Source organism: Hippocampus zosterae, chromosome 18, assembly GCF_025434085.1.
Source record: "Hippocampus zosterae strain Florida chromosome 18, ASM2543408v3, whole genome shotgun sequence".
Classification (NCBI taxonomy): Eukaryota; Metazoa; Chordata; class Actinopteri; order Syngnathiformes; family Syngnathidae; genus Hippocampus; species Hippocampus zosterae.
In genome coordinates, this window is record NC_067468.1 from 10,808,911 (window position 1) to 10,914,192 (window position 105,282).

The following is a 105,282-nucleotide window of genomic DNA, read 5'->3' on the forward strand; positions in this document are numbered from 1 at the left end:
TTAACAATCTTCTTGTGGGGGGGAATAGAACACAGTTTGAGCAGCTGCACGTCATGAAAGGGCAACCCATCACCTTTGTTACGATTCAACGGCCACTTTGATACAATCAACAGCATTCACCATAAAACTGAAACTTTATGTATTTCTGTTATTTGACCTCCAAATATGTTATTTTACGTGCTTTATTAGAGCGTCATCATTTTATTTTGGTGATATTTTTATTTATTTTATTCTTTGCAATGTATTTACTTGGTTTGTTGTTTTATGTTGTTGATTTCTTAAACATAATTGTATTTGTTTTGGTTTTATCTTCTATTATTATTTTTCATTGTTTTGTTTGTTGAGTAACTGTTTGCTATTTTATATATATATGTAGTGTATATACTGTATGTACAGTATATAGCTTTATTTTAATTTTACATTAGATTTTTTTTACTCAGGTATTTTGTTTAACTATAATTGCTTTGTTTTATTATTTGTGTTTTATTTTTACAAATAAGTCTATTGTAATTTATCAATAATATTTGTATACATCAATGGCCCATTTGCAATTGTTCCAAAAGAGAAAACTCCATAGCCAGAACATAGCCGCAGTGTCTGTAGTACTGTCTCGCTTCCAGACCACACACTGCTCAGTGCTCCTTCTCACTGAGGTTTGGGTACAATTTATGAAGCGGGGCACTATTTTGCATAAAGATTTGGGGAAATTTGCAGCAATTTTGCCTAGCTTTTTTTGGGGGGGGGGGGCTGTCTGGCTGCTGGTGTTTTCCAGATGTGCAATGACAGATGTTTCCACATGTGCAGCAAAGGGGAAAAAGGCAATCATTTAAGTATGATTCTCACACTTTTTCAAGCAGCCCACAAGTATGTCCATGAGTCATTATAGTGATGTGAAAAAAAAGCCGTTGCGAGTTAGCAGAGATTTCACATGAGAATACAGTGCTGTGAAAACGTATTTTTACTCTCCCTGATTTTTATGTTCTTTACACATGTATTATACACAAAGATTTCAGTTCATCAATGCAATTTCACTAGCACACAGAGACAGCCCACGGAAATACAAAATGCAGTTTGTAAATGCCCATTTCATTTATTTACAAATACACACGCACACAAATCCAAACCTCCCTTGTCCCAATGTGAAAAAGTAATTGCCCCCTGAACCTAACGATAGGTTGTTTACTGAAGAAAAAAATTGGGAAAAAATATGTAACTTGATGAATATGCGGGAGACGAGCCGTGAGAATGCGGGAGTCTCTTGTAATTGATTGTTCATGTAATCTTACATGTAAAGTTTGGAAGAAGAAAAAAAGTACTGTGTCGTTCTCGTCTTCTTGTGCGTTTCGATCCTCTCGCGAGATTTTGTTGCTCTCGGAGCTTGGGTTTGGCACATGTGCTCTCCTCCCCCCGCCTCCTCCCCTCCTCAAGTGAGCCTCTCAGCTGCCGAGGCGAGTGATGATGATGGCGGAGCTGGTTCAGGGACAGGCCTCGGTGGCTCAGCCCGGAACGAAAGATGACTTCGCAGACACGATACGCCGAGTGCGACAGGTAAAAAAACGGCACCGGATAGAAGGGCCCGTAAAAGAACCGCACGCGTGGGAGGATGGCAACAGTTTGGTTTGCGTGGGACCCTCACCTCACCCTCCACCCCCCGTCAACCACAAACCATTCCTCATGCACTCGGCTAACTTGTTAGCTCTCGTGCTAACAGACGCTAGCCAAGTTAGCATAGCTGAGCCGACAGATTAAGACTCGTACAGCCGAGACCCGACCACGCTGCTAACTGCGACAGACATAACGAGTCGCCGGCTTCCCTGCGGAGCTGGGCGACACGTTTCCCCACGCGAGACGCTGACGCCCCGTTGAACGCTGGAAGTTGTAAGTTAGCGCAACTTTTGGGCAAGTTACGTCGACAACCTGTTGTCAAGCCCCCACCACACACACACACAGCCTCACCCTCCATACACACGCAGAAGTTGCCTGTTAGCATTACTTAGGAGGTTAGCTGCCCTCCCTCCCCACGACACCTAGAGCCGGGCCGCTCCGGTAGCCGACAGCCTCCAAGCGGGGCTCAACTTTAGCCGGTGTACGTTGACACGCTGTCAGAAAGTTAGCTCGCCCTGGGGTTGTAAAGCCACCGCTGCCCCACCTAGGTCAGAAGCCGAAAAGAACCCACGCTGTGCCAACAATCACTGTTGACTCTTTGAGCTATCTACCCCTCAACGCGTCGACGTTTTAAGCCCAACCTAGCGCTAATTTGTCAAACTCGCGGCGTTCTTTGCTCGCCGGAGTCAACACAAGTGAGCGAGGTAGCACGGGATGCTCGGCTAGCTTAGCGTGCTCGGTCGTCTGTATTGGGAGAGTTAGGCCGTGTCATGTAACGTCACCTGCCCTAAATAAGCCGTACTTCCACGGATTTTTCCACGACCAATGCCAGTGAAACGCGATAACCTCAAGAAACATACATTTGTGTTTTCCATTTGCTTTAGCAAGACGTCAACTAGTGACCACAGTGGATTAGTTTGGTTCACAATCTACACGCGTGTACAATTTTAAAGATAAATTGGTTTATGACCCAAGCATTATCAGACAGGTCGTTTAAAGTGGATTTCAGTGCTTTAAGTATCACTTTCATGTGACAAACGTCAAGGAACCTATGGTGGTCCTAATGTATTATACTAGAATGTTTCATAATTGGTCCACGTCAGTGCATATTACACCAAACTCGGACAGTTCCCTGCTTTATGCCTTAACATTCAGGCAGTGCTTGAAGTGTCTGCTTCTCCCATTGTCTAATCTATTCCGTTGAAGTTGTGACATTGTGTTTAACATGGATACATACATAATTCGGTGATTTGCAAATCATGCTGAACCTATATTTAATCAAAAACACTGAAATACATTTCATGTTCAAACTGATTAATGTTACTGTTTTTACCTCATAACCATTAACTTAGAAACATTCTGAATTCCCAAAAAGCTGACATATGTGGCAAAAATTTGTGAGAAAGTTGAGAAATGTTCACCAAGCACCTGTTTGGAATATCCCATGGCTAAACATGAATTCCCTGAATTGGGAATGGGTTAGTGCCATGATTGGGTCTAAAAGGAGCTTCTCAGAATTGCTCAGTCATTGACAAGTAAAAATCGTCTGAGGTTCACCTCTTTATGAACAAGAAAATGGTCGAAGAGGTTAAGGACAGTGTTCCTCAAAATACAAATACAAATGCAAGGAAATTCAGGATTTTTATAATCTACGGTCCATAACATCAAATGGTTCAGAGAATCTGGAGAAATCGCTGCACGGCAAGACCGCCAAACAACATTGAATGCCCATGACCTTTGATCCCTCAGGCGGCATTAATGTGCAAAAAACATCATCACTCGGGCCCAGGAACACATCAGAAAACCAATCTCGGTAAATACAGTTCATCCCTAAATCCATAAATGCCACTTAAAATTCTACAACGAAAAACAAAAGCAACATCCACAAATGCTGCTGGTTCTTTGCCTGAGTTCTTCTAAGATGCCGAGTGGAAAAGTCTTCTGTGGTCTGACGAGTCCACATTTCAATTTTGTGGGGGGAAATTGTTGGCATTGTGTCCTTTCGGCTAAAGAGGAAAAGAACCATCCGGACTGTTATGGACGCAAAGATCAAGAGCAAGCATCTGTGTTGGTATGTGGCTGCGTTAATGCCAATAGCATGTGTAATTTACACATCTCTGAAACCACGATTCATGCTGAAAAGTACGTACAGGTTTTGCAGAAACATTTGCTGCCATCCAAGCAACGTCTTTTTCATAGATTCTCCTGCTTACTTGAACAAGACAATGCCAAACAACATTCTGCAGGTATAAGAACATTGTGGCTTTATAGTAAAAGTCTGTAGGTCCGAGACTGGCCTGCCTGCAGTCCAGACCTGTCTCCTATTGAAAATATGTGGCGCAAAATACCACAACGGACACCCCGGATTGTTGGTACAGCTGAAGCTGGACATCAAACAAGAATCGAAAACAATTCCACTTACAAAGCTTCAACAATGGGTGTCTTCCGTCTTCTAATTTTTATTGGCCGTTATTTAAAGAAAATAGTTTTGAAAGTGAATGATTATTCGCTAAAAACAATAAACGGAATAATGTTTCCATTATGGCTGCTGTAGTCAAGCTCATTTAATTTGATGACCATTTGTTTTCGTCAGCTATTTGCTCCACTCACCTTCTCGCATCTAATCCAGTGTGTCATGTTCACTTTCCAAGCAGGAATTTGGTTCTTGGGGGGGGGGGGGGGGGGGGGGGTTCTCTTTAATTTCTCGCCCGTCTGTAGGGTCAAAGAGACTCTCACCAATCAACGTGTTTTGCTGTGAATTCTCTCCAGATGGCCGCCAAGATGGGAGGAGAGCAGATGCCAAACCTTCACAGCCCCTCACCAGTCATCGACCCCTCCCTCTATGGCTTCGGAGGCCAGAAACGCACGATGGACAATGGAGGCGAGTCTCGTCTTGTGTTCATACACTGGCTTTTAATCACACTGTCACACAGATAACCATGAATGCCATCGGCGTCATACACCAAGCAATCTTACGTTACCGTTCCCTTTAACGGTTTTTCAACTTTGCACTTTAAACAGTTTGAATGGTCCTCTTCCTCTTCGACCCAAATGGCACAGTGTCTATTATTTAAAAAAAAAAAATAATAATCAAATGTGGACTCGTCAGACCACACCGCACTTTTTCGCTTTTTCTGTCCATCTCACATGAGCCCCAAACCAGAGAAGTCAGCGGCATTTCTGGGCGTTGAATGTATGGCTTTCGCTTTGCATTCCTCAGTTTCAACTTGCATTTGTAGATGTCGTGAAGAATTGTTTACTGACAACGGTTTTCTCAAATGTTCCTGAACCCACAAGGCGATATCCTCAATGCAGTCTCACCTGAAGGGTTGACACCTGCGCCATATATGAAATGCCTTGCGACAACCTCTTGTTGTTGTCGGTGATACAAGTGTCTGCACTAGCGTATAACAATTGCCTGTTTCCGATTTGAAGATGTACGATTTTATGCATTTTCCAGTCGTAGGAAAGTGGACTCTTTGTGGATGTCCTATCCGTTGCGGCGAGTCTGGCTTGCCCTTTTTTGATTTTGAGAGTTGAGGGGTGACGAGCCACAAGCAGCCCTCGGTCAGCCACTTTCCCCCATCCCTGTGCCTAACGCTAACTAACTTGTTTTCAAAGCTTGAAAAGACCGAGCCGTATTTCGGCGACAAGGGCGATGATGTGCAAATAGTCGCAAAAAATTGGATTAGTCACTTGAAGCATGTAGTGTAAATCCAGCCGGAGTAAAATAACGGTGCCGCATGCAACCTTTCCTCGGCATTTCCATTCTGGGTTTTCAGTTGCCTCTTTGTCTGAATTTCGCACACCCACTCCTTGTATTTATATTCATAGCTGTCCCTATGTCAAACATGAAGTGCAATGCATTTCCAGAGGATGTCAAATGAGTGCAAACCGGCATAAAAAAATTGTGCACACTGGCTACTGTGCGGGTGTTCACATGCATGACGGCACATCCTGCGCTGACCCCTGCGCGACCCTTGCTCAGTGCTACCCCGTCAACAATGTGAACGACCTGGCAGCCAAACTTCTCTTTTTGATTGAAATTCTTTTCCGCGCACCTGCTGCGCGTGTGTTGACAACCTAGTTGATTGGGAGCAGCACTCGTTCCCCCGTCAGCAGAAATGGCGCTTCCTCGTTTATTTGGTTTTTTTTTTTATTGTGTCTATCTGCAACTTTTATTTTCCTGAGTCATTTCTTACGCGCTGACCGAAGTTCTGTCTTGTGCTTTCTATCAGTTGGCAACCATCTTGGTGCAATGGTACATCAAAGGTGAGCAGAGCATCCGCCCCTTTTGAAGCTTTTTATATTATTTTTTGTATTTTCCGCATTCGGAGACTATATTGAGCGTGTCATAATCTCACAGGGCTCTCACGACAGAAGACTTCAAAGTGCCTGATAAAATGGTGGGATTCAGTAAGTGGGCTTTGAGTTCATTCCGGTCGCCGCGAATGCGTCGCACGTAATCATCCGTATTGATGTTGTACTTAGCTCTTAGTTCACCGCGTCGACGTTTCAAAAAGAAAATCTCTTTCGTCTCGTTTCCAATCAGTCATTGGAAAAGGAGGAGAGCAGATTTCAAGAATCCAGCTGGAATCCGGCTGTAAAATCCAGATAGCGTCAGGTGAGTAGTTCATGTTTATTACAGCATAAATTGAGATGTCCCATTTTATTTTTAAAAAAACAAGCACATAAATAAATAAATAAATAAAGGGCAAAAACAGACACATTTTCCCAAAATAGACAGCTAACAAAAATGAGTCTTTTTCCTCATTAAATTGCATCTTAATTTAATTTAAAATTAACCTTTTTTCTTAAAATATCCCACTTGTTAATAAATATGGTGTTTCCCTTAAGTAATCACTTTAATTGTGTACAATATATATTTTTTTTTACTGGTAAACAAACTGGGCTTTGAAATTACGTCTTTTTTTTTCTTTCTGAAACAATGGCTTTAATTGTGTAAAATAAGAACGCTTGTAATGTTCCTTTTTTTCCCCCCACCCACAACAATTTTATTCCTGTAAAATGCTTTTATTTAACCTCAGAATTATTATGTCATTAACTGATTTTACAAGTTGTTTTCCCCTAATACAGAAACTGTTCAGACACACATTTTCAGAACTGGTCAATTGAAAGATATGTTTGCGTAATTTCACTCCAGAGACCGACCCGTTTGTATACAAGCAATTACAAAGTCAATTTTCCTTCATCTATTTCGTTTTCAAATCCATTTTGTTCTTTGGTGTTGACATTGATCTGTGTTTTGGTCTTCCTGCAGACAGTGGAGGTATGTTGGACAGGCCCTGCACGCTGACCGGCAGTCCCGAGAACATTGAGTGAGTCCTCCAGCCGCTTTTTTATGTTGCACTTGAACACTGTCAACGTGAGCCACCAAGGGCATCAACCAATGGCTCCTTTCATGTCCTCTTTCACAATCGGTCACTGCACCTTCTTAACACCACTTTTTTTCTTTTGGGACAAGAAAAAAATTTGACTAAGGAAAAAAAATTATACGTAACTAATGCATCACAAACACTCACACAGGCAGGCCAAGAGGCTGCTAAGTGAAATTGTGGAGCAGTGTCGCTACGGTCCGGGCTTCCACTGCGAGATGGACGGCAACGGGGCCATCCAGCAGATGTTAATCCCCGCCAACAAAGTGGGCCTGGTGATCGGCAAGGGGGGAGAGACCATCAAACAGCTGCAGGTGCGAATGCGTCTCCACCCAAGTTTCAAGAAAGTAGCCGTCGTTTTCATGTTTAATGTGATCCTCCGCCCCCGCCCCCGTGTAGGAGAGAACGGGAGTACAAATGATTATGATCCAGGATGACCCCATGCCCACTGGTGCAGACAAGCCCCTGAGAATAACTGGAGACCCCCACAAAGTACAGGTCGGTCCTGCTTCCGCTCCAGTGTTACATCTTGCCTGTTATCCCTCTTTTTTGGGAAAACCACACACACACACACACAAAAATAACATTGTTACACATACAGTACATTTGACAAAGTTCAATCCAATGCAAAACCATCGACGCAGACGTGCACAAAGTCAAACATTTGAAGTATAGAAGGAAAATCTCTGCATCTGCCTCACTAAATTTATTCCTGTACTGTCAAGAAGTATTTGGCTAACACGCGGGTGTAAAGACAGCCCCCTTTATCCTGAATGCGTAAGAGATAAGAATACATAATCATGCGGCACACAAAGGCATCCCGAGTTGCTGCCGTATGTTCTATATTGCCATTTGATTTCTATTCATGGCTTAGAAGTGATTTTTTTTTTTCCCCCTGCAAATATTTTATAGCCGACAACATATTACGACTGTCGCCATATGAATAGAACCCAGTTATACCCACAGTATTTCTTACATTTGCGGGGGTCTGAATTGTTTGATCTTTTTTTTTTTCCCAGCAAGCACGTGAACTTGTGGTCAAGCTAATCAGGGATAAGGACCAAGGAGATTTTCGGGTTGGCAGGGCCGACTTTGGATCCAAAATGGGTGGAAGCAGTCTGGATGTAAGATATTTATGCTTTTTAACACAAGACAAATCCTGTATATTTCATATCTCGAATATGTCATGATTCCATTTTTTTTTAGCATTTTGATGATGATAGCTTCGAGGTAACAAACCCAACGTCCACCCGCTCAAGAAATTAGAATGTGGCATCAACTATCAAAATGATTAATTTAGAAATTAGGTAGTAATTGGCCTTTTGAAGTTTTGTTTTCTTCTTTATAATGCTTTAAATCAATCTGTCAGTTTCACTTTTTGAATGACCTATCGAAATCGATCAGGTGGTGGTGCCCAGATTTGCAGTCGGCATCATCATTGGCAGGAACGGCGAGATGATCAAGAAGATTCAGACCGACGCCGGGGTCAGGATCCAGTTCAAACAAGGCAAGACCATCTCGGACATGTCAAATGTGACACTGCAATTTTACTCTTTGAGCGGGCGTACGGTCCTTTTGTCGCGCCTCGCTGAATAGCCACGCCCTCTGACCTTGCGTGTCCTTTGACCCCCTAGATGATGGAGTCAGCCCAGACCGTGTTGCCCAGGTGATGGGCCAGCCTGACCACTGCCACCACGCCGTGCATCTCATCAATGAGCTGGTTCAAACTGCCCAGGTACGGAATGTGCGCCACCTTGTTTGCAAAATTCATTAACTCCTGGCGGGGGGCTGCATTTAATGTTTTTCATTTGCTCGCTTTGTATTTATGGTCTACAAATGTTTTTCAGACAGATTTGCGACAATTGTGACTTGGCTACTGAGTTAGCGTCGTTTAGTGCCAGACTTTGCGTTGCTGACGTCACCGCCGCTGAATGAAAGGAGCTCGGCTGTAAACTAAGGACCTTCTGTTTAGCTTTTCAACTCCTCACGAGTTCTGGCTTCTTTTTTTTCCCGACAGGAGCGAGATGGCTTTGGGGGGGTGATGGGACGCCGTAGCCGAAGTGACTGTAACATGGGCAGCGGTCTCGGAGGGCTACAGGAAGTGACGTATGCCGTACCCGCCGATAAGTGCGGCCTGGTGATTGGCAAAGGTAAAAAAAAAAAAAAATTATGACGTTTTAAGTCCCTATTTTGACAATCATGTGAGCGTGATAAGTTCTTTCGATGAGCACCGCTCATCTCCGTAAGTCTCTCCAACTCAACAGATTGCCTCACCCACGCTCACCAACCTTTGAATAAATGAGTGCCGCTCTGCCCTTGAGTGAAACCGATGAGGGGCGAGTGACCCCACCCCCACCCCCTTCGCCTCATGTATATAGCACAAGTGGCATTCATTGGCTTCACTAAGGGCTTAATGATGGGGATAATGCGTGTAATGTGACATTAATTGTTAAAGGTGCATAATAACAGCCCTCAATCATGTGGAAGGCCGCCTGGTATCTAATGAGCTGCTTTCAGCCCGATAGAGTGCGGCGAGGGAATGAATAGGAGGAATTAGCTTATTGGCTATTCATGCCCACTCTATTGCCAGCCATTTAAAAGTCATTGACCATTGCATTGGTAGAACGTGTGTGTGTGCGTGCACTTGCACGCGAATTGCTCTTGTTGTGTGTGTATGCCGTGGTTGAAAGGTGGGGTTAGGGTTTGGGGGGGGCTCTTTACCAAAAATAAAAACATGGCAATAGAAATGTCAAGTGGCTTTTGTGCATGTAGCGGGCCAAGGGAAACAAATAAACCTGGGCGTTGCGTCTCTCCCCCCCACACCCCATTTGTAATTAGCATATGAAGTGGGTCAATATGGTCGAAATGGCGGTGGGTCTGGGTGCTGTCAGCCGACGCTTAAAGGGTGCGGTGATTAATATCTTTACGATGCCATATGTAGCCCGTTGGCCCCTGCTTTTGAGCCCCCCCTCGCACGCGCACACATACACACACACACACACACACACACACACACACACAGTCTCTCGACGTTGTTTGATGGATCTAGCCACCCACCAACCTGCTCCCACATTAAAACAGGCTTAAATTCATTGCCGTTTTCCACCCCAAATACCCAAATTGAATGCTCCCCACTGTTTCATTTTCCCCTAAACACACAAGTGTCATCTGTAAAGCTAACAAGTGGCCACGCAAGCTTGGAAAAGTCTGACAGCGGCTGATTTTGACTTATAATCACAGGGAGACATAACATTTATGAGTCAAATGGACACTAGCGTGGCCAAATGGCAAAAGGCTCCATCAGTCACTCATGTAAACATTTTCAATTGGGACACTTAAAAAGAACTCTTAAAATGTGTAGAGGGATGCCAGAGTAGGAATTATGTGCTCCCTCTTATGAGTACCAGTCAAGAGGTAAGCACCAGTATACAATGAAAGCAGTAGATTTTTAATGTATGTAATTTTTTTTAAATCATGAAATGGGGAAACGTGCTTGGAGAAAAAAAAAATCTTGCAAAGAGTGACGTTTCAAACAAAAAAATATACCGCCTTTCCAATTATTCGTTACTCAAATCTTGACATTCAATCCTATTAAGGTGAAATGCTAAAATACGGAATTATTGATCTAAAGCGAAGCCCCGGTCCACACGCCTGCTTTCCAAAAATCCTCCCTCCGCCAGTCCAGGCTCTTGGTTCTTGTGCCGTTCTCTCCGTTACTTGCACGACAACGGGGCTCTCTACGTCAGCCATTATAGCTGATCATTTGGTGGGGAAATTAATTTTCAGGGTGGAGGCATAGATAGCTAATTGCACGTCACAATTGCGCCAGATAACCACTAATGCGAATGAAACATCCCCAAGTGTGGCCCTTGGCCCAGTTTTAGCCACAAACCAAAAATCAGAAAAACAATTGAATGCACTATCGCTACAGTGGGTATTATGTAATTCTCAGTCTTTGGACCTTCTATCATCAAAGTGGTAATTTATTTTTTTTTAAAAAATCTCTGAATTCCCTTTACAGGGTCTTTAAGAACAACTTAGCAGCCTAACAAACCAGACCCTCTCTGAATGCCGTCACCAGTTGCACTTTTGTGCGCCCGCCTTTCTTGCGGCGCACTAAACCAGTCTCATTAATAAGACCCGTATTATCTGCGCTGACTCCAGGCCAGTCCATGAAATGAATAGTCGGCCTCTTCATCGCTCTCGGCCGTCCGACCGCTCGAGCTCATAATGGCTTCATTAAGGCAGAAGTTTCATTTGCTTGACAATGTCTTAATGGCCCATGCGCAGTCTGTTGGCGTTTGCAGAAAAAGGCTCCGGGAGGAGGAGAGCTTTTTTGATGAGCGTTTTCACGCCGGGGTCAGCCCGGGTCATCCGAGTGTCAGCCACAAGTGAACAAATGTATAATTGATGTCGGGACGGCCCCGGTGTCCCCCCTCCCACCACCCGGGAAGCACCCTCAGCCATTTTCCCCCCCTGCATTGGGTTCAGATCTGTAGCGCAAAGAGGGCTGGTGGCAGTTGTTCACCCCCCCAAGCCCCATCACCACCACTTCATTCACTCCCCGCTCTTATCACAGAGGACAACACCAAGTCAAAAAAAAAGAAAAGGCCGAAAAGAGACAAACTATATCCCAGGAGGAGGATACGCTTCAATTTTGGCCCCTTTCTCCTGCTGGCTATGTTGCATTTCTCCCTGCTGGTGTAATTGCTCTCCCCACACGTCGGGAAGCTGGCATCTGATGCCGAGGAGGAGGCGGGGAGGGGTGCGAGAGATGTCCCTCTTTTGTTTCCCGATTTGCACGGATGTTAGCAGAGAATGGTCGGAAAGTGGCGAGGCGCACGCCAGTCGTCGTAAGGTAGCGTCGCCGCGCGCATCCTTCTGTCATGTGACCCGACATGATGCCAGAGACGCCGCGCAAACGTCTCTTCTCGCGTGGCGCTTTACAAAGGATGGATTTGCCATGCCAGTCAGTGGCTAATTCCTATTTTAATACCCATATGTTTCTTTTTTGTTGTTTTTTTTTAAATGCACTCTTTCATTGTACATTTCAAGTGACATTGTATCTCTGAGGGCTGTTTACATTCACAGAACGCGCGAAACAATCCCACACGCGCTCCCTCGATGGTCTTATCAGATACGTATTAAATTTTAATCTTATAATAGGAGGAGTCCCAATTCTGATCTGAATCTGACATATGCACATCAATCGGTTGTGACACTGAAGAGCAAAAAAAAGGGAAACATTGCTTCAATCCTCGCAATATCAATCCAGCCCAAGTTTCTGTGCCACTTTCAAAGTGTTTTCCACCCCAAAAATGATTTTATGATTTATGGTGTCCGCTGTTCTTCTTATGTTATGTTAGCCTTCTTGGCTAACTCCGACGTATGGTATTGCCGTGACGTCTGCGCCAATTAAACGCCACACACTAATCCCGCCATTGCGTAACATTTACCTCGGCCACGTATCTAATGGGTTCTACGAAGACTATCGTCAACGGTCATTGTGAAAGGTGCCACGGAGAGACGTTGAGTTGTCTGTTGCTTTTCGCAGGCGGCGAAACCATCAAGAATATCAAAGAGCAGTCCCGCGCCCACGTTGAGCTGCAAAGAAACCCGCCGCCCAACACTGACCCCAACGTGCGCATCTTTTCCATCCGAGGCACCCCGCAGCAGCTGGAAAAGGCTCGGCAGCTGATCGACGAGAGAATTGGGGTAGGTGGTCTTGTCTATTGTGCCCCCGCTTATATTCATGAGCGCACATGTTGCCACCGTGTGGGCTGGGGAGGGGTGGGCGGGTGGTCACAGGGATGACACCAGAGGTTACACATCAAGAATCCATCAAATGGACTTAATGGAGTGCATCAGTGCTCGGCCGTGCCCTTTGACCTTGTCTGTTGGCTTCCTTTTTCAACACGAGTGTGGTCTCACTCTGTCGGCTGCAGGCTCCCGGGCTGGGAGGAAACGGCAGCTTCGGCTTGAATCCCTACAACCAAGGAGCCGCCACTCCTCCTCAGCAGTAAAGTCCAATTATTTCTTTCTTTCTTCTCTCTTCAACAGCAGTGTCGGCTCATAAACGTGCGCTTAACTCAGCTCATCTTCTCTTAGCGGCCCTCAAACGTTCATGACTGGAGGATGGGGGACAACTTTCCAGATCTGGCAGCCTCCTGGCCAACAGGACCATAGTGAGTCGCAGCAGTGCTTAGTGTCGTGACAAGGTCAAAATTCTCTCTCGAGTCTTTCCGATACTCTCAAAAACCTTAAACAAGCAGTGGCATCACAGATGGCTAAACGGAAAAGCTCCCATTCGTGGACTATTTCAAAACCAGTACTCACAAAGCATCGCATCGTTTTTGACGTCGCATGAGATCATCGGGTGTGCTGTCCAGTTTCACTTAACTGGTCCAAATATTTGTGACAAAAATCGACTTAAAGTCAAGTTTCTTCATCTATCCATGAGCGCCACATCCTCCTCCTCCTCCTCAAAAAAGAGGTTGGGCCGCAGACTTGGACCGCCAGGCTCCAATCATGTGACCACATGCAAGTCACACATTTTGGAACAAAATTGTCGGATCTCAAAATGATGGGAAAGGAAAAGAGTATTTATTGCATCGCAGGTTTTGAGACATGATGATGATGATGGTAACCACCTCTTTCCTGTGCAGACGCGCGTTGAATGAAACCTCCATGGAAATGATCAGGAAAGAAGAGAATTGCACACGAGGAGTTGACAACGTTATCCGTCTGCTTTCAGGTCACAATGGATCCCAGACGGGCCAGATGGACTGGGAGCAGTATTACAAAAAGCTTGGCAAGCGCACTAACGTCATTTTTAAAATTTATTTATTTTTTAATTCTAACACGCACTCTGCCATCCACCCTGTACATCATCAAAGTTCAAATGTGTACCCCTTCCATGATGGCGGTCCAAATTCAATTTGGTTGTTTCGCAAAACAAAAAAATTGTAGCCAACATGCTCAGCCCAGCTTTGTGTCTATTTTCATTTTCATTCAAATCGCAACTACAATTCATGTCAGCTATTACTAGTCAGGACTCACAAAGATAAATAAGTGGGAATTATAATATTAAAGTGATTCATATTTGTATTTTTATTTTGACTTCATGGTCACTGTGAGGGGCCATTCAGTGACTTGGTGGGCCTTATCTGGCCCCCAGTCCGTACTTTGCCAATAGCCCTGTTATGGTGCGGGTCAAATTGTTCCATTTAGAAAATCTAGGGGGAAAAAATCTGAATTAAAGTGAACATAATGGGAAACTCTCTCTCAAACCGCCACACATATTCATCGTGTTTTTTCTGGAGCAGAACGGGTGCGAAAAATCACTCCTTTACATCACACCCAGCAGCACAGCATCTTTGCTCAGGATAATCGCCAAGAGGCGTCCTTCAACTGGGCGGTTTGAAAGATCGTTTTTGTCCTCTGCAGGTCAGCAAAGCCAGCAAGCTCAGAGCGCCCCTCCCGAATACAACAAAGCCTGGGGTCAGTTCACTGAGCAGAGAGAACACACACACACCCTCGTCTCCATTTTGTTTGCGTGTGTATATATATTTATTTATTTTTGTAATTATTTGCCAGGACAAAGTTCGAATCCTGGCTCTCAGCAGGCTTCCAATCCAGACTTCAACGCCTGGGTGGACTTCTACAGGCAGCCCATGGCCTACTTCAACCAGGGCGCCCAGCAGACTCAAGCGCCGGGCCTTCATGTGAGACACACCATGTCTTCTATCTTTGATAAATATTCAGTAGAAAGAGTCGTAAATCTCTCCGAAATTCCCTTGTCGCGATGACACCGCTCGGCATGCGCTTAAAACACCCATCCTAGAATATTTAAGAAATGCTGCTACACGCTAGTCAGCCAATCATGCATTGAATAACTGCACTCAGTTGGTGAGGTCCACTGTAAGAGCTGCCCCCCCCCCCCCAAAAAAAATATGTATATATATATATATTTTAGCATAGCAACATCTTGTTGCTAAGCCCGCCAAAAATATTTTTTGTGAAACGTTATTCCCACTTCCCTTGTGGTCATTGGACGCAACCATATGCAGCACAATCGACCGCCATCTAGACACACATAGCGTAAGGAATTCATTTTGGGGGGGGGATTTGCCAAAACCACTGTGGCTAATTTTTGCACACACTCAACACAAATACTACAATACATTGAGTAATTAACCAGTTTTAATTTGTGCAAGTGCTATTTTTTAATAAAATGGATTGGTTAGATTTCAGTGTTGAAAAATCCATTGTGATATATCTATTTGTACAAAAATATTTACATTTTTTCATTTCATAAATGAGCAGGTCTTGAGTTGTAAACGGTTCTAAAATCTGTATGTGGAAGGATCCTATTTTCTTCTGCTTATCTGTGTGCACACGTGTGTGTGTTTGTGTGTGTGTTCCTCAGGATCACTAGAGAAGGTCTCAGGTCTTGTAGAGAATGAAATGAAGACGGCCCTTTTTTTCCCTTTATCATTTTTTGTTTGTTTTTTGGGGGGGGTGTTGTTTCTTAATTTTGTTTTGGTTTTCGTTTTTTTAGACTCGCAGCGCCTTGAAGACTTTTCTTAGTGGGAAACACTAGCAGTAGAATGGTATTATGATGAAATATATTTGTAATCAGCAGAACCTTTATTTGTTACTAAATGCTTGTGTACACTGTTATTTTGACTAGAGCGTGTTATCTGGGATCCGGTATTTTTGTTTTTGGCCAAAATGAAAAAGCGCGTGTGTAACATTTCAAAGAGGCAATACGTATATACGAATCTGTTCCGTTTCTTGCGGCTCCCATGTTGATTCTGCTTAGCAGTCTTGAATACCTTTTTTTTTTTTAATGTGCGTTTGTTTTGTCAAAGAGCATCTTGCGATGATTATTTTTACATAATTCAGTGAAATGAAACTGTGATGTTTTGTTACAGCAGAATGTGTTTTTTTATTTGTTACATGGTTCAAAGCGAAGACGAAAATAAGCAATAGTTCTAATTTAATTGTGCATTGTCATGCTGTTTATTCATTCATTGTCATTTTATTGTACTCAATCTCACACGCGTACACACACACAAGGGGGGGAGGTGCAATATCTTATTTCATGTTTGATATACAAAGATGGCTTCTCGAATATTTTGACCGACTTTTAACTTGTAGTTTTATGATGTTTTCTTTTTTTTCCTCTCTCTGGAGGATAATTTATTACATGAACCTGATTATATAAGACTTAGAAGGATGTTTGCCTTTGCTACCTTGTAAAAGTGTGTATGTATATATATAGATATTTATCTATATATAGATATGCTCATGTATTTGCTTGTTAATTTAAAAAAATGTTTCATTTAGAATGATCTTTCCTGCCACCAGTATTGTAGGAAAACTGTCCCTTTTTTTTCGGTTCTTATTTTCTTATACTGCTCCAAGATTGTGAATGTGATTGAAATTGGATGTTGCATCTTATGAAGAAGAAAAAAATATTGGGTTGTTTTTTTTTTGTTGGGTTTTTTTGGGGGGGAGGGATGCTTGTTCTGTGCGAGTGTTCAAGACTGCTAAGCCTCTGTTTCCTTCTACCTGTGCGATTGATTGGTTTTTGTTATGTTTTAAGAAGTGTTATGATAAAAAAAAACACACACACGTTCTCCTTCGGTACCTCCTGCTTCTGTCCGATGCTAATAACTTTTTAATTATGATTATTTTTTTAATTTCTTGTGTGATCTAATATAACAATAGCGGACGAGACGTCATCATGGAGAAGCGATTCTTGTATTAACGTCATTTCTTTATGAAAAGGGATATATATATATATAATTTGGAGAGGAAAACATGTCTAATTATGGTGGGTTTACTTTTGGTGTACAGTTAACCATGTATTAAAAAAAATCCAGACTACCTTCATTGTGTATTGTTATACAAGCTGTTTTTTGTTTTGGTTGATTGGGTGTTTTTGTTCTTGATGCCAGAGAGTTCTATTGTGTAAATACAACCATGATAGGCCAACTGTATGTTTTATTAGCAGAAAATCTATTTTCTATATAGCCTGTTGACAGTTCTCAAAAGTCATAATAAATTTTCCGCAAGCCTCTCTTGTGGTTGACGTCCATTTTAATTCTCGCTCGGATCAATTTCATCAACGTGGTGCGTTTCTGACCAAATGCTCTTCCGAGGTCTTTGTTAGATGGCTCACCTAAAAAACAAAAAAACACATTTCGTGTTTAGAGTAGCTGATTCTGATTTGGGCAAATTCCTTGGAATAAATTTGGAATTCACCCGAAATGGCTGCTTCAAGCAAAATGGGCGACTTCCTCCCTAGTCTTACCTGTTTACGATTGTGGCAAATTGAGGATCTGTTAAAGTACACGGTCTTGTGGGTTTTTTTTTTTTTGTTTTTTTTTTTTGTATAAAAATTCAGCTTCAAACCAAAATGGCCAGCTGTCTTTTCAAATTCAGTCATGGATGCTTGAGGCTTTTTTTGGTGACAAGCTCATTTAAAGTGTCTAGCCGAAACGGATCTGTCAAGATTACCTGCTTTCAAGTGCGGCTCATTTTGCCGATTTCCCGAGTGACTTTCAAAGTAAAATGGCAGACAATGTTCAATTTCGGCCAAGGGTCCTTCTTGCGTTACCAAATGTGAAAAATCGCCTATCGACATGCGCACGGGTCCATAGCACCTGATGGAGTTAACATCATTTCCCGCATTCTCCGATTTCTTAATTGATCACAAGCACCGGTACTTGACACGTTCAAATTCGAGTGAGGTTTGTTTGGCGATGGGGCGGAAGACACACAAACATTCTCACCAGGATGCGCGCACATCGACAAAAATTGGCAAGTTATGGGGCCATGTTTCAACCCACGAGCAAGCGGAAGAATCATCTTAAAAAGCATTTTGCAAGAGTGCCTTGACACCGCCTTGTCCTCGGGGCCCTAATAATAAGTGACATGTTCCTCCCGTCCCCCCTCCCGCTCTACCAGTGAGCGTTTGCGCCCTGCAGGAGGGCCGCGCCGGGCTCCGTCGCAGCCCGGGCATTGAAGCGCTGCAGCTGTTTCCAAATCCGAGCCTTGATTTTGATCCTCTTCCTCTTTTCCCCAAGGACACTAATGACCCGGTGGTTCATTGTGGCCGGCTAATAACCTTCTTGTTCCAGGCTCATTCCCAGAGCCTCAATGAGTGCAGCCGTTATTGTCGTCGTCTTAATTAATTCATTGTTTGCTTGTCTGCTACATCGTCTTTGAGCTAATGGGATGATTAGGGCTATGCTAAAAAGAAAGAAATTGCCAATTTAGGAGAAAAGAACCCTCTTTTTTTGTTACACATTATTAAAATGGCCTCTTTGGAGATGTTGTCTCAATAAATGTAGTGTAAAATCTAATGTTTTTGAAGATAAAACTTTTAGATATGCAATGCTGTAATATTTGTTGTTACGGTCATTTTGGCGCATGTAATGGCGACTTCATTCTGGTTTAATTACGCCGCCTTTTCCACATTCAAGGTCATTTTAAAAACGTTTCTTCACGTTTCTACTTTACTCTCATCAGTAATAGTCACCGGCAGTTCGGTGGGAAAAGTCCTTTGCATGAGAAGGGGAGGGAGGAGAGCACTTGAAACGATTGTGACAGATTAAGGATTTGGGAAGCTTTGTTGACACGTTGGCCATTCTGACGATTTCATGTGTGCATCTGTGGAACCCCCCCCCCCCCTTTTACTAGAACCCCCTCCCCCCCCAAACCCCTCGATATGAAGGCAGACAGGTGTGGTGTGACAAGTTGAAGAATGGTCGGTCTGGAGGGGGGCCCCACCTCTGCTCTCACCTTTGCGTCGGATTAGCCGATTTTGACCGCGGTGCGCACACTGAGACGCTTAATCTCATTTTAATGACTCCTCTCTTGTCGAAGTATACGTGTGCGCGTGCCGGCGTGCGTTTTCTCTTTTGCAGGTCTGACTGGTCAAGTGCTTCACTTGAGTTTATTTTTTTCACCACCAGTCCCTTCATTCGGTAGACCTTTACCACTATGGGAGACAGGTCTGGACTGATGGCAGGCAAATCTCGTACCCACACTCTTTTGGTACAAAGCCACACTGTTGTAACACGTGCAGAATGTGGTTTGGCATTGTCTCGCTCAAATAAGCGGTGGTGTCCATGAAAAAAGACGTCGCTTGGATTGGCAGCATATGTTTTGTCCAAAACATTTCGGCATTCATGGCGCCTACGCAGATTAGCAAATTAGCCAATTCATGGGCGCTAAAGCCCTCCCAGGCTTTTGAACTTTGCACTCGTTGTATAATGACCCAATTGTCCTTTTCCTCGACGCAACATTCATGATTTCCGAAAACAATTTGAAATGTGGACTCATCAGACCACAGCACACTTCGCCACTTTTGCGATCTTGGGGTCCAGAGAAGTCACTCATGACAGTATTGATTTGTGATTTTAGCTTTGCATGATAGAGTTTGAACTCGCATTTGTAATGACGAACTGTGCTAACCGACCACGATTTTCTGACGTGTTCCCGAAACCACAAGGCAATTGTCTTTACATAATGGTCATTTTTAATGCAGTGCCGCCTGAGGGATCAAAGGTCTCGGGCATTCGGTGTTGGTTTTTGGCCTTGCTGCATACATGCAGAGATTTTTTGGCGATTCCCTTCATCCTTAATTCGTAGACCATCCATAAATTTCTTTTATGAAGAAAAACATTATCAAGCTGTGATTATTTGCTCACTCACTTCCTCAATGAATTGTCTTTTTGGGGAGCAATGCACACTCCCGACAAATATTAGAATCTTCTATTACATTCTGTCATATTAGGGTCCCGCCCCCCCCCAAACTGTTAATTTCTTTTTTTTCCAGAGAGGGAAAAATGATATTGCTGTGGCTGTTGCTATATTATCTGTCTATATGTGTTGCTCCATCATTTGTGTTCAGGGAGCCATTGCTTGAAGGTTTCTCAAACCACTTTTGATACTAAATGTGAGCTTCAAAAGCTCGATTTGACCTCATTAGATGTGTGCTAGCGTGCCTAGTGTATACAAATGATTATTCATTGAACATTCTAATGTATTCCAACACGTTTTGTTGTCCTCAAAGGCGAGCAAATCTGCATTTATCTTCTTTTCTTTTTTTATCCTCAGGCTTCTTCTCTTTGATGGCTTTCCCAACAGCTCTTTGAAACGCGACAATTAGCGCGCGTCTTTGTGCAATAATTGTCAATCATCCACACGAAATTGATAGGCTTTAAATGAGAGAAAGGAAGACCCGTCCCCCCACCCCACCCCACCCCTGACAGTGGGGGCCGCCTGAGCGGGGGATGACATGACCAGCAGCCGAGGTTAATGCATAAATAAGCAAATCAAATCCATGCCTGAGCCCAATTCAGCGCCTTTAATTCCTCTTTAATAAAGAGCCTGGCCCCGCCCTGATTTTTTTTCCCGCTGATGAATGCCATCAATGTAAATCAATCTAGATGAGAAAGGGAATAGATTAGGGAAAGGGGCTGAAAAGAGAGCCTGGTGGGGCGGGAGGGGGGTAATTTCATCTGGGAAAAAAGGGGAGGCTCATAAAAAAAGCAGCTGTTTGGGCAGTAATCTTTTTACGTGCCCTGTCACTCACCTTACCTCTTTTTGGATCTACTTGCCATCTATACCTCCATATTTAACGCCGGCCCCCCCCTCTTTAAAAAAAATCCCATTTTTCTCTCAATCCTCCTTGTAGCTGCTGCAGTGAAAAGAGGCGTGCATGAATGTCAAATTGCCCTCAAAAGCTCCCATGAAAGATTGATTTGCGACACTTTTCAGAGGCCCTGACATCACTTTGGGAAAAAAAAGGAGAAGGGGGGGGGGTGAGAGACTGAAAGCTCGAAGCAGCGAATGGAATAAAGATGTCCTAAATAAAAAGAAAAAAAACTACCCATTTAGCCGCACTCCGCGAAGCTTGAAAATTAGGGGGCTCGTATATACTCATCGAAACGTTGTCACAATACCGGGACGGAGTGGGGGCGGCTGCGGGAGGTGGGGGGGGGGTGTTCATACACACACGCACACACAACACCACCCATGAATATTAAACTGTTTTACCTCAACAAGTGCAGCCCGTCAAAGCAGCTTTGCATGGGAACAATGCTGTAAAACAACCACCCCACTACCTTTTCATGCCCCCCCCTCTTCCCACCGCAACCTTTTTCTCCTCATCCCCAGTCTAAGACATATTAAAAAAAAAACGAGCGTGTTTCTATTCTTGTTCTTCCCGCGCTTACTTCTCACACTAAATAACATTACAGGCACATGAATAGCAAATGCACTCCGGGGAACAATAGAGGCCACCGATTTGCAAATTAACAATTAAAACATTCACGTGCGTCACTTTTTTTTGTATATTTATTTTCAATTTTGTTGGAAGAGACATTTTTTAAAAAATCATGGCTGTTACTTTTTACAGGTATTTCCTGCGTGTGTACTTTTCTTACTACTTGACCCACATTTTTAATCACGTTTTTTTCCAGTTTATTGAATTAAATTAAAAATGGCCACTCCTTATTTTTTGTAACATCTTTTAACGATTGGTTGCACACTTGACCAGTTATTCTCATCAAATATCTTTTTGAATCCTTTTTTAAAAATCACAAAACGGCACCCTATACTGTACTTATTTTCAACAATGTTTTCTTCCCTTTACTTCTCAAATTGTATGTTTTTTCCTTCATATGCATCGTTTTAGTGTATATTGTTTTTTTAAGTGCATTATTGGCCAAATATTTAATTCACTAGTTTAAAAATAAAAATTACGACCAAAAAAAAATAGACCCACTTTTTCTCTGTTTCTTCACGTGCATCAGTTTTTTAAGTGCACCTACATTCATGAAAACATCGTCGTCTAACGTACCAAAAATACGAGAGCGTCGTTTTTGTAAACATATTAAAACATTTTCAAATAAACATCAACTCATTTTTTCCATGTCACGTCTGTTTTTTTCTTCCTCGTAAAAATAACATGCATTCATCCATGAGAGCTTTTTTTTTGCTTCTTGACATGCACTATAAAAGCTTGTTTGTTTATTTTTAGTTTCTATTTGGAAAAGAATGCGCATGCATTCATCAGATGAAGCTATTATTTTTTTCCATGTGCATAAGTGTTTAAATGATCATACTTCAGCCATCCACCTTTGCCTCTTAAGGCTCCCTCCAATTCTCTTTTTTCCTCTTGACTTTGTATTATTATTATTATTATTATTACAGTACGAGTAGTAGGCGATGCCCTTTCCCTTTGGAAATTAGTAGTGTGCGTTCGCGAGAGTAAAAGTTTTTTTTTCCCTGCGGCGTGGGCAGCGCCACGCTGCAAGGGGTGTGTCATTAATAAGTAATTAGGGTTCTCGGGGCAGCACCCCCCCACCACCACCACCACACCCCCTGCTACTATAAAGGGCCCCTCAAGGGCCGATCAGAGTCAGATCTCATTCACACACTCTCAGCAGCGGAGAGCATCACTTTATCCTCCTCGATCTCGCAATTTCATTAAAGTTAATTTCTCCGGTCCAGAAAGCGAAAAGATGGGCTCAGTGCTGCCCGCCGAAGCTTTGGCCCTCAAGTCTGGATTTAAGTGTCCGGCCCGGGCGGCGCTGTCGGACGTGATCACTTCGGACGTCCTGCACAGTTTCCTGTACGGCCGCTGGAGGAACGTCCTGCAGGGGGGCGAGCACCTGCAGGCGGACGAGCGCCACGCCGGCTGCACCAGGACCGCCTTCACCGCCGAAGTGTTGGCTCAGTCCTTCGTTGGAGGTAGGAACCACTTGTCGGAGCTCATTAAGTTCATCTTGTTCTCATTGTCATTTGTTTGTTTGTGTCTGGTTTCTGACTTTAATTCAGTTCTAAAAACAACCCGTTCATGTTGTTATTAGTTTTATCACGAATAGTGGCGTGTTTATGACAAAATAGTCATTATCGTTTTAATGGACTCCCACCTTCTTAGCTAGTTTAGCTAGCGTTCTTAATTCCGGAAGAACATTAAAAAAATGGACGAAGAAGAATGCCGAACAGGAGAAGAAGACGCTTGATTAACAGTAAGTTATTTGACATTAATTAAATAAGGTTGAGGTCGTGAACGTAATTTATGTATCATTTTTAGGAGTGGTGATTTTTATCCATATTAATTGTAGAGGAATCGGGCGACAAAGGTGCTTGTCACCTGGACTGAATTTAGTTGCCGTTCACGGTGAATCAAATAAATGAAGAAGAACGTCCATTGAATTACCGAAACGAAGAAGAATAAGGAATATTAATGGTACTAATTAATTTTAAGGAGAATTGAAAACGAAGCAAGCAAGTGAGTAGAAGAAGAAATTCATCGCCCGTCCAACCTGTTGCTACACTTTTTCCCACATTTCCTTGTCAGTCTTTTCTCCTCCTTTTCGAGCCATTTAACGCGTTAAGTAGCCTCTGAAAGAAGCGAGTAAGTGCCGGTGATTCAAGGGTCCATGCCGGGGCCTTTAAATTCATTTGGTTAACTTTGTGCGTTGACCTGGGAAAGAGTCCACTTAAAAAAAAGGGCTCCCTTTGCTCGGGAGCTACTTTGTCCCGGCATTCATCAATCTGCGGACAGTCTCTTTTCGTGCGCTTGGCAGCTATGTGGGGCTCCCTCCGTCTCCTCTGGCTCTGTCCACGTCTCGCTTTCTTTTCAAGCAGTAGCTGTTGGTCGCATAATGCAGCGTGAAGGCTAAATCTAATGCTATTCATTGCATGTCAGCCATCTAATCGCCTTTCCATTTTTTTTGTCGCGCGGATTCCAGAGTTCCTTTTAACAAGGCGCCGCTCCATTCAGCGCAAATTTATTGCTACAAACTTCTTAAAAGGATAATGAATTTGGAATTAGCCGTCTCTCCTTTTCTCTCTATTCTTTTCTTTTGCGCAGATCCATTAATGAATATCACATCTGAAGCGTGACCAATTGCTGGAGCCCGCGCAATGGAGGCCCATTTAACCTCTATTGGACAAAGCTTTTATTATCATTTTTTGTGTTGTTGTTGCAGCTTTTAAATACAAAAAAAGAAGAAGAAAAACTTTGATTTTGACATTAAAGAAACGTTTTCCCTTCTCCCCCTTCGCCTATTTAGGTGGGACGAAAACTGCTTACCGTGCGCAACAAAAACGTTCAATTCAAGCAGATAATCGAATTTAACGGGGGATAAAGTGTCGCTTAATATTTGGAGCCGGTACGTGGGGAACCTGCCGCCGGTGGGCTGTATGACTTGAGAGCCAGACAGGCATGTACTTCGAAAAACAAATACTCTGAGGGAGGGGAAAAAAGTGCACAAAAATATTAAAACTCTTTTCGGATTTTATTTATTCATTTTAAGGAATAAGAAATATGGCTCAATGTTTCGTTATGACTGAAAAATAAATGTAGTCAAACAATAAATAAATTGAATTGTATTTGTGAAGAAGTACGAATAATATATTAATTTTTTCATCGTTGTCAATCATATTTCAAAATTTCATTAAAAAATAGTTTTGGAATTGATCATAATTACATGAAGTAAAAATAATTACATTCAATCAAAAAACATGGATTTTTCTTTTAACTGATCACATTAACAAAATGTTGGCCCAATTTGGAGACATAATTTTAAAGATTAAATAAAGTTAAAAAAATAAAAAGCATAATAATAAATTTTTGGGGGCCCCAAACTGTTGAAAATTTTTAATTCTATTTTTAAAATTGATCCTGTGAGTATCATTATGACATTTTTTTTAACTTTTGGTGCCATCATTGAAAAGTATTAATAAGCTAAAAAAATATTTGGTGCTATAATTATGAGTAATCCACAAGAAAATAAACAAAGGTACAAATGCAATGTAAAAAATGTTAACTGATCGCAATGCAATCATGGCGAAAAAAAATCCATAACTTAAAAATATGACATTTGTTTTCCCTGGCCAGACAATTATTGCTACTTTTGATGTATGTGCAGTTTGTTGACATTAATTGAATTTGTATTATTATTTTTTTTTTCTCAGAGGTGCAGAAGTTGTCCAGTTTGGTGCTCCCCAGTGAGGTGATCATAGCACAGAGCTCCATCCCAGGAGAAGGTCTGGGCATCTTCTCCAAAACGTGGATCAAGGCCGGCACGGAGATGGGCCCCTTCACAGGCAAAGTCCTTTCCCCGGAACACGTGGACCTGCTCAAGAACAACAACCTGATGTGGGAGGTGAGTTTCTTGTGATGGTTCCATCCGGTTCCACATAGGTCATTCCTAAAATTCATCCACACCGCTTTTTCTTTTATTTAATACTTTTCTTTTTTTAATGAAGGTGTTTAATGAGGACGGCACTGTGAGGTACTTCATCGATGCCAGCCAGGAGGACCAACGCAGCTGGATGACTTACATCAAGTGCGCCCGCAATGAACAGGAACAGAACCTGGAGGTGGTCCAGATTGGCAGCAGCATCTATTACAAAGCTGTGGAGGTAGAGGAATTACTTTCGGTCCTGTGTGTGTGCAGGGTTTCTTAACCTTTCACGTGATTATCTTTATTGTCAGCACCAGTGCTTTAAAGTTGGCAATTTTTAAGGAAATGGTAGCCGGTCCGCGCGCAGCATGTAATTTGTCTCAATTGGTCCGTGACATAAAGGTTGGCGATGACGACTTTAAAAGATGTCATTTATTCCAAATGAATTTTTCTTTCAGACTATCCCACCGGATCAGGAGCTGCTGGTGTGGTATGGAAACACGCACAACACCTTCCTGGGCATCCCCGGAGTGCCGGGAACAGACGAAGAGCAGCAGCAGAAGAAGAGCAGAAATGGTGAGAAACATTTTGAGCAATGAAGTTGACATTCCAAAAGAGAATGAGTTTATTTTTGGCATTGTTACGCAAAGATGAAAAGCGACCAATGTTATTTTTATACATTAGAATTTGATGTGCAAATTCCTGTCTACGGTTGCGAGTAGTTCTATCTCAAATTATTATTATTCCCCGTTGAAATAAATGAAAATGCCGATGATTTATTGCCACCACCCGAACACGGTCTTATGTACATGTCCTTTTCCAGATGACTTGCAATCTTGCGAGTCCTCGTGCTCGCCGCCTTCCTCGTCGTCCTCGTCCACCGCCGGCCTCAACACTTCAGGGCGCATGCGCTGCGTCATCTGCCACCGCGGCTTCAACTCGCGCAGCAACCTGCGATCGCACATGCGCATCCACACGCTGGACAAGCCGTTCGTGTGTCGCTTCTGCAACCGCCGCTTCAGCCAGTCGTCCACGCTGCGCAATCACGTGCGCCTGCATACTGGCGAGCGGCCCTACAAGTGTCACGTGTGCCAGAGCGCCTACTCGCAGCTGGCGGGGCTGCGTGCGCACCAGAAGAGCGCTCGCCACAAGCCCGCAGCCGCCGCCGCCATAGCCGCCGAGGGTACCCCACAGGCTTCGCCTCCACTTCCACCTCCTCCCACCGCCGCCCAGCAGATGGCGCCCGTCGTTCGCCACCACCACCACCATCACGTGCCTCTGGTGCATCACATTCCTGCCTTGGTGCTCTGACAAGTAAGACAACGACAATAACAGCTAAGATGCACTTTAGCAAGGAGCTCGAGTGGGCTAGAGAGTACACGTTTATTCCAATTGTGTTTCCAAAAAAAACTTTCTGGGAGGACTCGCCTGGCACCTGACCGAAGTGCTTTTGTTGAACAATATATTATACCACAAATGCATGCTTGGACAGGGGGCTCACACAGGATATTCTTGCAGCAAAAATGTTTGTTTATTCCCCCTTGAATTATGTTATTATGAATATTCATCTGTCAGAAGACACTAGTCATGTTAATGATTAATCACAATCATTATCTACAATGGGAAATGTTTATATTTCGAGGGATTGCGTCACAATCTTTTTCGAGGAAATCCCAATGTCTCTTCACGCGTGTTACTTTCAGAATAGGCCCGTGGTCTGATCATGTGATCCTAATGAGCTGGCAGTTGGTCATGTGACTGAAACATGGCGGGACTTTGGGAGTATACGTCACGTGATCAAAATTTTCCTTCCGCACGTTTAAGCAAATGTTATTTAATAGCACTTTTCACCGAGCGGACGTGCAGAATGCCTCGGATAGTTAATATATAAACATGCATTCAAAAACAACGGAGCCAAAAAGTGCATAAACAATTAAACAGAGGTCTCCTGGCACGTGACGAAAGATTTGCCAAAACACTGTCACGTGATCAACACTTCCAACCACGACACGGGAACTCTCGATGTCACATGATCAAGCCAGCGAGCCAATTCGTGAGAGTTCATACGTGACGTTTTGAAAATGGCAAATAAGATCACTTGATCAAAAGTTCAAGCAAATACGCGTAAGTGAATCAATTTTATTTATATAGCACTTTTAATAAAAAAAGTTCTCGAAAGTGCTGAGTTAAATACAGGTTTAAAAATATGCCTGGCACGTGACCAAAGACTTGGAAAAGACGAACACCCACGCGTCCCCTGTTCAAGACGGGACGCCAATCAGCGTGCGCGCACATGTCACGTGGTCAGATCCCACAACGTTCGCGAGGCCACGTCACGTGACGCCAACAGCAGTTTCTATGGATTCCACATGTGAACGGACAGGTGTGCAGCAAGGAAGCTTGAAATACAACTATGTAGTTGTAGGTCTCACACTTTTCAAATGAAATGTCACTTTACTCTTGTACAGAACGAATTATTGTGTAATATTAAAAATAAATAAATGTATGGTATGATTCTCTGGGTGTAAATAGAGTTATGCTTCTTGTATTGCAAATAAATCATACGAGTTTAATTGTTTGGGTGCTTGCTCATGAAATTATTACAGTTACAGCAGGAGAGTATTTCAGTTACTTTAAGTATGCTCAATTTGTTAGAAATACTTAAAAATATTTCCCCCACCCTCATTTTCAATATTTACACCTGAATGTTATTGTTACTTATATTTACCTTTTTTAATCGATAATTTTGAAATGATTCTATTTTAATTATTTTATTTTATTTTTTCTACATTGAACTGATTGAAGTTTCATCATCAAAAGCACTATTATTACTTGTTCATAGTCATTGGTCACATGAGTACCACGACACACCAAAGCATATTTTGCGGCCTTATGTCACACACACACACACAAATAAGTGAAGTGTTTAATTATTTCTTTTTTCCGGAGTCAGTCGAGATGATCATGATCGGGAATAGGAATGGGAAGCTTGTCAGCTGTCAGACAGGATCCGACTTCCCCACTGGGATTTTCTGGAAAAGTCATCATTAGAACAAACGTGGCATCACCCAAGAGGAAAAAAAGGATCAGAAGACGTGCGGACTGGATGTTGTTTTGTCCTGAGACACGGTCCACACTTGTTGTTGTCCTGCATTGTGATAGATAAAAAAAAAAATGCTGTCCTTCTAATGCCTTTTTTCCCCAAAATTCACCTTTTACAACGGTTGTGTCATCCCGCTGCTGTCATCTTCTTCTGCTTTGTACAGCAGCAAGAAGCGATCAAGTCAGCCATGTGGGTCAATGCTGCTACAAATCTGATTATCATGTTTTAAATACGCCACTTGAACTTCAATGTGTAGAAAAATGAATCACTTATCTGAGAAAATGAGTCACAACATTGTGCTTCTATGGGTTTCTTGCCTCTTCCTATATTAGCTGAAGGACAGGCTGGCTGTTGCCATGCAATTGCACTCAACCTAATGACACAGCGGTTGTTTTTTTGGGACTCGCTATCTGTGGTGATGTCAGTAACTTGAGAACAACAACAGTATCACTATCATGCGGGGATTCAACTTTTCCATCGTGTCGAAACATGAGTTTCCCAAGTCAGCAGTTACCACTATGCACCATTCCTCCCTCCATTTTCTTCCACTCATAGACTAAAGATTTCGTCCAGAAAACGTATCTGCTTGATCACTGGGGAACACAAACCCCCTGAACAATGATAAGGCCATGGCTCAGGGAGGCGAACAATGCATTATACATGATAAAACTCATAAATAGATAGATAGGGAGGTTAATGGAACACTGTGAATTGTCCTAGTCTATCTATCTATCTATCTATCTATCTATCTATCTATCTATCTATCTATCTATCTATCTATCTATCTATCTATCTATCTATCTATCTATCTATCTATCTATCTATCTATCTATCTATCTATCTATCTATCTATCTATCTATCTATCTATCTATCTATCTATCTATCTATCTATCTATCTATCTATCTATCTATCTATCTATCTATCTATCTCAGATGCATTGATTGGGCCTTACGATTTTAGCTTGACGATATGTTCTGTTTTCGACTAGTACGGCCTTGTGGCTCCTCTGTGATCTGTTGTCATTTTCCAAGCGGCTACCCGCCTGCCGCCTGCTCGCCACCAGCCTACTTTGATCGAACAGGTGAGTTTGAACGCGATATCGTCACCGTGGGGGTTAGCTCCACGCGTCACCGAGCGTAAGCGGCGTTTCGTGAACGCGGCGAGTGGTTTCGCAAAGGGAAATTCTTGCAACTGGGGAGTTGAGCACGAAACGACGGCTAGCGGCTAACCAGAGAGGCGGCTAGCGGAGTTAGCGACAAGTTCGCGAGTGTAACGTCGGCGTTATCCGAACGGCATCAAATGCGTTCGATTCAGCACGTTTGTGGAGGCAAAGTTGAACTTAAACTTTGGTTCGGGGGTTATTGCACATCCGTTTAAAAGCCGAGGGGTCTCTTTTGAGGGCAACGGTGACTTGTCACGAGTTTTTGAGCCGCTGTCATGAACCTTTACCATGTTAGGACATCCTCAATGGATGGCCTGGTTTAGCGAAGAAGCGCACACTCGTTTTACTTGCTTCTCGGCCGTTTACTGCACCATTTTGTTCCCACAGGGAACCGTTTGTCACGCTCGTACCACATCTAGAAAAATGCCATGGTTACATAAATGTGCGATTTTTAATGGGTGGCTCTAAAGTTGGTATACAGTACACTTTTTTTAATTAAAGGAAGGTACGTAAGGATTTCAATAAAGGAGGGAGTGAACAAATTACTGAAAGATAGAGGAAGGAAGGGAAACAAATGGCATGAAAGGAGGAAGGGATGAATGAAGGATGAAATGTAGGAAGTAAGGAGGAAAATAAGGATGGGAAGAACCAACAGATGGCTTGATGGAAGGAAGGAAGCAAGGATGTATGAAAGGAAGGTAAGTCTTATGTCAGGAATGAAAAAAAGTTGTTCGAGTTGAAAGAAGGGAGACACCGGCACTTTCAGGGTCTGCATCAGGTCGAGGCACATACAAATTCTTTAGAACATCAACCCATTGAAATCTTCCATCTAAAATGTACGAGTGCATTAAGATGTTCAGCCAATTTAATTCACTGCCGGCTGTTTTCAAAGCAGTTCTCCACATTGCCAGGCATTCAAAAGCATTTTGACTGTACTTCAAGAAACACGGAATATAATGAAAAGAGTGACTGTCCTCTTTCACCAGGGGGGAAAAATGTTTTTTTTTCTTGCGTTTTATATATTTTTATTCTTCAACAGTTTCTGAAATAAAATCTAGGATGTTAGGATGGAGTGTGGCCCATTTCTGCCAGACATTCTGGTGTTGGAGATTTTCCTGCGTCTGCCCCACGACGCCGTGCTGAGAGCGGGCCTCACCTGCCGCCAGTGGCTGGCCGTATCCAGAGACGAGTTCTTATGGAGGGAGCTCTTCTACTCCTACTATCGCATCCCACGCACTGTACCCCAACACCCAGGTGGTCCTCTCACAAGTTCCTGTGATTTCTTTTTTTTCCCTTACTTCCTACATGGAGTGACTCAACTGTGTTTGTGTGTGTGTGTGCAGCGGCTGTGTCGTGGTACAGGGAATTCAAGCGCCTCTTTGACTGTATCCCGTGTGTCGAGGTTCAAACGCTGAAGGAGCACAGCGACCAGGTGCTCCATTTGGCCTTCTCCCACCGGGGTCACCGCTTCTCCTCGTGCTCCAAAGACTGCACTGTCAAGGTAAGCCGTTTATTTTATTTTATTTTTTTCCCTTTAAGTGTGTATCACAATCTTATCAGTTGTGGCATAATTCATAAACAAGGCAACTCAACGTGCTTCACACAAGTAAAGAGAAGATGGATTGAACTGACTACACATTTGTCGCACTCCTTTTCTATGCAGCGTAACAGCTCAATGTTTTTTTTTTTAAACTCTCACATCCAAGACTTGACACTGAGTCTGCAGACCTCAGGGCCCTACTGGGTTTCTATCCATTTCCTTCATGCATTCAGGATATTATTTTAAATAAGCAAAAACAAAAAGCATGCACGGTTAATCTTCTCGCATAACAGGAGTGCATTAAAAAAATGTGTCAACAAAAAAAATTCGAATTAAAACCAAAAGCAACTAAATGATAGAGACGCTTTGTTCATTATTGGACGATATTGCGTGTAACCTTCTGTTTTCCCCTCAGCTTTGGGACACGGAGCGGCACGATGGCAACATCGCCTTGGTGCACAGCTCCAGCATGCGGCAGTTCAACTGGGGCTACACGCAGTTCTCGCAGTTCAACGCCGACGACAGCCTGCTGCTCGTGTCCGGCGTCTACCTGGGCCCGCACCACTCCTCCTCGGGGGAGATCGCCGTCCTCAGTCTTGGTACGCATGCGCAATCGCCAATGACGGACGGCCCAGCCGGATGAGTTTGGCAATTTCGATCGGACGCCCGTTCGGCCTGACCCCCCCCCGTCCCCCCGATGCAATTCCACAGAGAACTACACTCTGCTGTCGCGAGTGAGAAACAAGCCGTACGACGTGTTTGGCTGCTGGCTCAATGAGACCCACCTGATCTCAGGCAACCTGCACTGGATCGGAAACATGACCTCCTGCTCTGTGCTCTGGCTCAATAAAGCCTTTCAGGTGTGGCATTAATATCAAAATGCGGAAACATTAATAATAATAATAATAATAATAATAATAATGAATTCATAATTTATTGAGAGACTGCAAAGTCTACTTTTCATTCAGAGAGCATAACACCAAAAAATTAACAATAATTAAAATATGGACTGAAAATAAAGACAAAAGTTAATGAGAACAGCTTCACATACAAAAAAAATAATAATAAAAAGTTCCCCTGTACTTTACGGACAATTGCGTCATCCCTCATCTTGGACAGGATATCGAGTCTGAGAACATCAACGTAGTGAAGCGCCTTTTCAAGATCCAGAACATCAACGCCAGCACCATCCGCACCGTCATGGTGGCCCACTGCCGTCGCCACGACAACCCCGACCTTCTGGTGGACTACGATGCTCAGTGCCAGGCCCGCAGGCTGAAAGGTCAGCAGCGTCAGCCGCATCAGCCGCTGCTCTTCGACTTGGGGACGTCCAGCAGCGAAGAGGACGAGGAGGAGGACGCGGTGAGCCCGAGAGACGGCAGATGCCACGGCACGGCCGCGCAAGCCGCCGTCTCCAGCCTGGAGCACTTGAAGGAGGTGAGCCGCACGCCGAGGTGGGAAGTCGACTTGCCGTCTGTGACACGTGCGAGAGATTCGCAACAAATTGCCCCTCGTGTTTGCGTTCTCCACGCTAGAGTTGTAAGAACCTGGACCCCAGCCAGGTGGCCCTCGAGAGACAGGTGGCTCAGATGATGGGCCGGGTCCACACCAAAGCCCCGGACTCCAGCCTTATGGACACCTCGAAGTCCGGCGACGGCGAAGACAAGACTTACTTATTGTTTACCACCGGCAGCCTTACGTACTCTCCTCACCAGATAGGTGAGCGTGTCGCTTGTGCCGCCGTCAGCCGCCTCGTCGTCAAGACGGCCATCTTAGCGTTTGCGGTGCGTGCAGGCATTAAGAGGATCAAGCCGGACCAGATGACCACCTGCGGACCCGTGCTGGGAGAAGAACGTAGCTCCTACGAGTTCTTTGATTCGCTGGACCACGTCATCGATATCCACGGGCACATCATCGGGATGGGTCTCTCTCCGGACAACCGGTCAGTAAATCGTGTTTGAACTCATCCGTCACCGGGCACATCTGAACGTTGTCGGGATAGGAAGCGAGGACTGCGAAAAAAATCAGAAAATAAAGCTATTCAAAATGTTTTGCAAGGGTGCGAATGCAGAAAGCACATGTCGTTCCAAAATGAAGCTCCTCCCCCTTTCCCAATCATAGCTGCTAGGCATAAATGGGCCACCAGATGGCACCAAATCAATATTTACCGTGATTGACCTGAACATTCCCATCCATCATGTGCCCCTACTTGATCATGCCAGTTGCGTGTTGTTGACCAATCCGTTGGATGTGAACCCGTCTCGTGTTGCCTGTGGCCCAATCAGGTACCTGTACGTGAACAGCCGGGCGTGGCCCGCGGGCTGCATTATCTCGGACCCCATGTGCCCGCCACCCATCGCCGAGGAGATCGACCTTCACGTAATCGACTTAAAGAGTCTGAGGGAGGAGCGGCGTAGCCTTCGCGCCCACCGAGCTTTCACGCCCAATGACGAGTGCTTCTTCATCTTTCTGGACGTCAGCAGAGACTTTGTCGCCAGGTGGGTCTCCCTCGCCACTTAAACACACACACACACACGCAATCACAGCTAAACCGAGTCATAAAAAACCGTGAATAATTCGATTAGAAGGAAAAAGTCAAAGCAAAAAATGTCTGGAAGGCTGTGACTCAAAATGGCCAACTCTACTTCAACACGCTGACACACCACGTGTGTTGAGTGACACACCACGTCACTCAACAGGCTGCATGCCACCGTTTATGTACAATTATTTTTGTGCAGCGACCTTCAGTGCTCTCAGAGGTGCCTATAAATAAAATATTTTAGAATATTTTGAGAACAAAGATAATTTTGTTTATATTTTAAGTTCACTTGCCTACCTTGTTAGACTTCTACTTGAATATAATCATATCAATATTTAGTTTGAAAAATCAGATTTTTACTCATACCCAAGAAAATAAATGTTGCCACTTTTTTTTCTCCCCCCAAAATTTGAATTTTTTTTATTTTGGAAAACTTTTCAAAAATTACTCCCGGACTGAAAAATGTTGAAAGCCCCTTAGTGTAAAAAGTTCAGTTTAATAGACGCCAAGGTATAAAGTGAGCTCCCAACTTTTGGCAGCGGCGCCGAGGACAAGCACGGCTACATCTGGGACCGCCACTACAACATCTGTCTAGCGCGGCTGGCCCACGACGATGTGGTCAACTCGGTGGCCTTCAGCCCCGCCGACCAGGAGCTGCTGTTGTCCGCCAGTGACGACGCCACCATCAAGGTGTGGCGCTCCCCCCGAGCTGTGCGCCTGGCGCAGGACGTCCTGGCGCAGGACGTCGCCCGTCGGTCCGCCCGCCGGTCGCACCGCCGCACCGGCTTACTGGCCTCCTGGCTCAACCGCGGCAGGGGCGTCAATGGCAAGCCTTGAGGGACGCTGCCTGGTCACTAGGGGGCGCCGTTTCCTAAGCGCCACACTTGGACCGTTGACAGCTGTGCTGTGAACAACTGTCACAAAATATTTTTAACAGGAAAAAAAAAGACATTTGTTTTAGCCCGCCCCCCCGCCCCTCTTCCGCACAGAGCTCCAGGCATGACATGGAAAAAAAATCACTCGTGGCCACGGTAAAGATAAAATGTGTCTCCAAAATGGTAATTAGTTGCATGAACTATACCGAGCGGACAAATTATTTATATAAGATGATGAAAAAGGTGCAACCTGATAACAACATATTAATTTGTGATTATAAAATACTAAAATTTGGCCAGGATATAGATATAATCTGTACAAACAAATACTAATTTGAAGCCATGAAATACATAAAACATATGTACAAATACTCATTTGTAGCCATAGTTTGTGATCACAAAATTCTAATTTGTGCCCACAAAATACTAAATTGTTATCCTGAAATATGACATGAAAAAAAGGCCCATGTCATGTTTGGAGCTATGTCATCTGGATACATTTTTAAACAAGAAAAATGAAAAAATTTTCGCCTATTTTTTTTTGTGAACATCACTTCCTACTTTTTTGTGGACTGATTTAAAAAGGAAAAAAAAAAAGAAACAGGCATGACTATGAGAAAACTAATCAATGGGCTTATGGCATGGAGAAAAATGTTGCTGAACCTGCAAATAACATGAAAACCTCAGAGGAATCCTTTTGGAGGCTCTCTAAAAACAACACACCGTATATCATGAACAATTCTTGTAATTGAGCATGTCCCTTCTGAGATTGTTACAAGATGGATCCTGGATGTTATGTTTGATTCAACACATGCGCTTCAATATCGAATACAGCAGGCGAATATGTATTCTCTATTAAATATGTAAGTGCACGGCGACTACAGAAACACTCGCAGGACATACCATTAGGCACACCTGTATCTTTTTTGTACCCCTCTCGTGTAGCCAAAATATTAGCAACGCAGTCAAGACATTGTTCAAGTATGACGGTGCCATAAAACACTGCTGCTGAGATTGTGCAGGTGTACCTAATAATGTGTCCGGTGGATGGATATCAGTGGCGCAACCCCGTAATTTGTCTGTTTGTTTTTTTTAAACTTAAGAGTTTCCATTCTTGATTGAATGTGTGATATTGTTTCCCCTTTAATAATACGTCTAGGACTACAAATATTTTTTTTCCCACACATGACATATCCAAAAATAAATATCGTATGTGTTCCAACTGCAAACCTGATTCCTGTACTTATTTAAAATACTTTGCATTGTTGTGCATCATTGGTGTTTTCATTTCGAAAGTTTCAAATTCTAATTTTGATAACCATTGAAATACATACTAATATTTTACTAATGATAAATAATTATAAAAATAATTAAAATAATAAATACTAATTTTTATTTTTTTTAAATAATTTATTTCGTATTTATATTGCAAATGAACTACAATGGTGCCTTGGGATACAGTTTGAATTGATTCATTCCCCCTCAAAGGTTTTTTTTTTAAATAAGAAAAGTAGTACTATTAAGTCACCGTAAAAACGTACAGTAAAAAATGTAGACGATTAAACAAAATGTCAAGACAAACAGTTCTTTGTTGACCTCAAATCATTGAATTGACATTGGGCTGTCCTTATTTGTAGTATTCTAGACTTTAAGGGTTATACTAAACAGATGGAAAAAATAGGATGCAAAAAAAATCCGAGTACTGTTTAGAGAACATATTTTCCTGTTCCTTTTGTCAGTTCAATTTTTTGGGAGCTTCCAAAAGTCTCTCTGAAGTTTTGTGACACTTAAGGACACGCGTCCGTACTCAATCTTGTGATGCGTGTTGTGTTGCTTTTAATGACCCGTAAACGAATTGTCAACTGCGCACATTTCCTTTTGTAACTGAGACAAGAATACATCATCTTTTCCCACTTGTGTTTTAATTAAAAAAAAAAAAAACAGCAAAGTAGAGTAACGGATAAAATATTAGCTGCACTACAGAATTAACAAAAATATTTTGACTAAATGCACAGCACAACATTGTTTCTTTATAGAAATAAAGAGTACAAATAAGGCACAAGAGCCGCACGCAATAATGAAGATATATGTTTGTACTTTTCATTTCAATACACATATGACTGTAAAATATGCTTGAGTATTTCACATACAAATTCCAATTTAAAATATTTTGTTCACATAATTCAACACATTTCTCTTTATGTACAGTATGTTTAATATTTGTCATGATCTATCAATAATATATACATAATAAAATAATAATATATCATTTTATTAAAAAAAAAAAATATATATATATATCACGTTTTGAATTATGTAATTAAAAAGCTTCAAAATTTACTTTTTTCCCCCAAATTGTAATTATATATACTGTATATACCGTATGTAATTAGTTTTTTAAATCCTTTGTGCTGGATTTTATCAAGTATAAAAAATAAACAATAATACAGTATATATATTTTTTCATTTACGCAAGTGGGGTTGGTATGGTATGTTAAATGTATGTATGTATTATTATTATTGTAGTACGATAACATGATCAGCTCATGATATAACAGCGAGCCAGTGAGCTGTGTATATTCTAGTCAATAATCAGAGACTCTTTTGTGTGAATGGTACTTTTTTTTTGGGTGGCAACTTCCACAGTCTTCACCTCACAAGCCTGTCAGGTCCACGATGGCCTTGATGAAGATGGTGTCGTCGCGCAGGTATGGACTCTTCGCTGCCAGTTTCCCCAGCGGGCAGAAGAGCGGACAGCCGCTGGCAATGTTCATCTCGCCGGCCGGTCGCTGGAAAGACGTGGACGAGATGTCTGGACGGAAGGCGTCGATGATGTGCTCGCGGTTGTTCTGGTCCAGCAGCATCAGCGTCACCTGAATGACACCGGCGTAGAGTTGGCTTTCCCGTCACGGAGCAAGGTTAGTCTCCCATCTTCACCTTTTGAGTTTCAAGCAAGTGACTGTGCCCAAATCCCGCAAATCATTTCTCCTGCAGATGTCACAACTTGACTTGCCTGAAACTTAAAGGTCAAGACTTGAGACATACTTCATCCCTTCCTACCTTCTGGCTAAAGGGCCACTTGAGCAGCGCGTCGCAGCGCCCCCGCATGACCACAAAGAAGAGCGACAGGTGCGTCCCCCGCCCCGTGCCGTCGCCATTCAGGTACAAGCGCAGGCACATTTTGTAGCCGTATTTGCTGGAGTAGAATGCTGACGACAGAAAAGAGAGGACAACATGAAACGTGATAGCCAGCCAGCCTGAAACGAAGCCTCTTGAACTCTCCCCGTAGGACATCAAGGGCGGAGGGGAGCTGCTGGAAATTCCCCGCGTTTGCCGGCCAACGCGCATAAAGGAACATGCCTCGCTCGAGAGTGAGACGTGGCAACCATCGAGGGAAAGCGGGGAAACAACTTCGAGGTTTTGACGGATGACAACAGCGGCAAAACATGTTCAAAACAAGCCCAGTTCAATTAGATGAACAAATGGAAGACACGTGCACCCTGCAGAGTCGTGCTTCACTATAGTCACACATTTTCCTATTTACTCTGGCAGACCTGGGCCAAATATGGGCCCGCGGGCCTGCTGTTACGGACCTGGAAGAGTTGCTTGGAATTAAGAAAATAAAAGCTAGAGCACTTCCAAAATTTTAGATAACGCACGTTGGGCCGCTGCACGTCTCGTATTGGCCTGTGATAAGATATTTCAAATTCAGAAAATAAAACCTAGCTTGAAATTTTTGCTTCGTGCGTGGACTAAAACAGCAGAACTTGTACTTTGAAACCTGTTTTCGGTGTGCGTGCGTTTTTACGTACAGGTACTCGGGCCGAATCCGCGCGATTAGCAGCAAGTCACGGTAATGGTAACCCTTCAAAATGTTCGACCCCCCTCCCCCCACCCCCTTAAAAAAATAATTAAATAAAGGTGGACACTGAATGCTCTGGTTTCAAGAAAATACGGACTGTTAAATATGTATTTACTCAAATTAAGGGTACACCCGTGTATGTTTTGTAGTGAGCCGGTCGCCATCTTGAAGGACGATAACGTGAGTCGGCATGACGAGACGAAGCATACGGAAAAATTCAGACGTTTGACTGAAGCTGGGAGAGCGCAGCCGTTCGAAGATTTGCTAGCCAAGCTAGAACCCCCCCCCCCCCCCCCCCCAACAAGGACATTTCACCAAGCTACACGCAGCCCGGAAAGCAGGAACCAAGACCAGCTATGTGATAGCCCTCAACGTCGCGAAGAACAAGAAGTCGTTTTCGGAAGGGGAATTCGTTCAAGAGCGCTTGGTGGACTCATCCCTCATACTGTATGTCGGGAGCAACAAAACAAGTTGACCAAATCCAGGTACAGACACTCTCATACTGATGAGCATCTGTCAGGCGTGCTTCACATCTCCACCTCAAACATTCCAATCTGCTTGCTAAGTCGAAGCTCAACAGAGGCTACATTTAGCTCAGTGAACAAGAAAAACAAAACAAAACATTGAAACATGCTAGCTTAGGATTTTTTTCTGCATTATTTGGCAATTGGGACCAAAAAAAATGCTGTGAGTTATGTTACATTATTAGTGGCATACAAAGACATTGTGGTATCTTCATGGAAAGTTAAAATGTAATTTACTTATTTCGAGTAGAAATTGAACCGGAGTAGATTTCAAACTTTTGGCCCGGCCCTCCACAATATTTTCTGCTTCTCATTTGGCCAATGGTGGGAAAATAATTGCCGACCTCTGCACGAGGGCTACAAAAAAAACCCCAGATCAGAATCAAATGACTGAGGCTTCCGAATCGGATTTCTAAGTAGTTGCACAACAGCGCGTCAAACTCCAAAGACTCATGTGCGAACGCGTCCGCTCACCCGGCGAGAACATGGCAGGCGTCCGACCGGCCACGGCGTCAACCCTGCGGCGAGCGAAATCCGAGATCTTCCAGACGTAGATGCCGTCATAGGTGCACAACTGCAGCTCTCGCACCAGCTGTTCTGTCTCAGACAACTGGAAGTCACGCATGGCCAGCGCCCGCTCCAGCTGCTGAACCTTGTTGTTCAGGTTCTCCAGCTTCTCCTGGTCCAGGCGGTGCTGATGCGAGAAGGCCTCCAGTGTCACAGAGCTGCGCTCCACCTCGCGGTTCAGAACGCAGACGATGTTCTCCAAGGCGCTCACCTGGGCACAACCGCAACACGACTTTTTTTTTTTTTTTTTTAATGACAACAAGTTACTATACAAAAGTGTTTTTGATTATGAAAAGTAATACTTGAAAGAAATAGTTACATGTACACACCTTCTTGTCCTGGTCCACGGGAGGCACAGGGGACGAGTCTTCCTCCTCAGGAGCCCTGTACAGACCCAGACCCGAATCTTCTTGCCACTCACTGGGGGGCGGGGCCTCTGCGCGGGGCGGCCGTGCCACCGACAGAACCATGGGCAGCAGCAAGCGCAGGTGCTCCATGACGCTACTGTGTTCATGATCGCTCAGCTTACCGTTGTCCAGCTGAAAGTTGATCGGAATGGGCTTTCTTGAATGACTTGAGCGCGTTTCAAAAAGCTGACCATTTTTTTTAAAGCGCCCCTTTCGTCCTTCCATTTTTTTTTTCTCCTGCATGCGGCCCTCAAACGAAAAAATGTGGACATCCCTGTCGTCGGGTGTAGCTGCTTCCGATATTTTGTGCCTCTTCTGTCGCCAAGTTAACCATAAAAGTGCCAATCAAGTATTCTGGTTTGCATTTTTGACTCTTGTACAGGTGTACCTAATGTTGTGGCCTGCGAGGAACTCACCACAAATTTGCAGCCCACTTTGCTAAAAGGACAGGCGCTCTTGGACTTAGGGCAGGTTCGTTGGTGATCGTTGAACTGGAGAGGCGAAACAGAAAGTTTATGGTGAGTTGGCGACCTCGGAGAGATTAAAAAAAAAAAAAAAGATGAGATCATATCCGTCCAATGGCATACTTCAAGTATGATCACTTCTCTTTCATTTTCAACGTGCTGCTCACCTTTTCTCTTGGGATCTTCTTTTTACCGCAGTCTTTGCACTGCAACGGGAACTTGAGGCACACTTCATCGTGAGCCTGCAAAAAAAAAAAAAAAAAAAAGAGCTGTGGCGTTCACTGAGCACAAGCAATGGCGTGCCAAGCGAAGCTCACCTTGATGTCTTTAAAGCTGCATGACACTTTGCAATATTTGCAGTTGAGAATTCGGGCCTCGCACTCCCTCTCGCAGTGTCGCTCTAGCTCCGAGCGCAACAGGAAGGCCTGGCAGGCCTCGCACTGCACGCGCTCCAGCTCGCAGGAGCCTTCATGCTGCGTCTGGAACACCGGGACATACTTTTTGTAAGTCTTTCCTCTCCCGCTCCCCTTTCAAACACTGCCGATAAAAAAAATCTATGGCTTGAGCTATCCAATTTCTTTTGTACAGTTTAATTTAAATTTTTACATATATTCTTTTTAATGTTCAAGTGCAGTTGAAAACTGCATTTGCAAAGAGTGCAAAGTGCAACCGTTTCCTGCTATGACTCATCTTGCCCCCATATTCCCGCCACTAAGTTCAAACGGAAAACTTTGCACAAAACAAAAAATTCAGTCAAGCCCACATTGCCCGAACGATATAATCGTTGCTTTGACCTTCTATCAAGGGGCAATTTAATATGCAGTTGTATTTTTCTTTTTGTGTGGTGTGTGTGTGCGTGCGCGTTCGTGTGCATGTGTGTGAGTGTTCCCCTTTCCTTCCTGTCAGTGCTGGTACTTTCCCAGTGAGTTGTTGTGCCGGTTTAAGGCGGGACTTTCCAGGCAAGTATGTTCAGTTTTACTTCCTCTCCTCAACCATAAAAACTTTTTTAAAAAGTGTGAAAACACAACACACACACACACACACAAAAATAATAATAATTAAAATAAAAAAATCAATCCTCACCTCGTATTCTTTGATGGATCCTTTCCAGCTGCAACCCTCATTCAAACACTGCGCGGGGAGGCTCGCTATTTCTCGACCGGCCGCGTTGTCCGGAAAGGCCTGGCAGAAGGTCAGCAAACAAACTGAAACTATGCCCTCATTTTGACGAGACGCAGGGCGACGCGCGGGGGGGGATTCGTGTCTCACTGGAGAACAATGTCGTCCACATTCTAGAGCGCTTACCTCGCTGATGTTGAGGATGGAGGTGGGCTCCTCGTAGATCTTCTCCTGGCGGCAGGCTTCGCACGGCTTTGGGCCTGAACTGAGGTACAAAAGCACACACACAAATAAAAATAATAAAACGTTTGCCGTTTGAACAGTTGAAAACAACAAAAGTGACAGCCAGTAATCGACCAATGAAACAAGAAGAAGAAACTAAATGTATCAAAACAAGGAACAGCAATTATTTCACAAACGGCACAAAAAATAGGAAAATAAATCAAATGCATCATAATCATCAAAAACGGAATGCGCAAGTCCTAATCCTCAAGTCTTCCAACTTCAAGCAAGTCCCGAATTACAAACATGTTGGTTCAAAACAAGCGAGCCAAATGAAGTCTACGTGAAATTTCAAGCAAGCAAGGCAAGCAGTCAAATTATTCCCGTGGGAACCAGAAGTCATAAATCATTTCATACGATACTGCGTCGGATAAAACAATTACCGGTATAAATGCGATCACAACATACAGTCACATTCTCCATTTTGGGCTGACACTTTTTTTCCCCCCCATGGTTATTTCTGGTGTGAATTACCGAGACAAACGGCTTTTGTTTATTCCAAACAAGCGGTGATTCAAACACTTGAATCACCGGAGCAAAAAGGAAATCGACTCATCTATGCTAACTGAATTTCAGCAAAACTTAGTATACTTGAAACACTTTGCTGATATCTCCAAGCACGAGATTAGTGACCGGAAGTTAGCGCGCCTCTTGTAACCGAAACACGGAAATGGCTGTTTGACCTTCCTGAACTTTGCTTGGAATTCCAAAACTTCCGTGACTAATATCAGGCAGCTCTACAGAATGTGAAACTAAAAGAGCGAGAGCGCCACCTTCAACATGAGTCGGCGCCAAGGCCACATCCTTGTGAGTCACTGACACCACAATAGTCCTGTTATGCGACAAATGAGTCTGCATAAGATGATTAGTCTTGGGTGTAGCGAGACCAAAAAAAAAACGCCCAGAGAGAGCGAGGCCAGAGCATTGAGTTAAGAGGGGAAAGTGGACGGAGGACTCGCAGTCTACCTGGTGAGCTGCTTGAAGCAGTGGACGCAGAAGCGGTGGCCGCACTGAGCCTGCACGGGCTTCCTGAGGACCTGGAGACACTGCTGACATTTGTATTTATTTTCCATGGGCACCGACAGCACGCTGTGGGGAATCCCCGGTAAAGAGTTGCTGCTCTCCAACCACATTCGGGCCATTCTTCTCCATTAAACTGGTACTAGTCAAGGACGGACACTGTTTAAAAAAAAAAGGGGGGGGGTAGCTCAATTGGGGATATACGGCTAAAAAAATAAAATACATGTACAGTCATACCTCGGTTTTCAACCATAATCCGTTCCTGAAGGCTGTTCGAAAACTGATTTGTTCGAAAACCGAAACCAAGCTCTTTTAAAAAAAATTATAGAACCCGTCTGCTCACAATGGAACGCCACCCGAGGAACTTCCTCGTGTAAGGATGGCGAGAGGAGTCAAGTGGCATATTCAAGGGCGCTCTGTTTGGTCGAGAACTGATTTTCGGTCGTAATCCGAGGCATTAAAAAAAAAATCTATTTTTGGTCGAAAACCGATTTGGTTGAGAACAGACACATTCGAAAACCGATGTTTGACTGTACATATATACAATACACACACAGCATGTGGAGTTTTTAATTGCTTTAATATACAAAGTTAGATCATTGGACCCAAATACATTTTTGTGGTAGCTGGTCTTTTTTTTTTGACAAACAAATCTGTAAGAAAACAAATTCCGACAGATTGTGATATCACACCGCACAACCGTACAGTTAGATTTGGTATGCGGCAGGACATACCGACAACGTTGTCTATTTTTGATATCTAATCAAACGTGGGTGCGTCACATGTCAGCGTGATAAGCGGCTACAAGTCATGGCATACCTTTTGCATGCGCTCAAGCGAACAAACACACATCCCGAGGACATTAACAGCATAGGCGACGCTTCTCATCAGCATGTAATCACGACGACTATCAGTGGAGCTTACGGTAGTTTGGGGTCTGAATTTCGCAGCATCTCATCCGGTGGTGCTCGGTGTGGTACTACATTGAAGGTACACAATCTCACTGTTTCTTGTATACTGTGAACACCCCCCCACCACCACCACCAAGTTTAAAAAGTTGCAACATAGCGTGCGCGAGAACCTTTACCCACAATGGGGTCATTCAGAGCAGTACTGAATGTTCATTATGACAGCGAGTATTGGATCATTTGTTTTGAAATGACGTGCAAGTCATGCAACAGACCGCGTGCCACGTTTTGGGGAATTTTTTCACGTAAATGTGGTTCCGTTGCGATTGTGTGTGTGTTATTTCCAATCAACCGGGAGATGTCATCACAAATGATCATTTCTAAATAACAGTGAAAAAAAAGAACAACAGGAAGTGCTTTGTAGGCTTCACGCAGCCTCTTTGAATGCCATTGGGGAATTCGTCAATCATCAATTATGAGGTGTGAGTTATGCTTAAATGCCAAGTTCAACAACAACGAAACTTCTGTGGTTACTATATTATGAACATGCAGTCACTGAAAAATCCATGAGCAGGGGTATGGACCTTAGCCTCCCTCATTATGAGACTATCCAGAGAAGCTCGGTTGGGTTTTGTTGCGCTTTCAAAGGAAGGGGATGGGTTACAAGAGGATGTTAAGGCAATAAAACAATAACGTATTGTTTCACGGGGGATGTAAAACTGGACAAACTATCTACAGTGGATGGTACTTTTCAGCCTCTTACTTCCCTCAATGAAACTTATCTTGTGATCAAGATGCATGGCATGCTGATAAGACATGTCAAAGGTATTTTCATTCATTTTAAGAGTCAAGTGAAGTACCGGTACTATTTAAGCATGGCTTACCGAGCTCCATTTAAAATCTCAGTCTTGTTTCAAAAGGTGCAACTACAACACAATGCCCCCCCCCCGCAAAAAAAATTCTACATTTCTTAATACAATAATGTGTGAATATTTTTATTACTGTGGTTGTAGTTTAAGAATTGAATTGAATACAACTTTATTGTCAAATGTACATACAGCACAGATGAAGTTTCTTCCCTCTCAACATAAAACAAGAGGAGAGACTCTGTTTCTAATGTTTGGTTTAAAAGTTTTTTTTCCGAATCCATCATGCATTGCCACAACATTGACTTACACTCTTCACAGACTTTATGACAACAAACACGCTGTTAGGAATGTGTTATTACAACAACAATAACGATCCGGGTAATGCCCTCACCGTTTGCATACTTTTATGCCCAAGTATACGCTTGCATGCCAAAGGTAGAAAGACAGTTTCACAACAACATGATGAAGGCCAGATAAGAAAAGGAATCCAACTGCCTGCACAATGACTCCAGCCATATTTGGTCACATGAACATAGCCACAAAAGCACAACACCAAGAGTGTTTTAATCGAAGTAAATTCTTCTCCAACGCAACTAAAACTGTCTTGCACATTAGTACAAACACCTTCCATGGGGAAAAAAACACTAAACAATAACTGGATAGGCTTGCCAACCGTGTAATACGAATGTCAGTCTGGCAACCGCTCTGCGTGTATATCATGCTTGCCCGCTCTCTGTCTCTCTCTCTCTCTCTCTTGCCATGCGTCGCTTTGAAAATGAAACCAAAAAAATGATTTTACTCACCGAATTGTCAAAGTGGCTCGACACACTCGGTTTAAGGGAAGTCGCAGTCCTAGTTAACTTAGTTTTTAAGTCCACCCACAAACGTACGTCACCCAGCACACCCTTAAACGGTTTTCATTTCGTCTAGTCCTGTGGTCATCTAGTTCTACTCTTATAAACCGAGGCTGTTTAGCCTCAGTGTATATTTAGAATCGCTGATTATAAATACGATTTTACTAATGTATTGCAAACATAAAGGTCGCCTTGACGAAAGCTAAACTGACTTTCCGTGGGACGTCACATACTGTATTAACTTTCGCCCCCCCCCCCCCCCCAGAAAATCGGTGTGAAAATACTTTACCACCTTTTTTTGATTGATTAACAGCATTTTGACAAGTAAAGGCGATGTTAAAGATGTGGATGCCAACATAGTAACCCGCAAAGAGATAAGACGAAAGTGCGGCTGCAGTGACACTGCAGTACATTAAAAAAAAAAGTCGACCACGCATGCGTATTATCGAACGTCAAAATAATGTTTCCTCGAGTGGCTCGACCGCTACCACGACTGGGTAACAGGCACTCCACGGTGATCGCGAACGGTATGAATTTCTACCGCTGACGTTCTCGAGTATAATGGGAAAGGTTGTGACGTGCAGCGTTTTGAAAAATGATTGAAAACGGGAATAACTCTTCCGGTGTAAATGACACGGTGGAGGTCGAATTCCTGCTAACATTGAGGGAGGGCAGTTACTAGTGGAGATAGTCGAAATTAGCTGGTTTTATGTTGCAGCCGCGTTGAAGTAAACGCTTCTATACTCTTTTATTAATTTATTTGTAATACTGTTCAAACAGCCTCGTCGGTTTTGGATGGAATTGTAGCTGGAGACGCGTTGCGGTTTTTTTGTTGATTGATTTTGTACAACTCGTGTCCGCTTATGTGTCATTTGTATTAAATGTGAACACATCTTGTTTGGTGGATGTGCAATTGGTGAAAATTAGCTTCAAAATGATTGTCATATCGCATATTTTTGCAATAGAGCAGCGTATTTCCGGCTGGACAAATAAATTAATTTCTTTAAAATATCTGCCGTGCAGCTGGGAATTGGTCAGTGAACTGGGATATAAATGAGGGAACACAGATTTTTTTTCTCTTTGCAGTAATGATGTTGGTATGAGATTGCTCATCCTGCCCCCCCCCCTTTTTTTTTGGCTCTGCAGCATGTGTCAAGCGCAGGAGCAAGTTGACAGATAGTCGATACCATGAAGAACTTTATCCTGGACACATCCCCACCTCTCCGATTCAAAAGGCCTTGCTGGCAGTGGGCTCGGGGATCGCCGCACTGCAGGACCCCTACAGGCACGGTGAGAAAAGTCAATCACAACACTACCTGGGCTTTCTATTTTCCCTTTACTTTGCATATCAAGTCGAGAAAGAAGAGTAGGTGCTGCCCACACGCACATAAGTCAACCTGAAAGTTTTGTCAAGGAAAAGCAACGGTTTTAGACACCAGGTGTCTGATCTTGTCCGCTTCTTCAGTGTCATTGTATCTTAAGAGCCTTTTGTATGAAGGAACATCTGTGATTATCCCAGACCTCATCAACTTTCATTTCATCATATTGTGTTTTGTTTGTCAGTTAGAGTTTCATTTCCACAAAACAGGTTCTGCCCTGGACAACATTGTGGTTAGTCCGTCTGTATTTCTCTTCCGAGATACCAGGCTTGAATCTTGGCTTTGGACATTTGATTGAATTTCCTTCACAGCCACATTCCCATGTTTATTTGTGTTTACCTGCCTGGCGACCAATCCAGTGTTGACCAACCCTCACCCCCAAAGTCAGCTGAAAATGATTTCATCTATTGAGGACAAGCGGTATAGAAGGTGGTGGGAATGAATGGCCATCTCCTCTGGTGGTGTCGACCAAACGCATAAGGATTTGCCATTGTACATATTGAACCAATTTAAACAGATTATCAGTGTGGTATACAATTTATGCAGATTTGACATTTGATTCGGTTTCGTTATTTAACTATGAAGAGAAGTAAGAGTTGATCAGTGACTCATTGGCAGTCTTAGCTTGGCCCGTTAAACTGCTTCATATCTAAGGTGAAATACAAGCCAATCAGATAGTTAAGATGCCATTAAGTGATTTAACGTTTTTCACATGACGAGAAGTTTGGGCCACACAGGAAAAAGGAGTTTACGATCTAACCTGAGGTAAACTTTTCTGGGTTAGAGCTTGGTTGATAAAGATACAGGAGTTGATAAATGTCGGGCAGACCTCCAGATACAAGATTAATGGCACAAGCTATCCGAACAACATCCGGAAATGCTAGGATGATTCTACTTGAAGGGAATTCACAACATCAGCACTCGCATCCGTTTTTTTTTTTTGAGCATGTTAAGGAGTAAAAAAAAATAAAATAAAAAATCACTCTGAGCACACCCTTGCCACATGATAATCACTCAGGATTGCATTTTGTCGACATTATTCGCAAGGCGGTCCAGACTCAAAAAATCGGCCCGATTATCAGTATGTGCGTAAATCTGTTTAAAAAAAACTGTCCTCCACAGACATGGTTGCAGTGCTCGGAGAAACGACAGGCCATCTGGCCTTGCTAAACCTCAGGGACCGCATGAGAAACGACCCAGAGGGATACAGAATTCTCACGTGAGTCGGCACAGCAACATGATCCAAAAAGTCTTCATCCGGCGGCCCCAGAATAGAGTTTTTGGTTTTTGTCATTGCGAAACTGTAGGGAGAGACCCAAGATCCGCCTGTCCACACTCGATTTGGAAAAGATGGCCTCCTTACCCGAGGGATCTTTTGGTCGGGAATACATCCGTTTCCTGGAAGACAATGTGAGTTCATTCTCAGTTGAACTGACCGACAGCATCTTGACACGTTTTTTTTTTTCTTGGATTCTAAGCATGTGACGCCCGACTCGCGGGCCCACGTGAAGTTCGTGGACAACGAGGAACTGTCCTACGTCATGCAGAGATACCGAGAGGTCCACGACCTGCTGCACACCTTACTGGGAATGCCCACCAACATGCTTGGTGAGCAGGGACCTCATGTCATTTTTCTCTCTTCATTGCGATGGAATTTAGTTACCATGTTATCGTACACGGACAAACAAATTACCACACCGCACCCAAAAAAATTCAATCAATCAAACTATCCCCAGGTGAAGTTGCTGTGAAATGGTTCGAAGCCGCTCAGACCGGGCTCCCCATGTGTGCCCTTGGAGCTCTGTTGGGCCCGCTTCGGCTCAACGCCAGGTTCAGCTTTGTCATTCATTGCCCATTATTCATTTATTAACACAACGCCCTGGTTGATTTGTTACATGGTTTCCTTTTACAATCTCTCCCCAGAAGTCTCCAGTCGCTGGTCACATCTTTGGGCCCGTGGGCGGTGCGAAATGGCCTGCAGGCTCGTTGCGTTCTGTGCGTCTTCTACGAGAGGCGATGGGAGCAGAGCCTGGACGATCTGAGAAGAGAACTCAACATCCAGCCACCCCCATAAATGCTCACTGAGCATTCCTTAACACGTAGAAACATTTGATGGACTTCAGGTGGGGAGTTGTGTGTGTGTGTGTGTGTGTGGTTGAGATTTTAACAAATATTTTTGTATCAAAGGAAATTAAATCAAAGCCTCACTGTTTTTTTTATGACAAGTGAGTAAATGATACTCCTGTGCCTTTTATTTTGCCTTTATTGATAGGCAATACTGACCCCTTGTGGCTGTTTGCATCAGTCTCTGAGAAAATGCCTTTTATCGGATAATGGTTTAAAAAAAAAAAGACGTTATTCTTCATGTTTCAAAATTGTAATTTCAAACACTTTCCAGTAGAACGTCTGTTCAATTTTTTTGGTGACATAATTCAACTTTTTGTCTTGCTGAAAGTCACTCGTTTGAAACGGTAGCCCGGTCTCATGCAAATGAGCCACTGCTCATTTATTAAATAACGTTCCATAACAATGGGGTGAAAGATTTACTTGGTTGCTTCGTTTCACACTTGGGCAGGTACTCCAGAGGCGCAGCAATTTGGAAACAAGATCTTTAAAATTACATTTCCCATATTACGGATTGAAGAAATATCTTGATTTGCTCTATAGTTTTATATTGTTAATATTAGCATGATTGAAATAGACTACGAAAGGGAGGTATGACTACTGCAGACCAGAAAGACGACAATCATTCATTTACCCAAAACACTAAATAAACAAAACAGTTTTTTGTGTAGACAGCATTGGCATTAGGTAGATGACAATTTTTTTAATTATAAAAGCATTATTAAAAAAGTCAAATATGTGACAATATAGTACCGTAACATCTGTAATTAAAGCCCACTTCAATCTCAAAACTACGATAATAGTAATCCTTCGCATATTCGCGATAAATACCCTGATTTCACATTTTTCGTGTTAAAGGGGAAGTCTACCCCAAAATGTTCTTTACAATAGCATGTTCTATGCACCTCCAGTAGTCTGAACAGGGCATTCTGTTTCATTTTGTGTTTGTGTGATATGAGTTAACCAGCCAAATCCATCTGTTTTCTGGCGCTGAGTCACAATTGGTTGTTTCCTGAGTTACAAGCAACCATGGTGTCATTTTCAGTCGACAGCAAGAAGCAAAATGGAACCGGCGAATAGGACATATTGAAAAGAACATTTTAGGATTGACTTCCACCTTGAAGTAGTTTGTCAGTTTCAGTGTAATATGGTTATACTTTGGTCAGTCACAGCAAACGCAGGCAGCAAAGGGCCGCTGAAGTTAGGCGTAACACAGTGCAAGACAGCAGCGGACTCCGGTTCGTAAAACAGCAGGGTGTGACTGAGCCAGTCCAGCAGGACGCCCACCCTTTGGGGTCTCGTCGCCAACCGGAGCAGCACCTTCTCGCCCGCGTGCCAGAAAGAGTACTCGCCGTCGTAGTGGGACAGCACCCACGATTGGTCATTGTGTCCCAGCCGGGCCACGTCCCCGGAGCCTTTGCGCTGGAGCCCAACGTAGCAGACGCCCACCTTGAAGGCGGCGCTGTGGCCCACATCCACCACCCAGCTGTGAGTGCCGGAGGACAAAGACAGGGAGCCAAGGGCATTGGGCCAGCAGTCGAAGCGCGCCGGGTCGTAAGGCGGCGGCTGGGGGGGCTTCTTGTGGAGGAAGGTCAGAGTGCAGCGGTCGTCGGAGAGCAGCAGGAGGGGATTAGCGGTGCGTTCGTCAAACTTTAAAGAGGGCAAACCGTGAGCTGCAGACACAAGGACGGGATGTTACGAGAGGGCCAGTGTTGTTCTAGAATGGACAAAGGGCCACGCGCTAGGACTCGCATAGAAAATGGGACATGCTACATGACTGCAAAAAAATTAAATGGAACCAAGATTGCATATATCGAATCAAGGCGAAGATTTCATCTTAGTCTGTGAGTTTGTCCGATTCTGTTTTTGTGTGTCTCCAGCAGGTGGCAGAGGAGGACCTTCCCTCCAGCGGGCACACCTGCAGCCAACATTAATCAGCCAACTATTTAAGGACTTCCAAGTTGTCATGGATCTGTCGGATGGTTCATCCGGCTAACGGCTCTGCCAACAAGTAGTGAATTCTTCCGGACGTTTTAATGCTGCCCTATAGTTTTTAATTATTTCTCACGTTTTTTTCCATCACAGACTTTTTGTTTTATTGTTGTCTATTTGACAAGCTGTTTCCGTTTATACTTTTTCCTTGCCTTTTGCAAGTCTTGGGTTGATTTGTTTTCCTGGTGTTTTACCAGCATCCTTTGTTGTACTTTGTCAGTCATGCGGCCTATTTTTTGTTGTCAATAAACCTTTTTGTCAATGACAATTTGGATCTTCAAAAACTTTTCAGGAATGGAATCTCTCTCATTTTTCTATTGCTTATCCTCTTTAGGGATGCAGGTCAGCAGGACCCTATGCAAATGTCATACTTGGGACCATCATAAACCAAGGACCTCCTGTATGGATAATGCACACGACTGACCTTTTGGCCTGTGCAGCATGGCAGTGGCCCACATTCCCCTCAGCAGCTGGCTATCGCTGCAGCCCGGCCTCATGTTGAGTTGCTCCGTATCGCATGGCCGGCCCACTCCCTCAGCCTCCTCCACTCTACAGGAAGAAGGCACATTGACCTTATCTGATGCATTTTACCACCAATCAGGTATGGCAGCACAATCACTTAATTGACATCCAACACGATAACCGTGTCAAAGGAAATACAACTAGAACGCTGACCAAACAATGCTAATCCTATGTGGTGGGTGACACTATTGCACTCCAGTCCCATAGGTGGCAGTAGTACAACAACCATGCAGCAAACATTGTGTGCAAAAAGTCCCATCTGCTGGCATAGCTGGGTCATTGTTCTAATTGGCTCAAATGCAGTGGTCCCCAACTATTGTAGACAGAATGATTTTATATTTGAGAGGAACATCTACCGGCAAGAAAGTCATGTTAGCCTGCCTTACCTTTCGGCAATCTCCCGAATGCCCGTCTATAAGTGGAGACAGAATGCAAATCTTAAATAATTTATGAGTACTACTATCTAAAACAAAACCATGTGGACTACGACTCACCGCCAGTTGTGCATCCGGAGAGTGCGTTAGCGTGTGCACCAAGCGGGCGCGTGTTTGTGACAGGCTGACCATGGCCTGGCCCCAGTGAGCCCTTTGGGTGAGGAGGCACTGCTCGACGCGCTCCTCCTCCCGTTGGACCTCCTCCAGGAGGCGCTGCTCTTCTTCCTCGAGGGCCTCTCGTGCCGCACTGACCCGAGCCACCACTCGCTCCCGAGCCATGCTGGCTGCCACCTATACCAGTCACGCGCATAAACAAGGAGCACTGAAGTAGTCATTGTCCACAATGACATGGTGTGTATGAGTTTGGAGAGAAACAATCAACATGCAACCGATTTCCTAGCTAGCTGATTAGTTAGCTGGCTAGATAACTAATCAACAAACTCAGTCCTAACTAATTTATGCCACCCCCAGCTAACTACCCTGACAATCTTAACTATGTAACTAAACAGCCAGCCCTGAATGACTGACTAATGATGAGCGATAACTAATCATCCACTCACTAGCTAGCTAACTAAATGAAAACAATAACTCCTGCATCTTCATTTTTCAGAATTGTGCATATAGAAAGTAGTTTTATGGAACCGATTATTTTGAGAAACAAAATATTTTTTAGTTTTATTTTTTGTGGAATTGGGTGAATTTGGACACGTCTCCCACCTGAAGCTTTTGCTCCTTGGTTGTGAGTGTGCGCTCGATGAACCTTTCCATTTTGAGCGCCTGCAGCTGCATTTTCTCACACACATCCACTAGGTGATTCTGGTTGGGACGAGGCAGCGGGAGGGAAAAAAAAAAAAGAATGAGCTGTAAGGTGCAAATGCAACGAGAAAATCCTGTCTCTGGAGAGGAATTAGATGGGGATGATAATAAAGAAAAACCTGATAGACATGTCACACACCCTTACAGGGATTTACATGTTGATTTATTGGTGCTGTCAGATGTATAAACAAATTCCACACAATCCACTGCTGGCCCTTTGGCTTGGTATGTGCTCACAGCCAGTGTCCACATCGTTTGACATTAAGTATACAAAAGCATTGCAACAACCAATGCAAAGCCACGCCCCTCACAGATATGTGTGCAAGTATTGTTGGTTAGAAATAAAGGCTTATACATCACTTTGTATGGTTCATATATGATTGTAAATATTTTAGCTTTCACAGCTTCAAAATCACAGCACGGTTTTTGACCGATTAACACGTTGGCCTCAAAGTGCAGAGGCGCAGGGTTCGATTCCGGCTCCGGCCTTCCTGTGTGTAGTTTGCATGTAGTCCAGTTTCTTTCCACATTCCAAAAACCTGCATGGCAGGTTAATGGAACACTCTAAATTGTCCCTAAAATTGTAAATTTCCCCAGTGTGGGACAAATAAAGGATATTTTATCTTAAAAGCTGATAGTCGCTTCTTCCACTAGTTATACAAAAGATTTTAAATCTTGATTCGGATTTCAATCCACTGAACTGAAAATTTATTTTTGCAAAATGATTGTCATTACCTCATATTTGTAAATTTTGCTATTTTGTTACTTAACCGTTTACTCGTATTTTCCATGTAAACTCAAACTAATCCAGGTTTACAATGTGGGAAGGAGATGTGGTGCCCCCCCCCCACGCACCCCGCCCTTCTCTGTTAGTTAGCCGCCCAACTGCTCCCCACCGCCCCTCCCACCACCTCTCTTTGCCCGCCACTGCTCGAAGGGTTTTTCATACAAATTACAGTATTTAATGAAAATATTACAAACAACCGACAAGTCTGCACAACACCGTAAGAACAGCGCAATCTGCAATAGTACGTTTAAAATGTGTTTATTTAAATACGTCTTTATTTATTAGCACGTGCGGCCTTTTTACACATGTTTAAAAATTGTCGAAGATGCAGGAGAAACCGACGACTAAGACTCACCCGGACTTCAGTGACTCTGTCGGCCAAGGGGGTCACGGAGTGTCCATGGCAGGAGCCAACTATGGCGCAGTGGGAGCAAATCAACTTCAACTCGGTCCCACAGAACCAGTCCAGCTCGGACTCGTGCTCCACGCACGTCTCACTCTCCCCGGAGAAGATCCCGGACTCATTGTCGGAGGTGGTGGCCATGACAGCGGTCAGAGCAGGTGCCTTCGCCCCGCCGCCTGGCTTGTTCCCAGCGGCTACGGAGGAGGAGGAGGAGGCGGCGTCCACCCCGAGCGCAGCGAAGATGGGCTGCTCCGCGGGGCTCATCGCCTCGCTTTTTACCGCCGTGGAAGTTTCCTCGCCGTTCTTCGGTGAGGTGAAATCGGGGAGCTCCTCAGTCATCATGGCAGCAGGTGTGCAAGCGGGACGCAGCTGAGTCTGCGCTGTAGCGCAGGTATAACAGGTGAGCGCTACCCGGAAGTAGTGAGATGTGTCAGCGCTGTTGTGTTTGTACATCTGAAAGTCCAAGCTGTAAATAATTAAATAAACGAGTAATATTACAATTTTATCAGCAAAAACTCCCAAGACATGTCCCAAATTGATCAGGAAGTCGAACTTGTGGGTTTGAAGTTTCTCTTCACAGAGGATAATATATGACTGTGAGGATAGATATATTATCATACTTAGTGTTGCATTTTAGGATTAAGATTAAGAACCAAATTAAAGTCAAACAGTTGGAGGTTCTTAAAAAAAGAATACAAAACATGTAGTTATTCTATTTTATGTTTAGTTTGACAGCAAACTTAGTGAGAAATTGGCCTCAACAATTTGAATCTTATTTTTAAAAGAATGTTTCATTATTTGCCAAGTGCTGCTTATTATGAAGTCAGTTGCGTTCACTACTGTCATACAAACGCTTGTGTCTCAAGTTTATGCTAGCAAGTCAAAGCCCAAAACGATGCCTCGTACCTAAAAAACAACACACCACTTGGACTCTCTTTATCTCCGTTAAATAATTGTAAGCAACTTGTCGTAAGTGTGTTCAGGGATAAGTAGTAAAATCACACCTCAGCAACAGCCTATTTTGCAACAGTGCATGTGCATCACTCCAGGGGAGGAAGACAAAATAATGACATCCTTTCCCTCGCTATCATTTTTTCACCCACAAAAGACCTTTTGTGAAAGTTGGGTACTTTTTGGTGAGCCCCCGCCCCCCTTTCTACCGGCCCATCTGTGTGTAACTGGATATGAGTGATTGACAGGGTAGTTCTGGGATATAATTTCCAAATGTTTCACTGTGTGACATTGTATTACCAATAAAAGGAACAGTTTCACAAGTTGGTCTGATCGTCAAGACTTAAGCAGTTTTTGATTTGGTAACTTTTAAAACAGTGTGGTAGATAATTGTATTTTTGTTTTGACATATTTTTGTTGCTTTGGTGGTGTTCCGTGAGATTTTCCCAACAGTCAAATACTGTATGTATTTTGACTCAATAGAGGTTCGAAAACACTGCAGTACAGCTCATGCTGATAGGACATGAAGGCAACTGTGTGCGCGCCACCAAAAACTTGCGTCAATGCTGCTTGTGAAGCCAAACGTCATGCATCGTGACGTCACTCTTGGATTTTTAGCGTTAGCGTTCACGATTAATAAATAAAGTCGCTAATTGATTTTTAAAAATTACTTGAAGTGATTGACAAATCCCACTGAGTTTGTCACCAGTTATTCGTGAAAACGGATGTGACCGGTCACGAGGTGATGACGTAATACAAGAAATAGGCGGTTTTTAGCCATAACTCGATGCCCATTGGGTATAAAGCCGGAAACGAATGTTTTGAGAAAACATAACGGTCGTTTTGATTGGCCAGTCAGACAAGCATTTGCTGTCGCCCCGCCTCACTTTCGGAGCTCGTCCTCCTTCCCTGCGCCAACTGCCAGCGGTGTCACCGAGGCCGGGCTGCCGCCGGAGAGAGTCCGAGCCACTTAACCCGAACGGTATCGTAACGGGGCTTTAGGGGGCCGCCTCCCCCAGCTGACGACGATTATTACCGGCTTGGATCCCACGCCTCGCTCTTTCCCGATGTCGGACTTCAAGCTGGGGATCGTACGGCTCGGCCGTGTGGCCGGGAAGGTGAGCAGCCATCCTGGGGTTGCCATGTGCCGCCGGGGGAGGGCCCACGGGAACTCAGAAGGAGCCAAAATTTACCGTTTGGGGGATCTAATCGAGGTTTGGTAAAAGTCGCCGATTGATGATGTTGAAATTTTAACAATTTAGCCTCGTTTCAACGCATTTAGAGAAAGCGGCGGCGGGTCGCCTTTGCTAGTGCCGCTGCCAGCTCCACCACGCATTCTCGGGGTAAGATGCTAACGCTAACTAGCATTAGCAGAGGCTTTCGGCGTTTTTGCTGTTATTTAATTATTGTGGCTAAAATGGCTTATTTCCCTCGCAGCGATTTTGCCGCGCCGAGGTTGTCGAGGCAAACGCCTTATTGTTCCTCACCGCGAGGTTAATGACACGACGACGAGCAACCGAGCGAGCGTGGCCACGCTAGCACAGACATTTGGATTTTAAGACGAGGAAGCCATTGCCCAGACGCAGTCTTAAATCTTGGCTCCCGCTCATACATAAATCCGTGTAAATGAGGAAAATTCTCCCCCGTGCCCATAAATTCTCCCCAAATTATAAATTGCTTTTCTAGTCAATAGATGCGTGGTAGTCATGAGAAACGTTTGGGGTGGAACATTGTTGTTGTGCCGGCTGGCGGGCATCATAGTGGACACTTGGGCTGTCACATCGCGTGTTTCCACCCGTGTTTCATGCGGATGACGCTGTGGTTCCGACTTTCGGCTTGCCCGGGGAGGACGGGGTGGTCTCGGGTACATATCACATGGAATCCCCCTACGCACGCACACACGCTCACTTAAGACACCCTGTGAGGAGATGGAACGTGACTAGCAGTTTGTGGACGTGGACACGTGGATCTAAAATTTGTTTGAAAAGGCACTCTCCGAAAAATATTTAACAATGTATACAACTGAATATTGTTCGAAATGAATGGGCCAATAGAAAAGCATGGATGTGGATTTTAATGTGACTATGCTTATCTGCTCAACAACTTTATTCATAGATGACTTTAAAAAATCCACCAGTTCTGAAACAAAGCACTGACAGTAAATAAAACTGAGCAGTACACGCAAATAATAAATAGGGACAGACTGATCATCGGCTGGGCCATTTATCCTAAAATGCAGAATATCGGCATCAGCCTTAAAAAAGTAAGACAGCTGATGAGATCAATTTAAATATAATTTCTGGCAACCTTGAACACATCTGTTCACTTTATAAAAGATGCATCCTTTGCTTTTGTGTCAAATTAAAACAAGGATAAGGGAACATTTTACATTTCAGTTATTATGAAATTGGAAGAATTTTGACATCCAATTGCCCATTTTCCCTTTTACTAAAAATTAATATTGACTCCACATGTCATTCATTGGCTTAGCAACTCGCAGTTTCACCGGAAAGCTACTGATCCAAGTTTAGGCACTCTTGTTCTTTTATAGTGGGGGGGGGGGACTCATTCTTCAACTGGTGAAACCACACCAGTTATGCTTCAAACTTTGTCTTTTCGCCCTGTGCCTACTAAATTGTCCAATGTGTCTATTTTGGACTGCAATGCAACCTCATTTGTATATTATTGAACTTTCAGACAAAATACACACTGATTGATGAGCAGGACATCCCTCTTGTTGAAAACTATGCCTTTGAGGTAAGGACACACACCGTAGCCCCCCTCAAGTCTTTGTCCACCCGACGTTAAAGTGTGTATGTCTTGCCAGGCGCGCATGGAGGTTGATGCAGACGGTAATGGTGCGAAGATCTTTGCCTACGCTTTCGATATTGGCAAGGGACGCTGGGCGGGAAGGCCGCTGCATGAGCTGCTCTGGTGAGTCTTTAGTTGTTCTGGCAATTGCCTGTCGGTTAAGATGGAAACTGATCCTTCCTTTGTCTCGACAATTAAGTTATTAACCACCTTTTGGATGACACGTCTTTTTCTTTTTTTCTCTTAACCGTGTCACTCCTTGTCTGGTTTCTTCAGGGAGAAGCACCGAGGAGGCATCGCCCCAAGTTTCCAAGTCATTCACATCAACTCTGTGACGGTTGACAACAGGCTAGACAATCTGCGACTGGTCCCCGTGGGTTGGAGTCCCAAACCGGAAGAGATTTCCAGCAAGCAAAGGCAAGGCTGAGAAGTTGAGATTGGGGGCAGCTGGGATCTGCAAATGACGCTTTGGTGTTTTGTCATCATGCAGTGAGTCATCGGTTAATTTAAGATGATTTTTTTGGGCAGGGTGAGACAACTGGGATACACCCTAGACTGGTCACCAGCCAATTACAGGGCATGATAGACAACCATTCACTCACATTCATCACCCATTGACAATTTAGTTTTCAATGAAACTAAAGTGACCTTTACCCACTGCTCCCCCGATCCATTAATGCTTCGTGGGCCATTTGATATCACGACACACCATCTGCGTGTGGCGTCTTTTTAGACATATTTTTGTCAGACATTTTATTCTCTCCCTTCCACGCCCCCCCCCCCAGGGAGCAGTCACTGTACTGGCTGGCCATCCAGCAGGTTCCGGCAGACCCGGTGGAGGAGCAGTACCTGGAGCTGAGTCGCACACGCTACTACAATGCCAATGGCGAGCTGGTGGAGGAAGAGGAGTGCTCGTGCACGTACTACGAGTGCCATTACCCGCCTTGTTCGCTCATCGAGCGGCGGGTGAGTCGTCGACTGTGAAGAAAATGTGCACCGCGTTCCAAATTGGTAGTCTTTGGTTCACTTTCCAATTCGATGTGATTTCAAATCACAATTTGCTAGGCTGATATAGAGCAAAAAATAAAATTTCTGTAAGGCCGAGTCCCCTCCAAATCCCGTTTCGTTATTACGATAGACGGCCGAAAAATGATTGCTGAATCATTACTTTTTGCTCAATTCCAAAAATATCATTCATATGAAAAATCAATTTTGATTATTTGAAAACTATCTATTGAACCAGAAAAGATACACTGGTGTTTTTTGCCCGGTGCTTCTCTCTCTGTACACATTTTTTTCTTTTTAGTTTAAAATGGCTTATCTTAATCAGGATCCCTCTCTGGAACGTGGCCAAAAGTAGCACTCGTGGGGGGTCGGTTTTGTGCCGGTTGGTGCCGTAAATCTTTGTTGGCTGAAGCCGGCTGCATCCCGGCTTCGGTTTATAGCTTGACGCAAATGGCCAGCCTTTTATTTTTTAGTTTCTGCGCAGAATGTTTTCCAACCCGTTGCCTTTCTTCCACAGCTCCGGGAGTTCAACATCTGCGGCCGCTGTCAGGTGGCTCGCTACTGTGGCTCGCAGTGCCAGCAGAGAGACTGGCCCGCCCACAAGAAGCAGTGTCGGGAGCGCAAGCGGGCACTGGCCCTGGAGTCGGAACCGGAGCGGTGATCGGCAAAAAGGGATGGGGGGGGGTGGGGGGGGATACAGCGTTTTGATATTGGGGTTGAGGGCGTGGGGAAGGCGAGAGACTGAAACCACAGAGACAATGGCGCTCGCCTCACTGGTGGATTGGAAGTAGGTGATTAACAGACATCGGCATACACTTCCACAACCGTATAATTCCCCTTGCTTCTCACATGGACGACAGGGAAAGTTTTTTTGGTTTTGTTTTTTGTTTTTGGGGGGGTTGGTGACACCCTCTGAGCTCGACCTGCTGCTGCTAATCGTTTCGCACGCGAGAGGTAACGACTTGTCACGCCGACGAACTGGATCACGCTCGGATACGGACGCCATCTTCTGTTCGGATTGGATCACACTAACAGTATTTTGTGCGCGTGCGTTGTATGTTCTGCCAAGGACTCGGTGTGTGTGTGTGTCTGTGTGCGCCCGCACACATATCTTCCAAAAGGGGCCATATTCCAATTTAATTTTTTATTCAGTCTAATTAGACATTTTCACTGTTTTGTAATAAAGTAGCTGCCAAATTGTGGCTTTTATTTTCATCATTTTGTTTTTGCAGACAGCGGTACAAATTTCAACCATTGAACTCACCTTTGTGTATCTCTCCACTATTTATGAACATCTCTGTTGAATATTATTGAAGAATATGTTTGTAAAGCTGGGTGTTTCAAAAAAGTTGACATCTGTGCATAGCATAGTCCCCCCGCCCCCCACAAATTCAGCAAACATCAGTCCAGTTCCCTTGACTTAAGAGTCTGCACAAGGCAAAAGTTTTAGGAAGCTCACTGGTACTTTTTTATTGATTTAATGACAGTAAGTTAAACATGACATGGCCAATTATACCGTTCGGCTAGTGATGTGAAGTAAATATTATAATTTCAACGACACGTTCAAACTATCGACTTGAAAACAGATGTTCAGTATGCATCTGAACATCAGACATGCCACGTCTTCCGTTTTGCGTTCCACTTATTTTTTGTCTTTAGTTTTTTGAGGGTCTAAATATGCTGTCAGGTTTTTTAAAAATTGAATTTCCTGTGAATTGCTCACTGCACACTCTGACTCATGAACACATTTTCAATGCTAGTGAATGTCATTGAAGTTGAACGTTTTTGAACATCTTTAAATTCAGATCATTTGAGCAAGAAATGCCTGTTGGTACACCACAAAATGATGTCGGGATTTTTGGAACACCCTCCTATTATTAATATACATTTATATTTTTGGGTTTTCTGATTAAAAACATTTTTTCTGTTTATCTGAAACTAGGTTTGTGGAGATTGATGCTTTTCAATGGAAAATGACCGTTTGGTACTTTTGGCATCGCTAATTAATGACAAGAAAACAATACTCGATTAAAACTATGACGGCACTGTTTTTCATGACGAAGTCCTCCCATTGGTATTGTTGCGTGTGTATGTGTGTCTATTTTTTTCGGGGAAGGGGAGGGGGGAAATTCTATCAATGGAGCTCTATTTATTTAAAGTATTTGTGAAACTTTTTTTTGTGGTGGTGATATTTGAAGGAAAACTGAAGTGGACAGACAGTATAGAACGGTTTTCAGCTTTTTCTTTACTTTGAAATCGTGTTAGAGCTAGGCACTACTTAATTGTTTTGTTTATTTTCGCAGCCCTTCCAGGTTTCCTCCACAAAAAACACTGTTCACAGAAATCTTCCACAACGTTGAAAAACTTGAACGCCCACCCCTCCTGTTTGCTTTTGGATTTTTTTTTTCTTTACAAAGTGAACCACCTCCTCGTTTGTTTTGTGTCGACTTTTTGACTTGCGCCTTCACCCACAATGCACATGCATAGTATGTCTTCTCTGATGAGTCCAGACATTTGCAGCATGTGTCCCACGTTGACATGCGACTCATTGATTGTGTATTTTGTCAGTGTGCGTGAACGGGTTTTCACCACTGCGTTAAAACCCCGGTCCCATCTTAGCGCGTTTATCCGAGACAGGGTGTGATTTCAACCATCACCCTGCGCTCTTTTTTTTTTTTGTAAGAAAATGAACATGAATCACTTAGAAATTAAGAGCTACAATATGTGACTAGAGTCGGGCGATAACAGTTGCTTTTCCTATGTAAAATGATGCTCAAATAAAAAAATGAACAAAATGAGGGTCTTCCAATGATCTGTTTTATTTCTATCCGTTAAGCGTTTCACTCGATCAAGTGTGAAATTGAGCCACCTAATAAATCTTGAGTTATCAGCTTTGTTCTGAAAACCTCTCTGCCCCACTATGACGTAACAGTGGGGCTAATTAACAACCACCCACGGTCTGCCAGGAATGGGCAACTCCACTCACCGGGGGCTGCTGTCCTCTATGTTGTAGATGTCTCCCTCCTCCAACATACCCGATTCAAACAGTAGAGACCCAAATATTCTAAAACGTACGACCGATAAAATGTCACGTTACCATATTACGATCCATCGTATTTAAAAGCGAAAAAATTGTAAATTTGATGCACGAAGAGGTGCAATACCACCGCCGATCTGTCAGCGTCGCCCTAGTTTTTGCACATCCTTGTACTCTTGTTTTGTAAGTCTCGGACGGCATCCGGGCGCTGGTTATGTCAACAAAAGCTGATGTTCCTATCCGTGAAATAGCTTTAAAAGTCAGATTGTAATACACGACATGGTCAATCTTGGTCTCACTCGAGTGGACGACGAGCTGGTGGCGAAACACCCGGTGAGCGTTTATATTTTAGCGTGACGTGTTTTGTCTTTTGCTTCATTATACACTCACGATACCACTTATGTGTAATATAAAATATAGATGAATATATGACATTTTCACCCTTCATTTTAAGTAATTTTGTCTTTCAGGGCTTAGAAAGGTATGCCGCCTGTCAGTCCTACGCCTTCATGAAGGGGACTGGAAGCTTTATTCTTGGTACTTAATGCATGTTTTTTAATTTATGAATTTTATTGCAATTTTTACTTATTTTACCAACTTGGATTTTTTTTCCATTGCAGTTTTGCATTGTCCTGCTGAAAACCTACACTAAATAGGAGCGAAATAATTTCCAAATCTCCAAATCTAGTACTGTAGTTACCACATGAGGGCTAAGAACCCTCAGGCATGTGTGTTAGAAGATGCGGACCAAAGAACTGGGTCATATGTATTTGCTACATCTCTGAGTCAATTATTTTGTGCATTTCATCTTTTTGAGAACACCATTTTGAGCCAAAATGCATATATTCTTTCCCAATTGAAGATGAACAGAAATGCCACTCCAGCCTCACGTTCTGCTTACATTGGCCACCAGTGGGCAGTGTAACAAAGACATAAACACGATTTAATATGAGTGTTTTTTAGCCTAGGATAAAAAATGAATCCCTGTAAGTATTGTTGGATTGTCAAATTGTCAATCTACAGTTTTTACTGCAATCTAAAAAAAAATTGTTCACTACCCGTGAGCCCTTGCCATGTTGTCATAATTGTTGGATATCGTATCATTTCGCCCTTCTCTTACAGGTGCTGTTGGCCTTTTTGCCCTGCAGAAGATTCTACAAAAGAGACTTGCATATCCCTTGCAGTGGAACCTTCTTGTTTCCATCGGTGAGGAATCAATATGTAAACCCCCGCCCCTGCTTTTTAAAAAGTCTCCAGCTCTTCTTTCTCTCAGTGGCGTCATCGGTCGGCAGCTATGCTGTGACACGGTGGGAAACGCAGAAATGCTCCGACCTCTGGTTGCTACTTGAAACTGGCAAAGTCCCGGATAGGTTGCAGCCACAAAGTACCGGTAAGTCCCTGGCTGAAAGTGCTGTGCAGTATGTACGTAGGACCGGATTGATAAACATAGGAGACTTTTACTGTTGTGGTGCCTTTAGGTACCAGTGATCCAAGTGATCGTCATTTCGATGGTTTTGTTGTTGTTGGTTTTTTTTTTGCTTTGACTTGCGAACACAAACCTTATGTTTATCTTTGTCTTGTAGTGTCGAAAGCAGAGGAACCATCGGGGAGTGGGAAGACAAAATATGGCGATGTGATGGATTAAAATCTTTTAACCCTTTCATGCAGCATGATAAGCTGCTCACTGTAGTAACTGCCATCCCTGAAAGGGTTAAAACGAACAATGTTATACAGTGTTGCCTGTGTGTTCTGGGAAGCTGGTCTACCTCCCAGTACTGTTTTTACATAGGAAATATAATTTATAAATGATATAATTTGTCATATTTACGTGCACAAAAAGTGCTTTCTCCCTTTGTGCCATCATTAATACGAGGATAAAAAGAGACATTGCAAGTCAGGCTTTAGTGTTGCTCTTTTTTTCTGTTTTTTGGCATCAGATATTAAGCCTATGATCTGGTGTTATTTTTTTTGAGGGGGGAGTTGTTGGCTCTGTAATACGTTTTAGACAGCAGTATCACTCAGCGGATGCTCAACCATGAGACTCTGCTGGGATTACCTGTCACATCATTGGGAGGTTGGGTGAAAATGCTCGATTGTATTATGGACATCACCCTCCGACTTGAGGCATGTTCCTAAATTTGATCAGGTGTGGTGAACAAAAAAAAAGCCCAAATCCGGCCTACCACTTCAAACTAAACCACCACATGTACTGTTCCTTCCAACAATAGTGACTTGCATGATAAGTGAACGCGGTGATCAAAGGTCAAGCTTTAATGCCCTCAAGAACATGCTCAATCGCTAATTCTCTGCGCTGGCAATGCAAGCTCGCAGCAGTGGCGTGACAAAAACACTGTTTCCAAATCCAAATTACAAAAAAAAAAACAAGGGAAATGTTTTGGCTGTATCTTCAGTGTTATTTATTGCCTTTCGAGTGCAGCTGCGCCTGTGAGCATCCTCCCATTGCAGTTACTCAATGTTATTCCACTGTCACTTTGGCTCGAAAAAAATAAAATGCTCAAATGCTCACGATCCTTTCACCCTATTAGCCCGCGAGTCTGTGTGCATGGGCATGACAGCAGAAGAGGAAAGCGCAGACAAGTGTCGGGAGTCAAGCCATCTCACCGTGACCTCCCTTCTCTTTCTGTCACTCACTTTCTTTGGGTTATATAATGCCGGCTCACGCGCTCAGCCAGGCCAATGCAAACCCTATTTTCAACATTTCTGCAATACCCAGCTACCACAAGTAGCGCGATGCACTGGGGGGGGGGGGGGGGGGGGTTAGCATGTTCGCCCCTGGCTCTATTTGATCACCACTGCATACGCAGCCCACGGGCTACAATTGATGCTCGCCCAATATGGTCTGATTAGGCAGAAGTGGGCCGGGTTTAAATGATAGGGAATTCAGTGTTGTTCCAGTATGAGTCACTCTGGGACGTTTGCAAAACAGATGGAAGGGAGTGTTCAAGCCCCGACAGGTTGGGACTATACACAGTCAGTGATTCGGGAAGGTGGAGAAGAAATATTTTCAGACGTTTGACTCCTTCAAGGTGAATGCAACAGCAAAAAAAATTGTCATTGCAAAGTCTCCAGTGGACACAATATGTACCCTTTCGGGAATGTAGGAGGACATCGTGGAGAAAACTCGGCTTCTTCTCCGTCTTTAACACTAGCTGCATTTTTCAAATCATATAGAGGAGAAAAAAATGCCCCAATATAAATAACGTCCAGCCCATGAGTAATGCACGTTTCACACAAAGCAACTCAAACTGAAGTTTACCTCCGCTTTGCACCAATCAGCGCTCGGCTGTGGCGCGCCTCGACCAATCGGCGGGCAGGAAGCCCTCGCGCAAATTACGTTTGAAGGGCGGTGCTGGACTCAACACAAGGAGGAGTGGAGTGTGGACGATTAAAAAGTAAAGTTACATGAGCTAACGCGGGACTAAACATGACTCCCAAGCCTTATAACCATCTCAGAAAAATAAGCGTGACAGTTTAAAGTAAGTCAAATTGCGTGTTTCGGGTAGTTATTCTTTAAAGCTAGGAAAAAGTTGTCCGGCTCGTGGTGGTTTATGCTAACTGGAAGTACTCGACTCGGACGACTGGAGTCATGGCTTTGATAGCCACGGAGCAAGGCAGCAAAATGAGCGTAGCACCGGCAATTTATGCCCCAGTTGGGCCCAGGAAAGACGCCTATCACGGGAAATCCCAAGCCAAAGATGGAGACTATTCCACGGACGGACTGCCCAAAGCGTTTCTTCACAGTTTGCGGACCCTTTTTGACATCCTGGACGACGCCGGTCGCGGTTACGTCCATATATCCGAGATCGAGAGCCGCTGGCAGGGCGCCGACACTCGGGAGCTACCCGGCGGGGTGTTGAGCTGCCTCCGCCGGGTCACCCCTCCGCACGGCTGCCTCACGTTCGAGCGCTTTGTGGCGGGGCTTCGCTACTCGATGCTTAACCCGGAGAATCGCTGTCAGATGAAGGCGCAGGCGGCTGTCCCTCCGCAGCCCGCCCCGCGGTCCGCGTGCACCCGGGTGGAGAAAAAGGTCCGCCCGTTGGCGCCGAGCAACGTGACCAACATTCAGCCGCACCGGGCGTCCTCCCTGATCAGTCGGCCCAGGCCGGAGGAGGGAGCCGGCCACCCGGTATGCGGACCGGCCAGGTATGGTGCGGGCTATGAGAGACCCGGTCGGAGTCTTGAGCGGATCCCGGCCCCTCAGGAAGCCGGCGGGTCTTACAGGGTGGAGCCGGGTCACGTCTCAAAGCCACCCCAGCATCAGCAGAGCCGGGTGAGATCCATCGAGTCGCTGGCCCTGGAGTCACCCCAGCTCCAAGCAAGTATGTGCAACCCAAAGCTGTTATGAATGACTTGATTTGGTGGGAGTGAAATTATAAAGCGGGTTCCCCCAAAACAAAATTTTAAAATATGTTCTTTAAAAAAAACATCAACAAAGAGGCAAATATGGGGACACTCAAGCATGCAGGGGTCCACTGTATTTGGTAAACAGAGGTTTCGCTGGCTCAAATTTGGGCAGAGGTGCTCGCATTCCTGATCACTGGCATACATATATTAAAAAATAATAATTTGCATCAACAGTAAAACTGTAGAATCCTGCTAAATTGTTTTTTACCCGGCAATACAGTACACCAGACACGTGCCAAATATCCCTCCAAGATAGTATATGAAGCGTCATCTGTCTTGATCACAAGGGCATTAAGATGTAAATATCGTCAGTGATTACTGGTCCCTGTTTCTTGTTTTGACAAAGTGCTTCTTAAGTGTTTTGCATGCTGTTCAAGGGACTCATGTTCAGCTTGTTGTAATTCATTCAGTTATTAGTGTCGTTCGAGTCAGGCTGGGTCATATGTCATCCTTTGGTGCCACTGCCGACGATCAATTCTCCCCCGGTGTGCGAGAAGTAACGCTGTAGGAGTCCTGCTAGCTCATTATCTCACTCGTACGTCTCCTCGAGTCGCTCTCACAACCATTCTGGCTGGCTGTCACACACGCTCAACCCACTGATGAGTCTCTCTGGGTTAAGTCTGATCGCCGCACAGCCAGCCTCGAGGGTGACACTCCCTCACTCCCTGTTAACTTACTTCACTCGTTAGAAAAGTTTGGAGTGATGTTTCCACTCGGCAGCACGCACTGGTTCAGGCTTGTGCTGCATCTGACTCTTCACAAAAACGCAAGTGCGCACAAATGCACCATAGCTTCTTTTGTATTATGCTACGATAAATACATGAGTGATTGTAATTGCATTTTCATACAATTGATTTAGCATTTTTAAAAAAAAGATTAACGCTGATGATTGTTTTATTTAAAAGTATCCTATTGATTATCCCGTGGATCAGCAGAACGTATATAGCTTTAAAGGGTGGGCCCTAACCTGGTGAGTGATGTGGGTGTCAGCAAATGAGAGTGTAGAGTTGGCTGGTTTTACGCAGTGGCGTTTGTGTATTTCTGTCAAACTGAGACCAAAATGTCCAGTCATGCACACAATAAAAACAAATGTCAAGTAACAGCAAGGGGTTAAACCAATGAGTCCATTCGTCGCTATGTCGACTTTCCTGCCCCGAGGCAACGTCATCGATTAATCGCATATCAGGTGTTTTTGGCACGGCACGTCTTCTAATTTACAGAGGATTTTCGACTCATCCCTCTGCTGTCGTCGCCGGTATATAACGAGTTGGTATAGTAAAATTTATCATTCCCTCTAGTCCAGTCCCGGTGTGGACCGACAGAACAGCTCTTGTCCGTGCCGTAATCTCTTACATGCTGCCAAACTCAGTAGGATTAGGCCAGATTACAGGACGCTGGTCAGGCCTCGCCAAAAGCGTGACAGCTGTGAAATCTCCCACCAAAAAATTCTGCCAGAAGTTCACATTCTCCTGGAGGTTGGACATTTAACATGGTAGCAGCCCTAGCAAAACGGCCATACTTAACCATATCTAACTACTGCACGCGTTATTACTCATTGTAGTCTCAAAAAAACCTTCGGTCGAAAACATTGGGTCGAAAAGATTTTCAACGTTGACTACTCCGACTATTTATTAAGCCTTTGTCTTGCTGTGTATTTTACAAAGGATTATTAAGGCCACACTGAAAGGAAGAAAAAAAACAATGGCACTGAGAGATTAAATTCATTATCTTGTGCGTAAAGACATACCCCCCACCCCAGTTTTTTTTCTCCAGAGAATGGGGGTAATATTCAGAAAAAAAGTTGGCTATTTTCACCATTAAGTTCTATGCTTTTGAGATTACTATTGTAATATTATGAGAAGAAAGTAGCATATTTTCAGGAACATTCCACTTTGGCCATGTGACTCCGTTTTGAATGGCGCCCTCGTGTGGTAACAATTGGCAACTGTGTGCTCCTCCTGTTTTTGTTTTTTTTCTTTCAATATCAAATATTGTCCCATCTTGCAACACAAATGACCAACCATCGCTCCCACATGTGCACAGGTGTTCCCAAATCAACTTTGCCCAGATCCCAAAGCGAGTCTGCGACGGGCTTCAGCGGAGGCTCCAGGCGACACAGCCGCGGTCGCGAGGAGCAGAGGCGCCACACGATCACCAACGGAGTGGACTACGAAATGGTTGGTGTGCTGCTCCAAAACGTCCTTCAAAACTGTCACGTGCCTTTTTAACACACGGCGTGACCTTCGCATTGAACTCATCAGATGCGTATGAGGAGTGATTTCTAGTGCCCCCTCCCCCTAAAAAAAAAAAAAATCAGATTGGATAGGCCCTAACTCACCCTGTGATGCTATTCTGCAGAAAGGGAACAGATGGACTGGACAAGTACATGTTGTTGAGTCACAAACTCATGTCACTCGTGGAGAGAATAGAGCAACAAAAAAAAAGTTGCATTTCACCTCCTATTGGCTACCCCGTTCCCCTCCCGGCCCCCTGATCTCCCCCCCAAATCACGGTGCAACTCCCACCCTCCCCTCCGGAGCTCAATGCCTCCCTCCTCTCCGCTTTTCTCCCCCCCTCGCCTTCCACCATTTTCCCACCTTCCGTCGCATGCCTGATCTCCTCCTTTCTCCTCGCTGGCATCTCTCTTTCGCCTCTGCGTCCGAGGAGGCCCGCCGACTCCCCCCCCTCCCCTTCTCCCCTTTCTCTTCCTCCTCTCCCCGCCCCCCTCCTCCTCCCCCTTCCCTGTGTCCCTCCCACCGAGGCTGACTCTGCTGCCCCGATGGTAGCGAGCCGGGTCGGGTTCAGGGGCCCGGTGGACGCGGAGGAAACCGGCCCGGCCTGGACGGCGGTGTGGGCCGCGTACACCACCGTGTTCATCCCCCTCAGCAGCAGCCTGTACAGCGGCAAGGCCCTGCACTTTTTCTTGTGGGTGAGTTGGGGGAGGTGGAAGAGTTGAGTTGCAACTTCTCGGTGAGGAGTTTAGTATCGTGGATTTTGGAGCGATGGGACCGGTTTTATATCATGGAGAAAATAAAACGGACCACAACTTATTTTTCATGAACACTTTGGCCTACTACATGACTGTGGATAATTTGTGTATTTTAAGGCTGGTCATTTTTGTAGTACGGTACTTGGATAGTGAAGTTAGTATTTTTTTTTTCCCCGTGAGTACTTGGCAAAAAGTTCTTGCCTTTTAGAAGCATGTTTAAGATACCCCCCCGCCCCCGCCCACAATAATCCTTCTGCCACCGTTGTTTTCGGCGATTGTTGATTGCCTTGACCCGCAGTTGTGTTGTCGCCCTTTCATCCTTTGTGTCGAGCAGCCTGTGCAACTGTTGTGCTGTTACGGTGTGTGTGTGTGCTTGGAGTATTTGTGCGCCAGCTGGGCTACACACACTACTTTCAACCCCCCGTCGCACTTCCTTGACACCCGCTCCCTCATTTCTCCATCAACGCACTCACTTGTCTGCCTTATTTAGACACGAATGAGTTCAACCTGCTCTAATGTCGTTGTTTATATATGAGATGGAGGGATGGAACCATGTAAGGGACACATGGGGAATTGGGGTCGGCGGGGGGGGGGGGGTCGGCGGGGTGGCTAAATGCCAACGATGAGGCCAGAATTGTGCAGCACGGACAGCCAGGTCAGCACAACTCTCATAGACATAGAGGGGTGGCCGTCATTGAGGCGCTGGCTATTTACTCCATTCTCGGGTTGTTGCGCGGTTGCCATGACGCTGGACCGATAGCTCCTCTCGACATTGTTCAGGATTCAGTTGGACTCTGCGTCTTTGTGTCTGCGCCTTCCGCACAAAAGAGCTCGCTTTCAAGTTGTGTCGACAACATGGCGTTTGCGCTCCTTTCAGCTTCCTAAAAAAAGCTCCTTTCTGTTTTCCAGCTGAAGCAAATGAAGGAGCTGGAACAGGAGAAGGACTCCTTACTGGCGGGCCTGGAAGTGGTGGAGCGTGCCCGAGACTGGTACCAGGGCCAGATCCACAATGTCACCGAGAGGCAGCGGCAGGTCGGGCAGAACTCCCAATGCACGGTCAGTCAAGATCCAGGATAACCCAAAACCTCCATTGCACATCCTATAGGGAGAATAAGTGGGGGCTTTTTTTTGTGTGTGTGTGTGTTTTTTTTAGGACTTTTTCACTGAAGCCAACCAGAGTCGCATCAACATTCTTATTCCCAAACTACAGGAAGTCAACCGGTGCCTCAATGACCTTATTTGCTGCAATGGAATGGTGAGAATCAACCTGTCACACATCACACTTACCACTGCTATACTATATCCAACCTACTTTATAGTTTCCTGCTCTCATTTTTTTAATCACCCCCCCCCCCCCATTTTTCCATCCCATCCTTCCCTTCCGGTGGCGGTCAGCCGGGAGCACTCTCCACGACCTCGCAGCCACCGCTTCCTGCTCCACCACAAGCCATCCTGAGACTGAAGGACCAGAACAGACTCCTCACACAGGTCTCCCCCCGAACCCCCCAAGTCCATTCCTCCCAATACTGCATTGTTGTTTTCATTTCGGGATTTTCTATCCTTCTTTCCTCATCCTTGTCCTTCTCCCACACAAAGGAGGTGACCGAGAAGAGCGAGCGCATCGCCCAGCTGGAGCAGGAGAAGTCGGCGCTGATCAAGCAGCTGTTTGATGCGCGTTCCCGCAGCGTCCAGGACACCAGCACCATGGACTCCACCTTCATCTGACCTTTACGCAGTAGGTCGGATTCATAAGACTGACGCCGTTTGTTTACCCGACTGACCCTTTGTGGCAGCCATGCACCTTTTTCCAAAACCCCTTGACTGCAACTTGTAACGTCGTCACTCCACAAGCTAATTGTGCACTCCGAGAGGCAGAAGCACTCCAAGGCACTGGACACCCAACCGCTTCATTTTCTTGGCAGTCGGGCCATCCCGCCCAGTTTTTAATAGCCCATATTGATAGCCCCGAATGCAAATATACCAGAAACTATGATCCCCAAATACCTAAAATCTCATTTCATACTAGCCTTATGAAATCAAGTGGCTTAAAGGCGGTTTAATTTTGAAAAAAATGTAACAGAAGTGTGCATGTACACGCACAGGCAGCAAAAAAAAAAAATAATTCTGCAACTTCCACCAACAACCCAGGCTAAACTTAGCTCCTCCCCTAACATACAAAGCTTCCATTTCAGTCAGGAGGTATGAATTCCACAGACAGTGGTGCCTTGAGAGACAGGTGACCCGCTGTGAGTTTTTGGCGACACAAGCTGCCATTCTGCCGAAATTCCTTACTGTCAAAGTAAACATAAAACAAAGGCAATTACACATTGTGTATTTAAAACACTTAAACTATATTGCCTGATGACACCCCCCGTGCTTGCTTAATGTTTTTTTTAGATCATATTTAATGATCTTATGACCACATGTGCTACTATCATAAAATGGTATAGACGGGGGGGCTGGAAGGGAAAAACACATTCATTTCATTAGGAAGCGATGATTTGAGTCACAACTGTGTTCACGGAATGGATTAAACTCTTATCTCGAGGCACGACAGTACTTGGTGCTTCAGTCTAATTACTGTTAAAACTACACATTCTTCCATGCAAACCATCACCTATACCTTTTGTTTACATTTTCTTTTACATTTGGTCCCTTCCTCTGAAACAGAAAGTTTACCCTTTGTTTCATTTTCAATATTCCCTCTAAGACACAAAATCTACATTGACTCTGGTTGGAGTGTTTTTTTTTTTTTTAACAGAAAAATGCTTTTATATTGAAGTAGCATGTGCGATGTGTTATTGTAACGTGATGATGGAGGTGGCGGGAAGTCAGCCTTCAAACCGACATGAGGTCGGTCCAGAGGAGGAAACAAAATTGAAAGTTTGCTCGCTGAGGAAAGCGGAAGAAGGATTTACTTGTTTGGAAAATGTTTCAAAACACCCTTTGGCACACCCATTTCCATGATGCAAAATTGACTGTTTTTGTCCTCTATGTGACTGCATGACCCATCATATTGATCCTGTGAAGAAGTGTAGCTAAACATGTAGCCCTCCAATATTTTTACACAGAAACTATTTAGCGACTAAGTTTGTTTCTGGCAGTAAAACGATAATAATAAGCTGTAAATGTATACGAGAAATGTATGGTACTTCTGGGATGTCTGCAGATAACATAGTTACCTAGCGTTGAATGTTTAGTTTTTTTGGGGGGGACAGGGGGGTCTGCTTCAAGTACATAATGTGAGTGAAACTGCCCCCTCTCCTTTTATCGCAAGTACTTAAACTATGAATGACATGTAAAACAATAAATACGAGCAACCAGGGTCATAAGGCATCCTTGCATTTTTTCTTCTCACCCGCGAGAGGAAGGGAAAAAATAGCTACAGTTTATCGTTCAAGACAATGTTTACTTCCTACGTTTAAATTAGTATGTTGGTGTCACATCAATGGAAAAAAAATGTCTGACTTAAAGTGAGGAATGAGGTTTGAAATTGTAAAAATGGATTCATTGTGGGAAAATACATCTCTTGTAAGCATGATTCATACTTTGATGCTAAATTAAATCACTGATATACCAATACAATAATACAATCATAATCCAGTACTACATATCCTGTAATATGTCATACTTATAGTTTCCAATATGTTTATTTACGTGTTGGAAACTATTATACACTTATAGTTTCCAACACAGTAGTGCCTCGCCCACCTGAGCTCATTGAAACATCTTAACTCCACTCCTCTCATCTCATCAGTACAGCACTAATATTAGTCCTTCGTCACAGATGATAAAGAATATATAACTGCGTAGTTATATGGTCGATGTGTGTAGACTGGGACTGTTTGTCTTCAATCTGCCGAACGTGAAATTGTCTGTTTGCGTGCCATTGTAACTGCACTTTTCATAGGGCAGCTACCTGCAGGGAGACTGACAGTAATTTCCGAAGACAGATGCCAAAGGTAAACAAACCCAGCTCACATTTCCAACAGGAGCCACACGCGGACCGCTTGTATGTTTGCGTGATTAACTGACGCAGTGCTGGGGGAAGCCTTAGGAACAGCCCTCGCTAGCTTAATGCTAACATACTTTCCTTGACATGCTCACGGTTTGCGTCAATGGTTGCAGTTTTAAAACAATTAAAGCAACGTGATATTTGACCTCAAATCGTTAAGCATTGGTTAAGCATGATTTTTATTTATTTTTTTAATGTGTGAGGGGGCGGTGGCATAAATTTCCAGACAAGATCATCCCATGAGCATCCTGCTGTATACGGCGACCATTAAAAATCTATATCAAACACGTCAGCCCGGGGTAACACTTACCAAAGTGTTACGGTGAATTGAATCATGAGCGAGTTCATGCACGGTTGCATCAGTTGTTTACCGCCGTCAATTTTCCGTCAGGCCTCGCATTGCTTGGTTGCATCATTGCCAATCGGTGTCGAATGGATGGCGGCTTGCCACGACACGTCGGCCACGCGGACCTTCCGCGCCTCACCAAACCTCACCACTCTAATCAAATGTTTTTTTTTAATGACTCATTTTTCACACACTTTCAGGAATAGGATCCTTAAAGTGTTGGACTTTATTTGTTGAGGTACAAGTTTAGGATACAGAAGCCTCAGTTTGATTTGCCAACTCATTGAATAGGTAAGTGGATTTTTTTTTCTTTACATTTGTAGCGGAATGTTGCTAAGTCCTTTAACTCATTTAGGTACATTTTGATTTGTAGCGGCAATTTGTTGTTTTTTTTTTCATGAAATAATTTTTTCTGTCAATCTACTGTATTTTCTGAATACTTCCTCTCATATCACTCAGTGGAAAATTTGACACTTTTTTTTCACACTCTTAATCGGGTGTCAATGACAACGATCACAAACAGTGATGAAACAGTGCGAGTCCAGTTATATTTTTATAACGAGCAGTCCGCCCTCGCATATTGCTACTGGTTTATTGGTTGATGATGCGTCAGACATGTATCGCAAACAAGTCACAAAGCGGCAGGTACCGAGGACTACTGTGAAAACTGCGACTGCACATGTTCACACGGTTTGACGTGAACTTTAAAGGGGAAGCTGACCGTTTGTCGGTGGAGCAACGAGCCACGGAAAAAGTCCCTCTCTTGCAACATTAATTAGTGGTAAGTTTATATATACACACACACACACACACAGCTACCAGTATCGACCATGCTGCTCTTAACCACGTAAGAGATTGCTATGATTGTATTTTTCTATGTTATTATTTTATATCGCATTCTGTACTGCGTACAGTACATTTATAAAGTTATTTTGTGTACAAATACTTCATGTTTTTTTTTTCTACTTCCCTCCAAATGTTGCTGTTGTAGATTGTGAATTTCTCAATTGTGAGACAAAAATGTTTTATTATTTTGGCTACTAATTTACTTTCTGAATGTTCTTTCAAGTTGCATTTATTGAGTTTTGGGCGTTGTATTAATACAAATCATTGACTCATCGAGCTTATTCATCGTGATGTCAATATACATCAAAGTAACTGTAATTATTATTTTTCATATATCATATATTTTTCATATTGGCTGATGATGCGTCAGACATGTATCGCGAACAAGTCGCAAAGTGGCAGGTACTGACAACTATTATGAAAACTGCGACTGCACATGTTCACACGGTTTGACGTGAACTTTAAAGAGGAAGCTGAGCGGTTGTCGGTGGAGCAACTAGGCGCGGAAGGGACCGCTCTCTTGCAACATTAATTGGAGGTAAGTTTATATACACACACACACACATGTAGCTACCAGTATCGACCATGCTGCTCTTAACTAGACCATGTAAGAGATTGCTATTTTATTTTTCTGTAATTTTATATTGCATTCTGTACTGCGTACAGTACATTTTTAAAAGTTATTTTGTGCATGCAAATACTTCATGTTGTTTTTTTTCTACTTCCCTCCAAATGTTGCGAATTTCTCAATTGTGAGACAAAAATGTTTTATTTTGGCTACTAATTTACTTTCTGAATGTTCTTTCAAGTTACATTTATAGTTGAGTTGAATAAATACAAATGATTGACTCATCGAGCTTATTCATCGTGATTTCAATATACATCAAAGTAACTGTAATTATTATTTTTCATATCATTGCCCAGCCCTACCCCTCGCCATGGATTTCCGCTTCCTCAACTCGTCGGAGCTGTTCATCTCTCAGCAGCCCGTTAACGCCTCACCGAGGGAGCAGACGGTATTCGAGGGCTGCCGCGATATGCCGGCTGTGCTCATCTGGTACCTGTGCCTGCAGTTCATCAACATGTTCGTGGGAATCCCTGCAAATATCATGGTCCTGTGGCTCATCCGCAAAAACAAGAGCGATTCATCCACGTCGGACATCTTCATCCTGCAACTAGCCATCCTGGATGTGCTTTTCTGTCTCGTGCCGCCGTTGGAACTGGCCAACATTGTGTTCCTCACCACCAGCAGCACCTGGTCCGTGCTGCGCTTCTTCTATGGGATGAAAGACGCATCGCCGCTCTTCCTCTCCTGCATTTGCCTGGACCGCTATGTGGCCGTGGTGCACCCTGTCACCTTCACCAAGCTCAAGGACCGCCACCACCGGGCCGGCCTGGCCGTACTGGTGTGGCTCCTCATTCTGGCTCATGCCGTCGCTAAGTGTGTGGGTCACATCGTCAACTTCGAGAAGGTCTTACATAACACTATTGAAGTGTGTGTGTGGGTGTGTGTGTGTGTGTATGTATATGTGTGAAATATTCTTTGTTGATCCCCAAGTGGGAAATTTGCTGAATTAATTTTTTTTTCTCAATTCACGTGGGCCCCATCGTCCATTCGGAGAAGGTCTTCACCGTCATGATCCTGGTCAGCTTTGCTTTCATGGTGTTCTGCAACATCGCCATCCTGTTAGTGCTGCGCAAGTCCGGGCCCGGCCGGGACGAAATGCACCCGGTGAAGAAGCGAGCCTCCAAGATGGTGCTCATAATCCTCGGCATCATCGTCTTCAACTATTTACCGCCGGTGGCGCTCTTCCCCTTTCAGCACTACTTCTCGCCCAAAGTCTTCCGCTGTTACATCCATTACATCGCCTTTGGACTGATGGACTTAAGTAGTAGCATCCAGCCCATGCTTTACTTGTCTAAGGAGAAAGTGGGATTTCTAGGCTGCTACCAGACCAATGCCACACCCTTCGAATCTACAGTAGCTTCTACAGTATAAACATAGCTGGGAGACAGCTGCCCGAAAAAAGTCTACAGTATGTTTTAGTGGATTTACTGCATATACAATTTGGTTAATTAAAAAATACCCCGTACAATAATTACAAAAAAGCAGAATGTTTTTTTCTCAATCTTGCCGAGAGGTACTAGTCAAAAGTCTATATAAGCGTGGGCCAAAAGTAGGTTGACTGTACACTTTTCAAATTAAGGAGGGCTGGTATCAAAGAGGGGAAAGAAGGAAGAATGATTGGAGTGAGAACGTATGCAAGGTATTTAGGAAGGATGGATCGAGAGAAACAATGTATGAAAGGCAGAAAAGAAGGTATGAAGGGTGACATGAAAGGAAAGAAGGAAGAATGATGAAAGGGAACAATGAGGAGAGGATGGCAGACCTGGACATTGATTCTAAACAGGAAGGATGATGATAGAGGCAGGGGAAGTATGAAAAGTAGGGAGAAAGGCTGAAAGCCAACAAAACCCTAACTCACACTTGAAATCGTTACTTTTGTTTGACAGTCCATTTTGAATGCTGATATGTCAAAGTGTATATTTCGTGTGACATTCCAGTTTTTGGAAAAACACGTTAAAATACAAATCCATTTCAAACATTGCACTGTACAAAAAAAGCAATGTAAGCAATTTTAATACTTTGAGTTTTGTGTAAAAATAAATTTTCATTTTGCTTCATGAAAATTCGGGCCGAAAATAATGAGTCAAGGTCGCGCCAAAGTGACGTAACATAGACCAGGCGGTTTCAGTTCGTCAGCTCTCGAGCCATTGAAGCTCCAGCGCACCCCCTAGAGGCTTCGACGGAGAACGACCAGACTGCTGCCACGTCGTAGATGCTAACATTTTTTATGGTGACACACACCACTATTAAAAAGCATGTTGAAATCGGTGTTCAGATAGAAAAATTGTGTTCCACAGTATCGCTCATGTACGTCGCCGTTCTCGACATTACAATGTAACCTCAGAAGCCGACGGCTAAGATCACTCCAAACGCAATAATGCCCACGTAAATGCTAGGTAATGCTAATATTTTTAATATTGATGCTAATCATGCTAATGATGCTGATGCTAAGGAATGAAGTATGGTCACTTTTGGAATGTGCCTATGTTATCACTTGTACCGCTACTGGTAAAGAAATTGTATTAATTACATAATGTCCCTAAATGTGATGTTAGTGATGTCAAAAATGAAGTCTATTATCGACCTTGAGGAAGTCTAACCCCAAACGAAATATCGAGAGTGGTCAAAAGGGTAGTTAAATAGCTGTCATACTAAAGGCGTGATATTGATGCGTGTTAAATTTAAAAACACCTGTCTAGACACAGTTAAACAAGCTCGTGTTGAACTAATTTATTATTATTACGATCACTGTGTACATGTTGCTGCCGAGGCATATCTATCCGTCTTTCTGTCTGTTTCATTGTTTGTTTGTTTATGTGTCTGTCGGTCCATCTCGCAGTCCAGCTATCTGTCTGCCGCCCCCCCCGGCCCCGCCAAAATAGTTGTTCAGCATAAAGTCTTAATATATTGCCAATAAGAAAAACTCAGAATTTTATTATGTTAAACTAATCTTTTTATTGTTCCGAAGAGAAGTAGTTGCTTGATTGTTTGTTTTATTGTATTTATGGTGCCAGTGGTAGGTTTGCACTTAAAAATATACCCAAAATATTTAGGGCTTCATTGATTTATCTTGCAAACACTCATGTAGGTGACTGGTAAGACTGTTCCATTGTCACTTTGAATCTGGACAGACGCCTTCTGGTTTTGCTACATCGTGAATACAACAAGTGTTGTTTGAAGGAATGAAGATGAACCACTCCCCTCACTTGACGCGTGTGCTCGCTTGTGTTCTTATAAATGGTGTGTGTGTGTGTGCGCATGCCTCCAGGCCCCGTGGGTGTATACTGAACCTCTCAGGTGTCTTTTCGCCCAAGTCATTTGCCAATCACAACCAACCGTTTCTTCCTCTTTGCAACTTTCACCCTCCTCCTCGCTCTTCTCTTTCCACCTCAACCCCCCACTTCTGGCAGCCATATCTGCAGCGACCAAACAAGAGATCTCATCTGGCTGCAAAGGAAACCCTAAGTGTGGGCCACGTGCGAGCGACATCACATGCTGACATGCTGCTCTGCGCATAGAGTGGCCGTGCAGCTAGTTTGTGGGTCCCAGCAGGTAATAGAGAAAAAAAACTTATTTTGTGTTCTTGCGCTGTGAAAGCATGTAAGAAGCCATGTCTGTTCGCCTTCTCTCCTCCCACTAGATGAAAAGCTCACAAGCCAGGTGATCATTTGATGCTGCTTTTATGGACCCGCCCGGTGGTAAGTCACACTTTATCCCCCCCCCCCCCCAAAAAAAAAATCTGCTTCATGAGATGTTTCCTGCCTATTGTTACACGAGTAATAATAATTAAGAATACAATAGAGACCACTTTCGTTGTGTCCGTTGTTCCTCTTTTGTTTTCCAAAATGCTGTCAGTGTGTTAAAATATTTGAACTTCTCCTTGAATGTATGTCAACCGTCATCCCAAGCTTCTATTGTGCTTAGAAACTTCCAGAGCTGGTCAGACTAGCTCTCATGAAGTGTTTTTGCAGGAAAAGACATTTAGTGTTCTTATTATTTGCAGTCGAGGCGTTTCTTATGTTTTATACCACAGGTGCGGCTAAATTACCGGTAGGTGGCCAGAAAATTAGAAACAGCTCTCAGTATGACACAGTGCAGTTCGACACCGCTGTCACGACTATAAAAACAAAACACCAAATTTAATTAACACCTCTGTGAAAGTGAGAAGAATCTTTGATATTCTTGTGTAACTTCACATGATCCCGCGTATAGTGGCTCATTTCAGAATGACAGAGGAGCGAGGTGGGAGGAGGTAGAAATATTTTGGAGAAATGAGATGACACTCTTAGCTATCCTCATTTCAAATGTATACAAATATGTATGTGTGTGTGTGTGTGTGTGTGTGTGTGTGTGTGTATATATATATATATATATATATATATATATTCATGTGTTTATTTTTCCTTCTGTAACTACATTTAAAGTGCACCTACTTCTCTTTTATCTGACTTTGGCATGGTGTAACAAAAAGCACTTGGTGCACCCTGACAGGAAGTGAGACATGAGCGCACACAGGAAACGCGGTCGAGGTTTCACCCGGATGACGGTTGTGCGACGTTTGGAGGCGCGTCATAAAGGGGAAGCTGCAGGAGGAATGAAATTGAACGGTGGCCGCCAGTCGGTTTTTGTGTTGACGTCCTCGTCAAGAGATGCCCTTGCTTTTGTGGCGACAACACACGTGGCGGCGACCGTACGAGCGCACACTGTGGCGATAAGACGTTTCAAAACAAATTGCAGACGGTTCCGTTGCCAACCCGCAACACGCGCCACCCCTTTGACTTTTTATCTCCACGGCTCGGACTGAGGTCAGATAATGCGTTGAAATCCAGAAAAATATCGAACTGATTTGAAACAGGAGCAGCATTTCACACTTGGTGTGTGGTTAGGTACTCCAAATACTATTTATATAAAAGCGATGATGTAAAATTTGCACAAAATTTAATATAGAAGACTTCTATTTTCAGGGGCTCCACAGTCATGACATCTGGTATTGAGGTGCAGTTTGGCAGTTGTTGTTGCACGTAAGGTGCAAGGAGATTTGTGTCCCAATGTCAAAATGGTTTTAGGCAAGATATGTTATCACAAATCTTTCATGTTCATGTCTGAAAGATAGGACGGGTAAGGATGCAAAGAGGCTTAGCTGAGGCAGTGAATCTAAGATCGGATCATCCTGGAAAAAAAAAATGGCAAGGTGGTATATTGTTTGCGTTTTTGACGGAAAAAATGGCATTGATGGAAAACCGAGGGATGGCTAAGTAATCAATCTGAAAGGCATTTTCAGGCTGGACATTTTGATGACATGTTTGAAACTCTTTGTTGAATAGAAGAATAAATATATGTGCAAACAAAAAAAGACTCGTAGTAATTTTAGATGTCTTAATTAAAAGGTAAAAATTTACAGACTGAATTGTAGGTCCAAATGTTACAAATTATTTTTTACTGTAAGTAAAAATAATTTGTATACAGTACTTCTTTTCATAAACTGGAGCATTGAAAAGAAACAACGCTCAAAAATGCTCTCAGGAGGAAAAAAAAAGAGTCTCTTTTAAGGCCGTGAAAATGGAGTTGAATTCCATCACATCTTCATTGATGTATTCTGCCGTGGTGTATAATCAAATTCTGCAACATCCAATTCGGAATACGAGTAACGTAAGCGCATTAGTTTCAATTTAGCTTGACTTGCGCTTCCCTCATTTACGCAACCTCTCTGCCAGTCACATGAGCGGCAACGATACACAGACCAATGTTTATTTCCTCATCAGCAACAATGTGAATAGACGTACTTGTGCGTTATGGACGCCCTCCTGCTGAGAGCTCCCTCATGCCTATTTTTATCACAATGAACCTTTTGAACCAAATTTTTGGTTTGATGCAACATCCAGCGTGTATCACATGTTCTCCTTCATCCGCAGATCTGTGAGTGACACACTACAGCCTAAAGAATAAACGACCTTGGTGGGGGCGGTGGGAGACGCCGATGGAGGAGGACCGCCTGGCCTCCCCGCACTTGGATTTGACTGATTTGGACCCCTGGCGTCCTCATGATCTTCAGCACTTGAACGGAGAGGCGAAGGATGAAATAGAGGAGACAATATGGCTGAGGCGACCCGTGAGCTGCAGCACTGTCGCATCTTGCGCACTTCCCTTCGCCACAGTGCAGTGGGAGATTCCTGACGGCGTGGCGCAGAGGCCATCTTCCAGAACCGGCCGCGAGTCTGGGGATGGTATTTCTTCATCGCCGCTCGGACCTTTTCATGGAAATGAAGCGGAGCGCAAAGAGGAACGAGATGGCACTGACTCATCAGTGAACTTGACGGGAAATGATTTCAAGGTAAGCGCTCGATGCTCTTTTGCTCCGTTACACAATATTTGGCGGAGTCAATTCCAATAACTGATTCATTGGCTCATTAAAAAAAATAAAAATTGCGGTCCCTTAACATTGCTTCAGATAGGAATAAAAAGCGGAACACGTGACCATTTGCAATTTCCTTTAAGCGATGTCATTTGTTTAAAAAAGAAACTACCCGGTATGTACTTTCAACACTTCATTTTAACGGCGCACACAAACGCACCAATATAAAATAAGAAAACCCGCACGGTCCGACTCCGACTCCACCTCTTGACAACACTCATCAGGCCACGCCCCTTAAATGCACACATCCAACAATTAGTATGTTTTGTGCAATGCACTGCTGTATTTACTGACTGATTTGGTCATAGACTCGCAGTTAAACATGCACACAAAAAAAAACACACAGACGCACACACAATATAGAAGTCAGAAAATATTTAGTGTTTTATTGAGTAATAATTTAATACAAAACTACAAGTTAGTTCTTGTTACCGTGGCCATACTTCAAGTTTGAAATGCCAAACTTTGCGCTCCCTCTAAGCTTTTCTCTCGGGTTGAGGTCTGGAGACTGACCAGGCCAGTCCTTGACCTCACAAAGCTTTTTCTTGAGACAATCCTTTCATTCTTACTGGAAGACTCACCCGCAAAGCAATCTACGGTCTTCTTGATTTGGCAACACATGTCATTTAAATAGTGATGGACAACGACATGCACGATACCGCTCTGACTGTAAAGCAAAGCATTATTATCCGGCTCTGTAGTTGTACAGTGAAGCGTCAATTAAGTAAAGCCATGTAAGAGAGATCGTTTGCATCACCCCCCCCCCTCAGTTGTTCCACGTTCATGATGCGGATGTGGAGGTAGTTTAGCGGTCGGGATGGATGTAGCGGAAAGAGCCCCGTTTTCGCCGCCTCTCATATTGCATCCGCGGTCACATGCTGTGCATGATCGATGACCCGTGTTGCAATTTTTAGCCATGTGATGCCGCAGCGGGACAGGAGCCGACGACACAACAAAGGGAACATTCACCGCATCGGCTCTTAGGCTCCAGTCATAACGGTACGCATCACGCAAAGGCTTATTTGCTTGCAAATAAAATTGAATCAGACTTGTTGGGTGGGACGTGAGGGAGTGATTTGCATCTTTTTTTTTTTCTTTCCCCCACAGCCGTCAGCTTTAAGTCTGACTTAGAGGAAGAGGAGGAAGACAGTGTCACGTCCGATGCGGTTAGTACCACTGCAGATTTACGCACTGAAGAACCACGGGAGGAGCAGGAGGAGGAGCTGAAGGTGTTGATGACGCAACGCGCCCATTCAGCGGGACCACAAACTTCATTTCAAGGTGCCAAGATGGCGGATGAAAGCCAAGTGGGGAGTGCAAGCAACGTGTCTCGTCTCGATGAATGCGTCTCCAACAACGTGTGAGTATATTTCATTGTATTTCTAGTCTGGCTGGGTGAGAAATAACCTGTTTTATTTTATTTTTGTTTTCATTTTTTTTTTCACTTGACAAGGCGACTATGGCAAAATATTTTTTTCACATAAGGATGGTCAAAAGTTTCCATTGTAGATCAATGAATGCTTTTGTGTTATGTAAACGAGCAACTGGTCTTTCTGATGTTTGGTGCCATTTTCTTCCTGTGAGTGCTATGAATATGAAAAATGCTTCAGATGAATTTTTCTTCTGTTGGTTACTGGAAATTAACGTCGCTTAAAAAAAATATTGGTGAGAAGAATCAAAAAGTTGAAAAATATAGCCGCCAAATTGTACATTTTCTGTGCTTTTTGTAAACTAGCTCCTGGTTATTTGCAGCCATGTTCTTACGTAGTTCCTTCAACCACCCCAAAAATCCAAATAACCTTGAAAATTGATGCTAATAATAATAATAATGATAATAATAAGAAGAATAGCACAGGCCAAATTTGTATCTTTTTTTTGTTATTTACAAATGACACCAATGCACTTTTTTGTGATAACAATTGTACTTTATCTGCGCTTTTTAGGGAGGCACCTGAACTGCCAAAGCAAACTGACAATAATGGACCATCCTTAGAGGTACTTGCTGAAGGAACCCCAAGTCAAAAAGTTCCAGCAGCTGATGGTTCAGAGGGAAAACCACAAACGTTCTCACAGGACAACAGGCTGCCCCCGAAACACTGTGACGACTCGGTCCATCTGGGACAGCCTCAACTTTCCGAAAAAACACACTCTTCAATCCAGTTTGTGGACTCTGCCGTCAAAGAGAGCGAAGTCGAGACCAAGGCATCACACCAGAACCAAGCCAAGGACGTCGCCTCTTTGCTACTCAAGGTTTCCTCTCGGGCCCTAAAGTCAAATGAGTCTCATGAGGTTGCAATCGCCCTCAACGGATCCGGGCCCGTACTTGTGACGAACGTCGAGCCAGGCAGAACCGCAGAGTCGGCAACACCTCACATGAATGGAGGCGATATGGACCGGGAGAAGGCGTTTCGTCTTGCTGAGCGACTCTTTAAGCTGGAGGGGATTCAACGCGTCGATGTGGTCAAGCACTTCGACAAAGAGTAAGAACATACACGTCACGTTCTCACAATGAACTTGTCAGTCGTGTAAAAGGTGTCATTACTTTCAAAGATATAGCACCAGGAAAAGATGATTCCTTCTGTAACACAAACTATATATATTTTAAAGTGGAACGATTTGAATGGATTCACTCGCAACTTATCAAGCAAAACGGATTTTTTTTTGTTACATCCTTACTAAAGGTATACAAAAAGACCAGTGTACAGTATTGAAAAGTGCAGTGTGCTAGAAATACCTTTAGATGGCAGTAGTCTCCAAGGTATGGGGTTGAGTCCGCCCATTTTTATCGCATCTCCGGGGCCAACCTTTTTGCCACTTGCTGAAAATGACATCGCAGCTGCTCAGGGCTCAGTTTGCAAAGATCCCCTGAGCAAAATCAGAAAATGGGTGAAGATTTTCAGTCAAAATTTTGGCAAAATGGACGCTCCTCAGATGGATAAAAATGAGTACCCTTTAACAAATATACTGTCCCGATTCAAACCACTGTAAGGTTTAATTTTGTGATTTCTTTTTTTTGTATGCCACCAGAGGCAGTATACTAAGCGTTGAACAACTGGTGTACAATATTTATATTAAGTAACGCGTTATTCATGAACCAAGTCATCCCTGTTGTTTCTCTGTAGCAATTCCTTCAGCCGTGCTGTTGGGGAGGAGTACCTCAGGTTCTTTGACTTCACCGGGCAAACTCTGGATCAAGCCCTGAGGTGAGCATTACGAATGCACAGCAAAGTTTCCCGAAGTCCCTGATGAATGTCTGTAGTTCCTCTTTGCATCTTCAGGTCTTTCCTCAAAGTGGTCATGCTGCTGGGAGAGACGCAGGAGCGCGAGCGGGTGCTCCAGCATTTCGCCGACCGTTTCCACCATTGCAACCCGGACTCTTTCTCCTCACCGGGTGGGCATGGATCTCACTTCCTTTTGACCCACCTCACCTTACAGACCCAACGCACACTCAAATGTCACGCCTTTCCACCTCGCGCAGGTGCTGTGCTTGCCATCACGTGCGCTCTGATGCTCCTCAACACGGACCTCCATGGACAGGTGGGCAACACGATTGAGCGGAACGGCCCGTGACTCAACCGTGACTCGTGTTTTAACAGAACGTAGGGAAAGCCATGTCCTCATCCAGATTCGTGTCCAACCTTGAGGGCATGAACGACGGACAAAACTTCAGCAAGGATCTGCTGAAAGTAAGAACTCACTTGAAATTTTTTTAGAGATGAAAAGTATTGTTCATGTTTTTTTTTTTTTTAATACACCTGACAGGGTCTTTACAACTCCATCAAGAGCGAGCCACTGCAATGGGCCGTGTGAGTCCTTGTTTATGAAAAAACGATGCCGAAAATGCTGCCTCAACCAAATAAATACTGTGTCACATCTTCAACCGACGACTCCCCAGTGATGAGCAGGAGCTGACCTCGGTGTGGATGGAGGAGGTGGACGCGCCGCTTCGCTCGAAGAGCAACCCCTTCCAGGACGTCCCTCACGACAAGACGGCCCCCGTTGTCAAGCAGGGCTTCATCCAGAGGAAGCTCCACGCCGATATTGACGGGAAGCGCAGTACGTCCACACACTAAAGTGCCCTACGAACCAACTTTGAGCCACACCGAAGTATTAACGTTGTGTTGTCAGCTCCTTGGGGGAAGAGGCGCTGGAAAACCTTCTATGGCGTGCTGAAGGGAATGGTCCTTTACTTACAGAAGGTTTGTAGCGTTCATCTGCTGCTTGTAATGGTGCATTATCTATCATGAAGGGCTCAAACGATTAATTGATAGACTCAAATAATTATCTCATTCACTCCCAAAGACGTTTTTAAACGTCTTTCAGACTTGGTCTAGAATTGGCTGGTACTGGATGAGTTAAGTTAACCATTTCAGGGACAGCGGTTACTACAGTGGACAGTTTATCATGTTATCATTTTGACATCGGGCGATGTCAGGATCACAGCCGGGGGGATCAGCAGAGCAACGAGGAGGTGGTTAGCGTCCATCACTCGCTGGCCGAGCCGGCGGCCGACTACACCAAGAAGCCGTACGTCTTCCGTTTGCAGACTGCCGACTGGAGAGTGTTCCTCTTTCAAGCGTCGTAAGTTTTTTGGCCGGAATTTAGGGGGCGGCGCGTCAGCGTTGCGGCGACCACCACTCTGCGTCACTCCTTTTCCCTTCACAGATCCAAAATGGAGATGACTTCGTGGATCAGCCGCATTAACTTGGTGTCGGCGCTTCACTCCTCCCCTCCGTTCCCCGCCGCCGTCGGCTCCCAGCGGAGGTTTTGTCGGCCCATCCTGCCTGCCTCGCAGTCCGCACACACTCTAGTATGTTTGGTACTATGCTCAGTCAAAGTGTGTTAATGTACCAACCGTGCGATTAATTGATGATATTGATTAATTTAATCCCATAAATTCATAAAGCTGCTTCTACATTTCACAATCAACAAGACTGCGAACAGAGTAGAGATTGATTCCAGGAGCTTTACGTAGCACATACGGGAATCACTTTCTCATTGTTTTCCGTGTCATTGGAAAGTAGCCAAATAGAAGGCACTCATGGAGTAAATCGCAATGAACATCGCCAAAGACGCGGTACATATTGATGCGTTGCAAACCCAGTCGATTATTGACATGATAGAAATTTTTGACCCGAGGTATGTGCTTACAATAAGAATAGAGCGTGACTCAAGAGGCACAGTCCTGCTGAAGCCTGTAGTGCGACGGTGAATCTTTAAAATTGCCTTTATTTTAGCTTTAGCCTAACCAACAAGATTATATACAGATTCATTATTTCTTGAGGAGCGAAAAAAAAATCGCAATTAGATTATTTCTCGCTGAGCCTTGTATAACAAGTACTCTTGCTGCGTCCTGTGCAGGAACGCCAGCTTCAGTCTCACGCCGGAATGCTGGAGTCCTTCCAGACGGACCTGTCGTACCTCCAACAGAACCCACCGGAGGGCAAGAAGGCTCGAGGCAAGGAAATGGAGGAGCACCGCACCAGGGCCGAGTACCTGCAGCACGAGGTAGCGGCAACGGGGGCCAGCATCTTGAGAACCACATGGCACTTCCGAACCATCAGTCAATTCTCATCCCGTCGCCCGCAGATATGTCGCTACGAGAGCTACACGCGAGTGCTGGAGGCCTGGAAGGGCATCGAGAAGACGGGCGACGGCGCTTTTATCGCTGCCGTCCTCAGCCTGTTCGACAAAGCCATGTGCGCATCCCCGGTGGCCGAGGAGGGGGAAGACGACGCGGACGTAGGCCGCCTGACAAAGTCCCAATCCAGCCCCTCCCTCGACATTGAAATGGCGCCGCAGAGTGCCGTCAGAATCAAACGCAACGTCTCCGAAAGATGGACTTACCGGAGAGTCGCGCCTCGGTTGAATAAGGACGCATGACGGCAAAATGGAAAGTTTAGTGACAATTGTCTATTCCTGGTACAAACCGAAACCCGGCCACTCGTATCCTTTTGTTTGTTTTTTTACCTCGTGCACTTTGACAAAAATTTACCTCAGGGATTCCCAAACGCAAACCTGATTCATATCTTTCGTAACCAAAAATGTGTGGACCTGATTGATTGACTTTGGATGCTTTGTAGAAATAGTTGAAATGGGCCTGCCTGGATCTCGACCACTAGGTGGTGCTGTTGTTCAAGTGGACGTTCGGAGTTTGTCATGATTGCACTTTTGTTTTCCCTCTTTATTTTCTGTGTTAAATAATTGTTGTTTTTATTATGGTTTTGTTCATATGAAGGGTCCATTTTAAAATGTTTTCAATCTGTCCAGTGCTGGAGATTTTTTCGTTTGTTTTTAAATATGCATTTTGGTACCAAACAAATAGTTTTTATTATCTCATGTCATAATATCTGCTTGAAAAGACTCACTTAAAATGTGTCAAAGACATACAACGAAGGACTGATTTTTTTTCCTCAATAATTTTTCACCTGAATTAAATTGTGTAATATCTTCAAAACTTGCCACCCTTTGTTCTGTGTGTATTTGCTTTCAGTGAAACAAGGCTAAACAAACTTCAACCTGACATTTGTTATGTGTACATTTGGAACTGCGCAGGTGTACCGAATGTTTTGTCCGGTGAGTGTGTTTCCATTGAATATGAGCGATACAAACAGCGGTGTAATTCGTGCGTTTCTCTTTTCTAAGGACGAGACACAGCGAGCTCCACCGTGCCAGGATAAGCGGCCGCCTCTCATCCTGCAGTACTTGGAGATCGAAGTATATTTTCATATGGTACTTATTGTAAAAATATTCAGAACTGCTAAACGAGAGCATTGCATTCCTGCTTTTGTGACTGAAAATGCCACTGTTATTTTTCCCTACAAGTACAGTAAGAGGTCAAGTACGAACTACTAGTGCGTTGTTCATCCGTAAATGCGTTAATGATTTATTTTGGGAGGGTAAAGTTGTTCTCGTCACGGAGTAGTCTTTGCTCTGTGCGTTTGTGTGTGCATACACAGGCCCATTTTGTTCCCTTTTCAAGCCGACATGTCGGGTTGCGGCTGACCTCAAGCGCTTAACAATAAGAACAGGATGTCTAGGATAAAGACCCCTTGCACTCCCCCCCTTTCCAAACTTCTAACACGCACACATTCCTCCCACTGGAATGTAATGCAACAATAGGAAACGCAATGAAGAGCAAAGACAATCCCATTCTTGTCCGAATGGGATCAAGGCACTGGACTCTGTATAAGCTTTTTAGCGAGACGTTTTTGGGTGGTGGCCATGACTGGACGGGCTGCGGGGGCTTCGTTAACGTAATCATGCTGGACTTTGCTGTCTGCTGAATTGTAGCCATCTCCATTCATTGACTGTCATAACAACCGCTCATTAAGATAAAGTCAGATTGTGCAGATGAAGATTGACTGATGGGCGACCTGAGTGACGGGGGCCTCGGGCCGTACTTGGTGATGTGGGGTGGGGGGAAGCTATGTTGAAAGGTGACGCCAACCACACACGACAAAACATTCCGTGAAGAGGAAGGTGGCCATTAGTGTCTTATTTGGATCATTCAACCTGAAATGTTTGCTAACGTGCGCCGCTCTCCAGTGCACCCGTCGGGCTCTGCTCTCGTAAGACCACCGCCAAGTCACGAGTGGCTGGAACAGCAGGGGCGGCCTTAGCTGCTGGGTTCACGAAACATCTTTCCCAAGGAATTGTCCCCTTTTTGTGTTGTTGTTGTACCATGTGAGCCTGTCCATCCGAGCTTTGTGAGCCTCTGTCAGGCCTGGTTGGGTAATTAAAAAGGCAAGCGCTCAAGTTGGGATCATTAGGACCTGTCTGGCGTGCTTTTTGCAACACAAAGAAAACTAGAATAACACTTAGTCGAGCGCAGACCTCCGCTAAGGTTGAGCTGTCAGCAAAAGTGAGGAAGAAGTTGCTTGTTTTGTTTGTCTGTCTGCACGTTAGCAGGGCCCTTCCTGGTTTACGTTGCATGACATAAGATGACTGGCATAAATTATTTTCCATTTGGGAGTGCAATTGGTTGCATTGAAAATGAAAATAGAATCTCTGGAACAAAAATTGTGAGTTGTCTTTTGTAATATTTGTGTTTTTGTCCATCTTTGTCTTAGTTTGACACTTTTCTGGTTTATGACAAAGACTGTACTGTTTTGATTTTAGAATTGTGGAGTGCGTGTGTGGGAGGGGTGGGAATGTTGGTGGTGACCGATCCATTGTGACTCAAATAGCAAAAACACAATTTAAATGCCATATTTTATTCACCCATTCATTAGCATCAATATAAATATATACTGTATTAAAGGCTGACATGTGCTCCTCCTCACCAGTAGTTGGCACTACACTCCAGCAGTTTGACATCATGTGCATCATCATGTGCGTTAGAAAAAGTCTTCACAATTTTCTGTCGCCCATTTATTAGCATTAATATTTTTTACTTTCTGGTTCATCGAGCATGTCTTTTGTGTTTTTTGGTTGTTTGTTTGTTTTGGGGCTCGTCAAACCCATCCATCTATGATCGACATGATAAATTCGAAATGTCGAAATGTAAAATTCGACCAACAAATGGTGAAGAAAAGAATACCAATTTCCTTTGTAAGGGTATCAAGTCCACAACGCTCTTTCCTACTCGCACAGCGAACACTGGCCAACATTCATGTAACGACGCACCAATAAACACCAGCAACAATATTTTTATTTTCTTCCGGGCTGAACGACGCACCGGATGCTCGTTGTCCATCTGCTGCTGACGTCTTGCACGCTCCACTTGTTACTCCATGTCTCCCACTCTACCACTTGAAAAACTCTTTTCTCAGCCTGCTCTCCTCCACCGCCGCCCACTCGCCCTTGACCGCCTTGGCGTCTGACCCATCTCTCCCATGAAAGCTCTCTGCGGCCCTCTCAGACACTCCAACCAGTAAGAGTCTACCGACACTTTAACGGGAATGACGTCTGAAATAGCAATGGCGGAATATGGGAAAAGTAACAATGACGATTGGTTTGAATGCTATTGAAATCACGGTTAATAAACACGATTATTCATAGACAACTATAAAATAAATTCGAAAAAAAGTAAAATAACATTTCAAGGTTAAAAATAAAAAGAAATACCGTTTTTCTTGCTGTGTGTTGGCCTCTTTGGATCAGTGTGGTGCTATGCGCGTATGCAGCACATTCGTACGTTAAGTTCAGAATCAGAAGACGAATTTGCGCTTGAGCTTTAGTAATATAACTTGCCTTTCATAGATTCAGAAGAATGTATTATATTACCTGCCCGTATCTGTTTCCACAGCGTTAGTGTGTGAATATTCGTCCTTTGAAGGAAGATGTCAATGGGATTTTATATTGACCGCTCGCATTAGCACTGTCGATGTTTCACAAACAAAGTATCTCGTGTGTGTAAATATTTTTGTTGTGTGTTTAGTTTTACATTAAACTCTAACTGGGGTGTTATTAAATATATACAGCATGATCAGGGAGGTCATGATAACAGTCATCACAGGCACAAGCAACATGGCACATTTAGGGTAAATTTCAATTAACTACCCAGCCATAGTGAGTACCGATACCAAATATCAGCATTGGACCGATACCGGCCTTTTTTCAAGGTATCGGGTACTCCTGACAGCTGCCGAAACCAGTCACTGATACTTGGCAACAAAAAAGTCTGACATAAAGTCCTCCTCACCAGTAGTTGGCACTACACTCTTGCAGTTTGACATCATGTGAATCATCATGTGGTTCTTCACCATTTTCTGTCAATCGTGTCAATTTAAAGTTTCTGTTTTGCTGAGGGAATGTTTTTACCACATAATAAGGGCCAGAGAAACGATTCAAACCTGCAACCCCCCCCAAACCCCCTTTATTCCAGCGTGCTATTCTAACTCCTCAAAAATAGTGTAACTCGCAAGAAAACTCTTCTTTCAATCGACTCCGAACAAGCTTGATGCAAACATCGGCTTTTGTAGCGAAAGCAGCTGTCCTCGGAATTAACGCAAATGCCTGTCTTGAGGGCGTCTCAACGCATGACCTCTCCTTGCCTCTCCTTACAAACGCACACACTCAAACACGGACTCCTTAGGCGCAAACGGTGCTCCGGCCCTGACACGTGGCATAAAAAGAATGTTTGTGAACTCGTCGGCTCCGTTTTGATCTGCTTTGCATCTCTCGATGTGGGGCCTTGCAGCGCTCGGACCCAGCAGCCGTTGCACCTGCTTCTTCCTCGCTAATCGTTAACCCGAGCAGCACTGTGTGCCGGTGCTGAATGAGTTGTTTTGTGACTCACCACCCTCCATGGTATTAGGGGCCCCCTCACCTTCCCTCCTTCCCTCCACATCCTCCCGGGGTCACCCCATTTGCTCCCTCGGGGCGGTACCTGATACCTGGGCTGATTTTTATCCATCCTGGCTGTGCGATGGCGTTCAATGTGTGTGCTTTGAAAGGTGCGTTTTTCTTGATGTCTCGCAGTCAAACAGTAGCTTCCTGCCTGCAGGGCCCGTGCGCTGTTTAATTGGCGAGCTGCAACACTGGGCACCTGTGTTTCTATAACCCCCGCCCTCTACAGCCCCCCCGCCCTGTCTTCCTGAAACTCCTTCTGTCCTTCTTGACTGGCACGTTTGTTCCAAAGGTGGAGGAGATGAGATGAGATGAGATGAGATGAGAGCGCCTCTTGAAATTAGAGGACCAGGGTGTCGGTTCAGGTGTTTTTCCGTGCGTGGTCTTCAGATCCTCTTTGGCTGGATTCACACTGCAGGCCGATTTCAGTTTCATGCCTGTTGTTATTCAGTTTTGTTTTTCTCATGGGCCACATTTGATTTTGAAAACGGAGATGGACTTTTAATAAGTGTAACTATATTTTTGCAACCCATTTCTCAATCAAATGAATGGGTTTAGTTGAGGTGTCAAATTGTATTGTAAGGACAATGGAGTTTGGTTATTTAAACGATACAAAGTGGAATTGGCTCTGCCTTTAAAAGAATATGTTAAAATTATACTGTATATAAATAAGTTATGTTTTTTAAAAAAGTGATTAATTTGTTGTGAGGACCAGTTGTCCTCGATATGCACTTTTAAGGACCGGTTGTTTGTCCACTGTGCAGTGCACCCTTTTTGGCCCTGAAATATTGTTTGTGGAAATGATTTTGTCTTCAAAAAATAAAATGTGGTCTATTTAAGTAATTCAATATTCAAAATAGATGATGCTTGATTGATACTATATTTTACTGAAAAAAATTGCTATGCAATCGCTTTCATGTGAAACAAATCGGTAGTGGAATTGCATCCAATGAATCAGTCAGCCTTGATCTGCATAAACAAATACTCAAAAAATTAAAGCCTTCTCACGGCGCAATCTGGGTCGACGCCCCCTATTCACGCGCCACGACGACAAATTGCGTGGGCACTCATTTGCAGGACTGAATTGCTCGGTCCGGTGTCTCTGTCTCGGAGATAAGTGACGAACTTTCCAGATGACTGGCGCGGGACAACCGAACCCCTGCCTTCCCCTACGCATCCGCCCCCCTCCCCCGACCATCATCCCACTGATTGCCACACACTCCTCTCGCTGCTTTTTTGCCAGCTCCTTCTGCGGGGGCCGTCGTGTCTTTTGAGCTCTTACCCCGTAATGGTGATGGACACATGCCTTCTGTTTCACACACACGCAGAGACACAGTGCAAGCACGGCTCTGTGGTAGCGTCGCCCACTGAGCCCCCCCCCCAACCCCCCGGCCTGTCCTGCCAGCTTTGTCTGCCCTCAGCTGTTCCGGCCTGGTGCCTATATTGTACCGGCGGGCTCATTACCGCGAGCACTGTGGCCCGAAGCCGCCTCGCTAATAGGCCCACAGTGGGGAGGAAGACTTCCGCTTATGTGCTGCAACTGTAACTTTGTCTTTTCACTCTTTTGGAAGAATGACTCCTCTCAAAGTCAGATTCTCGATGGTTTTAGGCACGTGAAAGCCGCCTGGAATAGAGTTAAAAATATGCCGGATTGTTTACTTTTACCCAAGATCGGGTTGAAGATTGGATTAATGCACACGCACAAGGCCAGAAATGGAAAAGCTGGACAATGTCATCAGAATGATGACAAAAAAAAAGTCTACTTTTCCAAAGATGTATTCACATCTCGGCCGTCAGTGGGCACCAGGTGGGCCGGCCTCACCCAAGCATGGTTAGCTAGTTAGCGCACTGTGGTAATGAGACCGCAAAAAAAAAAGACGGACGCAGAGCCCGAGCATAAAAGCAGTCGATGCAGAAAATAAGAAGACGCCATTAGACAGACGCGCACTTGCAGGGTCGCTGCATTCGTCCTTTCAAATTGCTGAAAGAAATGGCTGTTATGAGGCTATCATCACCAAGGTAATGATCATAACAAGAAGAGTAATCCCCCCCGGAGGACTTCAAATACATTCGCTGCAAATGGCGTCCAAAAATCGTTAATGCTAAACCAAATGGCAGACCTTCTTTCCTTCTTGAGCGTGGATTCTTTGGAGATTGGCCACGACAGACATGTGTACATCATATTGTGTCGTCGTTTACAAATCGCCCGACTGTCAAATCCATTTTGGGGACCGGCCAATGAGGAGCGAAAACCTGCATATACCCCCAGTGAAAAAACAAAACAAAAAAGTAAATAAACCCCCCAAATAATTGCGGAATGAATAATGGTTACCTCTGAAATGTGGGAAGAAAAAAAATATTTTAAGTAACTGAAAAAAAAATATTTAAAAAAATCTGCAAATATTCTAATCCATGGGCACTGAACCGCGAGTGTCCGAGTGCCCACCGTAATTATTTCATCAAACACATAAAAGGAAGCTCACCTTTGCCATGCTTTAATTAAAAATAATTCTTTAGAAACTCCCTATTTACAGTACATGTGCAATAATATTAATAACCGCATATAAGAATTAAAAAATAGTCGCAATTCTTACCAACATGGGAACAAACAAAAAATGTGTATGGAGGCCTGTTTTTGCTTTTTGTCGTCAAATCAGCGTCCACTCGCTTGCTCTGTAGATAAGCCAACATTTACATTATGTACATCATGTAGAAAAACGTTATTTTTTCACCCGCCCAACTCATTTGCAAGCAGACAAATCAAGAATGAAACGATTCTCCGTTGTAAAAAGAAATCATTGTAAACCACCCCCCCAAAAAAGGAAAACAATCAAGCACAGTTCGTTAAAAAGATGTTGCATATCCTTTGTCAGGTGTGCGAGAAAACAAGTCTTTGGCCGAAAAACTGCGATCGGTACTGAAAAAGATGTGACACGTAAGGCTGGAGATGTGTAAACGTGTTTGAGTCCGAGTCACCCTGGGTCGCTTGAATCGGCAATGGCAAATAAATAATTGACAACTCCCCCCCCCCCCCCCCCCCCCCAAAAAAAAATAGGTTGCTGGTTCATCTGCAGAGTTGTCAGAAAGTCCATCCAGGTTCAAATCTGGCTCGTGAAGGTCCGTCCGGTAGGGGACTAGAGGTGGTCGTAGGCAGCTGCCGAGGGAGGGGCGCTGCGGGAGGCTGTGCTGTAATAGTAAGGTGAACCTGAGGGGGGCGCACACATACAAAAACAAAACCATTAATTTTAATTTCCCATATCCTCAGCATTTTTTTACCATGACCCTTCCATCTTATGACCAAAAGTGTCATTTTTATGGATGTAGTCTTCATGTATTACGTTTCATCTACTTTGTCCTCATGCTAAATTCTAAACGGGCTTTTACCGTTGTCCTGGAAGAGTTTGATTTTTAATGATGACTACCATAAAAATGATATATTCCATTCGACCTCCTGAAAGTGCTTTGAACTAACTGCATTGTTCCTGCGCACGGAGCGTGCAGCAGGCACGATGATCTCATGTTGCTAGAAACCATAGTTCTGAGCTCAATGGCAGTGACTTTGGTTACACCCTGGACTGGTCGCCGGTTAATCACGGGCCAATGTAGACAAACAGGAATTGACACTCTCATTTCCACCGATTTATAGTGTTCATTGAACTGAAGGCTGAACGCTACTGAACTGCTGCCTTGATCACCAGAGGGGCAGTTTAAGACGGAAATAAATGCACTCCGCACGGAGGCTCAGCTTCTCTCTCAGCTTCTCGGTACGGCAATCATATTAGTTTTAATTCATAGAGGATGAAGACTATATGCCAGTATTGTTATATTTCCCGGGTACATGTGTTGCTGCACCATTTGTGTTCAGATACCCGCTGCTTAAAGGCTACTGATAACACCACATTCAGTGGGAGCTAATTATTAGCTTTGTGCCAATGGCGTTTCGCATTACAGTATATGCTAGCATGAAGCATGTGGTTGCTTTTGTTGCATGCAGTGTCAATTTGTGGGTGGGGGGGGATCATACAATTAACTAATCTAAGTGTGTTTCAACTCAAAGTACCTCATAAATACACGAAGCAGGCATTTTGGTTGGTTTGATCTTCCTGAAAGTGATGATCTGAAGCTAATTCATTTAAAATAAATAAATCCATCAGTTAGAAGTCCAATCAGTCACAATTCCCTGGCCAGCCACACTCACCCAGTATGCTGGAGTTGGTGAACCTCCAGGCTTCGCTGTAGGAGGCGTAGGGCGAGTGGCTGTAGGACTGAGCGGGGTAGTCGGCACCTTTTAGGGTTAAAAAAAAACAAAAGAAAACAACAACACGTTGTAGGTTACACGATCCCTCTTTTTAAAAAAAGCGACAAGATTGTCCGTATCTCTGAAATGTTTTATGTGCCGCTTAGCTCATCATTCACCAGCAGTTTAGCTGAGCTTGTAAACCATTAATCTACAATGCAGGCGCGGGCCCAAATCTTTCAAACCCAGTGGTGCATGCCCATTGCCCTCCAGCCTCGTCTTCTTGCACTTCCTGCTTTAGCCTCCCTCTTTCCTCTCCTTAGCGCTCCCTTTTTAGAATTATATTTATTTTTTAAACATTCCAATATCTAATTGGTAATTATGTTGACTGGAATAAAGCCTCATGAAGCCCCACCTCTAGTCCAAACCCCACAACCATCACCACCACCACCACTTCCATCCCCACCCCCCTTACCCCCACCTCTGCAAGGTAATTGTGTATCAACGCTCCCTCACTGCGAGCCCACCAGAAAAATAATAAATCAGACCCTCTCATTTCGCGCTTCGAAGGGCAGACTTTAAAAAAAACAAAAAAAAAAAACACCACACACACATGCACATAGTGGCATCCTAACAGACACACGCACGCACACACAACAAAGACCACCCTCCTGGGCCCCCTGGTTCCCATGGCAATGTGTGGTCAGAGGTGTTTGGCTGTGTGGGGGTAGTGGGCAGCAGGGTGGAACCCCCAAGCCTGTTCCTTGTACCCCCTGGGCCCGTATACACACATACACACACATACACTGTTCAAGTCAACTCATTAAGTCCAGTCAAGCCTCCGTCGCAAACCGCTGCTTTTTCGTCAACCCCTCCTCCCCACCACCCGGTGATGGTCTCTCCTGTTATGGGTGTTTTTGTGTGTGTGTGTGCATGCACAGTACAACAAAATACGACTCATACCCGCGACCACGCCGGCGATAGCCGATGAGGAGTAGCCCGACTGAGCCGGCGACGGGATGGGAGGCGGGTAACCTGGCAGGGTGGAGCTCACCATGTCCCGCCCTGAAAAACATCCATAAAGTGAAATTATTATTGATATTAGTTGCGTCAGATATGGTTACTGGGTTTTTTTTGGTTGGTCGTCCTCTCACGAGAGACAAAATTAGGTGCACCAAAATTAAGGTCACACCAAAATGTAAAGGCTTAATCTTGAGAGATATTTGGAAGTTTACCGAAGCAGTGGATCAGCAAGGTTATTTTAGTTAAGAAAAATGATGCAACTAAAATTTAAAATAATATTTTCGTTCATGAAATAATTTTTTTATGCTTTTGGAACAAAAATGAAAATGAACAAACTAAATATATTTGTCCACAGTCCTTTGTTTTCATCTTTGTCGATTCGTTTCGTACATGAGCTTCTGGCTTTCATTTTCAATCGAAATTAAAGTATTTATTTCGGTCTTACTGTACATCCATACAAACAGTTGTTTGAGAAATGTACATACTCCATACATTATTTAAAAAAAATAAAACTAGTAAAAACTCAACAAAGCATTAAAAATGTCAACTAATTAAAACGAACAAACCTGGTCTAATTTTTTTTAAACAAAATGAATTGACAAAAGTCAAAACAAAATGCAAAGTAACTGCAATGAAAAATGCCCAAATATTAGAAATGCCAAATTATTTTAACCGATGTCGTCAAATACTGTGTTGGTTGAGTCTGCTCGATGAAGCAGCATGTGGCTCATCGCCCAAATTCAAGCAACCGTGCGCAATTGTATGTTTGTCGCCGCTTCGACTAAGTGTAAGTGTGATAGGAGCTGCCACCTTATCCCCAAAAGCAAATGCTCATGAGATGAATGGATAACCAAGGAGGGATGTTGCCGGTACCTGAGATGATTGACTGGTTGCCAAACTGGCCATACACAGGTGCATGATGGGAGAATGAGTTGAAGGAATTGGGGAAATGGTTGCTAGCTCCGCCACTGCCGCCGCCGCAGCTATTCAAAGAGACGGGTTTCTGCAGCTCCACAAATGCCATGTTGGACGGCGCCATGTTTGGCGAGGCGGGGCTCGTGCTGGTGACCTCCGGGGACATTTCCTGCTTCAGGCAGAGCGGCAGGGACTGGAGGGGCTCTGGACGAGGGTGCGGCGAGGCGGCAAAATGGAGTTCATGAAACGATGGGGAAACTAAAAGCAATGGAAAACCAAAACGAGGAGCGATGGTGGCTAAAACTGGTTTTGGCGCAGTCGGGGAGGGGGGAACTCACCGGGCACCATGGCGTAGCCCTGATGCGCCGTCAGGTTGCGTCCGATGGCGGCGCTGGATGACGACAGGCTGCCCTTGGTCTCATCCAGGCTGCCGCTGATGAGCGACAGCGGGTACAAAGTCTGAGGGCCAAGGATTAGCTATTAGCCGTTTCCCCAGACACAAAAAGGAAAAAAAAAACAGACGAGCTGATCTCTTGAAATTCCGAACACGTCACGTGATGCTCCTGTCCTCACCTGCTCCGTCTTGCTACCGGAGGCGGAGAAGGAGTCCGGAGGGTAGTGGGGACGCTCAAAGCCGCAGTCCACGTGCTGCGAGAAGTGGTCCACCCGCATGCTTTTCCTGGGAATGCCACCGCCGCCGCTGCCCTGAGAGTCCACGCTGTGCCGACAGCTATCCTGGTCGCCTGAAGACCGAAGAAAGAAGATGACTATTTTGACCCCAAAAATGTGGACAGGACCGGAAATTAACATCCTAAGGATTCATGAGGGTTAGAAGCTAAAAGACATTGCAGACTAGTTTGTTTGATAAAAGTAAGATGTCGTTTCAGTTTGCTTTGATTTGTTCCTCAACAAAAATGTTTCTTCATTCGTACTGTTAGTTGTTTCCAAAGTAGCCTTATCAGTTATTTCAAGAAACTGACGAAAACCGTGTTCAAGAGAGAAGCTAGCAAGACTTTCTTTCGGCGAAGTCGCCACTTCAAAATGGACACGGTGGTCACCAAACCTCGGCTTGGTGACGACTCGTTCTCACATGGATAAAATGTTTGCTTCCGTTATCTTTTGAGCGACTCGGCAAAATATCATGGCTAGCCTGCTAGCTAAGGTCAGCTATCGTTTGGACCCCTCAAAAGCTAACAGAAAAGTCCGGCTCAAACGTTTTTGTTCATTGACGTGTCGATAGGTATGAATGCTTGTTGTTTCTTTTAGCCAGCGTTGGGTTAATCTCTTCACCCAAATTTAGCTTTCTAAAATAACAGTTTGAAGAGTGATATTTGCCCTAGCGATTAGCTGCTGACCAGTATGGAAAAAAAACTCACTCTGGAAATGAGATGGCTGGATGTCTAATTCAGTCTTGACAATTGTCGGGCCTCGGCAAAGGTTTACGCTCAACTGAGTGTTCTTACTGTCATCGTGGCTCCTCTTGCCTTCGCTGCTAGCTTGGGGGATTCCCAAGAGGCCGCTAATGGAGTAGGTGGAGCCCAAAGAGTCCGAGTGCGGAGACTCAGGTGGGGTGACAGCCGAACTCGGAACTTGGAGAAGGCAAACGTGGGCGTGTCACAGTTTTAGAAAGGGGGGGGGGGACCATGAATGGAAGGAAGGAGTCTTTGAGACTTACTCAGGGTTTGTCCAGGGCTTAGGCCTTTCCCATCCAGGGGGAGATTAAATGGCTGCTGGACTTTGGTTCGAATGATCCTGAAAGAGAAGAACCGTCATTTTGTGGTCCGAGAAAGCTTGCCTCACTTTCTATTCAACGAACATCCTTGACACCAATTACTGCCCCCACTCTACTATTCGGACAAGGATTCGGTAGGATCGGAAAAAACTGTCAATTTGAATTTGTCAATGGTGACGATCATGAGGATGTTTGGTGGTGACGCGGTCGCCGACCTGTTAATGGAGCTGACGCTGGGCACGGTGTCGCCGTCGCACACTGCCTCGGCGAGCAGTCTGTCCCTGATCTCCCAGGCGAACATGGTGGGGTTCTGCCGCTTGTACTCTGCGATCTTGTCCACCACCTTCGGCGTGGCCACTTTGGGCTTGGAGCCGCCGATCACGCCGGGCTTGATGCTTCCCGTCTCGTAATACCTGTGGAGGGGATAACCCCGTTTTTTTGTATTACTTTTTACATAACAGTGTGGCTCTGTTCACATGTGTGTGTGTGTGCGCGCCATGTTATTTTTACATCTTACTGACCAATCGATAGTGTTCAAAATGGCTTGAGCTATTTGACGATGTCAAGTAAATTGTTGAACAAGCATGACATTTTTGTTAAAGTTCCATTTTGTCCTCACTGGTAAGATGATGGAGCTTTTTTTTCTTAAAAATATTCCATTGACTGCCATAAATATCTCATGTTGCTGGCCACCTCTCCTAAAATCAGCTACATCCTTTAAACAGATTATTCACTGTGGTATTTCATTTTTCATTTTCATTTTTCATTTCTGAAAAATGAAGCACTGAAAAAAACACATCTAGTATTTTTTTTGGTTGGCTAAAACAGTCATTTAAATTGGAACGACTTACATTTTAATTATTAAGATTGACGTGACAATTTCAGCAAGCAAGTTGTCTGCTCTTCGCTGAGTTGATTTTACTTAGTTGGGTTCTGTAAAATCTGATTTCTTTGTTAAAAAAAATCATACAGGAACGCCAATTTTCTCATTAGTCAAACCTAATTAAAACTTAAAACTTCAACTTAAAATTTCAGCACGTTGTTGCTTTGAATTTTTTTTTTAACCGTATTATAGTAACATGTAGTTGTCCCATTGGTGTGAGAATGTCATAGTCAGAAATTGGTTCTGTTTGGACCCGCGAGTTGTTCTACGAAAAGCGGTCCCAGTTGTAAACTGACCGTCCCAGGATCTTGCTGACGCAGCCGTGGCTCACTCGAAGCTGGCGGGAGATGTCGCACGGCCGGACCCCCTGGTGGGCCATGTCCACGATGCGCTGCCGGATCACCTCCGGAAGTGGACGGCCATTAACAAACATTCCGCCTAGTTGGTTAAGACCCCCATGACCTGGGGGAGGAGGGGGGATGAACACTTATAAATGTCAAGGAACTAAACACGGCAATTGTTTTCAGCAATAGTTTGCGATTTATTTTATTTTTTAACCAAGTAGTTCCCAAAAAAATACTGAGCACTGCAACGTGCGCAATGAAAAGCACGTCTCTCTGCTCTCTCCATTTGATCACTTTCTTGTAGACAATTCAATGATAGATTTCTAAATTTAAATAATTGTCAAAAATGTGTGAATTACATTCTTTTCATAATTATCCATCTATCAACACTTTTGTCTTGCTGTCGTAAGAACGGCTATTTCAATACAATCATTAATTTTAAGAAAGGGGGCAACGCGTGCGCGCGAGCTGGGAAGCATTGCGGAGCGCGCGTTCGGGCACGCGCACGCACGGGAGGTCACCTGCGTGCACACTATCGCTTTTCATTTAACCCAGTCAATCGCATCTCTTTCTCGCAGCCTTTTGCCAGCTTTCATTTCCACATCAAACGCACACTTTGGAGTGCGGAGGGGGGGGGGGGAGATTTTCGGGGGAGTAAAGTGGAGGAGGGGATGGAGGGTGGGGGGGGGGGGGGTCTCTATTAACGCTGCCAGCCGAGTGTGGAGAAAAAAAAAATCTCCCCGCCAAGCTTCATCAACCTGCAGGATATTAAAGTCGAGTGCAACCCCCCGTGCTCCCCCACCCAACCTCATGTGTGGGAGTGAACTATGGTGGGCAGGTTGGAAAGAAGTAGGGGGGGGGGGGGGCAGCGCATGCGCACACAAGTGGCGTGTGCGCCAAAACAAAGCATGTATTCGTCATCTAATGAGATTGGATGCGTGGATGGAAAGATCATTTGTTCTTGCTTAACAATTGTTAATATCACGTATAAAAATACAGTACAATAATGACAATGCTTTACTCTAATTTACTTAGTAATTGTTAATGCAGTACTTTACTGGGAACATTAAAGTTGTTGGGGTGTCAATCAAACTTGTCACAAATGGAATAAAAGTTAATGAATGCTATATAGAATGATGTAATGTTTTTTTGGGGGGGCGTGGGGGTGTACGGGCACAACATTGAGGGGAATGAATGAGGAAAACGCAACGTGTTGCATTGCAGATGTTTGGAAAGCAGCAGTGGCGTAAACAGTTCTGTGTCGTGCACTGATCCTCAAACTGTTGTGCGAGTCGTCTAGTCTCGAAGAATTCAACCCCCCCAAAAAATTACTTTTAAAAAATGCAGATGGTTGTACTTAAAAGTTACATACCAGAGTGTGGTAAAAAAAATGGACTGAAAAAGTGTCAAATGTACTGTAGAGGAATACAAAAAAAAGATACAGTAAATACAACTGAACTGTACTTTAAAATGTGCTGCGCTGGATTGAAAGTGCAAGACATTTATCTATACTTAAAAAGTGTACCGTTCTTAAAATGGAAAAAAGAAAAGACTGGATAGGATTTTTTTAAAGTTAAATATGACTTAACTGTACTGTCCTGGATGCATATAGAAAAAAACGTGTATTCAGTGCTGGAAGATTCAAATATTGTGTTTGATCTATTTTAAATGTTAATTGTATTTGCGTTTAATTCAGTGATTCTTTCACAAACCAGTAGAGGGAGCTCGTTTGCCAATCGTGGTCCTGGCTACGCACTTTTGATTCGCGGCTGTTGTGTATTTACCTCTTGTACTGCCAGTGGACATATCCCTGAGATGTTGCTCCCTGCACGCCCACCAGCCAAACGTCAGCACACTCTTGTCCTCCACCCTGTCCCCCTTTTTTTCACTTCCTCTTCTTCTTCTTCCTTTCTTCTTCTACTCCCTGCACGGCCAGCCTGCCTCTACGGGCATGAGGACGGCCCGTCCAATTCTGCAGCAACACAACACTTGCCATCACCTATCACGTGTCGTTCGCATCATAGTAGAACTGCCTCCATTTTTCATTTCCTGTCACAACTGTGACAAAACAAAATATCAATGTGCTTGCTCAGTTTGTGTTTATTTTATTTATTTCTATGTTGTTTTTTTTTAATGGAGACAACTGGGCAAAAAAGAATCACTGAATGAAATGTGACAAATATTTATTCCTTAATACGGCACACTACATTTGTTAAGTACAGTTCAGTTGTATTTAACTTTGATGTACAATACATGTGCATTTAATCTTTCGGACTAACGTTTATTTTCGTTTAACTTCTGTGAATTTGTTCATTCACCTATTTAAGCGCCACAAAAGGCTATCAGGCTAACAATATTGACAGGGATTTATTGAGTATTTTGTGTGTTCCAGAGGCAGAACAAACACTTGGCTGGTGTTCATTCAGAGTTTTCAAATCCCACCAAAAGCTCATTCATTCTAAAATAAACAAAAAGACCATTTAATTTGAACAGGATTCATGAAGTGTTAAATTAGATGTTAGCTAACCGCTAAATGCTATCACGATTTTGCGGAAACGCTCTTCACCCCATTTCGCAGCTGTTTTAATGAGATTGTGTTGAATGAATTTTACCGTTTTAAATGTCACATTATCCAACCTACGAAGAGTGTAAAATGTGATAAGACCAAGGAAGGAATTATGATTATTATTCACTGTCACTGAGAGAAACGCCAACATCAAAGTTGGTGATTTGAGTCTTTCGTTTTTATGTCGCAACAACAGTATATTTATTTTTCGGTTAAATATTTGAGGCATCATTTGCAGCATTTCTCTCACTTTCATCACTGTGTCAAAAAAAAGATCCCTCATTTATAGAATTAATAAGATGTGATTAAAAAAAATCTTAACATTTACCACTCATAAGATGTATAGACATCAATTGTACTCGATCATATGTGATAACAAAAACGATTTGGTATTTTTCATGTTGATGCAAAGATTACTTGTCATAAAAGCTGAGTCACTTAAAATTGAATAAAGAAAAGCCGCTTGTTCATTGTAATGCATCTTTTTAGACTTATCTAATTTTTGAAGTTGCTTAGATCATTGTTTTAGTCATCAATCGAAGAAAAAAAAAGCAGATGAGATTTTCTCATTTTTACTGCAGGACTTAATTTACTCATTATGTTCCAATTAAATAGTAGTAATAGTACTGGGTTACTAGGAGTGTCCGCACTTTTAAAAATATATTTTACCTGACTAAGCACGGATTCTTAACGAAAAAAACCTCACTCTACTTCGTAATTTTTTTTTACTAAAAGTAGTATACTGAAAAAAATGTGTATTAAAAAGCCCCTGGCTTCAACTACATTACAAGTAAGGTATCAGTCTACTGAAAATATGTACAGTATCTGGATCCAGATGATTTTGTTTCATGGAACCACTTGTCGAAATAAAATGGAGTAAATTCAACACACCATTTTTTTCAGTGTTGTAACACCATATATTTATCGTTCTCAACCCCAAAAACGAATTCCACTCCACGTTTTGTTTCCTCGAAAAGATAACCGCTACAATTAAATGACCTTTTCTATGACCGTGTTACGGTCTGTGAGATGTGAGTCATTGCACGGTTAAACGGTTAAAAACCCCCGATTACTTCCAAAATTTTACAACGTGTTAATATTTTACGTAGAACCACAAACGCTAACATGACAAGTCGGAAACAAAAGTTAGCCCGATTACACGTTTCTTTGCACATTTTTAGAGTTGCATTCATTTTTTATTTTACGACAAATACCCCAAATTGCCGCATCGTTTCCAACTTAAACCACAACGGGGCTTATTCTTTTTCAATTAAAGCTGTGTTCCAGCCTCATTATTTATCATTGGCGTCATCTTTTAACCCTCAAAAGTGCAACTAAAACCAAATCCAAACGCTCTTGACAAACAAGATGCACGCCGCCTACGTCACACAATCAACCTCGCGCCTCCCAAATAAACGATGACACGTTTTTTTTTACACACGCCGAACGAACAACCGTCTTACCTTTTGCCGCCCGCGAGTGAAAAAACGGCGATTCCCTGCGCGCTAATATCCAAAATGTTGCGTTCGCTCTCCCGGTGGCGTGCGTACGTTCGTTCGTGCGCGTGGCCTGCGTGTTTGCGAGCTGCTTGCGCATCGCCACGCGTTTTATCGAAACGGGAGCGCGCACCAGAGGACGCCTCGCAACTGTTTGGACGACGGCTGGAAAGGGGGAGGAGCCACACACACACACACACACACACACACACACAGCGCGCAAGTGCGCCTTCACACGCAATTTAGTGTGTGATTTGCGTCGATCCATCAGCATTTTCAGATCTGACAGCTCGAGCACACCTCAGACCTACAGAGACATTTCTGATTCATTATTATGAAAATAATTCAAGTTTTTTGTTAATTCCGCCCCCCTCACCCACCCTGCCTCTATCAGGGTGAGATTATACAGGTTTATCCAACTTTTATATCGTAACATTTTTTTGGAAAGAACTTCTTATATAAGATAAGATATCCTTTATTCGTCCCACACTGGGGAAATTTACAGTCCTGCAATTGCCCACCATTTGATTGACGCTTTAGGTTTTACTAATA

The 105,282-nt window shown here is 44.0% G+C and overlaps 12 protein-coding genes and 1 long non-coding RNA gene across 29 annotated transcripts; 9 read left to right on the forward strand and 4 right to left on the reverse strand.

The window, feature by feature from the left end:
• Positions 1 to 1,389: 1,389 nt before the first annotated feature.
• On the forward strand, positions 1,390 to 17,088 carry fubp3 (far upstream element (FUSE) binding protein 3). 2 transcript variants are annotated; one of them, XM_052051888.1, is made up of 19 exons: positions 1,390 to 1,548; positions 4,375 to 4,486; positions 5,844 to 5,877; positions 5,972 to 6,021; positions 6,158 to 6,229; positions 6,887 to 6,944; positions 7,153 to 7,315; positions 7,401 to 7,499; positions 8,021 to 8,125; positions 8,406 to 8,508; positions 8,636 to 8,736; positions 9,019 to 9,151; positions 12,556 to 12,716; positions 12,947 to 13,020; positions 13,110 to 13,186; positions 13,756 to 13,812; positions 14,448 to 14,501; positions 14,598 to 14,725; positions 15,430 to 17,088. In XM_052051888.1, the coding sequence occupies exons 1-19, from the start codon at positions 1,456 to 1,458 to the stop codon at positions 15,436 to 15,438; spliced, it is 1,683 nt and encodes a 560-aa protein (XP_051907848.1). In that variant the 5' UTR covers positions 1,390 to 1,455; the 3' UTR covers positions 15,439 to 17,088. The 2 variants fall into 2 exon arrangements, with proteins under 2 accessions (XP_051907848.1, XP_051907849.1); XM_052051889.1 differs by lacking the exon at positions 5,844 to 5,877 and having other exon boundaries at positions 1,525 to 1,548; positions 4,375 to 4,502; positions 5,954 to 6,021.
• Positions 17,089 to 22,458: 5,370 nt separating this feature from the next.
• On the forward strand, positions 22,459 to 27,795 carry LOC127590791 (PR domain zinc finger protein 12-like). The gene is made up of 5 exons (XM_052050220.1): positions 22,459 to 22,775; positions 25,011 to 25,201; positions 25,305 to 25,460; positions 25,681 to 25,798; positions 26,046 to 27,795. The coding sequence occupies exons 1-5, from the start codon at positions 22,547 to 22,549 to the stop codon at positions 26,531 to 26,533; spliced, it is 1,182 nt and encodes a 393-aa protein (XP_051906180.1). The 5' UTR covers positions 22,459 to 22,546; the 3' UTR covers positions 26,534 to 27,795.
• A 170-nt stretch (positions 27,796 to 27,965) lies between these two features.
• Positions 27,966 to 29,368, reverse strand: LOC127591581 (uncharacterized). The gene is made up of 3 exons (XR_007959912.1): positions 29,280 to 29,368; positions 28,442 to 28,698; positions 27,966 to 28,370 (listed from the first exon to the last, which is right to left on the reverse strand). It is a non-coding gene; the product is annotated as an uncharacterized LOC127591581 (long non-coding RNA).
• fbxw5 (F-box and WD repeat domain containing 5) lies at positions 29,298 to 35,044 on the forward strand. Its single transcript, XM_052051794.1, has 10 exons — positions 29,298 to 29,408; positions 30,529 to 30,743; positions 30,833 to 30,990; positions 31,445 to 31,628; positions 31,741 to 31,889; positions 32,149 to 32,466; positions 32,565 to 32,748; positions 32,824 to 32,971; positions 33,315 to 33,527; positions 34,108 to 35,044. Exons 2-10 carry the CDS (start codon positions 30,557 to 30,559, stop codon positions 34,403 to 34,405), a joined length of 1,839 nt encoding a protein of 612 aa, XP_051907754.1. The 5' UTR covers positions 29,298 to 29,408; positions 30,529 to 30,556; the 3' UTR covers positions 34,406 to 35,044.
• traf2b (Tnf receptor-associated factor 2b) lies at positions 34,539 to 45,589 on the reverse strand. Of its 4 annotated transcripts, none has more exons than XM_052051797.1 (11): positions 45,269 to 45,589; positions 42,635 to 42,847; positions 41,573 to 41,651; positions 41,351 to 41,449; positions 40,585 to 40,746; positions 40,435 to 40,509; positions 40,220 to 40,294; positions 39,726 to 39,935; positions 39,304 to 39,607; positions 37,504 to 37,652; positions 34,539 to 37,316 (listed from the first exon to the last, which is right to left on the reverse strand). In XM_052051797.1, the coding sequence occupies exons 2-11, from the start codon at positions 42,808 to 42,810 to the stop codon at positions 37,098 to 37,100; spliced, it is 1,548 nt and encodes a 515-aa protein (XP_051907757.1). In that variant the 5' UTR covers positions 42,811 to 42,847; positions 45,269 to 45,589; the 3' UTR covers positions 34,539 to 37,097. The 4 variants fall into 4 exon arrangements, with proteins under 4 accessions (XP_051907757.1, XP_051907756.1, XP_051907755.1 ...); XM_052051796.1 differs by lacking the exon at positions 45,269 to 45,589 and adding an exon at positions 43,613 to 45,250; XM_052051795.1 differs by lacking the exon at positions 45,269 to 45,589 and adding an exon at positions 43,508 to 45,250.
• A 134-nt stretch (positions 45,590 to 45,723) lies between these two features.
• Positions 45,724 to 51,293, forward strand: coq4 (coenzyme Q4 homolog (S. cerevisiae)). 6 transcript variants are annotated; one of them, XR_007959909.1, is made up of 9 exons: positions 45,724 to 45,846; positions 46,466 to 46,609; positions 47,821 to 47,917; positions 48,006 to 48,108; positions 48,177 to 48,306; positions 48,435 to 48,528; positions 48,622 to 48,821; positions 50,703 to 50,833; positions 51,149 to 51,293. XR_007959909.1 is itself a non-coding variant. In XM_052051811.1 (8 exons), exons 1-7 carry the CDS (start codon positions 45,780 to 45,782, stop codon positions 48,770 to 48,772), a joined length of 786 nt encoding a protein of 261 aa, XP_051907771.1. In that variant the 5' UTR covers positions 45,724 to 45,779; the 3' UTR covers positions 48,773 to 48,821; positions 50,703 to 51,082. The 6 variants fall into 6 exon arrangements, 3 of the variants coding, with proteins under 3 accessions (XP_051907771.1, XP_051907770.1, XP_051907772.1); XM_052051811.1 differs by lacking the exon at positions 51,149 to 51,293 and having other exon boundaries at positions 50,703 to 51,082; XM_052051810.1 differs by lacking the exon at positions 51,149 to 51,293 and having other exon boundaries at positions 50,706 to 51,082.
• bspry (B-box and SPRY domain containing) lies at positions 49,229 to 54,248 on the reverse strand. The gene is made up of 6 exons (XM_052051800.1): positions 53,729 to 54,248; positions 52,488 to 52,586; positions 51,831 to 52,061; positions 51,723 to 51,748; positions 51,239 to 51,363; positions 49,229 to 50,495 (listed from the first exon to the last, which is right to left on the reverse strand). The coding sequence occupies exons 1-6, from the start codon at positions 54,227 to 54,229 to the stop codon at positions 49,960 to 49,962; spliced, it is 1,518 nt and encodes a 505-aa protein (XP_051907760.1). The 5' UTR covers positions 54,230 to 54,248; the 3' UTR covers positions 49,229 to 49,959.
• Positions 54,249 to 55,616: 1,368 nt separating this feature from the next.
• zmynd19 (zinc finger, MYND-type containing 19) lies at positions 55,617 to 59,745 on the forward strand. The gene is made up of 6 exons (XM_052051813.1): positions 55,617 to 55,845; positions 57,425 to 57,484; positions 57,555 to 57,661; positions 57,815 to 57,955; positions 58,324 to 58,504; positions 59,061 to 59,745. The coding sequence occupies exons 1-6, from the start codon at positions 55,795 to 55,797 to the stop codon at positions 59,202 to 59,204; spliced, it is 684 nt and encodes a 227-aa protein (XP_051907773.1). The 5' UTR covers positions 55,617 to 55,794; the 3' UTR covers positions 59,205 to 59,745.
• Positions 59,746 to 61,744: 1,999 nt separating this feature from the next.
• On the forward strand, positions 61,745 to 64,122 carry tmem141 (transmembrane protein 141). 2 transcript variants are annotated; one of them, XM_052051815.1, is made up of 5 exons: positions 61,745 to 61,913; positions 62,051 to 62,117; positions 62,703 to 62,786; positions 62,854 to 62,964; positions 63,164 to 64,122. In XM_052051815.1, the coding sequence occupies exons 1-5, from the start codon at positions 61,860 to 61,862 to the stop codon at positions 63,223 to 63,225; spliced, it is 378 nt and encodes a 125-aa protein (XP_051907775.1). In that variant the 5' UTR covers positions 61,745 to 61,859; the 3' UTR covers positions 63,226 to 64,122. The 2 variants fall into 2 exon arrangements, with proteins under 2 accessions (XP_051907775.1, XP_051907774.1); XM_052051814.1 differs by having other exon boundaries at positions 62,854 to 63,240.
• A 794-nt stretch (positions 64,123 to 64,916) lies between these two features.
• Positions 64,917 to 71,116, forward strand: sapcd2 (suppressor APC domain containing 2). Its single transcript, XM_052051805.1, has 6 exons — positions 64,917 to 65,920; positions 68,049 to 68,182; positions 69,904 to 70,050; positions 70,148 to 70,249; positions 70,390 to 70,482; positions 70,591 to 71,116. Exons 1-6 carry the CDS (start codon positions 65,188 to 65,190, stop codon positions 70,717 to 70,719), a joined length of 1,338 nt encoding a protein of 445 aa, XP_051907765.1. The 5' UTR covers positions 64,917 to 65,187; the 3' UTR covers positions 70,720 to 71,116.
• Positions 71,117 to 73,554: 2,438 nt separating this feature from the next.
• Positions 73,555 to 76,325, forward strand: LOC127591577 (proteinase-activated receptor 3). Of its 3 annotated transcripts, XM_052051807.1 has the most exons (4): positions 73,809 to 74,000; positions 74,604 to 74,739; positions 75,126 to 75,673; positions 75,826 to 76,325. In XM_052051807.1, the coding sequence occupies exons 3-4, from the start codon at positions 75,140 to 75,142 to the stop codon at positions 76,198 to 76,200; spliced, it is 909 nt and encodes a 302-aa protein (XP_051907767.1). In that variant the 5' UTR covers positions 73,809 to 74,000; positions 74,604 to 74,739; positions 75,126 to 75,139; the 3' UTR covers positions 76,201 to 76,325. The 3 variants fall into 3 exon arrangements, with proteins under 3 accessions (XP_051907769.1, XP_051907767.1, XP_051907766.1); XM_052051809.1 differs by lacking the exons at positions 73,809 to 74,000; positions 74,604 to 74,739 and adding an exon at positions 73,555 to 73,646; XM_052051806.1 differs by lacking the exons at positions 73,809 to 74,000; positions 74,604 to 74,739 and adding an exon at positions 74,753 to 74,808.
• A 661-nt stretch (positions 76,326 to 76,986) lies between these two features.
• On the forward strand, positions 76,987 to 87,699 carry LOC127591570 (PH and SEC7 domain-containing protein 2). 2 transcript variants are annotated; one of them, XM_052051792.1, is made up of 18 exons: positions 76,987 to 77,225; positions 78,240 to 78,381; positions 78,470 to 78,527; positions 80,742 to 81,160; positions 82,156 to 82,240; positions 82,349 to 82,601; positions 83,185 to 83,721; positions 84,364 to 84,444; positions 84,520 to 84,632; positions 84,720 to 84,778; positions 84,838 to 84,927; positions 85,004 to 85,047; positions 85,137 to 85,297; positions 85,370 to 85,440; positions 85,677 to 85,822; positions 85,907 to 86,051; positions 86,603 to 86,749; positions 86,831 to 87,699. In XM_052051792.1, the coding sequence occupies exons 4-18, from the start codon at positions 80,807 to 80,809 to the stop codon at positions 87,122 to 87,124; spliced, it is 2,580 nt and encodes an 859-aa protein (XP_051907752.1). In that variant the 5' UTR covers positions 76,987 to 77,225; positions 78,240 to 78,381; positions 78,470 to 78,527; positions 80,742 to 80,806; the 3' UTR covers positions 87,125 to 87,699. The 2 variants fall into 2 exon arrangements, with proteins under 2 accessions (XP_051907752.1, XP_051907753.1); XM_052051793.1 differs by lacking the exons at positions 76,987 to 77,225; positions 78,240 to 78,381; positions 78,470 to 78,527 and having other exon boundaries at positions 80,498 to 81,160.
• A 6,856-nt stretch (positions 87,700 to 94,555) lies between these two features.
• Positions 94,556 to 104,835, reverse strand: pax8 (paired box 8). 4 transcript variants are annotated; one of them, XM_052051803.1, is made up of 12 exons: positions 104,698 to 104,834; positions 102,453 to 102,640; positions 100,621 to 100,762; positions 99,657 to 99,854; positions 99,385 to 99,461; positions 99,173 to 99,298; positions 98,283 to 98,452; positions 98,048 to 98,168; positions 97,668 to 97,913; positions 96,735 to 96,836; positions 95,733 to 95,819; positions 94,556 to 94,739 (listed from the first exon to the last, which is right to left on the reverse strand). In XM_052051803.1, exons 2-12 carry the CDS (start codon positions 102,472 to 102,474, stop codon positions 94,669 to 94,671), a joined length of 1,362 nt encoding a protein of 453 aa, XP_051907763.1. In that variant the 5' UTR covers positions 102,475 to 102,640; positions 104,698 to 104,834; the 3' UTR covers positions 94,556 to 94,668. The 4 variants fall into 4 exon arrangements, with proteins under 4 accessions (XP_051907763.1, XP_051907762.1, XP_051907761.1 ...); XM_052051802.1 differs by having other exon boundaries at positions 100,621 to 100,786; XM_052051801.1 differs by lacking the exon at positions 102,453 to 102,640 and having other exon boundaries at positions 100,621 to 100,786; positions 104,698 to 104,835.
• Between the last annotated feature and the right edge of the window lie 447 nt (positions 104,836 to 105,282).

Bases quoted from the DNA above. Each gene is read 5' to 3' on its own strand.
- fubp3 (XM_052051888.1), top strand. From the start codon at position 1,456: ATGATGATGGCGGAGCTGGTTCAGGGACAGGCCTCGGTGGCTCAGCCC. The intron at 6,022-6,157 runs GTAAGTGGGCTT...GTTTCCAATCAG, and splicing joins TGATAAAATGGTGGGATTCA to TCATTGGAAAAGGAGGAGAG. The intron at 6,230-6,886 runs GTGAGTAGTTCA...GTCTTCCTGCAG, and splicing joins TAAAATCCAGATAGCGTCAG to ACAGTGGAGGTATGTTGGAC.
- LOC127590791 (XM_052050220.1), top strand. From the start codon at position 22,547: ATGGGCTCAGTGCTGCCCGCCGAAGCTTTGGCCCTCAAGTCTGGATTT. The intron at 22,776-25,010 runs GTAGGAACCACT...TTTTTTTCTCAG, and splicing joins GGCTCAGTCCTTCGTTGGAG to AGGTGCAGAAGTTGTCCAGT. The intron at 25,202-25,304 runs GTGAGTTTCTTG...TTTTTAATGAAG, and splicing joins ACAACAACCTGATGTGGGAG to GTGTTTAATGAGGACGGCAC.
- fbxw5 (XM_052051794.1), top strand. From the start codon at position 30,557: ATGGAGTGTGGCCCATTTCTGCCAGACATTCTGGTGTTGGAGATTTTC. The intron at 30,744-30,832 runs GTGGTCCTCTCA...GTGTGTGTGCAG, and splicing joins CACTGTACCCCAACACCCAG to CGGCTGTGTCGTGGTACAGG. The intron at 30,991-31,444 runs GTAAGCCGTTTA...TTTTCCCCTCAG, and splicing joins CCAAAGACTGCACTGTCAAG to CTTTGGGACACGGAGCGGCA.
- traf2b (XM_052051797.1), bottom strand. From the start codon at position 42,810: ATGGCCCGAATGTGGTTGGAGAGCAGCAACTCTTTACCGGGGATTCCC. The intron at 40,510-40,584 runs GTGAGCTTCGCT...TTTTTTTTGCAG, and splicing joins GCAGCTTTAAAGACATCAAG to GCTCACGATGAAGTGTGCCT. The intron at 40,295-40,434 runs GTGAGCAGCACG...TCGCCTCTCCAG, and splicing joins AGAAGATCCCAAGAGAAAAG to TTCAACGATCACCAACGAAC.
- coq4 (XM_052051811.1), top strand. From the start codon at position 45,780: ATGTTTCCTCGAGTGGCTCGACCGCTACCACGACTGGGTAACAGGCAC. The intron at 45,847-46,465 runs GTATGAATTTCT...TTGGCTCTGCAG, and splicing joins CTCCACGGTGATCGCGAACG to CATGTGTCAAGCGCAGGAGC. The intron at 48,529-48,621 runs GTTCAGCTTTGT...ATCTCTCCCCAG, and splicing joins CCGCTTCGGCTCAACGCCAG to AAGTCTCCAGTCGCTGGTCA.
- bspry (XM_052051800.1), bottom strand. From the start codon at position 54,229: ATGTACAAACACAACAGCGCTGACACATCTCACTACTTCCGGGTAGCG. The intron at 52,062-52,487 runs GTGGGAGACGTG...TGACTGGTATAG, and splicing joins CCAAGGAGCAAAAGCTTCAG to GTGGCAGCCAGCATGGCTCG. The intron at 51,364-51,722 runs GTAAGGCAGGCT...TTCTTCCTGTAG, and splicing joins ATTCGGGAGATTGCCGAAAG to AGTGGAGGAGGCTGAGGGAG.
- zmynd19 (XM_052051813.1), top strand. From the start codon at position 55,795: ATGTCGGACTTCAAGCTGGGGATCGTACGGCTCGGCCGTGTGGCCGGG. The intron at 57,956-58,323 runs GCAAGGCTGAGA...CCCCCCCCCCAG, and splicing joins GAGATTTCCAGCAAGCAAAG to GGAGCAGTCACTGTACTGGC. The intron at 58,505-59,060 runs GTGAGTCGTCGA...TTTCTTCCACAG, and splicing joins GTTCGCTCATCGAGCGGCGG to CTCCGGGAGTTCAACATCTG.
- tmem141 (XM_052051814.1), top strand. From the start codon at position 61,860: ATGGTCAATCTTGGTCTCACTCGAGTGGACGACGAGCTGGTGGCGAAA. The intron at 61,914-62,050 runs GTGAGCGTTTAT...TTTGTCTTTCAG, and splicing joins AGCTGGTGGCGAAACACCCG to GGCTTAGAAAGGTATGCCGC. The intron at 62,787-62,853 runs GTGAGGAATCAA...TCTTTCTCTCAG, and splicing joins GAACCTTCTTGTTTCCATCG to TGGCGTCATCGGTCGGCAGC.
- sapcd2 (XM_052051805.1), top strand. From the start codon at position 65,188: ATGGCTTTGATAGCCACGGAGCAAGGCAGCAAAATGAGCGTAGCACCG. The intron at 70,250-70,389 runs GTGAGAATCAAC...GGTGGCGGTCAG, and splicing joins TTATTTGCTGCAATGGAATG to CCGGGAGCACTCTCCACGAC. The intron at 70,483-70,590 runs GTCTCCCCCCGA...TCCCACACAAAG, and splicing joins AGAACAGACTCCTCACACAG to GAGGTGACCGAGAAGAGCGA.
- LOC127591577 (XM_052051806.1), top strand. From the start codon at position 74,787: ATGCTGCTCTTAACTAGACCAT. The intron at 74,809-75,125 runs GTAAGAGATTGC...ATCATTGCCCAG, and splicing joins GCTGCTCTTAACTAGACCAT to CCCTACCCCTCGCCATGGAT. The intron at 75,674-75,825 runs GTCTTACATAAC...CATTCGGAGAAG, and splicing joins ACATCGTCAACTTCGAGAAG to GTCTTCACCGTCATGATCCT.
- LOC127591570 (XM_052051792.1), top strand. From the start codon at position 80,807: ATGGAGGAGGACCGCCTGGCCTCCCCGCACTTGGATTTGACTGATTTG. The intron at 81,161-82,155 runs GTAAGCGCTCGA...TGCAATTTTTAG, and splicing joins TGACGGGAAATGATTTCAAG to CCATGTGATGCCGCAGCGGG. The intron at 84,633-84,719 runs GTGGGCATGGAT...CACCTCGCGCAG, and splicing joins GGACTCTTTCTCCTCACCGG to GTGCTGTGCTTGCCATCACG.
- pax8 (XM_052051801.1), bottom strand. From the start codon at position 104,830: ATGCGCAAGCAGCTCGCAAACACGCAGGCCACGCGCACGAACGAACGT. The intron at 99,462-99,656 runs GTCGGCGACCGC...CTTCTCTTTCAG, and splicing joins AGCGTCAGCTCCATTAACAG to GATCATTCGAACCAAAGTCC. The intron at 96,837-97,667 runs GTACCGGCAACA...GATGTTTTTCAG, and splicing joins CAACCAGTCAATCATCTCAG to GGCGGGACATGGTGAGCTCC.